This window comes from Pelodiscus sinensis, chromosome 5 (assembly GCF_052426305.1).
Source record: "Pelodiscus sinensis isolate ZL-2025 chromosome 5, ASM5242630v1, whole genome shotgun sequence".
In the NCBI taxonomy this organism is placed as follows: domain Eukaryota; kingdom Metazoa; phylum Chordata; order Testudines; family Trionychidae; genus Pelodiscus; species Pelodiscus sinensis.
In genome coordinates, this window is record NC_143056.1 from 58,390,117 (window position 1) to 58,493,067 (window position 102,951).

General features: G+C 42.6%; 2 protein-coding genes and 1 long non-coding RNA gene across 5 annotated transcripts; 2 read left to right on the forward strand and 1 right to left on the reverse strand.

Annotated features, from left to right (window-relative positions):
- The first annotated feature begins 5,649 nt into the window (after window positions 1–5,649).
- SCG5 (secretogranin V) lies at window positions 5,650–67,848 on the forward strand. 2 transcript variants are annotated; one of them, XM_025189462.3, is made up of 6 exons: window positions 5,650–5,838; window positions 7,298–7,530; window positions 38,101–38,250; window positions 41,265–41,377; window positions 51,180–51,233; window positions 67,523–67,848. In XM_025189462.3, exons 1-6 carry the CDS (start codon window positions 5,741–5,743, stop codon window positions 67,541–67,543), a joined length of 669 nt encoding a protein of 222 aa, XP_025045247.2. In that variant the 5' UTR covers window positions 5,650–5,740; the 3' UTR covers window positions 67,544–67,848. The 2 variants fall into 2 exon arrangements, with proteins under 2 accessions (XP_025045247.2, XP_006132754.2); XM_006132692.5 differs by lacking the exon at window positions 67,523–67,848 and adding an exon at window positions 60,735–61,277 and having other exon boundaries at window positions 5,656–5,838.
- Window positions 67,849–79,007: 11,159 nt separating this feature from the next.
- On the reverse strand, window positions 79,008–87,471 carry LOC142829122 (uncharacterized). Its single transcript, XR_012903420.2, has 3 exons — window positions 86,295–87,471; window positions 83,062–83,146; window positions 79,008–82,835 (listed from the first exon to the last, which is right to left on the reverse strand). It is a non-coding gene; the product is annotated as an uncharacterized LOC142829122 (long non-coding RNA).
- A 461-nt stretch (window positions 87,472–87,932) lies between these two features.
- Window positions 87,933–100,997, forward strand: GREM1 (gremlin 1, DAN family BMP antagonist). 2 transcript variants are annotated; one of them, XM_006132689.5, is made up of 2 exons: window positions 87,933–88,150; window positions 96,446–100,997. In XM_006132689.5, exon 2 carries the CDS (start codon window positions 96,447–96,449, stop codon window positions 96,993–96,995), a length of 549 nt encoding a protein of 182 aa, XP_006132751.1. In that variant the 5' UTR covers window positions 87,933–88,150; window position 96,446; the 3' UTR covers window positions 96,996–100,997. The 2 variants fall into 2 exon arrangements, with proteins under 2 accessions (XP_006132751.1, XP_089634585.1); XM_089778459.1 differs by lacking the exon at window positions 87,933–88,150 and adding an exon at window positions 88,630–88,751.
- Window positions 100,998–102,951: the final 1,954 nt, after the last annotated feature.

A 102,951-nucleotide genomic window follows, 5' to 3' on the forward strand; every position in this document is an offset into this window, starting at 1 on the left:
GGGGAGGAGGAAGAATGCTTATTTGTTCTCAGTGTGCCTTTTCAGATTGTGATGTAGGGCCGATTTCAATTGTGGGCTACTTAAGCACTGAAAAACTAATTATTTTTTTTTTGTAGGTAGTAATTTAGAAATTAGTTAAGTCCTGTATCTAATTTCTGTATGAATATACAAACAGCTCCCCCGCCTCACATCCCCCAGTTAGTCATATTTTATCTTTAAAACAGCAAGATATTCTTATCTCTAGCATTGAAGTATCAGTTTTGAGTCCTTAACACAGATACCAGAAATACAGCACAAAGTATTAAAGTTGTATCTTTAGCAGAGAAGTAAAATCTCCTTAAAGTCTTTATTTTCCTCTGTATTTGTTTTTAAACTGCTTGTTGCAAATTGTGAAGAGGAGAATGAGTTAGTTTGTTGCAGGAATGTTTAAAGGTAAATTATTGAAAACAAACCTCCAGGTGTGATCTAAACTAATGGATAATATTGTCATCTCCTCTTGGCAAGATTGTTGATGGCTGATATCTAAGTGTTTTGATGCTTCAGTCACAGGCTAAAATTACCAATCACTTAAGCACCCATCTCCCACTGTGGCTCTTAAGTAGGCCTTTATTTTATCGAGTACAGAGAAGTACCTCTTATTTGATGCAGAAGAAACTGTATGGGTCAACATAGTATTGTAGATGTTGTGAGAGCAAAGACTTCTTGGTAAGTCAGTGAGAGTGTTCCAAAATTCAGAAATTGAAGGTTTTTTGGTCCAATGTGCTTCTTGGCAATTTTGACTTCTTCATCCAGATCACTAGCGAGAAAGTCCAGAATAAGACAGAAATCAAATGATAGATTCTTGAGTGATCTTTGAAACACCATCTATAGATGACTGACCGAGTATACTAGAAACAAAAACAAACCAAAAAAAGGCCAGCTCAAATGACTATTTGTCAAGTGGTATTGCTGTTTTTTGTATTGCTGTATTTCAGCAGTTATGACTGCCTAACCCAGAATAGCAATTTCAAGTTCCTTGGCAATGATTTCAGTTTCACATAACTTCTTCCATTTGCTTTCAGATGTTTCCCTTCATAGGTGTGGGAAGTTAAGGTGTGTAGGGAGTGCTGCAGCAGTCCCAGGTTTTCCACCCAGCTTCCTTGTGCCCATGGATTAGTCCCATGTCCTGGCCTCCAGATGCCCCCTATCGGGTCCTGTAAGCCTCACCAGCTGTAATACTAACATGTTCGAACATCTTGTTACAAGTAATGTAAGCGGCCTGTTTAGGTTTAAAATTGTAATTGGTATATTCTTTGTTACTATTTCTTGACTACGATTGAGACAATTGTAGAAAATCTAGATTACTTTCTATTGTTTGGATTATTTCCTTTTGGAACTAGGTTGGACTAGAATAGATTCTAGTACAATGTATGCAAAAAATTAAATGATCTGTTACCCTACTACTAATAGACTAGAAACTGACAAGAATGAAATACACTTTCTAGTCACTTTCTCTTCTGTTTAAAGAGCTAGTTATTTTTCAGAAGTCAAGTCGTAAGCTCAGCGCTAGTTACTGAGTTGCAGTTCTCACAGAGAAGTATTTAAAACCAAACACCAACAAAATTCCTCATTTTAAAGTTAAAAATGAGTCTTTTAATATTAAAGTATCATTCTGTATTTGGATACTGTGCCTCTTCTCATTCCTGTAAAAAGAATACTTATACTTGCTTGCCTGTCATATGATATAAGACTTAGATTGAGAGCTGTAGGGCAGGTACTGGCCCTTCTTAATAGTTCGTATGGGGCCTAGCAGAATGGGAGACTCCTGCTGATTAAGGTCTTTGGGGACTGCTATAACAGATGCCTGCTGTTAGCAACTGAAGGGGATTACAGAACAATCACAGTGGGCCAGTAGCACAGCCTTCATCCCCTGCAAGTTCAGCACCTTCTAGGAAAAGGTGCCACATGCACACAAATACACCCTACCCTTGAAGCTACAACTGCAGCTGGCCATGATGGCTCTAGACCAGAAAGTTCTGTCCCTAGTCTCTTAAGAGTCAGTTTGTCGTCGGAGAAGCAGGGAGCCCTCCAACCTCTTAAGACCTACTTAGTCAGTCCTGGGGTATGTCTACACTACAGAGGTTTTTTTTTTTTTTTTGAAAGTCAATTTTTCCAAAAAATGTCACTTACATCCACACTGCAATCGTGTTCTTTTGAAAGAAAATCGAAAGAACAGAGGGGTTTTTCCAGCAGTGGTAATCCTCTTTCTATGAGAGAGAGAGAGGGAGAAGCCTTTTTCCAAAAGAGCTCTTTGGAAAAAGGCATGTGTGGATGGGAAAGAGGGAGTTTTCAGAAGAAGAGGAAAAAGCACAACTGCCCTGGTGGCCACTCTGTCCATAGTAATCACAGCTTGAATGGACGTTACCTTTCAAAAAAGCAAATAACTTTTTCTATGCTGTTTGCCAGTGGGAAAGAAGCCTGCAGTCTAGACATAGCCCTGGTTCCCTCCTGTCCCTAAGGATCTTTGCCTTAGGGTAGGGCTACTCAACTTTGGAGCCTCGTGGGCCATAACGATACAGCACATGCCGAGGGCCGCAACTTAAGTGTGGCTGTGTATCTTGCAAATAGCTTCTTTCACACTGACTGGCATGAATACAAAGATTAAGGCAAGACTACACAACACAGAGGCCCCATTTAAGTCACTTCTGCTGATAATAAAATGCAATATTTACCTGATTTTCACCCCTATAACAACACTTTCAATGAACATTGCCAGTCCAAGAATTTAACTACTAAAATGCATATCAACAGGAGACCATTATATTGACTACTTTTTGTTTTAGCTTCTGCCTGTGGGCTGCAAACAAATGGGCTATGGGAAGGGTGTTGAGTAGCCCTGCCTTAAGGACTATTCCTTCTCCACTCACTGCCCCTCCCACAGGGCACAGTCCTCTATACCCTCATTTCTCCCTTTCTGTGGAAATTGACTCCCCTCACCCATGCCTGGATTCCTATGCTCAGTCTCTTCTTCACCACTGGGAACCCTGTGCTTCTGTCCTCTCTTCCCCCAGAATTCAGTACCTTGTTATTCTCCCACCACCACCATCCCTGGGGCCCCTGTGATTCTCCATCTCTTCTTCCCCCCGCGCGTGCGCACACACACACTGATCCCTTTCTTGCCTGCTCTTTCCAGAGGCCTTATTCATGGCTAGCTGCACTGTGCTGCAGATAAGAGCTCTGGCTGGTAGGTGCACAGTAAGCAGAACTCAACTACAAAACATGGGACAGGGAGCACAGTGCTAGGTGCCCCTATCTGGGCAGACATGAGTGGGAGTGAATAAGATCTTCCTGTTTGGGTGACTGGAATAGTGTCTTTAAAGGACTTGCTGAAACTGATCCAATTCAACAAGTGATCCAACACTGCCAGAATAGGAAAAAAGGATTTGATTCTTATGGGGTCTCCTACCTCTTGAGTGAGGTCTTTAACCACTAGGCTGTGGGATATTCAGATGTGAGAAGTTCTCTCAGTCTCCTGTTTAAGCAGATCTGCTCTAGATAAATAATGGAAGAGGGATTGATGCTGGGGGACTGGAGCTGGGCTCTCCTACTTCTGCAGTAGGTGTCCTAACTTCTAAAATGCAGAATCTCTCTCTCCCCCATCATTCTGTTTAATGTCTAGTTTCTCTCTACTAAATGTTTGTTTAATTTAACGATTGGAGAATTACCTCCTTACGCAAGACATGGATCCACATTTGCAGTATAGTACGTTAGTGGTACCAATTTCCCACAACATTGACCCTGGAGTTACTATGAGTCTTTTAGTTGTGAGTTTACTACCTTAGCCAAGCAGGATATTTAATGACTAGAAAAATTTCTCCATCATACACTAGTGTGAGTATACTAGTCAGTCAACTATTGATCTTGAAAGTGGTAGAGGGATTTTGAAAACATCCTGTTTGAAAATCTCTGGGTGCTAATGTGAGGCATACAAAAAGCTACCCAACTGCCAGTAAGATCCAGGGAAGGGATAAGTGCATTGATCAAAATATAGCTCAGAAAACAAATACCAGAAGTTATCGAGCACAGCTCATTCAGACTGGTTCACTTTGGAAACTGTCTTTACTTAGGTTGAACAACTAAGTTTTATTTGTCAGTAACATTGGTGCTGTACAGTATAAAATCATTTTTAAATGACCATTTAAAAAAATCAGAAAAATAAATAATGGTTTTCATTTAGTCAAAGCTTTCTTTAAATTTAGCACTCAATCTTGCTACTTTAATTAGACCTAAAGAAGAGCTTAGTGTAGCTTGAAAACATCTTTCACAAACAAAAGTTAGTCTGATAGAAGATATTAGATCATTCATGTTGTCTTTCTAATATTTTGGGACCAGTCTGCCTACAACAACACTGCAAACAAACTTTAATCAGATTGCAATTGTATCCTCTGTGATAAATGACTATAGCTTTGCCCAGTTGAAATATGTGCTCCTAGGGCACTCACAACAGTTGCTCTCTCTTGTTGTCTTGTAAACCTAAAGTTACACATCTAGGAAATAAATTCTGATCAGCTGTTGGTCAAAAAAGATAACGGAGAGTGGGAAAAGTCCAGTTTGTTAAATTATCTAAGTCTGGAAAGAGGAAAATTAATCTCAAACACCTTCCAGGCTTACCATTAGAATTAGATTTGTTTATACAGATAGAGTTTTTAGGGGGTCTTTAATATGGGTCTTCTACCTTTCGTATCCCTTGAACAAGGGCTGATTCCCAAAGGTGAGTGGCCCTTTCAGGCTCATAATGGGAGGAAGTAAACGTGCAGAGAAAAGATGAACTTCAATCCCTAGTGCAGTTTGCTCAGGTTTTCCCCTATCATTTTGGGTTATGCTGTTGTAGTTCCTGTGTGAATGCACGGCAGAGGTGGGGGTGTATATAGGCTGACCATACATCCTGGATTTTCTGGGACACTCCTGATTTTAAATATTCTGTCCTGTTGTCCCCATAAACCATCAATGTCCTGGAAATGCCAATATTTTGGCATATATTTCAGCGGGGGGAGAAGCCCTGAGGTTCTCTGCTGGATATGGCGTGGGGGGGGGGGGGGGAGAAGAAGAGCAGCTAGAAGCGGCTGCATGAGCTGCTGCTCCCCCTCCCTGGCTGGGAGAACAGCAGTGCAGGGATGCTGGAGGCTTTTTCCATTGCTCTGGAATCTGGAATCCAGCCAATAGGAGCAGTATAAGTGTCTGGGCCATGGTGGTGGGAGCTGAATGAAAGCAAGTGGCCCCACTTACCCTCATGTCCAAACCCTGCACCCCCAGCCTGTTCACTCACTGCCTCCACTGAGCCCCTGCCACCCCAACCCCCTCACTCGTCGCCCTGCCGACACCCCACACACCAAGCCTGTTCACTCCCTGCCCTTTGATTTAATTTTTATACTTTTGTAAGCCTTCATATCAATTCACAAATCAGAAAAAAATCCTTTGTCCGATCACTTGTCCCAATTTGTGGTTTGGAAATATGGTCATGAATTCTATCTGGGCGCCAGTGCTGGGTAGGTAAGTGGGAGGTCGGAGCTGGTCTGTCTGCGGGGTGTGTGACCCGCATACCGCAGTGTGTACATGGAGCATCGCTCCCTGGCTGCCCTGTGTGTGTAGAGGGGACTTGCCGGGCCTGCTCCCCCTGCTTGCTGACACGGCACCCTTCCCCCCGCACCTGCCGCAGCAGGGACACAGCGAGGCGGGGGAAGGGGGCTGTGACTGCGCATGAATGGTCGCAGCACAGGCCGCCGCCTTCTCCTCGCAGCCTCACTCCGCCCGGGCCACCCCAGCTGCACACCAAGAGCTCGCCTGCCCCGGCGCCAAGCGGTGAGTGCCGCGCGTCCCTCCTGGCCGCTGCTGGCAGGCAGAGGAGCGGGCTGGTTGGGTGGGGCGCGAGGAGGGGCGGGTGTTTTGTCCCCCGCTGCTGCTGCTGCTGCTGAGCCCGGCTCCCCAGGGGGCACGAGCCGCTAGAGCTGTTTTCGGGTGGGGTGTAAAAGCAGGGATCTAACGGGGCCGGAGAGGCGGCGCACCGGGCTGCGTGTGTCAGACACACACAGGGGGCAGATTTGCCCCTTAGCTATCGAGTCGTCTGAAAGGGCCCATTTGCCTTTCAAACGCACAAGGTCCTTGTTGCTAGTGAGTGGGATAAAAGCCTTTGTCACGGAGATGAACTGAGAGCAAGGCTGGGTGGCACCCTGGACACACAGGGAGGGGGAGAATCTCGCTCCAATTTATTTTAGGTGGGATTTCGCTGCCATTATTGCCTCAGGACTCAAGGTCATTTTACTGCCCGTTATTATACTATAAAAATACCATAAAGGGGGAACCAGATCTTTTAAGGCTCAGGCTTGGCAAAGCAAGGCAAGGCAAGGCAAGGGAATAATAGAGGTTTTCATTAGAATAACCAAAGTGCTAGTAAATGCATGTTTTAATGACAACAGCTTTCTGCATTTGAAAGAAAAATGGAACCTTTCCGGCTACTAGATAGATAAGGGGTAAATCTGCCTCCTCCCTCCTGTGTGTGTGTGTCTGCCTGTGTCTCTCTCACCCTGTGTGCCTCCTCTCCAGCCCTATTAGAATACAAATCTTAAAACCCCCCACAAGCAATCCTAGCGGATTATGCTCTTTGCAGACCAAAAAGGACAAGCCGATTGTTTAAAACCTAGTCTTAAAGGATTCTGTGTCTGCCTAAATGCATGCAGAGCGGCCATTTGGTGAAATGTATTCAAGTGGAATAAAAGAAGCCGGTTTGTTCCAGGTGAGAAGAAACGAAGAGACAGAGAGGGAGTGTAGGTGATGGGTTGCCAACCTGTGATGGAGATAAAAATGTGCAACCCATTAAAAAAAAACCTGGGAGTATTTAATTTCTTTGAGCAAGTGAAAGAGTAAAGTTTGAAAAGCAGAACATAAAACCAAGCATTTTCTTGCATTCCCTCTGTCCCTTGATGACATACTGTAAAATACTAAGTTAAAACGGAGAGAGGAAAAACCATGCCTGGTAACTTTACTTAGCTCATTTTTAACCCTTCAGTTTTTCAGAGTAAATCAGTAGGTTCATTTTGTTTAATTATGGCAGAAAAATAATCCAATAAATGCTACATACAAATCAATGTTATGCAGAAATGAACAGTTTACTGACTCCCACAGTCTTCTCCCCCATAATTTCATCTGTCTGTTTGAAAAATTCTTTTAGCTGATAATGGAAGCTGACCCAATAAGTTCTTTTTTATAAGCATACAGTATTTTACTGACTTTATCATCTATTTCATGTATTTTATTTTCACAGGTTAGAAATGGCCACCAGAATGACAACTACGGTGCTTTATAACATGGTATTTTTGCTAGCATTTGGATTGGCTTTGGCTTCTAGTCATAGTCCTAGGACCCCAGATAGAGTTTCTGAAGCAGATATTCAAAGACTCCTTCATGGGGTTATGGAGCAGCTGGGCATTGCCAGACCCCGAGTAGAATATCCAGCACACCAGGCTATGAATCTAGTGGGTCCACAGAGCATTGAAGGTAGCTATTTCCTATGTTGCATTATATTGTGTTTCTTTTCATTCTCTTGCAGCCCATAGGCTATATAGACAATTGTTTTATACGTGTGGAAATGTTCCCTGTAAATTTGCAAAAGTCTATGCAATTTTCCAGTCTGGACCTTTATTGTTCCTTGATTTAAAATCCCTATATCTAGCCTCTGTTTTGTAATTACACTCTCTTTTGAGGCTAACTAGGGTGCTAAGCTACAGGTTACCTTGACAAGAGGAGAATGTGGAGGTTTGTGTGCACCTGCTTCAGACACCAAGTACTGTTGTCTTGGTGATTCGTGACCTACAATGGCTGAACAGAAGAGTTTCTCACAAGGTCCTGCCCAAGTGTTCTATGACTAACATCCTACATGTAATCACTGAACATACATAATCTCCTTCACTTACTGATCCTACTTAATCACTTTGCATTGTGTCAAGTATCAGAGGGGTAGCCGTGTTAGTCTGGATCTGCAAAAGCGACATGGAGTCCTGTGGCACCTTAGACTAACAGATGTATTGGAGCATAAGCTTTCATGGGCAAAGACCCACTTTGTCAGATGCATGTAGTGGAAATTTCCAGAGGCAGGTATAAATATGCAGGCCAGAATAAGGCTAGAGATAACGAGGTTAGTTCAGTCAGGGAGGGTGAAGCCCACTTCTAGCAGCTGATCTGGAGGTGTGAACACCAAGAGAGGAGAAACTGCTTTTGTAGTTGTCTAGCCATTCACAGTCTTTGTTTAATCCTAAAATGATGGTGTCACATATGCAGATCTCTTTGAAGTCTGGTCTCCAAGGTTTTTTTTGCTGCAGGATGGCTACCTTTAAATCTGCTACTGTGTGTCCAGGGAGATTGAAATGTTCTCCTACAGGTTTTTGTATATTGCTATTCCTAATACCTGATTTGTGTCCATTTATGGACAGTCCCTACGTAAAAGAATAAATGGACACAAATCAGATATCAGGAATGGTAACATACAAAAACCTGTAGGAGAACACTTCAATCTCCCTGGACACACAGTAGCAGATTTAAAGGTAGCCATCCTGCAGCTAAAAAACCCTTCAAGACCAGACTTCAAAGAGAAACTGTTGAGCTACAGTTCATCTACATATGTGACACCATCATTTTAGGATTAAACAAAGACTGTGAATGGCTAGACAACTACAAAAGCAGTTTCTCCTAGCAGCTGATCTGGAGGTGTGAACACCAAGGGAGAAGTGGGCCTCACCCTCCCTGGCTGAACTAACCTAGTTATCTCTAGCCTTATTCTGGCCTCCATATTTATACCTGCCTCTGGAAATTTCCACTACATGCATCTGACAAAGTGGGTCTTTGCCCACGAAAGCTTATGCTCCAATACATCTAAGGTGCCACAGGACTCCTTGTTACTTAATCACCTGTTCATATATTTCTTAGTAGATTTTTGTGTGAAGCAGATTGATTCTGAACAAAATTCTGGTGCTCTACATGGGTAGTGTACCAGGGTACACTCACGTCTCTTGTGAGTGCCGCTGGCTGAGTGCATATGCCTGCAGTCTGTCTCTCTGTGGTATTGTGTTGGTGACTCAGCCCTCCAGCCATGTCATACACAGTCTGTGATGAAAGCTAAAACAAACCCCGTCTGGGGTTCAGATCCAAGAGGGACCTCTCAGTTCCCTCTACTGTCTTTCAATTTGTCCCTGCTCTGAAATAGAGTAGTGAAGCAGGGCTCCTTCCCTATAGGCAATGTCTTTGCCCGCTTAGGGCTTTGGGCTGCTATAGTTCGGTTCTCCTTCTGGGTACCTCAAAGTTCAAACCTGTCCCTTCCACATTGGCTCCTGGGGAGTTGAAGTGGGGAGATGAACTCAGATCAGCAGCTGTCTGCTGTGTCCATCAAGTCCCACTGTAGCTCTAATTCCCTAGGCCACTTCCCCAAGCCCTGCACCATCTTCACCCCTACCTTATGGCTTCACCCCAACCAAAGGATTGGAATTTCTTAGCTCTTAATTATCAGGATGATGAGATTTGTATTTTTAACAAGAATATTTTCTTCCCAAACTGTTTGCCATCCCCTTTGAATTAAACATTTATTAAAAAAACCCAAATAATTAAACTGACTGACTTGACTAAAAATCCCTTTGCCCAGTTGTTCAGCTCTCATTTCTTGTACACTGGTGATGTTAGTTCATCCATAGAGACTTCCATTGAAAATAGGCTAGATAAATCTAGAATGTCTATTGTGTGTATGAATTATTACAAGATTTTATTTGATATATTAGAGTAAAATAAAAAAGTCACAAACCGACTGTTTCTTTTCCATATCCCATTTAAAATTCCTTATCAGTCAGCCTGGCATGTTGGTCCTGTAGCACAGTTAGGGCAAGTCTATGCAGCAGGGCTAAAGCCAAAATAAGCTACGCAACTTGAGTTATGTCAATTGCATAGCATAAGTCAAAATAGTTTGTCTGCTTTTGGTGCTATTTACACAGCAGGAAGTCTGAGAAAAAGCACTCTTCCTCTGACTTCCCTTACTCCTCGTAAGATGAGGGTTACAGGAATCGGAGTAAGAAGTCCTCCAGCTCTACATTATTTCCACATTATGTCGACATAACTGCTTGTAGTGTAAACACAGACTGTGTTATTTTGGAACAACATCAGTTATTCTGAAATAACACTTCTGTGTAGACGTTCCCTTAGTAAAACTTAGTACAGTAAACTTCCGATAATCTGGCACATTTAGGACCCAGGGGGTGCCGGATTATCAAATATGCCGGACTATCAGAAGGGGGGACTATGAGGGATCTGGAGTGGGGTGGGAGGGGACCCCTCATAGACCCCAGACCCCTCATAGCCCCCCCTTACCATAGTCCGGCTCTGCCCCAGGCGTCCCTGATTCAGCTGCTGCTGGTCAGTTTCAGCAGCAGCTGAATCGGGGATGCCTGCAATAGAGCAGCTGGGGTGCTGCCGGGTTGGTCCCGCAGCACCGAGGGGTGGCGCTACGGCACCAACCCAGCAGCACTCCAGCTGCTCTTGGGGACGCCTGGGACAGAGCAGCTGGGGTACTGCCTGGTTGGTCCCGTAGCTCTGCCCCTCGGCGCTGCGGGACCAACCCGGCAGGACCCCAGCTGCTCTGCCCCAGGGGTCCCTGATTCAGCCGCTGCTGAAACAGATCAGCGGCTGATTCCAGGAAGCCCCGGGCAGAGCAGCTCTGCCCCGGGCTTCCTGGAACCAGCCGCTGATCTGTTTCATCAGCGGCTGACTTGGGGACCCCTGGGGCAGAGCAGCTGGGGTCCTGCCGGGTTGGTCCCGCAGCGCCGAGGGGCGGCGCTACGAGACCAACCCGGCAGCACCCCAGCTGCTCTGCTCCCGGCTTCCCCGATTCAGCTGCTGGTCAATTTCAGCAGCAGCTGAATGGGGGAAGCCTGTCCGGCTGCCCCAGCTCTTCCGGGTTCCTGATGGTGCCGGACCATCAGAAGTCCCGGAGCATTGGATGCCGGACTAATGGAGTTTTACTGTATTTTATATTGACTTTACATTCCAAGCTTCCATCTCATTTTTACATTTTATTTAAATTTAAATTGCTGAAATAGGCATGCTATTTTGTTTGGGATTTGGTGGGTTTTGTCCAAAACTAACAAATATTTTTAAGATGAACAATATCCTTCAAATCTAAAATATATGTTTTAAACCAGATATTCCCATCTGCAGGGCTTGACGAACCGCGGCGAAAGCCGCTCGCCAGCCCCGCACTGTGCATGCGCAAGAGCCACATTGCACATGTGCGCGCCGCCGGTAAACAGGGCGCGGGGCTGAAATCTACTCACCATGGGTGAGTAGATTCAATAGGTTGTTGAGCCCTGCCCCAAAAATTTTTTTTTGTTTTTTTAAGTAAAATATGTTAGGTAGTCAACAAGTATATACTTTTGTTGTTTTGTTTTTTTCCTGGAGGAGGGGAGTTTGTTTTTGGTGCTCTTTTGATTCAGATATTGACTAATGCCACATAAAAAAAGCCTGTATCGTTTAATTTTCCGGCAAGTTATGGATCCATCTATAAAATTAATTGCACATACATAGGGTTTTCTGATTTGCTTTTTAAGAGATGCAACACTTAATGAGTCTCATGCAATGTTTCTGTTCTTAATGCAAATAATGAAGTACAGGATGTTCAATCCAGCCAATTTAACATTGTAATGGATTTGGTTCATGATAGTGATTTTAATTGTGTAGTTTTTACATTACATTAATGTAGTTTTCAGCTATTCAAACCCAAATATATCCTTTTATAATATTACAGCTATGTGTTCTGTTTGTGAAAGAACAGAATTACAGATTTATTTTCTCCTTGTGTCATTAATTTTTTGGAAATAATTTTTAGTTTTAGTATAGTGATTAGGTATGTTCAAAATATTGTGCTATGTAGGAGATACCAGTATATAACTGTAATGTGATGGTGAAAACTTACTATATTGCTGATGTAATATACATAGGTCTCTCTAGTGGTGAAATGGCCACATTAATCCCAGAATATCACCTCTAGCCATGCTATGAGACAGGATTAGCTTTGGATAAATCTTCTTGATTTAATTATAGCTGATGAAAGGGGACTATGCTTCAAAGGAAGACTATGCTGACAACAGAGGACTGACCAACTTGCTTGTCTGATAACAGTGTGCTGCCATGCACTCTAGGACATTTGATTTCAATTCAGTCACTAAATGACACTACAGGCAGTCCCCGGGTTACGTACAAGATAGGGACTGGTAGGTTTGTTCTTAAGTTGAATCTGTATGTAAGTTGGAACTGGCGTCCAGATTCAGACACTGCTGAAACTGACCGCCAGTTCTGACTTACATACAGAATCAACTTAAGAACCCCAGGCGTCCCCAAGTCAGCTGCTGCTGAAACTGATCAGAGGCGCGGGACCCCTCCGCGGCTGCCGCTTCAATCTGGGTGCCTGTGGTCTGCTGGGGACAGTTCCCAGCAGACCACAGGCACCCAGCTTGAAGCGGCAGCAGCGGCGGTTCCCCGCGCCTCTGAGGCTTTGCTCTGGCAAAGCCTCAGAAGGGCGGGAACCCGCCCGGTGCCCCTGGTCTGCTGGAGACGGTCTCCAGCAGACCAGGGGCACCGGAGCAGCTTACCAACTGGGCTTTCTCGCCCCGACTTCCGGGGCGAGAAAGCCCCGTTCGTAAGTGCGGATCCGACATAAGTCGGATCCGTGTAAGTCGGGGACTGCCTGTAGTATATATATGCCAACTGTGTGTTAATATGATTCTTATTTAAACAAAGACTACTACTGATCTGTGTAGCTCTCCATTTACAGATAGAAGTTAGATATATTTACACACACACACACACACACACTTGCTATCCATATGAAAAGTTGCCCCATTGACCATTTGTCTTGCAGTCTGCCAGCTAATCCACCATGGCAATTTTCTTCAGATATTCCACACTTCTGACTAACTTTAGTCAGTCAGTCGACATTTTACAAACAAAGCAAAATGGGATATGTAGTCTTGGCTCATAGTGTGAAGGGGGGCTATACGACACTCCAACTCTCATAACCATCATGGCACTTTAGGCAGATGCAGTTCAATGTTGAATCAACTCAAAACATTCTGACATACATGAATTAAAAATGTCCGCTTTTTAAAATATTTTTATTTTATCTCATTTTTAGAGGGAAAAAATGTTGAAATTAGGGATGTTAGTATAGAGATGTTTAAACAATTAACCGATAATCCTAGTCTTGTTGGTTAATCCAAACACCTGCCCCCATCCGTACTGTTTGCCGCAGACAGAGGTGGCTCCATGGGCTCCCAGGGAGTGAGGCTGGGAGCTAGGAGTGCACTGTTCTGCTGGCCTTGCCCTCAGGGACGATTTTAATAACCGTGTAACCATTAAAAATTGTTGTGGGTACTTGATTATTAAAAATATGAAATCTAACATCCCTAGCTGAAATACCAGAATTTTCTTAAGACAGAACATATGGAATTCTGTTCAGCTTTATATAGGACCTGAGATTATTTTCAAAATGATAATATTAAAGCAGCTTTAATTTTAAAAAAATCTATTGTAACCCACACACCTATGGGGTGTGGTTCACTGTCCCATGTAGTGGCACTTAGACCACTTACAGTAAGAGAGAAGAATGAATGAGCTCTGCAGCTTAAGCTGAAAACCAGCTGTCTTCATAGCTCAAGCTGTAGAGGCTTCTACACTAAGCTTCAAAGGTCCTAATTTCAAGTCTGCCTGGTACTGGTTATGCTAGAATTGTCTTGTTAATCAGTGGCTGTTGATTGAGGTGTGGGGGGGAGGGAGTTTACAGTATATATAAATACATTTTTAGAATACATAGTGCAGTGTTCTGTTCTGTGAGTACTCAGTTGCCATTGCTACACAGTCATAACCAACAGCAATCTAAATAAAACAACAAAACTCATGTAGCTACATAGGGCAGAGGCATCTGATTGGGAGAAAAAGGAAAAGTTTAATATTAAAGGATCAAAGCTTGTAGCAAAACAAAGGAAATGAACAACAAAAAAGCCAAACAAACAACCAAAAAATGAACAGTTTTTTTTTAGTTGTGGTATGGGAGGGGCTGACATGTCTTTGGAAAGGAAATTCCTAATCTTCACCACAGCAAAGTAGCAGTCTGCTGATCTTTTGCACTAGTGTAGCTACATTGGTACAAACCCGAATTGTAGAGATGCTGCACCAGTGTATGGTCTTGGGTATGTCTACACTGCAGTTAAAACCTATGTCTGGCCTGTGCCAAATGACTGAGGCACAGAGAATTTGGACTAAGAGTGATGTAGATATTTAGGCTCAGGTTGGAGCTTGGGCTCTAGGATCTTGCAATGCGTGAAGATTCCAGAATTTAGACTACAGCTGGAACCCAAACATCTACACCACAATTAAACAGCCCTTTAACCTGAGCTCCTTCGTCAGAATCAACCCGATGGGCCAGCCCCAGGTGTCTAATTGCAATGTAGACACACCACAAAGGGCCAGGATTTCACCCCTTATCACTGTAGTAGTCTCTCTGAAAAACAAGTTCTGTTTGAAGACTATCACCATCACTGTGGGTTCTAGAAAGCAAATTAATTGGCCACTTTAAAGGGAGGATTATAGTGTCTGTTTTATAGTAAATAAGTGTTAGCAAACTGTTGAGTGTTTATTTTGATAATCTTTTAAATCCAGATAAAGGCTTTGATGACCCTTTCAACATAACAAAAATGTTTTTGTTAAAAAATCTCTCAAGTACATATAACAAAATGATGCAAAGAAAAAAAATACTGGAAGATTATGCAGGTCCCTGCTACAGGGACCTCCTTTTAGTCCCTGCTTTTTCTAGTATATTTTAGCCAGCAGTTTCATGACTGTGCTTGAGGAACTGAGAAAGTCAGCACAAACTTACTCAAGCTATACTACAGAGCATCACGGCTAGTGTTGACACTTAAAACCGATTAGAAAGAGCTCTTTCCCGTTGACTTATTACTCCATCTCTCCTGTGGACATAGCACTGTCCAAACTAGAGTTGTTAAAATGCGGTTAATTGACTAGTCGAGTAGTCGATGGAATTTCTGGGGAAATGCCGCTGGGGCAGTGCAGCATGGAGCCTGGGGTCGGTGGGGGACTCTGAGTCGCCCACTGACCTGGGCTCCATGGCTTTGAAATGTCCTGCTGGGGACTCTTGTACATTTCAAAGGAGGAATACAGAACTCTACATACAGCCTGGGGCCAGCGGGAAGTCCTGTTCATGCTGTATGCAGGTGCTTGCTTTGAAATGTACACGAGTCCCCAGCGGGGGCTCTTGTGCATTTCAAAGCCATGGAGCTCGGGGTCAGTGGGTGACTCAGAGTCCCCCGCCGACCCCAGGCTCCATGCTGCACTGCCCCAGCGGCATTTCCTCAGAACCAGGATCGGCTGGGGAGTCCCCAGCTGACCCCAGGCTCCATGGGGCTTCAGTGTTTTAAAGGGGCAGTGCTGCACAGTTGCCCCTTTGAAAAGCCGCCTTGGGGTTTAAAAGCAGCAGCGTCGCTCAGCTGATCTGTGGCTCAGCTGTGCGATGCTGTGGCTTTGACGTACTCCTTACCCCACCCCCTTACGGTCTCTATATCAAAGCCGAGGTGGAGGGAGGGAATCAACTAGTCGACAGACTATCTGATAAGCAAATGCTTATCGGATCGTCAACTAGTCCTTAGCATCCTTAGTCCACACTGGCTCTTAGGTTAGTATAACTTACGTTGCCTGGGGGGGTGGCTTATTCATACCCTTAAGCGTCATAAGTTATACCAATTTACGTAGTATCTGTGTGGTCTTAGCTGAAATGTGGAAGAAAAGAGGCACAAGCACATTAGACTCTCCCTAAAAAAATGTGTCACTTTGGTGAAGTGAGGTGGAAATAACTAGGACTAAAGACTGCATGAAGAGTGTGCAGGAACTGTAGTAGCTCTTCACTTCCCAGAGAACTTATTCAATAGCACATCCACCCCTTTTTAGATCCCTTTCTAAAGTGTGGACTGAACTGAAAAAGTATTAATTTAAACTAACAAATGATAATAATGTAACAGCTTCAAAGGGGTAGCTGAGTTAGTTTGAATCTGGAAAAACTTAAAAAAACACTAATTGTCTTGTAGCACCTTAGAGAATAACAAAACATGTAGATGGCATCATGTGCTTTTGTGGGCTGTGCTCATGATGCCATCTGCATGTTTTGTTAGTCTCTAAGGTGCTGCAAGACTAATAATTTAACAATCCTTTGGGGTGCTTTAACCCAAACTTGACATGTCTTGACCAGTCTATGGCATTTCAGCAACCTTTCTGATCTACTGTAGTGCAAACCCTCTTTAGGGAAGACCTTGTCTATAACAGACTGTTCAGTCTCATTCTCAATAAGAGAATAGATTTGTGAACTGTTTTAAATGTGTACATCTTCTCTTACTTCACTTATCTTGGCCAACTTGTCAGGTGTCTTGAGCAGATGTTTACAATTCCTTCTCAAGATTTGGCTTTCATCTGCGATCACAGAGTTTGAGCAAGGTCTGTGAAGGTCTTTCTCGTTTATTGTAATATTTGTAATACATGTGCTGTCCCAGTCTTTGTCACTTAACAGACTCTGTAGTCATCTTTTACTTTATGCCCCATGTCTGGTATTTAAGTATCCATATACATATATTGCAGAGTAATGTGGCAGGTGACTTTTCACAGTATAGGAGTTGTAGCTGCATAGTACAATGCTCAGTATGGATCTTCGCTTGCATTCGTGGCTTTTTGAGCTAGTTCTTCCCTCTGTGTATTCCACATTCAGTTACTCCATTGGTTTGAGGAATCTGGGACTAAATGTTTCATGACGAAAGTTGTACATTTTAGCAAAGTTGAGGAAATCCCTATTTTTGAAGTATTCTTGTACATTGTCAGCCATTAGTATTCTTGGACATGTAAATACAGATTTAATGTGCCTGACAACTGTTGCTGCTGTGGTATCATCAGGTGTGACTACTGGGAAATTGATAAAGTAATCCATTATAAGCAGGTGATCATGTCTTCTCTGGTAGAACATATTTCTGACTTTGCCCCATGGAGTTGCAAATTGCTAATAGATTATTGATGCTTCTTCCTGCTAAGATTTTTTTGTACTTCTCATACATTCTCTCGCTGCTCTACATTTCTTTAATGACACTATTCTTCTGGCTAGAAAACACTTTTCTAGCTCTCCTTTTTATTTGGTCATTCCCATGTTCTCTGTGCATTCATTTCAATCTTTTCCTACTCATCATTATGGGTACCGTCATCTCTGTTCTATCAAGCAATCCTGAGATCACCGAAAGCTCTTTTTTATAGTGGGAATGGGCTGATGGGAAGTGATAATTCCTCCCCACCCCCTTTACATATAGCTTGTATCACTGCTTGCAGCATTTCACCTTTAGCTGATTCGGTCTCCAGTTCATCCTTTATGCCTATTAACTTGTATGTTTGTTTCTTGTTCAGGTTCACCAGGTGGTGCATTATAAAATGGAACATATGGTATTGAGAATGTACCTGCCATTATAAAAGATTTTCCAGGTTGGAATGCCAGAATCACATTATATGTTGTGCATTGTAAATCCTGGATGGTGCTTCTCCAAGACTTTTTTTTGAGTGTTTAGTCAGTAGCTGGTGATTAGTTTCTGCTTTGGAGTTATAACCACGGAGAAAGTTTAAATTTTGTACATTCACATGTTGCCGAGTATATGTGTGTGCACTTCATCTCTATAGCTGTCATAGCCCTAGATGCATGCCTGACAGGCAACCAATCAGTTCCATGACACTGTAATAATACTGTTCCCAGCCCTCCTTTTGAGGTATCTCTACAGGCAGTCCCTGACTTACGCAGATCCGACTTATGTCGGATCCGCACTTACGAACGGGGCTTTTCTTGCCCCAGAGCTCACGGGCGGCGGGTCGCCACCCGTGTCCTCCGGGATGAGAAAAGCTTCTCCCAGTCTCCCTAGTCTGCTGGGGGGGTCCAGCAAAGCCGCTGGACCCCCCCAGCAGACCAGGGACACCCGAGCAAAGCCGCCGCCTGGGTGGCTTTGCTCCCAGGCAAACGAGCAAAGCCGCCCAGGCGGCGGCTTTGCTCGGGTGTCCCTGGTCTGCTGGGGGGTCCAGCGGCTTTGCTGGACCCCCCCAGCAGACCAGGGGGACAGGAGCAAAGCCGCGGAGCATGCCCGCAGCGGGACAGCCCGGGCGTGCCTGGGCTGTCCCGCTGCGGGCGTGCTCCAAGGCTTTGCTCCCCGTATCCCTGCAGATTAGGGAGACGGGGAGCAAAGCCGCGGAGCACGCCAGCAGTGGGACAGCCGCGGCATGCCTGGACTGTTCCACTGCCCGCGTGCTCTGCGGCTTTGCTCCGCGTCTTCCAGGTCAGCAGACCAGGGAGACGGAGCAAAGCCGTGGAGGACTTGGGTGGTCCTGCCACCCCTGTCTCCCTGGTCTGCTGGGGGGGGGTACAGCTAGTGCCCCCCCCCAGCAGACCAGGCTTTTCTTGCCTACCCCTGGGGTAGAGCAGCTGGGGGCTGCCAGGTTGGTCCCGCAGCGCCGCTCCGGAGCAACCCAGCAGCACCCCAGCTGCTCTGCCCCAGGTGTCCTGGTCAGTTTCAGCAGCGGCTGAATCAGGACGCCTTGGGCAGAGCAGCTGGGGTGCTGCTGGGTTGCTCCAGTAGCACCGAGGAGCCGCGCTACTGGAGCAACCCAGCAGCACCCCAGCTGCTCTGCCCCAGGCGTCCCCAAGTCAGCCGCTGCTGAAACTGACCAGCGGCTGACTACAGGAAGCTGGAGGCAGAGTTGCTCTGCCCCAGGCTTCCTGGAATTAGCCGCTGATCAGTGTCAGCAGCAGCTGACTTGGGGACGCCTGGGTTTCTTAATTTGAATCTGTATGTAAGTCAGAACTGGCATCCAGATTCAGCCACGGTTGAAACTGATCAGTTTCAGCAGCGGCTGACGCCAGTTCTGACTTACATACAGATTCAACTTAAGAACAAACCTACAGTCCCTATCTTGTACGTAACCCGGGGACTGCCTGTATAAAGTTTGGTGTCTTTCATTGGGTTAAAATGCTGCAGCACTGGAGCTGATGTCATAATGTGCTTTGAATTAATTCTCTCTCTTTCATGCTCTGGCATTCATGTCCATTCAGTGATGATGTGGAGGGGATGTCTTTGGTGAGTTGTGCAAGTTGCATGCTTGGGTATGAACTTGCTACCATAATTCAACATGCCATGCCTTTGAATTCCTTTTTTATTTTCAGGGCTCAGTATGTGCAGTAATCCCTGAATCTTTGATTTATCAGGCAAGATTCCTTTTGAGGTCAGTCCTTCTCCCAAGTATTTCCCCCCCATATTTTAAAAATGACATTTGGCCTCATTCATTTTAAGGTTATTAGCTCTCCCAATTTCCATTACTTTCCTTAGTCATTCGTTGTGCTCAATGACAGCAGCTTTGTCCCAAATGACTATGTCAGTCGTGTATGCTTTCACTCCTCTTTGGCCTTTTAGAATCTGGCTTATTTGTACAGTGAAATACTTCTAGTGCCAAAAGTATTATTGCTTCCTAAGATTGCTTTTTGTAGTTGCCAAATGGCATGTTGAAGTGAAGCTTTGATGCTCCATTGTATAAAGGAATCTGCCAGAATCCTGCTGATGCATCTAATCTGCTGAAAATTTTGTCTCGTGCCATCTCAAGCAATAGTTCACTTTTTGTGGGCAAGTGAAAGTATTATTTTTTATGTTTTTATTTTGCTCCTTAAGTTCCATTCACAGCTGTATTTCTCCTTTCTTCTCTATGGTTACTAAGGAGTGAACGCAAGCTGTTGGTTCTTCTATTCACCAAATGATGCCATTTGCTCTCTTGTTTTGCAGCTCTTCTTCTAAACTCTTTCACAAACCTTGTGGGATTTTTCTATGTAGCATGTCCCGCACTTTCTGAATCTTTTATTAACTTATCTTAATTATTATGGGGACTATTTCCTGTGAATCGATTGTCATATAATCCTATTAATACTTTCATGCCTAGTTCTAGTTAGTCATTCTGTCTGTCTGTGGCATATATTCTCTTAATGAGACTAAGGAACTCACACTGGGTACTTGCCTTTGTATACCACCCCATTTTTCTGGGGCCCCCCACTTGGCCAGTGCCCTTAAGGAGACACCCTGTAAGCTCCGCTGTCTACTACACTACTGACTCTGTCACCCATACACACTCTCTCACATGCACACAGTCAATGTCACACACTCCTCCTAACAAACATACTCATGCACACTCCTAAGTCCATTCTGTCTCACACACATGCACTCTCTCACATTCCCCTCTCTCTCTCTCTCTACACACACACACACACACACACACACTGCTTGCAACCTACCTAATCTTTCTCACCACAAACACCTGTATTATTATTGTGCCTCTTACTTCTTAGTACTTCCTTTCAAAATGTACAAATGAACATATATTCTCTGTAATTGTATTCCTTCAAAGCTTGCTATGGATGAAGGTGCTGTTCTTTTAGTTTTTTGGCTCGTCTGTGCATTTCAGAGTTTTATTTCTCTCTTATGCTTCAATTTAATTCTTTGAGTAGGGAGTTCTAAATGTTAACCTGTCCTGGCTGGAGTAATTCTTATATTATCATTATCACTTTTTTACCATATTGTGCTTTGTCATTCATTATTTTAAATGGTACAGTCAACTAACAGTATTTTTCTAGAATATAAATTTAGTTTGTACAAACTTGGGTTATAAAATCCTGTTTGATTGCCTGATTAAAGGGGGTTGAACAGTCTCCCTTCCCCCATCACAGGCAGGGGCTGCACTGGCTGGGACACCGGAGCAGCTCTTTCTTGCGGTGCGCTTAGGGCACTCCACAGGTAGGGGCTGCTCTGGCATCCTGATCGGAGCAGCCTCTGCCTGTGGGTCCCCTGAGCCTGCTACAGAAAGAGGTTGCTCTACGGGACTCCAGAGCAGCCCCAGGGAACCCTGCAGGCAGGGGCTGCTCCAGTGACTGGTTGGAGCAGCCCCTGTCCATGGTACCCCACCCCCCTATGGAGCTAGAGCAGCCCCCTGCCCACTGCAGGCAAGGAGCTGCTCCAGCCCCACCAGTTAACTGGTTAATCTTAGGGTGAGGCATACTAGTTAACCCGGGGGTGGGCAGTAATTTTTAAAAGGGGGCCACTTCACAAATTTCTGAAGTGGCCTTGGACTGCCCCGGAAGGAGTGGGGCTTCGAGTGGAAGGGGCAGAGTGAGGAGGCTTCCTATGCTCCCCCACCTACAGACCCTGATTGGCCTGGTGGTGGGGAGAGCATGTGAAGCCTTTGCCCCCTGTGCCGAGAGATAACCGCCAGCTCCCCCATTCCCAAGTATCGATTGGCCTGGGGGCAGGGGAGTGGCAGGGGAACTGTGGGCTGGATCGACCGGCTTGGCAGGCCAGATTCAGCATGCGGAGGCACTCTTGCCCACTCCTGGAGTAAGGGATTCGGGTGCAGGAGGGCCTGTGAAATCTGGGAAGGTAAAGATTTGAGTGAAGGAGACAGTTGTCACCTACGGCATGGGATTGGGGTGCAAGGGTTTTGGTTGTGACCTAGGACAGGGGACTGGGGTACAGGAGGGGGTGCAGGGGTTTGGATTGTTACCTAAGGCAGGAGGGGATTGTGATCGGGGGCATGGGATTGGGGTGCAGGGTCCGGGAGGGAGTACAGGCTCAGGAAGGGGGCAGAGGGTTTTATTTATGTGGGTTATGGGGGTAGGAATGGAGTGGGGGGAGCAGAGGACTGGGGGGGGGGAAAGAGGAACATGGTTAAAGTTACATACACATGCACCAAAATTTGAAATGGTGCTCCTAATGACCCAGGAGTGGCTAGAAGACTGCAAGAGGGCTTTGGGCTCTAGGAACATGCATTGCCCATGTGGCAGCACAAAGCCTGCCTCGATTTGCAGGCCAACCATTGGGCACTACAAGTCACAGGAGCAGTAGAGAAGTAAGGATGGCAACGTGCTCTCTGCCACTTACTTCTGTGCTGCTGCTCCTAGTGGCATTGCCACTAGAGCTGGGAGCCCACCCAGCAGCCACTGCTCTGTGGTTACTCAGCCAGTGCTTAATTTATGTTGGAGCTGAGCCCCAGCACCACTTTCAACACACATTAAGCGCCAAGGGAGGCAGTGGAGCCAAGAAGTGGTGGAAAGGGAGCTGTGGGAGCCTGGCATAATGGCGGGGGTGTGCTCATGGGCTCCAGGGATGTCAAAATACAAATTTGCCCAGGGTGCTATTTTCCCTAAGGCCAGCTCTGGTCATACACTCTGTTCCTTTCTCTATTTTTATTTTTACTTTTGTTTGTTCTGCTGCATGCCCTTTCTAGCATCAGATCCATCTCTTAGTGACCGTTAATATATATTTTTTATTTTATATCTCAGGACAAGCTGGTCATTAATAAGAGAGTCTTACTATTCAGTAATCACTAGACAAACTTTCTAGTATTAAGTCTGTGACAGATTCCCCTATTGTTTCCCCTTCATTCTGTGTTCTCTTCTTCAGAAAACATCTTTTTCGAAGGCTTCAAACTATGAGCTTCAAACATTCCCATACCACTTTCACAAGTATACACCTAGGGCTTCTATGTCTACTGGTGTTAAGAGCAGCAGATTCTTTTGCTCATCCTCCCATGTATTTGCCCCCGTGGAGTTCACACTTTGAATACTTGGCAGACCTGTGATTTCGTCAATGTGAATAGTCTCACCACGAATGCAGATTGCTACTTTTCCACGCTGTCCTGCTTTGTGCAGTTCTCATCCATTTTCTTCCATAAAAGATCCATGCATTGTGCTGGAGGCCTTCCTCTTGTTCTTTTTCTGACTTGTGGATACCAATGAAGCATACATGTTGTCCATCTATTGTGTCTCAGTTTTGACAAATTGATGGTCTCAGTACAGTAAAACCTGCGCTATCCAGAACTTAAGCATCCAGAAAACTGTAGAAACTGGCAATTTTTTGACACTGGGAAAAGGAAAAAAGAAATTAAAAAAAGAAATTGGCCCTTTAAGTGCTCCTCAGACAAGCATGCAGCACGTACCTGAGGGAGGGGTGAATGGCAGCCAGAAGCAAGCATCTCGGCTTCCCCCGCAGCTCCTGGCACCCCGGGCAGGCCAGCCCCCTCGCGGCTTCCATGTCTCCCCCCCAACAGGCTGCCCCCGCCATCTCTGCCTCCCACTCCCCAGTTTCCACCCCTGCTCACCAGGCCACACCCCTCAACTTCCCCCTCTCCCCCCCCTCATGGCTCCCGCTCCGGCAGGCCACCCCTGCCATCTCCACCACCCACTCACCCCGGCTTCCATCCCCCCTCACCAGGCCACATCCCACAGCTCGTGGCTCCCCCTAGCAGGCCACATCCCGGCCCCCATAGGCTCCCCCCCCCCCAGATAACCAGAATATTTAGATTACCAGCACACCCTAATCCCTAGGAGTGCTGGAAAACACAGGTTTTACTGTACATGAGATTCTTGGCATCCTCTGCCTCCATAGCTACCATTCCATCACCATCACTGCAGAAGCGAGGAGGAACTGTACAGAACTGAAGATCATGCTGTATTGTTGTGTTCATAGTTGTTGTGGCCAAATCGTCACCTGGTGGCCAACCTTCTGGTGATGAACCTCTCCACACTTTGCTAGGCTGGTTCTTGTATGGTGGACACGCAGTCTGCTGCCAGGACCAAACTCGAAACCTTTCCAGCTTGGTAGAACTTGCTAGAGCTTACACTCCGCTTTCATAGCCTTTTAGAGCACAAGGTCACCTCCATGCCAAGATGAGGCAACAGTAGGATTCTGTGGAGGGTGGCCTTCAGATACAGTTCATATTGTTGTTTGAACCATTTTCAGTCATATTCAGCATTCCCGTGGTTCTCAGGGCTGATGGGGGCATTATGTTCAGTTACATGGGCTCTGTAGCAGCAATTTCAATGTTACCATTCACCATCACACTGTGCCCTCTCATGTCTGGTGCTATGTGGTATCCAATTGATGAGCAGAGTGCTGTTAAGATGAGCCCTTTATTAAGAATAGTAACTATGTACAGCAATGAGGTAACAAACTTCTGTGGTGTTTTAGATGCTGCTTGTAATTATTAGAACTGGGAGCACTGGCTGTTGGGAATCTGGAAGCACAGGAAACAGGAAGGGGGATGGGGGGAGGAGATGGGCCAGGCCTGAGTACGAGCTACAGAGGGAAGCAGCAGCAGCTTTGTAAAGAGGTTTCACCTTTGGTAAATAAAGGCTTGTTGAAGTTTGTTACTACCTTGCTTGCATGATACAACTTCCTACTGCTCTGTGTTGTTGCAGCCTACTACTACTACCCAGTTCTGGACTTCTTTGTCTCTGCCCCCAGCAGGAAGGGTGTCATGGGAAACGTATCACAGCATCAGAGTTCTTGGTTTCTGTAGCACAGGTAACAGATAGTGAATCCCAGTGATGATTCAGCCTCCCAATATTCTAAACAAAAAGAGCTCTCAACCATATTTCTATCTCTTTTCATTGCTTCTCACCAACTTAACAGACATTAAAGGGCTCTGAGTAAAACACAGAGCAGCAATCTTGAAATCTTGTTATATTGACTAAAGAGTCACTGGAGCAGACTTTTAATAGCTGCATTAGCATGATGGAAATAGCAAGTTCCAGTGGAGTAAATTTGAACAAAATGCAAAATTTAGAAATCTAACTCAGAGCATACAGGTTATCCGTGAGCAGATGGTGCACTGCATGCTAACTGGTGGAAGAAGCCATATGGATCCTGTATGATAGTGATGGGATAAGTGCAGCTGTAGTATAATAAATCAAAACTCTGTGTTACCTTTTAAACTTTCTAAAAAGCCACACGTTCTTTGCAGTCCACCAAGCAGATTTTTTTTTTGCAGATGTGTTCTGAATCCACAATAGCATAATAATCCTTCATTAAATAAGCACTCAGGCATTTTTAATCTTACCATTATTCTTCTGTGTTACCTTATTTTCTTACTCGGTAGTAGAGTTGTCTACTAAAGAAAAAATTTGAAAGCAAATGGAAAAACTAAAGACAAGTCTTTTTAAACTTTTTTAACAATCATTTCAATTGATAATTGAAGTACTATACAATGAACACTCTCTGAACTTGGAAAACTACAGCACTAGGAGAATAATGGTATCATGTCTGAATTAATGCATAATAACTTAAACAAATTAATCAGGTTGGAACAAAACAGCATTATCAAAAGTATGACATATGGACATTAGGGATGTAATAATGTAGTTGATTAAACGATGAACTGATAAGCAAAAGCTTATGGGTTAATGCTGTAGACTATATGCATTTCCCCTGTCAGTAATTTTTTTAGTGGGCTGGCCAGCAGCAGCTCAGTCCTAGCTCACGCCAAGTCCTGGACCTACCCCCGCTGCGACTCTGCATTTAAAGTGTATTAGGAGCCAAGTAGGCAGGAGCTCAGCCCACCCCGGACAGGGGCTGCTGCCACCCCTTGCTACTGCCTCTATATCAGGCAACAGGTCTGCGAGGGGAACTGGTTTTAAAACTGGCTCCCCTCACAGACCAGCTCCCGCTTGGCACCCCGCTGTTGCCTCTGATACAGCACAGAGTGGCAGGGGGCTTCTTGTGAGTGGGGCCAGAGTGCTGGCTGCTGACACTACCCCCGGGGACTATAGAATAGTCAAGTAACCAATAAGAATTCACGAGGTTTATCTACTATTCAGTTAACTGATATTTAACAGCCTTAGTGGACACAGGAAACCTACCCAGTATTTAAAAAAAATTATATGCTTAGTGATACCTAGAACATAGAGGAGGACACTTACCCTGTCTACAACCTAAGACACAGTGCAGTCTCCCCTGAATTACTTCTCTGTGTTTTAGTGGTTCAGCTTTGAAATTCATGCAAACTCTTAGGATTAAAGATTTTAATATATCGTACTTCTGGTGATATATACAACAAAATCAGTGTTTAAGACTAATTATATTCTCACACCAGGAGAGCAGTAAAACCACATTTATGCACAGGGGGGCACCAGCAGCTTAGCTGGAACAGTTTACAGCTTCCCATTCACAGTAATAAGAACAGCTGAAGTCTTATTTTAATTTTGAAATTATTGTGTATCCTCTTACTGTTGATAAATGTAAAGTAATGCACATTAGAAAACATAATCCCAACTAACTAGCTGTTAACATTCAAAAGAGATCTTGGAGTTATTGTGGATAGTTCTCTGAAAACATCCACTCAGTGTGCAGCAGTAATCAAAAAAGCAAACAGAAGGTTAGGAATAATTTTAAAAGGACCAGAGAAGAAGACAGAGAATATCTTATTGCCTCTATATAAATCCATGTTTCACTCACATCTTGAATACCGTGTGCAGATGTGGTCGACCTATCTCAAAAAAGATATCTTGGCATTGGAAAAAGTTCAGAAAAGTGCAACAAAATGATTAGGGGATTTGGAATGGCTTCCATATGAGGAGAGATTAATAAAACTGGGGCTTTTCAGCTTAGAAAAGACTAAATTAAGGGAGGATACAATAGATCTATAAAATCATCTCTGGTGTGGAGAAAGTAAATAAAGAAAACTTATTTACTTGCTCCCCTAACACTAAAACTAAGGGTCATCAAATAAAACTAATAGGCAGCAATTTTAGAACAAACAAAAGACTATTTCTTTACATAATGTACAGTCAACCTGTGGAACTCCTTCCCAGAGGATGTTATGAAGACCAGGACTTTAACAGGGTTAAAAAAAGAACTAGATAAATCCATGGAGGTTAGGTTCATTAGTGGCTATTAGCTAGAATGGACAGGAATGGTTCCTTATCCTCTGTTTGTCAGAAGCTGGGAATGGGTGACAGGGATGGGCGACACTTGATGATTACCTGTTCTGTGCATTCCCTCTGGGGCATCTGGCTTCGGCCAGTGACAGAAGACAGGATACTGGCTAGATGGATTTTTGGTCTGACCCAGTATGGCCATTCTTATATTCTTACGTTCTCACTTGCTTTTTCATTAGGGAAGCATGCTGCTTTCTATTCTGCTAAATAACATTTACAACAAAATGTTAAGCAATGGATATTTTCTTTTCTGTCCTCAATTAATTTTTGAGTGAACGTAGTTCACAATAAAGGTGCTTGCATGACTGCCCTATAAGACCGTACAGCACAAGCTTCAGAAGTAAAAGCTGCTTCAATGTCTCTTAACTCTCACCTGACCACTTTGCAGAGATAAGAACATAGTTATATTTCCGTCAATGACTCAGGGTTTGTCTACACTACACAGTTTTTAGTGGCATGGCTCTGCCAAGGCAGCCAGGCCACTAAAAGTCAGGCAGTGTAAACCCTGTTGGCACTTTTGCTGACAAAAAACTCCCCCCTCCTCCTCCGAGCAACATTTGCTTTGTCGGCAGAAGAGCATTCTAAATTACATCTGCCAATGATGGCCCTGGAGGTCATGGGAAAATGACAGCTAGAGATCAACAGACATCCAGAGATTATGGCTGTGTCCTCACTAGTGACATAGCATCTGGAAGGAGGTGATGTAGAGTTCAATGACAGTATGTCATTCTATTGAGGAGGACTCCTACAACTAGTTATACGCTTTAAGGCCGCTTTGCACTGTCATATCACAATATGAGGTTTGGTTTATTGTATCTGCTCTTTGCTGAGAGATTTCTGCTGCGTATACTACATAAAATTGCAGTCATAGTGGGACTGATTTTATTAAAGCATACATGATATGTGCTAGGCTTTGTTCAGTTTTTTAAAAGTCCACCTTTCTTTGAGACATTGTTCTCTCCTTTCCATTATATAAATATGTCTGAGGCTACATGGTAAGTGTATCAAGTTATCAAGTCAAGTTATCAAGTCAATATGGGTGTGGGATTAAGGATACCACAGCTTTGGCACAAAAGTTGAAAAGGGGCATGGTGTGCTTTTTATCCATAAAAATAGGTAGTGGAGTTAACATCTGGATACTATATAGGTCTCACTAAAAATACCTACAATATTTTTTCTCTGTATCTCTTTCCAGTTGGGATTACTGAGCTAGCCAAGGAGTTTGATTGTCTAGTGATGTTACATGTTGTACATGCTTTAAAATGGCAGCTATTAAGAGTTAGGAGCCAGATGACACTGTGAGATTCACTGTGGGTTGTGGGTAAAATGTACATCCTCTTTTTCTTGATTTGTGACAAAGCTTGTAGCACTATTAAGAATTTGCTTTCATGCATATTAAGGAATAATGAGGTCATGGGAAAATAAGGAACTGGGTTCCAGGTATTTAGGCATCTAACTCCCCATGGGATGTAATATGTATTGTCAATAGATACTTGGCTAGGTTGGAGAACCCAAGTGGAAAGAGAGACAGAGAAAAATTATAATAGGACTTTTTAGTGAGGTCTAGACAATATCCTAACGTCAACTACCTGGAGAGTTAGGTGCCTAATTACCTTTGAGGATCTGGTCTTAACACATTTATTACAGGCAAGACCTATACTTGTGATTGGAGACCTGGACAGGAGCAGAGCTAAGAATTCCTGAGCAATGTTTCCTCTAATTTTTTCCCCCATTCATGTGTGGAATAATTTTTGTTCTTTACACTGAGGGACATGCATCACAAGTAGAAACACATGCTGCCAGCTGTGGCACTTAAATCTCTGCGAACATTGTTCCTGACTTCTAATCCCATTTCTGCTGATTTTCTTTGGCCTTGAGTAAGTCATACAACTGAAAATTCTCAAAAGTGACCCCTAATTTTATCTGTTTATCTGATGTTCAATTTAAGAGAGCCAGTGCCTAATATTCTGAGAACTGCCAGTGCTCTGCTTCTGAAAATCAGGACTATATGTCCGAACACAGCACCCAAAATTAGAAGCGATTTAAGAAAATGTGTCCATTAACCTCTCTGCTTCAATTTTGCCATTTATAAAACAAAGTCACGTGGATTACCTGACAGGATGTTGCAAGTACTGATTAATGGGAATTCATTAGTTAATTCAATCTTTTTCTTAGCAGATGCACAAGGTGCCTCAGGTGGCACATGACCAGGTTTCATCACTGAATTTGGTGGTTGGATCATTGGCCTGATCAGTGATCGATGCCTTCCGGCTATTCAGTTAAAGCATATTTTGCTTTTAGATAGTACCTTCCATCCAAGGATCTCAAAGTGCCCTACAACCATTAGTGAGTCAGTCCTCACAAGTGTCACTGTGAGGTAGGAAAGACTTGTTATTCCTATTTTCCAAATGAGGAAACTGCTATCATGAGGCTAAGTATCTTGCTCAAGACCCTGAAAATTTAGAAAACAATGTGGCTGTAATAGATCATGCACAGAGTTGGTTTTTTGGTGTGACGGGGTTACATTAACATAGCTCCATTAATTCAGCACTATCCACAAAATAATTTAAAAAAATCTTATTTCTAACTTGAAGAAGTACCTATGTAGTAGACAATCATGCCCCAAAGTAAGAGGACTTATTTGAATGGGATTTGGTAAGCAGTTCCATAAGTAAAGTGTTAATCCTTGAAGAGACAGGCAGAAATAAATAAAATGTAACAAAGAAAGCTGTTGAGGGAATCGTTGTACTTTATAGGGCTTATCCCTGTTGACAGTTGCTGTAATATCTGATTCTAATATGAGCAAACTTGGGTGTGCACTGCAGGATTTCATACTGTTTATGTTTGGTGTTTGTTCACATTCATTCTCCTCTCTACGTGTCAAGGCAATTCACTGTTACAAAAGCTGTTTTTATTTATTTTGTAAAGTAGATGTTTGAAAGAGGCAATCTGTGAAATAAATTTTTGCTTTTCTTGGAAGTAGTATGATAAGGAGTGGGGCTGTGGCATTTGAGAGGAGGTGGCCCGAGCCATTAGGCTTATGCTTCTTATGAGAAGGGCACGCCGTAATATCCTTCTTGCCACTTAAGAAATGAGCAAAATGTGCTCAGCCATAGAACAAAGGGAAGGAAAGGCACAGCCTTGTTCCTCTTAGCCTGTGAAGTACTACCATGTGCAATGGCCAACATTCCCTTTCCAGAACTAAAGGGTTTCCATGTTTTGTCTTTTTCCTCATACCCTGTTCTCCACAAGTCTTCATTCTGCCCAATCCACAGAGCTAGCCACTGTCTTTGTATCCTCTAAAGTGCTAAAACTACTAGCACTTTTTTCCATGTGCATAGAGAACCCATGTCTTGATTCAGTGCACTCTGACTCCACTGTAACATCCTTCAAGTCCCTCCATTAAAACATTATTTTTTGGAGGCTTGCAGGTTCTATTCCTTCCTTTGAGAAAGTATTTACTAACTAGATGGCCTAAAAAAACCCCACCAAACAGAAATCATTGCACCATCCTGGCATGTTAAATGTCAACTCCAATCTATATGATGGCCATTTAGGCCCCTACCTTGCAAAAATGCATGATTTTACTTCTGAGAGTAGTTACACCATATTTAATGGGCTCATGGAGTAAAGTTTCATGCTTTATTTAATGTTTTCAGGATCAGCACTTAAAGTAATGTGACTCAGGGACCTTGTCCTCATATTTACCTGCAACATATTTACCTGCTTTTAAAATGTTCAGCACATCTTTAGCATTGTTATGATTGTAAGAAATAATAACAGTAATGATATCATATATCAAATCCATGAGTTGAATGATGTTCCAAGTGTATTGCTGATCTCTGTTTCAAAAGGGTGGACATACACTGAACTGCTCAATTGTTTGGTTATATAGAGCCCAAAAGTGTGAAGAGGTAAAAATAAAATATGGAGTAAATTCAGATGTAGTTCAAGAAGGTAAAATCCCCAAACTATTGTTGGGAACTATGTCTGAATTTAAGATAGGATGAAGATAGGAGCCACTTAAAATAGGATGAATTTGAGCTAAGGTCCCTGAGGATCAATTTTTCACTCAGTTCCAGGCTGAGTTTGTGTGAAATAGTTGCAGTTCTCACTGAATTATTTTAGGAAGGTACTGATATAAAACAGTAGCATTCCATCTTATTTGTGTGTTAAAAGAAGCTTATATCCTCCAGAAGGACAGAATCTGTAAGGGATCTATAAGTTAAGGGGCACAGATGATGCAGATTAGGCAATACAACATATTCCATCTTGACTAAACCCCAAACCTTCTACCTATTAATTTCACTGAGTGACCCCTGGTTCATGTGTTACGTGACGGGATACATAACACTTTCTTATTCACTTTTCCACACCATTCATGATGTAATAGATCTGTATCATATCTCTCTTTAGTCATCTCTCTTCTAAAATGACCAGTGCCAATTCTTTTTATCTCTTCTCATCTGAAAGCTGTTTGATACCACTAATCATTTTTGTTGCCCACCTTTGTACCTTTTCTAATTCAAATATATCCTTTTGAGATGGAGTGACTAGTACTACATATAGTATTCAAGGTGTGGGCGTATCATGGCTTTATAGAGTGGTGTTATATTTTTTGTCTTACCTATCCATTTCTTAATTGTTCTTATTATTATGTTGGCTTATTTTACTGCTGTTGCACATTGAGCAGACATTTTCAGGGAAGTATCTACACTGACTACCCACTCTCTTGACTGATAGCAGTTAATTTAGACCGTATCATTTTGTATGTATAGGTTGGATTATGTTTTTCAATGTCCATTACTTTGCATTGATCAACATAGAATTTCATCTGCTATTTGTTGCCCAATCATCCACTTTTATGAGTTCCCGTTGTCATTTTTCACAGTCTGTTTTGGTCTTAGCCATCTTAAGTAATTTTGTATCATCTGCAAACTTTGCCACCTCACTTTTTTACACCCTTTTCCAGATCATTTATGACTATGTTGAAAAGCACTGGGTCTGGTATGGATCCCTAGGAGCTCTGTCTGAAACCAATTTATTTCTACCCATTGTTCCCTATCTTTTAACTAGTTACTGATCTATGAGAGCATGTCTACATGAGGGAATTATTTTGAAGTAACTAAATTCAAAATAATAACTCCCGAAATAACTATTTCAAAATAAGCTTATTCCCCAAGGAGTTATTTCAGAATAACCAGCCCCTTATTTTGAAATAATGGACTTGGTAGTGTGGATGCTCTGCTTGTTATTTTGAAATAAGGGTTTTTCAAAATAACTCCCTAGTGTAGACCAGGGTTGAGGGACCTTCTCCCTTCTTATTCCATGAGTGGTTAGTTTGATTAAGTGCCTTTGGCAAGGGACCTTAGAATCATAGAATCATAGAATAATAGGACTGGAAGGGACCTCAAGAGGTCATCGAGTCCAGCCCCCCGCCCTCAAGGCAGGACCAAGCTCCACCTACACCATCCCTGACAGATGTCTATCTAACTTGTTCTTAAATATCTCCAGAGAGGGAGATTCCACCACCTCCCTTGGCAATTTATTCCAATATTTGACCACCCTGACAGTTAGGAATTTTTTCCTAATGTCCAATCTAAACCTCCCCTGCTGCACTTTAAGCCCATTACTCCTTGTCCTGTCCTCAGAAACCAAGAGGAACAAATTTTCTCCTTCCTCCTTGTGACACCCTTTTAGATATTTGAAAACCGCTATCATGTCCCCCCTTAATCTTCTTTTTTCCAAACTAAACAAGCCCAGTTCATGAAGCCTGGCTTCATAGGTCATGTTCTCTAAACCTTTAATCATTCTTGTCGCTCTTCTCTGTACCCTTTCCAATTTCTCCACATCTTTCTTGAAATGTGGCACCCAGAACTGGACACAGTACTCCAGCTGAGGCCTAACTAGTGCAGAGTAGAGCGGCAGAATGACTTCACGAGTTTTGCTTACAACACACCTGTTGATACAACCTAGAATCATATTTGCTTTTTTGGCAACAGCATCACACTGTTGACTCATATTCAACTTGTGGTCCACTATGACCCCTAGAGCCCTTTCTGCCATGCTCCTTCCTAGACAGTCGCTTCCCATCTTGTATGTATGGAACTGATTGTTCCTTCCTAAGTGGAGCACTTTGCATTTCTCTTTATTAAACCTCATCCTGTTTACCTCTGACCATTTCTCTAACTTGCTAAGGTCATTTTGAATTATGTCCCTATCCTCCAAGAAGTCGCAACCCCACCCAGTTTGGTATCATCCGCAAACTTAATAAGCGTACTCTCTATCCCAATATCTACATCATTGATGAAGATATTGAACAGTACGGGTCCCAAAACAGACCCTTGAGGAACTCCACTTGTTATCCCTTTCCAGCAGGATTTAGAACCGTTAACAACAACTCTCTGACTACGGTTATCCAGCCAATTATGCACCCACCTTATCGTGGCCCTATCTAAGTTATATTTGCCTAGTTTATCAATAAGAATATCATGCGAGACCGTATCAAAGTCTTTTTGAAAGTACAAGTACACGATATCCACGGGATCACTCTTGTTGGCATTTATCATTCCTTCTCAGAGCATGCCTCCCAGCGCATTAGAGAGGGAAAATCCAGTCAGGATAGATAAACTCCTCACAGAGAAAAGACAGTCCAGGAGTGCCATTCCTGGTCCATAAAACAACTTGCAAGGCATATACTGAAACCAGTGGGGGTACATCAAAGCCATTTGTCTCAGCTACTGTTATTTATTTGTTATGATGTGCAGGATCAGATTCTCTAATGGGCTATGTTCACTTTGCACCTCTAATTGGCCTAAAACAACTACATGGCTAGTAGAGCATTCCCTCTGTGTAGGGAACTCTGCTCCAGCATAGTTTCTCCATGCCTGTCTCCGCTCATCCCTGATAAGGTGTGGGCAATGGTAGGGAGGAGGCTTGACAAAGTGGACTTCTGACTCATGATGTTTGTTTAGCATTAAGTTCCCCAGCGACTTTTCACCAGTGTATAAGCTAGAGCTGTTCCTTGCTGGCTCTAATTTGCACCAGGGCTAAGTGGCTCGAGACGATGGAGCTGCAGCTTCCTAATCATCCCCCTTTTTGCTGCATCTGTAAGAGCTTGGACACGTTCAAGAATCTCATCTGCTGAATTTAAAAAACAAACACAAAAAAATTAGAGTGGCTAATATGAGTTTGGGAATGAAGGTTTTAAAGTGTTTTCATTTGGGGTCTGGAATTCATCTGGGATACTTACCACTGGTATTCATGATCTGCTTTATTGTTAATTCTTTCCTTTCTAGCACTGGCCAAACCACCTTTTTTCTTACTTATCCCCTCTTGTTATCTTTACAAATTCTACATTCACTTGAAGTTTCAGTGCAGATGAAAAAAGTCTGCTGCTCACTTGTTTTGTTAAATTGACTCAGCTGATGGCCCTGTTCCCTGTTTGTAACTGATAGGGGTCGTTGCTCCTAAAAATGCAGATTTGGTTGGATTATGCTACTAGTAGATGTGCAGCAGGAACTAGAGAAAGGTTTAAACAAGACAGGCTAGCTGAAATTGTAGCAGGTGAGTGATATCAAGAGAGGGCATTCAGTATCATAGTGGGAACATTTTTGCACTTTGTGGTTGTTTTTAGAGTATGATAGTTATTCTGTCTTCCCAGTAAGTGTGTTACAATTAGTTCTTTGAAAAATGGGGTGAAAAGGTAATTTCTTCCTGTTTTTAAACAATTAGGTTTTTCGTGACATTTTCTGACTCACTTTAGCTGCAATGGTGACTGCAGGAGTGCAACTAGCTGTTTTGGGAGGACATGCAAGATATCATTTTGGACTCCCTTCTTTCTTGGCTTACCTCTTGAGCATTACTGCTTAGCTAACGTTATTTCACTCCATCTTTTCAGTATATTAAAGATCAATTAAATAAGTTTGCATAGTTTTAATTGTGCCTATTATTTAATTTAAAGAACAACAAAAACAGTGATGTTATTTATACATGTCAAAAACCAGCATTTCCCAAGTAAAATCAAATGTCCCATAATTTAAATTTGAGAGCAGTCACTTGCATTGCTTAATATCACATAAAATAATCCACTAATTAATTTGTTGAGACATACATACTGTAACCGGCAGCATTAGAATACTTACAGTTATAGTCTTGTGCATCTTGTTTTCATGCCAGTACATGTGTCCGAGACTTCTGTGAAGGGGGTGCATTGTGCAAGCCATTTGCTTTTTTGAAAGATAGCGTCCATTCAGTGTGGATGCTATCTCGCATTTAAGCTGTGATTACTATGGACCGAATGGCCACTTGGGCACCTGTGCTTTTTCCTCTTTCCTCTTCTTTCGAAAGAACTCCCTCTTCCCCGTCCACACATGTCTTTTTCTGAAAGAGCTTATTTGGAAAAAGGCTTCTTCCTTGTGGAAAGAGGTTTACCAATGTCAGAAAAACCCCTGCGTTCTTTTGTTTTTTTTCGAAAGAATGCAATTGCGGTGTGGACGTAAGTGAAGTTTTTGTTTTTCCGAAAAAACTCTGTAGTGTAGATGTGGGGGCACAGGGCAGGAGCCTTTTGGGTGTTCAGGAATAAGAACAGGAGGTTGGGGATGGGGGCTCAGGGCAGGGGGATGTAGAAGTGCTGGAATCAGGGCAGGGGGTTGGGAGGTGTAGGAGTGAGTGTGGGGGAGCAAGCATGCACCTTTTCATTTTATTTTCCAAAAATAAAAAATTAATTGAGTTAATGATCTGAACAATACTGGGTTAATCTTTTAAGTTACGTCTAGACTGGCATAATTTTCCGGAAATGCTTTTAACGGAAAAGTTTTCAGTTAAAAGCATTTTCGGAAAAGAGTGTCTAGATTGGCACAGACGCTTTTCTGCAAAAGCACTTTTTGCGGAAAAGCATCCGTGGCCAATCTAGACGTGCTTTTGCGCAAAAAAGCCCCGATCGCCATTTTCGCAATCGGGGCTTTTTTGCGGAAAACAAATCTCAACTGTCTACACTAGCGCTTTTGCTTAAAAGTTTTGCGCAAAAGTGACTTTTGCCCGAACGGGAGCAGCATAGTATTTCCGCAAAAAGCATTGATTTCTTACAATAGGAAGTCAGTGCTTTTGCGGAAATTCAAGCAGCCAGTGTAGACAGCTGGCAAGTTTTTCCAGAAAAGCGGCTGATTTTCTGGAAAAACTGGCCAGTCTAGACTCAGCCCTACTGTATAAAAATATGTATATACTATCTAGATATTTTATGAATTTAGTAAAGATCTCATTGCCTACTAGATGAAAAAAAGTCATAACTCATGGCTTGAATGTTTTAATAGGACTATTTTTTGTTTCATATCTGTAAAATGTGACCTTTAAAAATGCACTACAGAATGAGAACCTTGACTTATATTTGAGCAAAAATGAATACACTTTCTGTAGAAAGTAACTCAATAGACTACCTGTTCATTTACATGATAATCTCTATGTTGGTGAGCTAAATTGTAGAGGTTTTCTAAACATTAGTTTCTAGTAGTGTCTTGAATTTAAAATAAAAAGGCTTTACAGTTCTCTTTGGAAAAATGTATTGTAAAACTCACCTCATTTCCTTTAGAACAATATCCCAGTGCCCGAATTACAGTACACTGTCACATGACAGTGGGTACAGTCTTTCGTAACCCTGATACAGGATGTGATTAGGGACAGAAAAGACACACTACATGTAAAATTCCATTCACAAAGAGAAAAAGTAAAAGCTGAATTAGAATGGTGAAAAAAAAGAGAAGTTATTGAGTAAATATAGACCCAGCTCACTTGTTCAACAGTATGGTCATAACCATAAAACCAAATATCTTGCAGATTGCACAGGTTCAAAAAGGTTCAAATAAGGCCATCAAGTATGAGCACTACCACCATGAAAATCACTGAGGCAATGATGTTCAGAATTCAAAATATAAAAAACTTTTAAATCACTGGTTAAAATTATATCCCCAAGACCTCATATGTGAAGAGGCAACAATGACAAAAACTGTCAGTTTTGAAGATTTGACTATGCATATGTGACCTTGGACAACCCATAGGTTGGTGCCCTAGACCCCCGCTTAATCCGGCCCAGTATGTAACCCACACACCTAGTGTGGTTCACTGTCCTATGCAGTGGTCCTTACAGTGTGGCTATGTCTACACTACAGAGTTTTTGTGGGAAAACGGCCATTTTTCAGCAAAAACTCGCAGAGCGTCCACACCTTAAGCGCGTTTTTGCACAAGAGAATCAAAAAAACAGAGGGGTTTTAGTGCAATTGGTATTCCTCTTTCTACGAGGAAGAACACCTTTTTGTGAAAAAGTTCTTTCTCAAAAAGGCATATGTGGACGGGAAAGAGCTTTTTTTTGCACAAAAAGAGGAAAAAGCACAGGTGCCCTGGCGGCCATTCTGTGCATACCAATCAGTGCTTACTTTTGAGAGAGTGTCCGTGCAGTGTGGACATGGCTTTTTTGATGCACTTTTGCAGTGTGGACACACTCTTGTGCAAGAAGTTTTTGCAGAAGATCTCTTCCAACAAAAGCTTCTTGCACAAAAAGCCTGCAGTCTAGACATAGCCTGAGAGATAAGGATGAGAGAGCTCACTCAACAGCCTTCAAAGAGAGCCAGCTGGCTTAATTGTTCAAGCTGTAAAGGCTTCTATATTAAGCACCAGAGGTTTCAGGTTTAGATTTGCTCAGTGGTGGTTACAGGTATAACCAGCTTTGCTATAGAACATCTGAGTTCATTTCATACTGCTAAATTTAAGAATTTATTTTCACACTGTACATGCTGTTACTTTTTATATGTTGTTTTCCTGGCACAATTATGTCCTGCAGTAGCTCTTAATTACTGTTCACTCTCATGAATTATGTCATTTGCAGTTGAAGATTATAGCAAAGGTGTTTTGTTTAAGTTCTGCTACTGTCTCTAATATTAAATATTTGTTTCAGTATTTTCCTATCTTTTACATATTTAGAAAATACTTGGACAAGGTTTTCAAAAAAGAATGCCCGATGTTAGGCTTCTTAATCTACTTTTTAGGATCTAAGTGACCCTGTTTTCAAAAGTGCTGAAAATGTGATAGAAGTTGGGCGTGGGGCCTGAATGTGAAGCTCTCTTTTTGAAAATCTTGCCCTGGATTTCTTGGAAAAACTAAAGCAAAATCTTACTTTTTGCCTTGTAATACTGTGTGCACACATCTGTTTTCATTAGGTGGTGCCCATGAAGGTCTTCAGCATTTGGGTCCCTATGGCAATATCCCAAATATTGTGGCTGAGCTGACTGGCGATAACATACCAAAGGATTTCAGCGAAGACCAAGGCTATCCTGACCCTCCAAATCCCTGCCCAATTGGAAAAACAGGTAATTCTAGAATATTCTATATAGGTTCCTTATTCCATGCTCATTATCATAGTATCAGAGTACTTTGCAATGGTGCATTAAGTCAGAGGTTCTTAACTTTTTGACTCATACCCCACCTATGTATTTTTTGTGGTCCTCTCACTCCCTTTCAATAGTAAAATGTGTGGTGCATGGGGTCAAAATGTCATGCCCAGCCAACCCTCTGTCATGACTGGCAAGTGTAGGTGTGTTTTCAGGTGCCCTAAAGGTAGAGATGTGATGGGGCTGTAAGTCAAAGGGGACTTCAGGACACAGGTGTGGAGAGTCCTTCGAGCACAGGTGTGTGTGGGATGCAAGTGACTGATGGACTCTGGGTTGTGCAAGACCTAAAATCTTGGTTTGTAATTCATTTGATAACAGGTTGGTGGCAGGGTCCATCACCCTCATATAAAAGTTATAGTACCACACTCCTATTCCTTCAGTCCTCTGGGTGGGGTGATGAGCCCTTGCATCCTACATCTGGCTCCAGCTTAGAGTCTCTTGGAAGCCCTGTGGAGGAGTTGCAATGCTGGGGCTCTCCAGTCCCAGACCTGCTCCCTGCAGGAGGCACAAACTCCATCCTCCACCTAGCACCACTCACTGGGGCCTCCCCAAGCTCATCCTTGGCATAGCCAGACAACCATGACAGGCAAAGTCCTCAAGGTCATGCAGGAGCCATGTTGCTCTGAGGGCTTGGCCTGCACCACTTCGTGGAGGTTTAATGGCACCTGAGTGAAGTGTGAGACCAGCATCAGAAGGGCCAAGCCCAGATAGTGGCACTCAATGTGGAGCCAGGGAAACAAGCAAAGCAAGCCCAGTGGGGAGCCTAGTCCTTAACTGCAAAGATCCCCAAGTTCTTCATTGTTCACCTCTGCCACCGTCTTCAATAGGCCATGAGAGAGAGACCAAATTTTAGTTGGTGGTGTTAATTACTGAATTATTAGATGACTGACTCTGTATTATGCACTCATAAAAAGTTTGACATGCCCTGCAGTTGAGTACCTATGCATTAAGCATTGTAGTTAATATCTAACACATTCTCTCATCCTCTCCCCTAAGGGGGAAGTGTGAGCAATGGGGTGTTTTTATTTTGGAATTTATTTACACACACACAAACACATACACACACACATCTACACATACTGCAGATGGTAGTGGGCTTTGTGATGGTCCTTAGTTTTGGGGGATGTTTGTTCCACAGTTTTGGAGGGTGTGTCTAGACTACAGGGTTTTTTAAAAAAAAGTGGCCTTTTTTCGAAAAAACTGTACCTGCGTCTAGACTACCACCGCGTTCTCCTTGACAGTAAATTGAAAGAACACGGTGGTTTTGTTGATGGTGGTAAACCTCATTCTACGAGGAATAATGCCTTTTTTCGAAAGTCATCTTTCGAAAAAAGGTGCTATTGCATGAAAACGGCTTTTTCGAAAGAGCGTGTCTAGACTCTCTTTCGAAAAAGCAAGCTGCTTTTTTGAAAAATCTTCTTGTTCTCTAGATGCTCTTTTTCAAAAGAGGCTTTTTTGAAACATACTTTCAAAAAAACCTCTTTCGAAAGAGGCTTGCAGTCTAGACGTAGCTGGACTGGCCTCCAAGAAAACTCTATTTCCTGCATGAGCTTTACCTTCATGATAGAAAGTTCCGTTGTGTCAAAAAAGCAACATTGTCAAATGTGATCTTCATCCTGGAGTTTTAGCTGATCCTTTCAGTACCCTGGGCACAATTCATGTGGGTTCCTACTTCTGTAAGGAGCAGATCCAGCTCTTATTAAGTGAGGTGCCCAAAGGACTCCAGCACTTAAATCATTAGCTAAACTGTTTGTTTGCAATAGGAGCTGAATGGACTGTATTGGGAGTGAGGACTATATTTTTTAAATTACATTTTAAATTTCTGAACTTAGATGTATTTTCATAATTGAGAAATATTTTCTGTGTAGTATTTATTAACGTTATTTGAATAAAGTACAGACAGAGATCCTTAATCTTGTTACCAGATGTTCTGACTAGCTGTAGAATTGTTTAGAAAAGAAAAAAAATCATAAATATTTTTGCAACTTTTTATTTGATTATTTGTTAAAATTCTGAAAAATTCCAAATAGCCCTAATAATTCCTTTATATGAAATACACTCAGAGCTCCTGTACACAGGGTGAGGGGGGTGAGGAGAAGAAAGGATAGTGATTGTCTGTTTTTGAAATAATTCATGCTCTTACTTGACTATTCTGTAACCCACCATCTAACATCCCTAGTGGAGATTATGTCTACTAGTATCTTAGTAGAATGGTTTTTGGGGCCTTAAGTGGAAACTCAAATCTGTGTCCAAGTGGTGACTGTTAAAACTATATTAAGCAAAGAAATTACTAGAAAATTTCCTCATTGAGGTTTGTGGATTTGTTAAATGGAAAACAAATCCTTCTGAGTTATTGTTTGTTTGGCAACACTGGCATCGATCAGTGCTGGAGCAAGTCTCTCTGTAGCTGTGAGACAAGGCCACCACAGGCCTGTGACAGCCCCATCCCCAGTTTGAGGTAAGGATATTAAATATCGATTGATTAACTAATCAAAGAGTTGGGTTCTAGAGGATTCTAGAGAAATTTCTTGTGGTAGCTATTAAACTGCACAAAAATCTCTTTCACATGGGGATTTTTTTTTAAACTGGGAAGAATACAGTGTTTTGTCTAAAAAAATATTGTCCGTGCCCTTGATTGCTTGTGATGCTGATGGCAGAGGTGGGAGGAGGGTAGGAGTGGAGGAGTGGAACTGGAAAAGCAGTAGATTTAACTTTCCAGTGGGCTGCCTTTAAAAAAGACTGTTAAAAAGATTAAAAATACCCCGATTGAGTCTTTTCAAAGAGAAAGCTGTGTAGCATCTACAGCACCCCAGTTTTGTAAAAATGTGTATAAAATAACTGAATTTAAGAAATTTTGCAACTAAATATGAGTTGATCATAGCACACTTTGCAAGTTTGTAAGCAGTCAGTGCTTTCTTATTGCTTTTTTGCAGCTGATGATGGGTGTCTAGAAAATACACCAGACACTGCAGAGTTCAGTAGAGAATACCAACTGCACCAACACCTTTTTGATCCAGAACATGACTATCCCAGTCTTGGCAAGTGGGTGAGTAAATTATTTTTATTCATTTTTGCTGAGTGTTAGAATGACTCCTGGATCTGCTAAATGGTACCATAGCGTTGTAAGGAACAGGCTGTGAGTTTCCTTCTCCTGAAAAAGGAATCACTTGAAAGGAAACCTCTTAAAGAGATGTACCTACTCCTATTTAAAATACATCAATATCAAATTAATGGCAAAAAAGTGAAAAATATATTACTGATCAATAGGCAATAAAAATTACAGAAAATAGAAGCTTCTAGTTTATCACCTATCCTAAAGCGTGATGGTTATGTACTTGTTAAATCCAACTACCCAAACAGATCATATTCAGATTATAAGACACTGGCCACCAAACCTATTTATAGCATTTTTTAGCACAAAATTTCAGATCATAAGTAAAGACCAGGGCCCAGGTTTTTAAAATTATCTGGTCAATGATTAATTTTACATTCAAGGTGGAAAGCTGAGATCTTCAAACGAAAGTGGGTGCCTAGTTCCCAGAGGAATCAAAGGTGCCTTAAATACCTTTTAAGGATTTAGGCTTATGTGACTTAGACAGCTCAGTCCCATTTTCAAATATGACATATGCATAATTGACTCTTAATGAGACTTAAGAGCTTAAATCACTTAGACCTTATAATTCTGAGCAGAGTAATTCCCGAATACCTTTAAAAATCCGGGCGCAGGAGACAAGTCGTTGGAGATTATACTATTAGCTAATGGTCATTCATGACCAAATGCAGCTACTCTTGGGCATGCTAAATAATAACTTTCAATATTACTATATGCAGAGTGATTTCAGTGGACTACTCATGGAGAGAAAGGTATCATTCAGCATCCACAACGGTGGCAGAATTGATCCCTTCCAGACTGAGTTTTATTATTCATTTCACTGAGGTCAGGATCAGGCCTTGAAATGATCCAGTTGAAATATCCTCAGTCTGTAGCTTCCCTCATTTAAAGAGACTTTTTTTCCAATAAAATTACATTGAGCCGAAACAGTATTACAAAATGAGTTTATTTTTTTTGGTCCAAAATCAGTTTTTAAATGAATCCTGAATAACAAATATAGCAAACAAAATAGGGGCAAAATCTTGCTTTGTGCATACAAGTAGTATAATAACTTCAGTGAGATTACTTACATGAGAACACAGGCCAGATTTGGTCTGAGGAGAGTTCTGCTTCTTAATCTTAAAAGACACATTACATCAATCGGCTGTCTAATACCAAATCCAATGTAAGACAACAATAGCAGGTCATGACTAGCACTTATAGAGCAAATCAAGACATCTCATACATAATTGTAACTGTTTAGTGTAGATAATCTTACTCAAAACCAGCTATGCAGATATGGATAAACAGACGTGCTTGGCAGTGCCTCCTCTTGCTGTAATCATGAGACAATGATACATCATTTAGAATCAGCCCAGCTTTAGATTTATAGCCTTAATTACTTAACTTAAATGATCCCTAAAATTCTAGGCAAAATCAAGCCAAAAATCCAAATATTGTAGACTCTTAATGCAGTCTAAATAATTAGCATCAAAGTTGTAATATTAAAAACACCAGATGGTGAACTAAATACACTGTTTATGCCAGATAACGTTGTTAGTTTTCTTATTACTCATAAGTAATTAATTTTCATAATGCCATTCTGAAGACTATAAAAATATGTCTGCAAGTTTTTGGCCTATGACAGCATTTCTGGACCAGGGTACATCATATTATGTTGTCACTAACAACTTATGCTAAATAAATTGTGGGCAATCATTAGTTAATATTGTAAGATACCTTATCTTGAGCTTTGGTGGATTTTTTTTTAAAGTTTTCCATCAGTTACTATTAATTCAGGGAAAAAAAAACTTCCCACATATGGATTAAAACAAACTGTTTGCTTCCTGACCAAAATTATATGTGGCAGCAGGAAAGCCACGTCCAGATCTTTTTAATTAGAAATGAAACAGCTGCTAATATCCATGAACAGCTGCTAATATCCATGAACAAATATTCAGTTGAGATCCAAGATTGTTGGCCCAATTGCTTCCTCATCATACATTGCTAGATATTAAAAAGAGTAAGAAATACAGTAATGCTGCTGTTGAAGAACTATAGCAAAAGGGCAGTCTACAAATTAGCTAATTGAGATTTTTTAAAATAACAACCATGTGATAAGGTGACACAGGGCCTTTCAGTTTTAGGTCACTGATTGGAATCTGTCTTAGATATGAAGTGAATGAGCAAAATAGGCTGTTCATAGACGTGGATTATCTAGTAGATAACTGTAGTGCACCCATATCCCTCTCACTCCCTGCAAACTCTCTCTCCAAAACAATTACCATAGCTACCTTTAGTTGATGCATATGTTGGCAATTTCAGTCGAGAGGCCAAGGACTGACATGGGGGGGGGGGGGGATTGTATTATTTTAGATCAGATTTCCCCAATTGGTCTGTGTGACTGGAGTAGGTAAATTTCTGTAATTAAGAATCACTGTACCCAGTGCCTATAGCATCAGGGTGTCTTCTATAATATAGCTCAAATGTGGCCATCATTTTAGGGAAGGGATCACTGCCTAACCTAAGCCCCTCTTGGGATCTTGACAGCACTGGGTCAGCGACCTACACTGTTTGTGATTTCACAGGTCCCAGAGCAAACAGCCTGTATTCCCTTAACATTAATAGTCAAAGCTGAATTTGCAGATTAAGTAATGTTGACTTGTTTAGGAAAGAGAGGAAAGAAATAGATTTTTTTAAAGAAAATAATATACTTGAGTATTATTGTAGTTATTGAACTTTGTAACACCCGTGTGTGTGTGTGTGAGAGAGACAGACTGTTACTTCAAGTCTGAAAACATAATGGCTGTGTCTAGACTGGCCAGTTTTTCCGGAAAATCAGCAGCTTTTCCGGAAAAACTTGCCAGCTGTCTACATTGGCCGCTTGAATTTCCGCAAAAGCACTGACTTCCTATTGTAAGAAATCAGTGCTTTTTGCGGAAATACTGTGCTGCTTCTGTTTGGGCAAAAGTCTTTTTCCGAAAGACTTTTGCGCAAAAGGGCCAGTGTAGACAGCAGAGTTTTCTTTTCTGCAAAAAAGCCCCGATCGCGAAAATGGCGATCGGGGCTTTTTTGCGGAAAAGCGTCCGTGGCCAATCCAGACGTGCTTTTCCGAAAATGCTTTTAATGGAAAACTTTTCTGTTAAAAGCATTTCCGGAAAATCATGCCGGTGTAGACGTAGTCACTGTGTAAAGGTTAAATAATGGTAGCAATAACTTCCTAAGGAAGATTTGAGCCATATTGATATAGTTCAGTTATATTTAATGGAGATAAGTTATCATTGATGGCATATTATTATCAGTTCATGTATAAGCATGTCAGTCCTTTTTTTGTGTGTCTGAAATGGAAACATGCATAGATTGACTTGTTCACTTCCAATTTTTATAGTGATCTTTATGCTTCAGAGGATAAGAGATTCTAAAAGACTGCTGATTGTATTTTTCTTGCCATGGGACAGATGCCTGAGGCTGGTGAGATGCCTGAGATCACATGAGTTTGGTGATTCCTCCTTAAGCATGTATCTGCTAGTGCTGAGATCTCTTACCTTCTGGCCAGAGAAACTTCGCTTTTTCCCCCTTTCTTCCTTTCTGATTAAACCTTTTCTTTTGCAATAGGGAAATATTTTCCATCTGGATCCAAAATCTCTTCACCCCCTAGTTTCTCTCTCAAGCTGGTGATACCCATATAGAGAGGTGCATGAGCTGTTGCTGGCAAGCAAAATAACTTCCATTACAATTTACTCTTTCACATAGGAATATTTCTTAGACTGGCTGACTGCAGAAGTTTTAAACATGCTCATGCTATGGAGTATAGCCAGAGGCAATAGAGTATAGCCAGCCTATCTGACTCATTCTGATACATGTGGAGAACTAAAAAACAATGACATTTTTAACAACATTTCTGTATATTGAAGCAGGAAATAACATAAATTCCCATCTCTAGGATAGAAACAGTGCTGGTTTAGCTTATCAGTTAGAGTGGGTGAACCAGAGCCAGTTAAAAAAAAAGAGAGAGAAATGATGAGCAGGAGCATAAGTGTACCAGAAGATCCAGACCTCAGCATGAAAGAAATTGCTATCCCTGATCCTTAGACCTTGTTGAACGTCGGTAGCTAGCACTTTATGGATTTCTATTTGTACTGACTTTTTTATATTTACTTAATATTGAAAAAGCTGATGGGAAGCAGAATAGTACAATATGATGACCAAATCTCATCCTATTGGATCTGGAGTTTCCAGGTGTTGAAATGAGCAAAGAAGTAATTTTTGGACATCTCAGAAAGAACAGCTTCCTCCTTAAAGACTTGACATTAGGAAGTTGACGTCCCACCTTTGTCTCCCAGAAAGATGTCTGTCCCACTAATCAGGGATGGTTCTATGTAAACAAGTGAGGATCTCTTTAACAAATGGGGGAAAGGACTCCATTAATATGTTTTATGGCAGCCTTGTAAGGTTAGTATAGCTGAAAACAATTGCTGTTCAATAAGGACAGGTGGTGTTACATGTTTCAAAAGAGGTCATTCGCAACTGAATTAGCAGCTTGCTCACAAGAAATTAACTGTTGCACAAAATAGAGGGATGGTGTGGTTTGCAGTGAGCTGTGCCACTTGGCTTTTCAACATTGGTTAGTCCATCTAAAGAATAAAGAATTTGATCATTTTCCAGCCTGACTCTGAAGGCATTTTGATGTTTTAAAATAGATTTTTACAAATGCTTGTACATAGTTATATGTGCATTTTTATGGTAATTGTGCATATTAACCGCCAAATAACTGACTTGCAATAATTGTAATAACAGGGAGCACCAATTATGTGGACACATTTTTTCCCAATCACATTTTTAAAGAGGGGGCAGTAATAATGATTATTAGGTAGGGTCACATCAATGGTTGACCTTTTTTAATGTTGGATGCTAACAGGTTCTTCAGTTCAATGCACTATATTTCCAGTTTGTACTGTTCATAAAACTTCAGATATGAAGACTGTGAGACCTGGAGATTCTGAGTATAATGATAAAAAGTATTTCTCTAGTGTGCAGCGTTGCTATTGTATTTTTCCTTTTAAGTAAATTATGCTAAATGGTCCTATATATCCAAAGCATGGAGCTGGGCATCCGCATTTTCTTGAAATCACCAAAGAGATCTAAGGAGAGATCCCGCCCTCTCCTCCCCAGTCTATGGCATTAGTCAGTTGGGTACAAACATCATAATCTGAGCACTTGGGCCCAAGGTCAGACCCTAATGTCCAAAACTGAATAACTAGGCTGGGTGCTAGGGAAATGCACAGGGAGAAGCAAAAGGAAACAGGGCCCAAACACATACACCCATCACAGGCACATATTTTCAGATTTGCTTTTACCACATGAACACAATCTTAGATCATGTTTCATAACCCTATCTGCCCTGTGCTACACATTATACTTAAATGGTAGTTATGGTCTTAAATCATTTCCAAACAGACTAAACAAAATATGATCTTGTTGAGCGGGAACAGTTCAATTGTGAGGAATTTTCCTGCCTAATATGAGTATTAGCCTTAATAGCCATGCAAGTTTGTCTCTCTGAGAGATTTTTCCCCCCCCCTGAATGAAAAGTATAAGGTCTAACAGCGGATTAAGATAAACTGCAAATGATGTGCTGGTTCTTACAGGGAATAATTTACTCATCTGTATTTTTTTTAAATATTAAAATGGAAGCTCTTCTTTGAGAGCTTGTTCATGTCTATTCCAGTGAGGTGTGTGTGCACCATGTGCACTGTCATCAGAAACTTTTTCCCTTAGCAGCACCGATTGGGCCAGCCAGAGAGCCCCCTGGAGTGGGGCCAGTATAGCATGCTAAATATGACCCTTCAGGCCTGACTGTCCCACTGTTCCTTTTCACTGTCAGTGGTGGTTTTGGAACACTGTTCAATTGTTCGCAAGTGCACCCTAGCCTAGTTGTTCTAGCTTAGTAGGTAGTTTATTAATAGTTAGTAATTTGCTGTTAGTGACTTTAGTTAGTAGGGTGATAGTTCATTCATTGCTACCCACTCAAGGAGGTGTATTATGCCACACGCCCAGGGTTTTAAGGCTTGTGGTTCATACTATAAGCCTAAGCTTAATAGTGACCCCCACAACTCATGTCTGCATTGCTTGGGGGAAGCTTATTAGCAAGAATTGCAAATCATTTATGCCCTTATACAAAGAAAGAATGGGACTTTCGCTTGAGGCAATTGCTAATGAAAGCTGCACTCAGACCAGTAAGACCTGAGCAAAGGTCTCTGCTAAGGACCTGCAGCACTGAAAATACCTGGCAGCCCCCAAGAGAGGGGAAAGGGGTTGCTCCTCTTACAAGTCTGTTAAGCCCTCCTACAGGCCAGAGGCCCTCCAAGCAAAGGGAAGCGACACCGTTGACTCCATTAGCTCAGGCACGGTTCAGTGAGCGGCTCCCCCATGACGGTGAAGAAGTGGAGTCAGTGAAGCCTACAATGCCTCATACTTTTGAGGCTGCCAGAGTCTTAATTGAGCTGATGACACCTTTGCCATGAACAGATGTCCCTAGACCTCTGGCACTGGCCAGGCACCTGGCCTTGCAAGGGAAGCCTTCTGTGATGTGATGTGCTCCCCGTCTCTGGACTGCACTGGTCAAGGCACTGCTCTGACTTGCCCGAATCCTGGTACCACTCACTAGTGCCAGCAGTGCCTTAAGCATGCAAGACATGAAATTCAGTGCTCCCCAGCACTGAATTATTGGTGCCCATTCCCATTGGGCTCTGACGTGTGACACTGTTTGCCAGACACTCTCCTGGCACTGAGGGACAGGCATTGTTCCTGATTGAGTAGCAATCATTGGACTTTACCTTCTCCCACCAGTACAGAGCTCCTCCACCACTTGTGCAGAGTTCCCTGGCTGAATACCATAGAGTTCCAGTGCTCACACCAGGTTCAGCCGATCCTTTTAGACAACAGAAAACTGTACACTAGGGTCACATACTTCACTAAGTGGAAAAGATGCACACCACATGCTGGTGTACCCAATGTTAGATAGTGCCAATCCAGGCACCTATCCCATCCTTTCTGGACTATTTACTACATTTGGATGAGCAGGAGTTAGCTTTATAATCTAACAACTAGTGGTCACTGTGGGGAGTTTGGTCAATCAGCATTCGTAAACCCCATGATTGTGTACTTCCTCAAGGGGTTGGAAAAGATCTATCCCCAGATGCAGCCATCTCTCCCTACAAGGGACCTTAACTTAGTCCTGTCCAAGCTCATGTACTTACCCTTTGAGCCCTGGGCCACTTCTTGCTCCTCTGCCTCTTGTGGCTTTTCTAGTGTCAATTACATCTGCCAGAAAGGTATCAGGGCTGAGACCACTCATATCCTAGTCCCCTTATACCATATTTCACGAGGATAAGGTGCAGCTCTGACCTTACCCAGTCTTCCTACACAAAGTGATCTCTCAGTTCCGCATGGATCAGGATATATTTCTTCCAGTGTTTTATCCAAAGCCAGATGCCAATGCACAGCAGTAACAGCTGCACTCTCTCTGGATGTCCATTGAGCTCTAACCTTCCATATTGATTATCCTTCAGGAAATCATCCCAACTGTTTGTGGCCCTCATTGACCATATGAAGGGCCTCCCTGTTTCTCCTCAGCATATCTCTTTGTGGATTACAGCCTGTATCCATAAGTGCTATAAACTAGTTGGTACCCCAGAGCCGTTGATCATGGCCCATTCCACAAAGGCTCAAATCTTTTCGACAGCTTGCTTAGCCCAAGTCCCTACTCATAATGTATACAGGGCTGTGACCTGGTCTTCAATCCATACTTTCACAGCTCATTATGCCATTGACCAACAGGCAAGAAATGACGCTGCTGTAGATGGAGCAGTCCTACAGTCCATAATGCATTAATTCCAATCCCATCTCCTTGGAGTAGCTTGGGAGTCATCTAATTGGAATCAACATAATCAAGCACCGGAAGAAATAAAAACAGTTGCTCAGCTCTCATAATAATCCATTCCCTCCTTTCCCTCTATTGGAATAGCTGGCAAGAAGGCATTGAGGAGCAGTCAGGTCAACAGGGTTATATGTACAGTAAAATCCCAATAGTCTGGCATCCAATAGTCCGGCACTCCTGATAGTCCAGCATCAAAATGGCAAGAGCCTAGTGAGTGAGCTTCGGCAAAAAATGAGTCACAAGGTAACAGCGGCAGCAGCTGAACTGAGCAAAAAGGGTAAAAAAGGCTTTAAAAAACTAAAACATTACAGTATACTGTATGTACAATAAAAAGGATTAAGAACACTTTATATACAGTATATAATGTATACAGTATATATATATCCAGTTTATAGTACCTCCTGATAGTTCAGCATACTTGATAATCCGGCACCACCTAAATCCCATAGGTTCCGGATTATCAGAAGACTACTGTAGTGAGCTGTACCAGTACTACACCAGGGAGCTAGCTCCCTGGTGATCTGATGGGTGCTGCTGGGGGAAAAGTTTCCAACATCCATGCATGTGACACGCACACACCTAATTGGAATGCATGTGAACAGCACATCTCGAAGAACAATAGTTATGAAAGGTGAGTAACCTTTTATCCCCCCAAGTGAATTTGCTAAATGACTGTAGCCAAGAATGTCTCTCTTTGGCCAATTTCCTCTCTGTTCCTTTGCCTTTCTGGCACATCCCAGATGAAATAGTTGAGGTTGGGCAAGAGATATGCCTTGTGAATTTGGGTTTAATGAACATGAAAAGTACAAAACAGACAGTTTTGGCAGATGTCATTGTAGCTCTCTAAAATGTTTGTTTTTCTCGTATGAAGGCTGCATAGAGGGTAGAAATGTTGTGTGAATTTGTCTCTCACTCCCTATTTATATGATCAATGTTAGGTAAGTTGTTTATAGCAGAATTAATGGCATTGTTTATATAGTATTTGTCTTTAAAAATGAAACTCACCGCATTTTCAGGTTGCTTCTTTTTTCTACAGTATAATCAGAATTGAACCAAAATCTGTTGAGCATGTGTCCGATATTCCAGACCTTATTCGAGTTCACTACGTGTATGAAATATAGCAATATGTGGAAACACTTATACAAACTTTGGTCACAAAGTCATATTTTTTTCCTCATCATAACTTTCCTTTCTGCCAAGACATTTTTGGCAGGTTTTAAAAGGTTCACTCTATTAAAAATGTTATAGACCAAATGCTTTTTAGAAACTTTATTGGGGGCACTACTTAAAGAAAGAAAGGAGTGGGCACTAAAAGAATTTTAGCAAAACTTCTTTGCATAGAGAATAGTAAAATACTTACGGCAACAATATAAGTGACTAGGACAGCAATTTTTTAAAAAAGGAATATTGAAAGCATATACTGTAAGGAAAAAAATTAAACAGGTACAATTATTTCATAAGAAAGGAAGAGCTATAACAGACTGGTATCCCAGCTTTCTTGTATTTTTAACATTTCCCCACTTCCTGAGGCACTTATATCCTGCACACAAAAATGTACAGTACAGTATAACATCTCAGACTAATATGCTTGTGTTTTTAATTGTTGATGACACTGACTATTCTTGAAAAATAGCAAAATACTGTATTAGTGGCTGCAATAATCCACATGTTTCCTTGTGGTTTATCTTTCCAATAACATGGCATTCTGATCTAAACTGGTTTCCAAAATATTCATATGCTAATGTTTAAATGACACGGTCTTGCTTTAAAAGAAGAATTAACCAAATTTGATCCATATTTTTATATATATTTTTGCAGAATAAGAATTTACTCCTTGAGAAGATAAAGGGTGAACCAACAAGAAGAAAAAGGGTAATTGTCAGAATTCAACTTGTTTTAATTTTAATTCTCTGTAGAGCTGCTGAAGATTAAAAAGGTAAAATCATATTGCTGAAATGAAGAATCTGACTAATATGTCTGCATTGTAACTTAGAATACTACTTGAAGTCAAGACATTGCTGTGGTAAACTACAGTGTCTGGTTTAATAAAAATCCAACAAATCTAAGTGTTATGATTCTGTCGCAGTGAGCTGCATTCAGAAGATGTATTCAAGTGAAAACCTTTCATGTACAATCCTCAAAATTATATTAACTGGCTTTTTAAATATCTTTTATTTTGCCTAGGAAATGATTTTGGGTAACATGGATAATGGCTCTTTCAAATTGATTTAAAAAAATAGTTCTCCATAACAGATATGTGTAAAATCCATTAGCAATGCTAGATCCCTATAGAAAGTATTCTGCCTTCAGCTGCCTATGTCAACATGCCATAAAGGTGTAAATCACAGCAGATTTTGGCCCCATAATTAGTGTTGTTCCATTAGTTTCAGTGAATGTACTACTGATTTACTGCAGGTGTGAAAAGAGAATTAGGAGTATTATTCTGCATCCAGCTGTGTCACGAACACAACAGGAGGGATTCTTCTCTTGATGACTTAACACAAAGTGTCCAGTGATCACACAGAATTTTTGCACCCTCCATCTTGCTAATCGTGACTTCTCTCACTGCTCCTGTCCCTTCCTCTGTCTAAGAAAAGGTATTTGTCATTCAACTTTGTTGCTGCCGCATTTCTTAGTAAGAAGAAAATTGGACTTTGAAATTTAAAGTGCAGTGCCACACTGAAAAGTGACTGTTGTAAAATACAGCTTCAGGCTTCCATATTTATTATAAAATGAGCAGTTCTGTTTTGGAATAACTGAAGCAGAAAATAAATCCTACCCTGCCATTTAAACCAGGAAGCTGGAAGTCTAACTGAGTTCTTTCACGAACAGGTGAGTGCTAACAGGAAGTTTAGAGAGGGTGTTCTCCAGAAGCCTCTGCTGATTGGCTGAGCCTTGGTAGGGGGAGGGACTTTCAGGCACTCCAGGGCTTTATAAGGCAGTGGGCAAGTGACCAAGGAGCTTGGGAACAGGACAGCAGCGATGGATGGTGATGGGTCTGCTGCTGTTACCTGCACTGCGTGTGCTGTGTTTGTCTTCCTCCCGGAAGAAAGAATGGATTTCATCTGCACGAAGTGCAAGCTGGTCGACATTTTGGAAGAAAAAATTAGAGAACTGGAGGCCCAAGTGTTGACCCTACGCTCGATCAGAGAAGATGAAGACTTCTTCGATAGAAGGCAACGTTTAATCCTTCAAGCACGGCAGGCAGAGGAGCCAGAGTCGGCAGTACATGACCAAGAACAGAACTGGCAGCATGTAACTTCTAGAAGGGGAAAAAGGCCAACACGGGAATCCCCCAGTGCTATAGAGGTAAGTAATCGCTTTCAAGCTGTCTCCACAGGCTCTGCAGTGCTGAAAGCTTTGGAAGGGACCTCACAAGGAAGAAACCAGAAGGGAACACCATCTACTGGAAGGCATGGGATGCGTAGTCCTAGGGATGGGGTTCCACGGCCACCACCCCCAAAAGAAAACGACGGGTGGTGGTGGTCGGGGACTCCCTCCTAAGAGGGACTGAGCCATCCCTCTGCTGTCCGGACTTGGAATCTTGAGAGGTATGCTGCTTACCGGGAGCTTGCATTCAGGATGTCACTGAGAGGCTTACCAAGCTGATCAAACCTTCGGATCGCTTCCTGCTTCTCCACGTGGGAACTAATGATACGGCCAAGAATGACCTTGAGTGGGTTACTGCGGATTATGTAGCGCTGGGAAGAAGGATCCAAGAATTCGGAGCGCAAGTGGTGTTCTTGTACATCCTCCCTGTTGAAGGGAAAGGACTGGGCTGGGATCGTCGAATTGAGGACGTAAATGCGTGGTTGCGCAGGTGGTGTCGCAGAGAGGGCTTTGGTTTCTTCGACCATGGGACTCTGTTCCAGGTGCAAGGATTGTTAGGAAGAGATGGGATCCACCTAACGAAGAGAGGAAGGAGCATCTTCGTGGGCAGGCTTGCAAACCTAGTAAGGAGGGCTTTAAACTAGGTTCATCGGGGGACGGTGACCAAAACCCTGAGGGGAGTGGGAAAGTCAGATACCGGGAAGAAATGCATAGAGCAAGGAGCAAGAAAGGAGGACCCCAGTTTCGAATGGAGAAGATAGGGCAATCAACTGGTTACCTGAAGTGTTTGTACACTAATGCAAAAAGCCTGGGCAACAAACAGGAAGAACTGGAGGCCCTGGCCCAGTCCAAGAAATATGATTTAATTGGGATAACAGAGACTTGGTGGGATGACTCGCATGACTGGAGTGTTGTCATGGAAGGGTATAGACTGTTCTGGAAGAACAGGCAGGGGAGAAAAGGAGGAGCACTACGTAAGAGAGCACTACGATTGCTCTGAACTCCAGTATAAAGAGGGAGAAAAACCTGTTGAGAGTCTATGGGTTAAGTTTAAAGGAGCAAACAACAGCATTGATATTGTGGTTGGTGTCTGCTACAGGCCACCGAATCAGGTGGATGAGGTAGATGAGGCTTTCTTCGGACAACTGAGCGAAGCTTCCAGATCGCAGGCCCTGGTTCTCGTGGGGGACTTTAATAACCCTGACATCTGTTGGGAAACCAATACGGCAGTACACAGGCAATCCAGGAAGTTTTTGGAGAATGTTGGGGATAACTTCTTGACACAAGTGCTGAAGGATCCAACCAGGGGCCGTGCGCAGCTTGACCTTCTGCTCACAAACAGGGAGGAACTAATAGGGGAAGTGGAGGTGGGTGACAACCTGGGAAGCAGTGATCATGAGATGGTAGATTTCATGATCCTGACCAAAGGAAGGAAAGAGAATAGTAAAATACACACCTTGGACTTCAAAAAAGCAGATTTTGACTCCCTCAGAGATCTGATGGGCAGAATCCCCTGGGATGCTACCATGAAGGGGAAAGGAGTCCAGGACAGCTGGCAGTATTTTAAAGAAGCCTTATTGAAGGCACAGAAAGAAACCATCCTGATGTGTAGCAAGAGAGGCAAACATGGTAAGAGACCGGATTGGCTTACAGGGGAAATCCTTGGTGAACTTAAGCACAAAAAGGAAGCTTACAAGAAGTGGAAACTTGGACAAATGACTAGGGAGGAGTTTAAATGTATAGATCGAGAATGCCGGGGGGTTATCAGGAAGGCGAAAGTGCAAATGGAGTTCTGACTGGCTAAGGATGTGAAGGATAACAAGAAAGGTTTCTACAGGAATGTTAACAAGAAGAAGGTGATCAGAGAGGATGTGCAGCCTCTAATGGATGAAGGAGGTAACCTAGTGACAGATGATGTGGGGAAAGCTGAAGTACTCAATGCTTTCTTTGCCTCTGTATTCACGGACAAGGTCGGCTCCTGGACTTCTGCGCTAAGTGACGCAAGATGGGATGAAGATGAACAGCCCTTGGTGGGTAAAGAACAGGTTAGGAACTATTTAGAAAAGCTAAACGTACACAAATCCATGGGTCCGGACTTAATGCACCCGAGGTTACTGAGGGAGTTGGCAAATGTCATTGAGGAGCCTTTGGCTATTATCTTTGAAAAGTTGTGGAGATCGGGAGAAATCCCGGATGATTGGAAAAAGGCAAATGTAGTGCCCATCTTCAAAAAAGGGAAGAAGGACGATCCAGGGAACTATAGGCTGGTCAGTCTTACCTCGGTTCCTGGAAAAATCATGGAAGGGATCCTTAAGGAATCCATTTTGAGGCACTTGGATGAGAGGAAAGTGATTAGGAATAGTCAGCATGGATTAACAAAGGGCAAGTCGTGCCTGACCAATCTGATTAGCTTCTATGATGAGGTAACTGGCTCAGTGGACGTGGGAAAGTCAGTGGATGTTATATACCTTGACTTTAGCAAGGCTTTTGATATGGTCTCCCACAATATTCTTGCCAGCAAGTTAAGGGAATGTGGATTGGATAAATGGACGGTAAGGTGGATAGAAAGATTGCTAGAAGGCCGAGCCCAGCGAGTAGTGATCAATGGTTCGATGTTAGGATGGCGGTCGGTTTCTAGCGGAGTACCACAAGGTTTGGTTCTAGGGCCGGTTTTGTTCAATATCTTTATTAATGACCTGGATGAAGGGATGGATTGCACCCTCAGCAAGTTTGCGGATGACACTAAGCTGGGGGGAGAGGTAGATACGCTTAAGGGCAGAGATAGGGTCCAGTGTGACTTAGACAAATTGGTGGATTGGGCCACTAGAAATCTGATGAGGTTCAACAAGGACAAGTGTAGAGTCCTGCACTTGGGACGGAAGAATCCCAAGCATAGTTACAAGCTGGTGGCCAACCAGTTAAGTAGTAGTTCTGCAGAAAAGGACCTAGAGGTTACAGTGGATGAGAAGCTGGATATGATTCAACAGTGTGCCCTTGTAGCCAAAAAGGCTAATGGCATATTAGGTTGCATTAAGAGGAGCATTGCCAGCAGATCCAGAGATGTCATTATTCCCCTTTATTCGGCTTTGGTGAGGCCACATCTGGAGTATTGTTTCCAGTTCTGGGCCCCCCACTACAAAAAGGATACAGACGCATTGGAGAGGGTCCAGCAGAGGGCAACCAAAATAATTAGGGGGCTGGAGCATATGACTTATGAGGAGAGGCTGAGGGACTTGGGTCTGTTTAGTCCGCAGAAGTGAAGAGTGAGGGGGGGATTTGATAGCAGCCTTCAACTTCCTGAAGGAAGGTTCCAAAGAGGATGGAGAGAGGCTGTTCTCAGTAGTGACAGATGGCAGAACAAGGAGCAATGGTCTCAAGTTGTGGTGGGAGAGGTCCAGGTTGGATATTAGGAAAAACTATTTTCTAAGGAGGATAGTGAAGCACTGGAATGGGTTACCTAGGGAAGTAGTGGAGTCTCCATCCCTAGAGGTATTTAAGTCTCGGCTTGACAAAGCCCTGGCCGGGTTGATTTAGATGGGATTGGTCCTGTCTAGAGCAGGGGGCTGGACTTGACGACCTTCTGGGGTCTCTTCCAGTTCTGTGATAATGGGATGGTTTGATGAGATAACATGATCTTGGTAACTAATTGACCATTCATTATCAGTGGGAAATAGGTCAATGAAGGGATGATAGGAGTTACTATAGAGAACTTTCTGGGTGTCTGGCTGATGAGTCTTGCCCACATGCTCAGGGTTTAGCTGATTGCCATATTTGGGGTCGGGAAGGAATTTTCCTCCAGGGTAGATTGGCAGAGGCCCTGGAGGTTTTTCGCCTTCCTCTGTAGCATGGGGCACAGATCACAGCTGGAGGATTCTCTGCATCTTGGGGCCTTCAAAGTATTTGAGGGTTTCAATATCTGAGATGTAGGTGAGAGGATTATTCTAGGAGGGGGTGGGTGAGATTCTGTGGCCTGCACTGTGCAGGGGGTCAGACTAGATGATCATAATGGTCCCTTCTGACCTTGGAGTCTATGAGTCACACATCAGTAACAATAAGCATTCCATAATCAGAATTTAGTAATCAATTCTGTAAAAAAGAATCTTCCTCCTTCACCTAGATTTGTATTGGCTTTGCATTGCTAACATGAAAATAAAGTATCAACTTATTGTCAGTCAGTAAAGTGAGTAGGTGTGCCTCTGGGAGCAGATATGTGGTGTATTTTCATATAGTAGAACTCACTTTAAGGTAAGAGTAGTGAAACATGTACAAAAGAAAGAAAAATATTCTCTCTGTGCTGCCTGATGTAACAGGAATATAATGCTCATCATTGTCATGTGGGAGGAGGCGTGGGTAAGTGGCTAGTGCACTAGCCCGCAACTGAAAGACAAGGAGTCAAGTTCTCTACTCTGTTACAGGTTCCTATCTGACCTTGGGCAAGTCACTGAGCCTTTTTATGCCTCAGTTTCCCATCTAAAAATGGGAATAATAGTTCTAGCTCCCTGTCAGTCCCCCAGTTCCAGTCCCTGCATTAAGAAGAGGATCAAGACATTAGCATTTTATTTAGATTATACGAACAGTTCTAGTCCATCCAATTATGTATATTTCTACCTTGAAGGGTTGTAGAATAGGTATAGGGCCTTTATTCTTTATAGTTAATGGATTTTTTTTTGCATTAAGCTTCTTTCGGGGGGGAAAGATTGAGTTATAATTATTAAAATCTTTCCTTAGGAGCTATTTTTTGTTCATTTACTAAGAATTAAAAATAGCAGACAGAAAATGAGTTTTAATAATTGCAGGTCAGTCATGCAATTGAATCAAACTAATTCTGTCTAAATAAGTTTTGTGTCAACATTCCTCTTAAAGATTTGTAAAGCTCCATAATGGAACTATATTATAGCCTACTTTTAGTTAACATTACAAATTAAAATCCCAGTCACATAAACACTGTGTGCATGTGAATAATCCATCAAGTTCATCTGATTTCTTTTCCTGTTGCAGATAAAGCACATAGGCTGTGTCTACATTGGCACAATCTTGTGCCAAAGTGGCCGCTTTCACGCAAAACATGCTGCCTGTCTACACTGGTGGGGAGTTCTTGCTCAAGAACACTGACATTCTAATGTGTGAAATCAGTGCTTCTTGCACAAGAACTATGATGCTCCCTATGATGTTCTTGTGCAAGAGGCCAGTGTAGACAGGCAACATGAATTTCTTGCACAAGAAAGCCCAATGGCTAAAATGGCCATCAGAGCTTTCTTGCGCAAGAGAACGTCTACACTGGCATGGATGCTCTTGCACAAAAGCACATCTCTTGCGCAAAGGCACATGCCAGTGTAGACGCTCTCTTGCTCAAATACTTTAACGCAAGAACTCTTGTGTTAAAGGGTATTTCCGCAAGATCATGCCAATGTAGACGTAGCCATATAGTATATTACGTAGCCATATAGTATATTACGTAGCCATATAGTATATTACGTATGATCGAGCTATAAAAGGAGCAATCAAGGACGATAAAGCCATTGCGGAGAAACTAAATGATTTCTTTGCTTCAGTCTTCACGGCTGAGGATGTTGGGGAGATTCCTGAATCTGCACTGTCCTTTGTGGGTGATGAATCTGAGGAATTGTCCTGGATTGAAGTGTCATTAGAGGAGGTTTTGGAACAAATAGAAAAACTTAATGTTAACAAATCTCCGGGACCAGATGGCATTCATCCAAGGGTTCTAAAAGAACTCAAATGGGAAATTGCTGAGCTATTATCTGTGGTTTGTAACATATCCTTTAAATCGGCTTCCGTACCTAATGACTGGAAGGTAGCCAACGTGACACCAATATTTAAAAAGGTCTCTAGAGGTGATCCTGGCAATTACAGACCGGTAAGTCTAACTTCAGTACCGGGCAAATTAGTCGAAACAATAATAAAGAATAAAATTGTGAAGCATGTAGAAGAACATAATTTGTTGGACAAAAGTCAACATGGCTTCTGTAAAGGGAAATCCTGTCTTACTAATCTGTTAGGGTATGTCTACACTACCCCGCTAGTTCGAACTAGCGGGGTAATGTATGCATACCGAACTTGCTAATGAAGCCCGGGATTTGAATTTCCCGGGCTTCATTAGCATAAAGCCAGCTCCGCCATTTTTAAAAGCCGGCTAGTGCGAACCCCGTGCCGCGCGGCTACACGCGGCACGGGCTAGATAGTTCGAACTACGTAGCGATTCCGATCTATCTGTACACCTCGTTCCACGTGTAGCTGCGTGTAGCCGCGCGGCACGGGGTTCGCACTAGCCGGCTTTTAAAAATGGCGGAGCCGGCTTTATGCTAATGAAGCCCGGGAAATTCAAATCCCGGGCTTCATTAGCAAGTTCGGTATGCATACATTACCCCGCTAGTTCGAACTAGAGGGGTAGTGTAGACATACCCTTAGAGTTCTTTGAAGGGGTTAACAAACATGCGGACAAGGGGGATCCAGTAGATATAGTATACTTGGATTTTCAGAAAGCCTTTGACAAGGTCCCTCACCAAAGGCTCTTGTGTAAATTACATGGCCATGGGATAAGAGGGAAGGTCCTTTCTTGGATTGAGAACTGGTTAAAAGACAGGAAACAAAGGGTAGGAATAAATGGTAAATTTTCAGATTGGAGAGGGGTAACTAGTGGTGTACCCCAAGGGTCAGTCCTGGGACCAATCCTTTTCAACTTATTCATAAATGATCTGGAGAAAGGGGTAAGCAGTGAGGTAGTAAAGTTTGCAGATGATACAAAACTGTTTAGGATAGTCAAGACAGAAGCAGACTGTGAGGGACTTCAAGAAGATCTCACCAAACTGAGTGATTGGGCAACAAAATGGCAAATGAAATTTAATGTGGATAAGTGTAAAGTAATGCACATCGGGAGAAATAACCCCAACTATACGTACAGTATGATGGGGGCTAATATGGCTACGACAAATCCGGAAAGAGATCTTGGAGTTATCGTGGACAGTTCTCTGAAAACTTCCACGCAGTGTGCAGCGGTGGTCAAAAAGGCAAATAGGATGCTAGGAATTATTAGGAAAGGGATAGAAAATAGGACCCAGAATATCTTACTGCCCCTGTATAAAACTATGGTACGCCCACATCTTGAATATTGTGTATAGATGTGGTCTCCTCACCTCAAAAAAGATATTTTGGCCTTGGAAAGGGTTCAGAAAAGGGCAACTAAAATGATTAGGGGTTTGGAACGGGTCCCATATGAGGAGAGGTTAAAGAGACTGGGACTTTTCAGTTTAGAAAAGAAGAGACTGAGAGGGAATATGATAGAGGTCTATCAAATCATGAGTGGTGTGGAGAGGGCCGATAAAGAAAAGTTATTTATTAGTTCCCTAAATAGAAGAACTAGAGGACACCAAATGAAATTAATGGGGAGCAGGTTTAAAACTAATAAAAGAAAGTTCTTCTTCACACAGTGTGTAGTCAACCTGTGGAACTCCTTGCCAGAGGAGGTTGTGAAGGCTAGGACTATAATAGAGTTTAAAGAGAAGCTAGATAATTTCATGGAGGTTAGGTCCATAAAAGGCTATTAGCCAGGGGATAAAATGGTGTCCTTGGCCTCTGTCTATCAGAGGCTGGAGAAGGATGGCAGGAGACAAATCACTTGATCATTGTCTTCAGTCCACCATCTCTGGGGCACCTGGTGCTGGCCACTGTCGGTAGACAGGATACTGGGCTAGATGGACCTTTGGTGTGACCCAGTACGGCCATTCTTATGTTCTTATGTTCTTATCTGGTCTGGTAGAGGTTTAGGCTTCTTATTTTTCATAGAACTATGCTAGACTGCAATCACTATAGCAGTGACAAATACACTAAAGTAGTCACATAGAGGGGTAGACCTTCCAAGACTAATGATATGGGCATATCTTTTTGACTGATAAATCATTGGGAAGGCAACCCATCTGTTTAAATTTGACATTCAAATGTTTTTATACATCCAAGATTGCTAGTTATCCTTGGATATATTTTCTCATTCCTAATCAATATCTTTTAATGAAAAAAAATTATTTTCAGAGTGTGAATCCATATCTGCAAGGCCGGAGACTGGACAACGTTGTCGCAAAGAAGTCTGTTCCTCATTTTTCAGATGAAGACAAAGGCACTGAATAAGTACAGTAAAAATAAATGATGGAAACTCGTGCCGCTCTCCACTAGATCTTAATATTGCTTACACATATAATCTGCTATTAAAATCCTTGCAAATGGCAGCATATTTATTATTTATATAATTGTGGATGAAAAACAGCTGTATTTATAACATTGTTCTCCTGGATAATGAAAATATGATTCTGCTGTCTGCTATGGTAATAGGATCTTTTAGTTGTTTTTGTATTTGTCATGGAGCAAGTTTTAAAAATATTAGTCATTTTAATAGCTAATGTGAGTTAAATAGCATTAAAAAGCAGCTTATAAAGAGGAAGATGAAAATGGCCCAGTTTATTTTCCGTGTTTATTCTATTTTCCCATGTTTGACACATGAAAATTATAGTTTTATTATTTTGTTCACAGATACTGTGATTAAACAAACTAAAGTAATGATAAATATTGTTTTACCCAGATACTTTCAACTTTGGTCTATTTTAATAAATATTCAAGCAATCTACAGTGTTTACAGCATGACATTTTGCACAGTATTTGGAGGATAATCTGCCTTGGTTATTGCTCTGCTAACTAGAAAACTGTGGTTTGTATCTACTTACTGAAGTATTTTACCTGATCAGTTTTTATCATTTCACTATCTCATCCTTCTCAGATGCTCACACCTACCTTGGCTACTTGCTAGTATTTCTCTAATTTGCAGACTTTGAAATCCCATGTTGTTTTTTTTCCTGAGTGGCTACTGCATTTGTACATTTAAAAAGAGTCCAAATTCATATTCCTATGGAATGCCATGAATGAGGAAAATAACATTTGTGTATGATGATAAAGATCTCTGGTCATAGGCAGGTTATATTGTAAATGGGAGGCTCTCCATTTTATTGGGATATAAGGTGTCCTATCAGCCTAAATTCCAGGACATGAGCTCACTCCATTAAAACAGGACTGATCTTATAAAAATCAAGACAGGTACCAACCCTACCCTGCTCCATCAAAGCACTTTAATTATTCAGTATGGCCGTTAGCCTTGTCACAATACTGTCAATGCAGTTCTCATCATGTCAGCTGATTCAACACCAGCACCTCTAAATATCCAAGCGGGGCTATAGTGCAGATGAGATTCCCAGATATAGGCTAATCAGCAGGCCTCACCCTGGGCCTTCAATTTTACCAGTTGTCGGGCAATGGTAAACCCCATATCAGGCTATGTAAATTACTTGCTTTATCTCAAGAGAAAAAAGAAAGGTGAAAAGGGACCGCCATCTGGTCCATGGCCATCTAATACTCTCATGCAAGAAGCAAGGGGGAAACTGTAGTCTCTGTATAAAGACCTATCCCAGCCAGTCTTGGTAGCCAACTACTGGTCTTGAAGTTGCAACTGCGTAGCTCACCTCAGAAGTCTTTGTCACGCTGGTGAACTTGAAAAGGATTCCTTCCTAAATCTACAGATTGATACACACCTTACAGTCAGATGGGCTGTGATGGGATCATCTGATCAAATTTTGTTACTTCTATTAGGTATGTGGCATTGCTTTCCAGGCAAAGAGGCCACGTTACACACTAGGGATGTTAAAATTAGATTAATTGAATTGTTGATGGAATTTCTATCAACTATTCAATTAGTCGATAAGGGCGCTTCTGCTTTGAAATGTAACAAGAGCCCACCCGACTGTTGCTACATTTCAAAGGCAGAAGTGCCACGCAGCATTCCGCCTTTGCAATGTACATTTCAAAGATTAAAACACCACATGAAGCCTGGGGCCAGCAGGGGACTCTGATAGAAGCAGCAAGGTGGGGGGAAGCAACTAGTCAACTAGTGTGTCAACTAGTCAATTAATCGCTTACATCCCTATTAATATATATTTTTCCTACATATCAAGTGGCCCAGAAATAATAACAAATGGATTAATGTTATATTTATAAATCTCAATCTGTGAGACAAGATACATTCCCTCCTAAAATGCTCAACCTAGATAAGACAGAATGCAAAAGTTAGAAGACTGACAGAAACTGAAATTCTACTTGGTAAAATTCAGATTCACTAGATTTTCAAAAACTGGACTGTGGTGATGCTGCATTTTCTATTTAGTAATTACAGCTGAACAAACATTTACTCACTGATTCTTGCCTTTTTCAAACTATTTGTAAGTAGGTTGCAAAACTTCAGAATTTTTTCTACCATCTGAATTCAACACAAGTTTTTCACACTCTTCTTTCTTATTGTGATGGGGCATCTGCCCTGCACTGGCCCTTTAAGTGTTAAAACCCAGACCTGGGAGAGAGGACTGGAGTTGTGGAGCCAGCAGCTGTGGCAGATATTAGCCAGTTAGGGCCCAGCTGTGAGCAGTATAAATAAAGGCTCCTGGAGGGGAGGGAGGACATAGACTCACTCTTGCTCCAGCTGTGTAGGGACCTAGCTGCCAGGGAAGTTGGAGGCTTTCTGGCTTAGGAGTAGGGCCAGGGGAAAGTAGGCAGAGCTGGGGAAGTCCTGGTTAGGAAGCTCCCAGGCTGCAGGGCCTGAAGCAATGCCTCAAGATACTAGGCTGCCAGGATAAGCAAAGGCAGTAGGTCCAACCCCCCCCTTTCTATGATGAGTGGCCATTTCAGACTGCAGTTTGTCCCTGATGTAAGGGGCTAGTTACTGGCAGTAGGGTCTCTGAGGCAAGGTGGGGGTTGTGGGTTCTCTGAGGGGAAGAACCCCAATGTGTGGGGGCACTGCAGCAGGGCAGTACCCAGAGAAGAAGATGCCACAGTCTGGGAGGGACTGGGCCCTAACACACAGAGGTATAGGAAAAATAGGTAACAGCAGGTGAGACACCAGCCAAAAGGGGGCATTCCAGGGCTGATAATTCCCAGAGTGACCAGCAGGGGGCACCACAACAGTGAGTCTCACACCCTGTTACACTTACCAAGAATATATTAACAGAAGTTTTAAGTTGAAGGGAGTGTATGCTGCAAGGTGAGATTTGTAATTGGATATGGCAAGATGATACTGAACAATCGCAGATCCCCAAAACATCAGATGTTGACTGTACTCAAGATTTCACAGGATCAGCTGCATACTCCCTACTTATTGAGCATACTCAACCCTTTATCCTGTTTTCCTGCTTATTCTTCATTCAGACCTGAAGTACAAAGAAATTATCATAGGGTGGATCTAAAATAGAAATCCAGGGCTATATGTCATGTCATCAGTTTAAGAGAAGAACTTTCCATTGATTTCACTGGCCCAAAATATATCCATACACTTCTATCTATGTCCTGCTGCAGCCAGACAAAATTGTAGTGAGATGAGGTAGGTGAGATAATATCTTTTATTGGCCCTATATCCGTTGGTGAAAGAGGCAAGCTTTCAAGTTACACAGCTCTGGAAGAGAATTCTGTGAGGCTCAAAGGCTTGTCTCTCTCACCAGCAGAAGTTGGTCTAGTAGAAGATATCTCACCTGTGTTGTGTCTCAAACATTTGGGGACCAATGGCCACAACAACACTGACAGAATTTGAGTTGGTTGAGGCCTTTCCACACCATTAGGTCCCATAGAGCTAAAAGAGTGATTCTTCAGCTTCCCTCCCCTTGTCTTCTACACTGTTAGGGAAAATGGTTCTACAGGCTCTACAAGGTTTACCATCTAAAGGAAGCCCATTTAATTACTTGTCAGATTAAAGACTCAACCACTAAAGTGACTCAATTTTCAATCTTTTAATCCCTTTCCTGTGCTTTCCCACAATATTTGTACTTGGTAAATGCATATTTTATAAAGTGAAGGGTGGGATGAGGTTTGTTCAATAGCTTCAAAAAATCCTGATGTCTAGTTCCTTTAAGAGCTGTGGGTCTCAGTGATTTAATCCACGCTACTCAGTGATGTGATAATTAGGCACCACAAACCAACTACATTATTGCTGAGGTACTGCCTGATAATTGCTTACAACCTCAACAGGGCCTGAGAAGCTGAATGTCTCTCTTAGATCAGTATGGAGATGGGAAAACATATTCTAGAGTTTGGAGATTTTTGTCCTTTTTTTTATACACTTCAGCTGTGTCTAGACTGGACAGTTTTTCCAGAAAATCAGCCACTTTTCCGGAAAAACTTGCCAGCTGCCTACACTGGCCGCTTGAATTTCTGCAAAATCACTGACTTCCTACTATAAGAAATCAGTGCTTCTTGTGGAAATACTATTCTGCTTCCGTTCAGGCAAAAGTCTTTTTGCGCAAAACTTTTGCGCAAAAGGGCCAGTGTAGACAGCTCAGATTTGTTTTCCGCAAAAAAGCCCCGATTGCGAAAATGGCAATCGGGGCTTTTTTGTGAAAATGCACGTCTAGATTGGCCACGGACACTTTTCTGCCAAAAGTGCTTTTGCGGAAAAGCGTCCATACCAATCTAGATGCTCTGTTCCGAAAATGCTTTTAACGGAAAACTTTTCTGCTAAAAGCATTTCCGGAAAATCATGCCAATCTAGACGCAGCCTTCATGTTACCACAAATAACATGTAAATCTTTCTTTAAAACTATCTGATAAAATAACTTAAATTCATGGCAGGCTGCTGATTCCATTAAACCCCATTGATTGTACTTGAAATTAGGAACTCCGCCTCCCCCCCCCCAAAACTATTGAGAAACTGTAACCCATGACTTTGTATTCTTGGTAGTAGGATTACCAATTCTATCTTCAGCTTTGTGTATGGCCTGGCTTTCTGAAATGGGGTAGGCACGCCCTTTCACAATCGAAAGAGACCAAATTCCAAAAGGGATTGCAATTGTACATAAAACCCCCATCAATAGCTTTTCCTCAGACATGCTCTTATGGATTCAACCAGAAAAAATATCAAATATCTTTTTTCAGTTAATTGTGCACATTGCTCAAATAAAGTAATATATTTGTACAGAGTATCAATCAACAGTAGCTGAATTTCTGGTTTGTTTGGGGAAGTACATGAGTTTCTGAAAAAAATTGCATGATGGCATTTATGATATTTTAAAGATCAAGAACCGCTTTATGATGCTATAACTGTTTACTATTTTAGCTCTTTAGAATTAAAAATTTGACATTGTAAGGTATTTTACAAACTTCAAGGGTATTAATTATCTCTAAAGTATTTTAAGATATGGTTTGTATGAAAGAAGCTGTACAAAATAAAATGCATTGCAATGAAAGCGTTGGTAAAAATATCTAAGAACAAACTATAATACTTAAAGTTATTAAGTAGACAAAAGTATATGATTTATACACACAGAGTGCTTTGCATGTTAATATGTCAAATACAGTATATTAGTCATGTTAAGATTTTGCTAATTATTTAAAGATGATAATCTGCAAAGTAAGCTAAATAGTATAAGAATGGGTAACGAGTTAAGTGATTTGATTATTTTTATTGGCACATTTGTGTTTAGCTAAACAAAGTCCTTTTTGACAATCTTATTCAATGCCCGATAAGGGACCTTTAAACAAACTGTGCAGTAGCTTTGCCTAGTGAAAGAGGGGGAGGAAATCTAGTAGGTTTTTAAGTAGAGCTAATTAGAACATTTTTCTGAAATTAATGTTACATTGCAGTATTTTACATAGACCTATATTGCTCCTTACAAGTTACAACTCTGTTTTTTCCAAGAAGCTTTTCAGCTGAGGAATAGGAAGGAAGAAGGCAAGGAAGACCAATTACAGGTGGCTAGTTAAGGCACTGATGTTGAAGACCTAGGCTCAGATTTCTGCTCTGCATAATTTGAAGTCATCAAGGATGAAAATCTCTGCTTTGAATGTATGGGATATGAAGTTAGGCCTCACTAATACCAGTTATATACGCTGACCATCCATATCATTTTCACAAAACACATTTGAAAAGTTTTGTTCAAAGTGGACCAAAGCCAAATTTGAAATCTCAAAAGTTGGTGTGGAATGGCATTGTTGTTCTCTGGTCAGTTCTAGTTGTAAGATTTTGGACACGATTCTGATCTCCTTTACAAGGTGAAATCAGTGGCATTACTGATTTATACTGTTGTAAGAGAGCAAAGATCATGTCTGGGTTTGTTGGATCAACCAAAAAGCTTAGACTGATGTAAAGATCTGACATGCAGGCCTATTTACAATATGCTGTGTGGAAGCTGGGTAGATACAGAGGGCACAACTACTAAAGCCAAACATGGTATGCGAATGCTACAAGGCAAATACTGATATATGTGAACTGGCTATAGCAGAGGATGTGTCTACGCTGCACCATAACTCAAAATAAGATACGCAATTTGAGCTATGCAAATAGCGTAACTTATTTCAGTGATATTTTGAAATAGCTTATTTCGTCATTTGTTGGTGTCTACAAAGCACCAAATTTCAAAATAAAGCGCTATTCTGAAACATCCCGTAGTCCTCGTAGAATGAGGTTTACAGGGACGTCAGAATAGCAAGCCCAAAATAGTGTTGCAGCGTAGACATACCCAGAGAGAGAGAGAGAGAGAGAGACCCAGGAATTTCATATTCGTAAAACTACTGTTTGCTGATACAGCACAGTCAGTAGTGTTCCCTCTAAGTTGAGGTCTTGGGTGGCCACTCAGGAAAACTTCCAATGTCACCTCGCTGATTAGTGCTCACTAGTGGTACACATCTGAACGTGCCTTGGTGCACATAAAATTATTCTTCACATGGATGGGAAACATTAGAGGGAACATTCATGACCAGGTTTTAAACTCCCTCTGAATCTACTCTCCTCTTTTGTGCAGGATGACACTGGTTGCCGGTGAACAGAGAACATGAAAGACCTCACCCCAGTGTCTTAAGCCAGTAGAGTTTGATAGTGCCTCTCTCTTCGAAATCAGGCACATATCCTGATCTATGCAAATTGAAAGAGAAGGCCAATCTCTGAAGAAATATTGAAATGCTATAAAAAAAAGAAACCCTTCACAAATACCCACTCGTGTGTGTGTATGTGTATGTTTGTACATTTAAACTTGAAACACACAACATCAAACAAAGTAATAGAAAAAGTGTTCTTCCTTTATTGATCTAGCAAAAACTGTGTTCAAGTTGTCATACTTCCTATATGTGAGCCAGCCACAAATCCTTACTGCAAATTAAGGGAAGCAGCCTTACTGTTTGCTGTTATTAAGTATTTATTTATCATTTTTAAATCTATCCAGATATTGCATTAATGATTTAGAATCTGTCTTTTTTTTTTTAATTAAAGCACTGCTGTTCCCCTTTAAACATAAACATAAGGGTAGTTATGCACTGGAACAGGCTTCCAAGGGAGGTTTTGTCATTCCTGTCACTGGAGAACAAGTTAGATAAACACCTGTTAGAGATGGTCAAGTATTCTTTGTCCTGCCCAAGCACAAGGGGCTGGACTAGATGACATTTTGTGTTCCCTTCCCACCCTATGCTTCTCTGATAGGAAAAACCCTGTGAATCAAAAGGGACACATTTTTAGATAGTATACATGTTTAGCTCCACTGAAATCAATGACAGTAGCAGCAGCTCAATTCAGCTGAGGAGCTTCCCCAGAAAGGGAGACAGACCCGTAGGAAAAGTTTCTATTTCATTCAGTAGGAACCAATGGCTACTCCCTCCCCTTTCCCAGTTCTTTCCTTCCCACCTCCCATTTAGGCATGCACAAACTTCTAGTCCTCTAAATCCTGGTTGAACGAATGAACCTCCCATGATCAAAGATGGAATCTAGCCCATGCTGCTGCTGACAAGCTTCCCTGACATTCTAATCCATTGACAGTGAACTATTTAAAGGCCAACTTTAAAAGGAAAGCGCTTTGCAATAGAAGGGGGGGAGGGTGGCTTTGCTACAGTCAAGACTCCCATGTATTATACTCCCAGGAATATAGCTGGCTAACATGGGGTTACAGCCCAAACACATGCACTCCAACACACTTGTTTCTCTGTGGGACAGTGAAAGAGTTAAGTAAATCATTTACCCGATATGTACAGTACCAGGTCTCTGACATTCATGCTTTCTGCCATTAATTGAAGAATGGGGTTGAATTCCAGTGCATCATCTTAATTCACCATGAGGAAGAAGTATGTAGTATCTGATTATGTTTGCTTTATTTATGATGCTAACTGCTTTCCAGTGACTATGTGATTCCTGACAATAGGAATATCTGTTAGCCATATGTTGAACACATGGCAGCATTACAAATCTTAAATTATTGTGAATGCCATGGCGGCAGCATTAGCAACTGGAGCTGAATGACCGTAGAAAACTTGCCTGGCTCTTTTTCATCCATTTTCTGTTTTCCTGGGTGGTGGGAGGGAAAGGGAGGAGTTTCTTGGGTGCAGACAGGGAGGTGGGAGTGAAAGCAGTTGGAAATGAATGGATTGGTTTGACAGATTAAGGAGATCTGAATCATCTTTTGCCTATTACAAAGATAATTATTATCCCTTAACTCATAGACTCAAACTCTTATCCCTGGCAATGACATAGGTGTCTTCTACATTTTATTGCAATATTTCCTCATCCAACTATCCCCTGTAAGAAAAAACGAGGGAGTCAGTGGCTTAATTTCATTGTAAAACAACTGAGGCACAGGAGAAAGCACAAAGAACAACAAGTAATGAGTGACTTGAATGGTGTTATAGAACCTCTCTCCATTCCTGACTGCTGTCCCTCATTTACAGACCATTCATTTACAGACCACTGAATCTTGAGTTTAAAATGTATAAATCTTGTCTTTTTTTAAGATTTTTGTCTTGAACTAAATGGTCAAATGACAGCTATTTGCAGTGATGTGGCCATGTTGGTTACAGGAGATGAGACAGCCACGGTGGGTGTGGCTTTTGTTAGCCAAGTTTCTGTTGGTAAAAGAGACAACATGTTGAGCTCCTTCAGAGCAAAAGTCTCAGTACTGTGAATGCCTTCATTAGAGACTATATCTGATTTTTTTGTAGGACCAAGCCTGCCTAAGGAATAACCCAGTAGCCACTTCCCATATCAGATGGAGTTATCCCTTTGCGGGAAAGGGCCAAGATATGGAAGATAGTCTCTTGAATTTTGTACCAACTTGTGTGGGCTTTAAGCAAGACTTTCACAGTCAGTGATCATTTTACTCCAACTAAGAATACAGGATTTGGAACTTTGTTAATACATACCTTTTGGCATAAGAGTGTGCATTACAATGCAAATAGTTTTATCTTTCATAGTCCCTTTGTGGGTCAGGAAAAGAAGGCATCCCCACGAATGATGGTTCTACACCTGTAAGGGGGATTACTATAGTAGCAGTTTATTGTTTGGTTCAAGAAACTTCCAATAATACACAAGAGACTTTCCAGACATAAAAGGGTGTTGTCTTCAATGCAAAAGAGATGAAAAAAGATAGCTTATTCCCACTTCCCACATCACTGTCCCTGCCCCAAGGGATTTACCCTGACTAGGTTGAGGTAAAAACTATAGTGCCTTGTCTCCATTAGACTTTAACATCAAGATAGCTATCAGGATATTAAAGCATACCTTTTTGCAGTAAAGGCATAGCTAAAGAAAGCACAGCATTTAAGCCAAACAGCTTACTGTATGAAAGGGGTAAATTCCCGCAAAATGCAGGAAAATATACCATCCCATCTCCATTGATTACATACTGGAGCAGAAAGTAGCTATGATTTTTTTAATGAGTATGATAGATTTCACACCAGCTGACTCCAAAGGATTCTTCTCTCTTCTAACTTTGCTGTAGTATTTTTCTTAAAGGAGGAAATGTTTTTGGTTTTGTTTTGGCTTTTTTTCATTCAGATGTTCATTTCAAAACCATGTAAAGAAATAATATCTTCTGCACAAGAGTTCCTGGTCCTATCTGGTTTCAAAACAAAAAGCCCCTCTGCAGTCTCATCTGAAGTCAGTACTAGGCTGACTTCTTCACTTACTTATTTTGATTACTAAGGCTTCTTAGGAAAAAAAAAAACATTTACACTCTTCAACTTTTACAAAGTGCTTCCAACCCCCCCAAATGTTTGATAAGTGATTCATTGTAAGCACCTACAAAAAGGTTCCTATGCTATATGCAGAAGCTCTCTTAGCATCAAGTGGACTTACACTTTTCCCAGTATTTTTAATGGCACATAATTGTATAATTTCATTTCACTGGACTAAGAATGAAAGCATTTGAAAGAGAATGAACAGGCAGCATGGCTGGTTGTGGAGAATGAAATGACAGCTCTTTTATTACTTGAAACAGCTCTGTAAAAGGGCCTGCATTTGGGGAATAAAGCACGAGTACTGGAAAAATGCTAATTACAATTCAAAACATTGAAATAAAGGAAAAGATCAAGTAGTAAACTTCCCATCACCCTTAGCTAAACTGGGACTAAAAGGGCAATTTTTGACAGGGAAACAGAAGAAGTAAACCAGAACAGTTGGAAATATAAAGACAAAAGAGTTGGCCGCAGACTTGTCTGTGCAGTTTCCCAGAAATGAAAACATTGTTGGCAGTTTTTTAAAGAGAAGATTTTTTTGTAACAATACCGATAAAAGATAGAGATTTTGTTATATTTTTATTATTTTTTGCTTTTAACTCTGTAAGCACTTATTTAGAATTACTGTTCTAAATCATAATATGCACAGTGAAGCTGACAGGTCCTTTCACAGGGGAAAAGAAGAGAATATCAAATAAATATGGGGTTTTCCAGTAAGATTCTTCAAACTTCAAACTAGATCCCAAAATGATTTAGGCATATGCTTAACTTTCTGTACTCTGAGTAGTCCTACTAATGTAAAGTCAAGTATCTGCATAACTCTTTGCAGAACTGGGAACTTAGACTTCCTATCCCCATTTAGCAAAACACTGAAGCACATGGTTAAATCCACCCCTATTCAGCAAACCTCCTATTGCTTTCAGTGGAAATTGGGCACCTACATACTTTTGAGGATCAGGATCAAAGTGGCAAAGCTGGGACTAGAATGCAGGATTTCTTGACTTTCCAATACCTGCTTTAACTGCTAAACCAAATGTACTGTGTTTAAAAAACAACCCAGCTCGTTTATTTTTTGGTTGGCTGAGAAACTAAAGTATCCTGAATTATGTATCATTAAGAAACAACAGAGCTTTTTATTAGCAGTGCAGAAAGGGAAAACTACTGGAAATAGATCATTGCTGGAAATATATATGTGATATTTACAAATACATTAAACTGTGGATGTTGGCCAGACTGTTGCTGCCAGGTTGTGGGATGCAGAAGGGAGTGGGAAAGGAATTTTTCATTTCTGTAACATAACTGGAAACAGTATTTCACATCTGTCATGTCACAATGTGAAATATGTAAGCAGAGACATACGACGAGCTACTTAGATGCCTCCTCTCATAATACCCAGTTATGACTTTGTAATCTAAAGGCTTCTTGCATATATGTGAACCCATAAGCACTGTAATCCGCATTACCTGAATCACCTCTTGTGTCAGAGTTCTATGGCTACCTCAAAAGCAAAGTATAGCAGCAAATGTATTGTCATGGCAGCCAAAAATAAGCAGGAACTTAGCACAGATAAAAGACAAACACATGCAAAGGGCAGAGGAGTTTTTATGTGGATTTTATAGTTTTCATTTTCTTGTTCACATCTGCCAGAGGGACAAAGTATGCAAGATGCATCACAAGAATTATGAACAGAATAGTAAAAATGTTAGGCTGGCAAATGGTATTTCCTCATTTGGCATGCAAGAATATAGTTGTCTCGCACTTAAAATTTAGCCTACTGTCACATCTGAATAGCCTGTATCCACACATATTTTACAACAGGCAAGATAATTGAACTCGTTCCAGACATTATACCACAAGGATACATTTTTCAAAATGGGTACCTAAAGGTAAGCTCCTAAATCCACCTGTAGGCACCCAATTATGATCCTGTTCCTACTCCTGTTCACCTCAATGGTGCAGGATCAAGTCCTAAGTGTCTTGAATTTCAAAAGAGCTGAGAACCCAACAGCTTCCATTGACTGCTGAGGGAAGCTAGTATACTTAACTTTGTTGAATGCCAGACCACTTCTTTAAATGCCAAAAAATGGAGTTAGGAGCCTAATTGCTGGCATCCAATTTTGAAAATCTTGGCCAAAATGCTTTAGTTACTGCCATGGAACAGAATGAAAGTTTTGGAAAAAACAAATACCTTTTTGAATGGTTTTCAATTTATTTTCTTCTCTGAACCTTGGAGAAGACGTCATTTCCCCTCCCATGTGATATTGGTACACTTGCTAAAAGTAAAAATAGACAAAAATGCCTGGGCATTATTCTGACAATGCCAAAGAAACATATTTACTGTGTATTATTGATAATGACATCACTGTTTAGTCACATTAAAATACATAGTGAAACCATAATGAATGAGCAAAGAGCTATTCAATTCTTTTACTATTCAAAGGAAGGCAGTGAAAAAAATTAGGTCACAGTGCGAGACTTAAGACCAATGGGTAGGCAAAGACCCAAGCACCAAACAACCTGAATTGTGCTCACAGTACTGACATGAATTAGCTTTATAAGTTTGTGCAAGTCACTTAACTCCTCTGTGCCTCACATTTGTCACCAATAAAATAAAGATAAAGAGACATGCCTTCTTTTCTAAGGCACAATAGCTTTATGTATCTATAACATAATGTAAGTATTACAATGATGATGCCACCAGCTATTGTGTTGCAATTGGTAGAGTTGTAAAAAGAGGGGGTTCTGTGTATATGTTTGTGTGTACAAGACTACATTTTAGCTTTCTTAGTAGCTGACATATCCTCTTTCTCCCTGCAAGGCATCCTGGGTGAGAGGAGAGTGCATGAGATCAAGAAACAGATGCTTCCAACTTCGAAGCATAGCTCTGCCTTAATCTCTGAAGCATAGCTGTGCCTTAATCTCAGTGCTCTTGGCCATGTCACTTAATCTTGTTAAGTGAAATCCTGACCCCATTGAAGTCAATGGCAAAAGTCCAAGAGGGAGCCAATAGGGGCACGATTAAGGATGTTAAGTATAGTGTAATTCACTAATTGAATAGTCAATGAATTTTTGTATCCACTATTCAAAATAGTTGATAGAGCAGCGCTACCCCTTTGAAATGGAGCTGTGGCATTTCAAAGGGGCAGCACTGCAAGGAGCCCAGGAGCAGCTGGGGACTCCCCAGCTGACCCCGTGCTCCACGTGGCACTGTGGCGGCGTTTGAAAGGGGCAGCATCTCACAGCTGATCAGCTCCATGTGCCACTGCGCCCCTTTGACACACCACCATAGTATTTCAAAATGCCAGTGCCACACAGAGCCTGGGAACCATTAGGACTCCAGCTGACCCCGGGCTCCATGTGGCGTCGCCCCTTTGAAATGTGGCCAAACCTTTTCAAAGGGGCAGTGCTGTACAGCTGATCCCGGGCTCCCTTTGGCACTGCCCCTTTGAAATGCTGAGGTGGCATTTCAAAGGGGCAGCACCGCACGGAGCCCAGGGTCAGCTCCATGAGGCACTGCCACTTTGAAAACCACAGCAATGTTTCAAAGGGGCAGTGCCAGAGGGAGTCCTGGGATCAACTGTGTGACACTGCCCCTTTGAAACGCCGCTGTGGCATTTCAAAGCAGCAGTTCTGCATGGAGCCTGGGACCCTGGGCTCTGTGCAGCACTGCCTCTTTGAAATACCCCTTCTTCCTCCTCCCCCCCGTTTGCTGTCTCTATCTGATAGAAACAGTGGGGGTGGGGAGAGCGACTAGTTGACACATCTATCCAGTAAGCATTTGCTTATCAGGTAGTCGACTAGTCCTTAACTTCCTTAGTCAGAATTTCACCTTCTGTCTTTGTTCACAATCAACATGCCTCAGGTGGGGGAACCCATGGACAAAAGTGTTGTCAAAATATTTAAGGATTCCTACCACCTTGCATTTTTGTCAAAATGCCGAGATGTTATAACCATTGCTAGCTGTAACATTTTATTAACCTATAATTTATAGGGCAGTTGAGAGGATGAATTAAAGTTTGTACAGCTTTTTTAAACCAAAAATAATGTGGGCTATCATAACTCAATTTCTATTTATTTTCTTAAAAGTAAAAAATTAATCTTACTGGACAAACATCATCCCTGATGTCAAGCCAACATGATCATCAATATTGCAATGGGAAAGAATTTGGCCTTTATTCCCAAACTACAGCATTATAGTTACACCATCCTAAAGTTTATTTTATGTTAATGTAGTGGCCTTAGACGATAAATGATGTGTTTAGTATTGTGGTGCATTTGAACTTATTTTGTTAAAGCATCACATATATTGAGCTCCGTCCTCCAGCTTTTATTCAGACAAAAGTCCCTGGAGGAAATCCAGGACCCCTGGCAGTTAATGGTAAAAATTCTCCAGAAACAAGATTTTACTCCCTGAGTTCAGTGGGAATTCCTAGTTAGGAATAACAGTGTTGGGTCTTTGGTTTGTGTCAGCTGACTCAGAGTTAGGGGGCTCAATCTGCAGGGCTAAAAATTTCTCCAGACATTCAGGCTTCAGCCCAAGTCCAAATGTCTACATGGCAATTCAACAGCCCTCAAGCCCAAGTCAGCTGACCTGGGCCAGCCACAGATATTTATGGAATGTAGATATACCTTTATTCCACTGTAGATGTACTGTTAGCCAAATACCCCCAAACCTTCTCTCCCTCTCCTATCCAGAACTTTTATTACTGTGACAGCTACTGAAGGCAGGAAGAAGTGAAAATGCTGCTGCTTTTCTCCTTCCTCCCTATTTTTTTTCACCATCTTTACAACAGATGCATTTTGAGCCCATCAGAACTTTTCTAATGCTTCTCCCTTCCAGTAGGCATAACAGCCAGCTTTGTTAATCGCTTCCCCCTGCTTTATTTCTCACGCTTTCCAATGTAATCCCAAATAGCCTCTGCCCGTCGGATACATGTTAAAATAATCAAGTGTTAGACTTCAGCACTTAATGTCTCATTAACATCATATTTCAAGATTATGTATTTGAAGTGTTAATGGACTGTCAAGGTGTTTTTCATCCAGCCTTTTAATGTGTGTGCCTTTCCCAGTGAACTCTATTACTAAGAATATCACTGAGTTCTTATAGCAAAACTCCTTCTAATACATAGTCTTCACTTACCCTTAGAAAGTGTAGGAGCTCACATTCTTATATGCTGCCAGACATCTAACATTTCCCATGTAATGAGGAAACCTTCCAACACTTCTGCAGACCCATCCAGCAAGGCTCAACATTGAAATGAGGCATACTAGAGCCTTCAAAATACAGATCCACCTTTTGTCGTAACACAATAACTGCTCTGCCACATTGCTCCAGTTACTCCCTCCACCATCTAACACAGCTACACCTAACATATGGAAGACAGTTAAATGCTGGAATTCAATTCTGTGGCCCACAACACAAATGAGGGCACATTCTTTTAGAACATCTCCATATCTACTTATTATGGCATCTTGCCCTCTTCCCCCGCCTTACTGACACATTCCACATGACAATGGCCAGCGGCAGAGGGAAGAGCTAAGGGTGCACTCCAGAAGTGGCAAATACCTTAGCTCAGGCATATCAAACTTGAAGCCTACTGAGGGCCACACAAACAAAAACTGATAGCTTTCAGGGCCACCAAAGAAAATGTACTTCTATGGGAAAGTCATAATTATTTATCTTGGGTATGGCTACACTAGCCACCCTAATTTGAACTAGGGTGGCTAATTTAGGCATTCGAACTTGCAAACGAAGCCCGGGATTTACATATCCCTGGCATCATTTGCTTGTTCCTGGGCGCTGCCATTTTTAAATGCCCGGTAGCTCGAACTACCTGCCCGCGGCTACACGCAACATGGGCTAAGTAGTTCGAATTAACACTCTTAATTCAAGCTACCATTCTTCCTCCCTTTGAATGACTACATTAGCCACCCTAGTTCGAATTAGGGTGGCTAGTGTAGCCATACCCAATTATATTTTTGTTTTGAGTATATTTTATATAATAATTTTTCAGATCTTGTTTTAATATAATACAATAATTTGATGTGTAAAAGTGTTATTTGCTCATATAAAATATTTTTTAATTTAAATATATATTTAAGGTACTTTTTAATTTTTTATATGATACATAACTTGTTTTGTTGAAATAAAAACAAGTATAGACCGTGGTTAATCAAATAGAACAGGCTTCTGTGAAAATTTCAGATCCTTTGTAAGTTTGAGATGTTGCATAAACATATAATTATTTGTGCAATTGCAAAACATTGACATATTTATTGATATCAAATTAATATACATTTTGTGATTTTATTTGGGAATAAATAAATAAAAAACAAAATGTTAACAAAATATCCCCCTCTTCTCCTCCAGAACCAGGCACTTCCATACTCCTGTTCTAACCCAATCTCCCTCTGCTCCCCCAGAGTCCCCCCTCGCTCTAACCCAATGCCTCATCCCTCCCCCAGAGCCAGGCACACACCCCCAACACAATGCCTCTCCCCTTCCCCAGAGCCAGATACTCCCAGCCCCCCCAACCTAATGCCTCCTCCCTTCCCCAGAGATAGGCATCCCCAATCTAATGCCTTCCCCCCATCCCCAGACCAAGGCACTCCCAGACCCCCCCCCCAACCTAATGCCTGGGTTCTAGAGCCACCGCCGCACATTTCTTCAGGCACTGGGGTGGCATGGGCAGAGCGGCCAGCTGTGAGAAGGTGCTTGATGCCTGTGCAGAGCCGGCCAGCCAGCCATGAGCACATGTTGGAGTGCCCAGTGCAGAGCGGCCTGGCTGGCTGTGAGCAGTCACTATGATGCCGTGTGCAAAGCGTCTGGTCGACCGGCTGTGATCTGTACTTGGCCACATGCTCCGAGTGGCTAGTGGGCCACACTTTAATATTTATAAAAATGTAGGGGCGGGCTGCAAAAAATTTCGATGCCTGCGATTAGCTCTTCATTTCCTTGTTTTCGGAGGTTTAAGTGCAACCACTGTATGTTCTGAAAGGACAGGATGTACTAATGGACAAACTTAGCTCTGTGGTAACAATGTTTTTGAGCAGCTACATATTCACCTTTAAAACAAACAAATGCAGTGGTTTATAAATTAAGTTTTCATATATGTCATTGACAGACAGAACACAACCCTAGCAGCTGCCATACAGAAACCACTCGTTACTTTGTAGCAATTGTTGGATTTTATTTAATTACTTTAGTTTTTTCCTCTTTTAAATTAGTGCCAGAGTCACAGCCCTGCAAATTGAAGTCCTCTTTCTGGTGAACAGAACACGCAGCGCACATAGTACAGCAGCTCAAACTGACCTCCATCACCCTCATTCTGTTTACCTCACTCCTGACCTAGAGGGACTGTGTCTAGGGGTGAGAAGCGTAGTTTGGTTTCTATGTGTATTAGGCCAGAAGCTCAGCTGGTATAAATCAGTGTAGTCCATTGAAGTCACCACAACTACTCCAATGTATTGCAGCAGAGGATCTGGCCCTCATCCACCTCTGGTTTTTCTGCATAGGATTTTAATAAAGGCACCAATTGTCTTGGCACCAATAAGAAACTGAGTAGTGCTCAAAGTTAGCTGTAGCTGAGAGGGGCTGAGATCAAGCACAAGTTTTCCTGCTGGAGTTAGGTGCAGCACTTCTAAAATTAAAACATTTTTACCCTTTTGCTAAACCAACAGTACAAACATACACCCTGATGAATGGAAGAGGAGAGGAGAGAAATACAATTTTAAAGAGGCTTAGAGAGTAGCTAAATGAAGAGCTCAATCATATCTGCATTACAGTGCTCATTCTTACTACCTCATATTTTTGCCCCACTTCTGTATTCTATCAGAGAGAGGAAGCAAGCAGGGGAGCAGGAGCCGGTGCTGGGCGGGGGGCAGCTTAAAAGCCTGTTCCCACCCCAGGACCATCTCCACAGGGGAGGCAGAGGTGTAGCAGGGATGGGGCACAACCAGGAATCAGCTGATTCCCAGCTTGTGCCCAGTCCCCCTTCTGAGCTCATGCTTTTTAAATGTATTAAAAGCTGCCAGAATCAGCCCTCCCATACCTGGACCTTCTACCCTCCCTCTCATCTTTCCCTGTGGGATGGGAAAGTTGCACTCTCGCACACTCCTGGCAAATGGGGGATATCAAGCATAGAGGTGCTATGTGAGCTCCTGCCCTGCTGCCATGCCCAGACCTCTTTTCCCCTCCCAGCTGTCTGCTCCTGCAGGAAGGGAAAATTGCTCTCTCCAGCAAAGGGTGTGTGTGTGTGTGTGTGTGTGTGTGTGTGTGTGCACGCGCACACGCGCTGAACATACAGGCGTCACATGAGCCCTGCTCTGCCACCATTCCTGGACTCACTCACTCCTGTAGGCTCAAGTCCTGGCCCGTCCCTTACGCTCCCTGCCACAAATAGAGTCCAGCAGCTTCCCTAAGATCTTTGAATTGTACCTGCTGCATAGTGGCTATTTAAAAAGCATAATTGTGGTCTTGTACATAGCACATCTCTATCGTCTTTAGACAAACGTTCCTTTTATTCTAACAGATTTAGGTATATGCTCTACAATGTATCTTCTGAAAAGTCTGCCCTTCACTTTTCATTACAGCAGGTAAAGTAGTGACCCTGCTGCACACTCCCCAAGCTGACACAATCCATGGGCAAAAATGAAATAGGGATGAAATGTTCAAGGAGTCAATGCAATTCACTCATTTGTCTAGGGAGTGCTTACGTGAATGGAGGCGTGCACTGCTAGAGGAGCTATATGTGGAGCGTGAGGACAGGAGGGCATGCAGGAAACTGGAAATGAGGAATCAGGAGAGAGTGCAGATGTGATGGACCGCATGGTAGGTTTTCCAGAATGCGTACATGCACAGGCACCTTTCCATCCCTTGTAGCCCAACATTCCCTCCTCACCAAGTTCCATAGCCTCCTCTCCCAGGGGCAATGGACCATGGAGGCGGAGGGGGGGGGGAGTCAAGGGCAGCCTCACACTCAAGGGATGCATCACAAAGCAAAAGACTGGCCTTGCAATTGTGATCATCATCCCAACGCTTCTGCCCTGGACTCCTTTTCTGTTCCTGCTGTGTTCCCTGAATAAAAATGCATGATCTCTGAACAACAGTCCTTTTATAGCTTGTGTTGAAGGGGAGAGGGGATTTACAGGCAAGCACACTGAATGCAGGGGCACCTTGTTGAAAGCAACATGCATGACTCGCAAAACTGGCCATTCATAAAACTGTCTTTTAAAGCCTGATTTGCACTGCCCCTCACTGTGCTGTCCTTATTGCCCTGGTGTTTGGCTGCTCAAAATCCCTGGCTAGGTGCTGTGCCTTGCTGCCCTCTCCCTACCCCCAGATAACTTTCCCCATTGTTCTCATAGTTATTATGGAGCACACAGCAGGCTGCCACCACAATGGGAATGTTGCATTCACTGAGGTTTAACCTAGTCAGTAGAATGCAGAACCTTCTGTTTAAATGCCCAAAAGCACATTCTACCACCATTCTGCACTTGTGCAGCCTGCAATTGAACTGCTCCTCATTGCAGTCCAGGCTTCCAGTGTATGGTTTCATGAGCCATGGAAGCAAGGGGTAGGCTGGGGCACCAAGGATCACTATTGATACTTCAATGTCTCTAATGATACTTATCCAGTCTGAGAAAGAAGTTCCAGCTTGCAGCTTACCGAAGAGGCCAGGGTTCCTAAAGATGTGCATGTCATGCACCTTTCCCACCCATCTCATGTGGATGTCAGTGAAACGGCCCTTGTGATCCACCAATCCCTGCAGCACCACTGAGAAGTTCCCCTTGCCATTTATGCACTCCTTGGATGTGGTCAAGTGCCAAAGTAGAGATGTGCATTCTATCTATCACCCCACCACAGTCTCCACTATGTCCGCCACATTTTCCAGAGCCACTACCCCCTGTGGCAGAAAGGTATTCATTGCCTGGGCTACTTGGATCACAACAGCTCCCCACTGTTGATGTCCCCACTCCAAATTGATTCCCAACTGATTGGTGGCTGTTGTAAGCTTCCACAGAGCAATTGCCACATGCTTCTCATTCTAGTATTCGTGGACTTCAGGGTTGGGGAAAGCCATTTGCAAACTTCCATGAAAGCGGCCTTGTGCATACGAAAGTTGTGCAGCAACTGCCAATCATTTCATAACCGCATCACAATACGGTCCCACCAGTCTGTGTTTGTCTGATGGCATCAGAACTAGAATTCCACTGTGTCTAGAGGAGTGAATGCTGGTGGCGTTTACTAGTTGCTCAACTCAAGTGCTTCACAGAAGAGTATGTTCATGGCCTTCTCAGATTTGTCCTCGTTCTGACAGATCCTGGATATGCTCCGGATATACTCCAGCACAAGGCTCATCATGGTTAATATCATTATCATAATGCTTTGATGTTCAAAGGGATCCATGATTGTTTCCATGCTTATGCTGCTATGGTATCTGCACGGATAACCCAAGGTGAAAAGGATGCAAAAAGACTATTTGCCATTGCTGTCAAGCAGGGCTTGGGGAGAAGGAAATGAGTGTATTGAGAGAATTGATGCTGTACCCAGAATCACCCGCTTCACAGTTTTGGTCTCAGCATGCACTGGAAGCATAACCCAGACTGCAAAGGGATATAGGCACTGTAGAATAGCTACCTATAGTGCATCACTCTCAAAGTCAAGAACAGCCGCCCTACTGGGGCCATGCTACTTGGTCTACTTCATCAAATTTCTGTACACAGTGGGGACATGCACCTTTTACTTTACAAAATCAGGTGCTAAAAAATGTTCTTAATAAATTCAACCTACTCTCTCTGTGTTGACATGGCCTAAACTATCACCAAGTCACCACTTAATCTTCTCTTATGTTAAATAGATTGAGTGCCTTGAGTCTATCACTATTAGGCAAGTTTTCTAATTCTTCAATCATTCTTCTGGCTCTTTGCTGAACTCCCACCAATTTATCATAATTTTTTCGGAACTGTGGGCTCCAGAACTGGACACAGTATTTCAGCAGCTGTTGCACTAATATCAAAGAGATGAAATAATCACTCTAGTTCGATTCAAGATTCCTCTTTTTATGCATCCCGGGATCTCATTAGCTTTTTTGGCACTCGGAGCATGTATTCATCTGATTAGCTGCCATTATCCCCAAAATCTTTTTCAGATCCATGATTTCCCAGGATACAGTCCCCTATCCTGTATGGATGGCCTACATCAGTGGTGGGCAACCTGCAGCCCATGGGCTACATGCGGCCCACTGGGACTCCACCTGTGGTCTGTGGACCTTCCCCACCCATTTCTACTGGAGCATAGAGCCCTGCATATCCTATGCCATGCCCCCTCTCTCCCAGCACTTTTGGAGCACACAAATTGCCTGATCCATGCTCTGTCTCCAGCTGATTCATGGTGTTCCAGCTCTGGGAGGGAAAGGAAGGAGTGGGGTTGGATTCCAACTGCAACTCCACTGTCTGCACCCTCCTACTGCACTGGGAAGTGTGGGGTGACCAATGCCCTATTTTTGGTTGCCTATGCTGTCCTATATGCTTTTTCCCTAGACACAGACATGTATCTTTAGCCATTTTAAAATGCATATTGTTTGTGTGTTCCCAGTCATGTAGATTGCTCAGAATCACAGACCCGTCTTCATTATTCACCAATCGTTATGTCATCTGGAAAATGTAACACTGATCATTTTATTAACAAGCAAGACATTGAGGTGGTGTGGAAGACTATGAAGGGCGGAGTATAACACCAGCTAGTATGGCCCCATCTGGCCCTCTAACTGGATGCTTGCATGCAGGGGGGCATTGTGAAGAGATGATTTCCCTGTAATAGATGCCCTCAAGCACCTCTTGGGATGGTGCCATCCAGAGGTGTGCGCTATTATCTAGCCATATGGGCTCCATCCCAAGGATCAGAGAAAGCCACCAGCAACCTCCACTGACCGCCTACCAAGGCTAGTAGTTAGAGGTCAGAAGAAGGAGAGTCAGCAATCTGCAGAAGCCTTGCAAGCAGCTGCAGTGCCAGCATCAGCCATGGAAGGAGGCAGTAGTTACAGGCAGTAGTGAAGGAGAAGAATCTAAAAGCTTCCTTAGGCACTAGTGGTGTCAGCTGATGGGTGGCATTTCACCTGTGAACTGGAAGACACATCAATTATTGTTGCATAGGCGAAGTGGGACATTTTGCAAGCTTCTCCTCAAAGCTTCTGGCCAGAGGCCTGGCACCGAGACAATTCATTAATTGAGACAGAGACAATGTTAGAAATATAAACATAATTACTTCATGTCACAATTTTTCATGACAAGAAAAACAATTGAATGTAAAGTCTGTAAAACCACTAATAGATATGGTCTGTATCCTTACCTCTCTCTCTCTCGCTTTTCATTAAGGAAAGGACCCTGGCTATTTTTAAACCCACACACAAAGCCACACAGTATGGGGTTTTTTTCTGTTCAAAAGAGAAAAGGAAAAGCTGTAAAATGCTCTAAAAATGTCCAGGCCTGTTTATCTCTGCTAGCTCTCCTCTAAAAGGCTCAACTTTCCCAATAATAATTTAGCTATGAACTTAGGTGGCCAATGTGTGCTAGCAAATTTTCTCTATCCCTCTGGCATCTCTATTTAGTATGTGGGATGCTTTCTAATTAGTTAGCTGCAGTTGTACTTTTCATATGCACTTTCACAGATGTTGGCATACTGAATAGATACATCAGTATCTGAAACTGCAGGACCTCCCTCCAAATATTACATTTGTTTTATTGATAAATGCACGCCACACTGTACAGTTAATGGTGTAAAAAATGCCTTAACTGTTGGGTTTTGCAAGATATTCGTGTGTTTGAGCATGCTACTTGGACACTGGTGCTTATGATATAATCAAGTGTTTGAATCTGCCAAAATTGTACATGCTGGGTATCTGCCTCAGGGGAAATGCTTTGTACAATTTCATCCAAAACAGTTCAGCCCTCTTGAAGAGCAAAACTAAGGAAAAAAATCCACAGTGTTTTACCAATATTAATAAATACTAGTAAGCTTTTCTTTGAACACCTTGAACATCCTGATAGTTTAAAGCAAGACTTGAATTTGGCTGTGGCAGCATTTGTGTTAGGGGCATGCCTTCTGCTATCCCCCAAAATCTCTCCAGATCTCGCAAAGTTAAAAAAAATGCAAGTCACACATGATCAATATAGCCTTCTTCAATATTAGCCTTTAAAATCTCCAGAGTCCATTGTCACTGAGCATGCTCAAATCTCTGATAGCTCTTAATGCCAGTGGGGCCAGCAGCCACCATGGACCCAGAGGCAATATGTGAGAGGCTGGCTTCATGTCCTGGAAGGGAAGGAACTTCAGGTAGAAGAGGCAGGGCCAAGGGCAGTCAGTCCTTAGCACCGCCCAGAGCATGGCTCTGGGCCCACCCCCACAACCCTCAGAGCCCCACAGAGCAGCAGAGCAGTGCTTCCACTGCAATTCAAAGGGGCCTGGGGCTCTAGCTGCCACTGTAGCTGCAGTAGCAGTGGTGGCTGGGAGTGCAAAGCCCCTTTGAAATGCTGGGCCCCTGTGCAAGTGCCCCCTTTTGTCCCCCCTACTTCAGCAAGTTTTGTACAATTTCTTACCAGCCTGCATGTGCCATCCCCAATGAGCAATTGAGGATGCTCCATTCCCTCCTAGCTCTTACGTGCGATCGGACTGCACATGTGCCATCCCCACAGAGTGACTGAGAATACTCTAGCCTCTCACAGCTCCTAGTGCTGACCAGACTGGGTATGTGTTATGTCCACAGATCAACTAAGCATGTATGCTCCAGCCTAGCACTGCAAAGCAAAGCAGGATTTTCCTTGTAATGGTCGCTATGAGCTAGTCCAGTCTGGCGTGGGTCTAGTCACTGGAACTGCGAGAAGGGAGCCTGTCTCACCTCTGCTCTCTGTGACTCACCTACTGTCACAGAGGCAGCTTAGAGGAAGAAACCACCTTATTCAAATGAAGAGAGGATAAAAGCTGGACCAGGAGAGAGAGAAAAGGAGTAAATTGGGAGCAGATGGCTGGTTCTATAAAAAATTAGACCTGGCAGGAAGATTGGAAGGAAAGAGATGGGAGGTGAGGCTGGGACTGGAAGCTGGTTGGAGGGAAGGTAGGTTAGAACTCTTTGGGCAGGGAAACTGGGAGCGGGGCGTGAGGAGTGGCTGGAACTGTTTGGCAAGGAGACTGGGGCTGGGAGCCAGTAAAGGAAACAGGGTGGAACACGGAACATTGAAATCAGACATGTAATTGGGGAAGGGCAGGAGCCATGGACTGGCTGGATAAGGAAACTGGAACTAGGAATCAGTGTGAGGAGAGCAGAGGTGTCAGGGGAGACAGATCTGACAAGGAGCTGCGGTACAGGATGGAGACTGGCTGAGTAAAGAGACTGGGACACACAAAGCCATGGTGTTGGGAGGCTTGGACAAGGAACCAGGGTGAGGGATGGCAGAGGAATGATGTCTGCACTGGTTGGACAAGGAAATCAAGAGTGAGGCGCAGGGAGAGATTAGGAACATGTATGGGGGGAAGGGTAGATTGATACTAAGTTTTGGACAATGAACCTGTGAGAGGAAACTAGAACTGGCATGGCAAGGAAACTGGGAGTGTGATCAGAAGCCTGAGGATTGGGGAATGGAACTAGGTAGATAGAGATTGGGTCTAGGACAAGGAACAGAGGGGAGAGGAAGAGGCAGGAATGGAAAATTGGCAAGGGTGCAGAGTACAAAAGGGATCAAGCTTGGGGTTAACAGGCAGAAGAGTCCATAGAGCACACTCCTCTCCAGAGCTTGGAATGGAGCCCAACACTCATCACTCCTCTGCTGTCAGCAAATAGCTGTGAACCCAAACTGCCCACTCCCCCTAGCACTGGCTTACAGAGAGGATAACAACCTACTATTGCTATCAGTTACTTGATTAGCTCAAGGGGCAGTGCTCTGGGCAGTAGATCTGAGTGAACCCACACTGCTGATGAACCAAGTGGGTGACAACACGATAGAATCACTTGGGGGGTGGGTGGGGAGGATTCAAATTGCTTTTTAAAAAATAGGAAATTACACACAAACTCTCTCTCTCTCTCTCTCTCTCTCTCTCTCTCTCTCTCTCTCTCTCTCTCTCTCTAAGAACATTATTAAGGCTGCAGAATCATGCACCCAGAAGTTAGGAAATCCTGGAATTCAAATTTCCAATGAAATCTTACATCAGCCCCCTTGTGTGCAGGCATTGAGCTACCTTATTTAATCACATGGTCATATACTGTTTCACCTCCGCCCTCTCCCTTCCCCTTGCCTCATTCAGGGCAAAGCATGGAGCTGCAGTAGGGATAAATCAAGTTGTGTCTATGGGACCTTACCTCATATTGTTACAGAAGGTGAACGGTGGCTAGTAGTGAATGAAGGCAGGGAACAATGGAGTTGGCTCGTGGTTAAGTTATAGCTGCCCCGGAAAACTGAGTTTCTATCCCTCTACAACAACAACCACCCTTAATTCTGACATTTCCTAAATGAATACAATTATTTTAAGAGCGGGAGTGTGTAAAAATGCAGCGAGAGAGAAGCGTCCACTATTGTGGGACTGATCCATACCCCACTGAAGGCACAAGACGTCGGTCCGTGGACTTCGGAGCATGCCTCTTGAGCTCGTGTCAATGAGTTTATAGTTACTCTCGAGTCCCAGTGAAAAGAGTTCGTGAGCAAAGAGTTGGAGGTTATAGTTTTGGCCCCGTTAAGCCCGTTCTCTGGGAGCAGTGATTGAGCCAAATACCTATCCCTTTAATTAGTGGATCAGAAGGTATTTGGATGATTACTCCTGTTCCCAATGTTCTCTGTTGTGGTAGAATCCTCGGTATAAAATGTCCAGGGAAGAAAAGAAACAAGTAGTGAAAACCCGCGCTTAGCTATCCCGATTACCTAGGTACCCTAGGAAGGCTACAGATATTTGCCGATTTTGACTTAATAAACAGTCCCCAGTCCCTCTGTGTCTCACCGTTTTAACCATACACACATTTTTCGTTGTGTGGATTGAAAAGGCGAGTCTGGCTATATATTTAGCCCCAACTATATCTTCAGTGAGAACAAACATGAGGCTGATAGATTTATGCTGAAAAGCTTCGGTCAAGTTGCTCGGAAGCCGAGTGGGGCTCTTTTAACGTGTGGATTTTTTTTTAAAAAAAAGCGTGTACAAAGAGCTTGTTCCCTAACTCATTAGATAAAACTCCCGTCGATTTTTGCCTGTAATGTCAGGGCTAAATTTAGGCACTTGGCGTTTACTTTGAACCGTCAGTAAGTACAATATTATTGGAGAGAGAGGGGGATTTTGTCTATCTTTTGATTATTTACAAAATAACCCTTCTCTTGGGACTTAGGCATGACCAGAGAATACACTGTTTTGACTTTTACATGCAACGTTTTGCTCACGGCAAATGTTCCCTCCCCGAAATGTGGTTGTAAAAGGGAATGTTTGGGCTCTCCGCGCTAGTTTTATTAACACTTAGTTTCATTATAACCTAGAGATGCTGGGCACTTTCTTTCTTTGTTCCCGAGCAAAACTGCGGGAACAAACTTCTGCCGCTGAAAGCTACCTCGATATTCAGAGACACCCATCCGCACCCCGGACAGTGGAAAGATAAGGCGGTGTCACGTCTCCAGGAATAAAATCATTCACTGATAAAACTCTATTAGCTTGGATACTGCATCGCGATTCGCATGCTTTAATCGCCCCCCTTACCAGTCCTTTTACCAAAGCTATATATCTCCGGGCATATTTGCTGCGGACAAACCTCAGAAATGTCACGTTATTGCAACGCGGAGACCCTCTCTCTCCCCTCCTACCCAGATTAGAGACTACCAGCTTTAGCTGACAGACCGCTGGCACTCTCTGCATGTGCGAACGGAGAAGAGGTGGTGTGGGCAAACCGCTTCTCAGGCAGGTACTGCCGGATGAATGGAAGAGGGGGGATTTAATATTTAACTCTTCTTACATATCGGGCCTTAATGGGGGCGGAAAATCTGATTTTCTGTGCATTCCAAGAACAATTCCTGGGGGGTGACCTTTAGCATCGAGTCTGCTGAAAGGAAAGTAGCCGAGTGTTTATCTGGAGATGGCTGAAAGCTTTCCCTGGTGGAAGTTTATGGAAGTGTTAAAGGGGGCGGATAATACGCTCTTTGGAGGCGCTTGGCCAATGATCTGGAGGGGCTTGGAGAGCAGATCTCAGCTGGCAGACATTTAAATGGGAGACAGCTCGGCGCTGCTGCAATTTGTAATCAAGACCCGAGACTCCCTCTATATGGACTCCCTGGCAGCTCCAGGCTCTTATCCCACTGCAGCCTCTAGCCGGCCAGCGAAGTGACCCACCCCAGGCCGGAGACCTGTGCAGAGCAAGAGAACTCACCGCTCCAGCTGAACAGAGACCGCAGCGGAGGGCGAGCAGCCGCCAGAGCAGGTGAGGGGGGCGATTAGTCCTCGCCGATCTCTCTTTATACAGGCTCCTCCGGGGCATGGAAACGGACAAGCTCTTTAGGCGACAAACCGCGGTGCTAGCACAGCCTCAGCACTGATCTCGGGGGCACATCTGGCCCAGCGGTGCTATTTAGCCAGTCTTCTGATCTTTGGTTTGATCAAGCCTCTTTCTCCCTCTTCTCGCTTCCCCCCTTCTCTCGCCCCGTCTTGAAACGACACAGCCCTTAATTAATTACCGTCTTGCACAACGCTGCAGCCCTTTGATTTCTGCGAACAGCTCTTCCCAGGAGTGACACTGCCTCCCCCGCCCTGCCCTGCCCGCTCAGATGCCGCCGAGCAGACAGAAAGGCATTTCCACTCGCAACACTCGAGATTAGGGCGCTATTATATTTATCTCCCTAGGCAAACACCAGACTTGCAAAAGCCCAATTAGCTCTGCCTGTCATCTCCGCCTACAGCATCATTCCCCGCAAATTGGACTCGGCGCCCACCAGACGTGCAGCAAAATCCCAGCCCGGCATCTGCGAGAGAGGCTGGGGGGAGGTCATGGAGGGAAAGCACTGATCATAGCTGGAGGCTCGCAGGTACCACGGCTCCCTCCGGGCTGTGGCAGCTCAGCTACCCCAAGCGAGCCCGGCTCGGGGTGGGGGAGCGTGCAGGGATCTGCGGGGATTGTCTTTACAGAGCACACCCGGAGGCTAGATAAGCGTGTCTATTTCAAGGCTGACCTGCCCCTCCCAGCCGGCCGGCAGGAGACTCCAGAGGAGCCTGGGGCGCAGAGGGGCTGTTTGCATTAGCCCAGGACAGCAGGAAGCGCCGGACGCTGCACTATTGATTCGCTCGCACCCCAAAGGCGCCGTAAGACGCGCGGGGTCCCAGCCCGTGGCGACCCTTCTAGGTAGCGCGGAGCCGGCTGCGGCGGGCCGGGAAGTGTCCTAGTTCACCGCGTCTGGTCACTCGGCAGGAGCCCTCACGTGGAGCGGGATTAGCACCGCTGGGTTCAAAGCTCTGTGCCAGCCCGGGCGCTTCCTCACGCCGCACAAATCCCCGTCCCGCCGGGAGCGGCCAGCCGGGGTCTGTCCCGGCCTTGCCTCCGCTGGCCAGGTCTCTGCGCCCTGGCCCCAGCCTAGCCCCCGGGGTTTCCAGCCGCTCCCGTCCCCCCCTTTGCGAGCTGCCGCGCTGAGCCCCGCGGCGGTGCCAGCTACAGGCACCACTGGGGGCCAGCCCAGCACTCCCGGCCCGCCCGGATCCCAGAGGGAAGCGCTGGCTCGGCTCCCTTGTCCTCCACGCCTGCCCCAGGGCGCCCGGTCCCGCCTGAGACCCCGGGGCACACAGCTGAGCGGAGTGTTCTTCTCCATCCCCTGCTGCGTGGTGGGCCCCGCGGGAGCCGAGCCACTGCTGTCCTGCGCCTCCCCACTCCGAGCACGTCTCCGCCGCGCGCAACCCGGGCACCTGCCCTGCGCAGCCCCCTGGCCACAGGGTTGGAGACGCTTTCAAAGCCTCTCAGGCTGCGGCTTGCACAAGCCATTTCTGGGACTGACTGAGCCCGCCGGCGCCAGCCCTCTCCCTTCTGAACCCCGAGGGAAGGGAACTCCCCATTCTCCCAGCACTGGTCCCCAGGGCCATGCACAGCTCAGGAGTGAGGCCCCTCCCCCGCCTTCGGCCTCTCTTCTCTTGGTACCGGGAGCGCTGCTTTGCGACCCCTCTCCCTGCTGCCAGCCCGCTAGCGGCTCGGAGGAAAGGGGGTGGCTTCGCCCTGGCCTTGGTGCCATTTGGTTGCTCCTTCATCGCCTTGGTTAAGGTTTAATCCAGCAGCAGCACAGGTGACTCGTGGTAGCGGTGGGGGTGGCGGTGGTGGCGCCGCCCTTTCTGGCCCCGCAAAAAATATAATTGGTAAAGGTCTCGCATCCCCCTGACCCTCTCTGGACCTCTCCCCCCGCTTGCACCAGCCGCCCCTGTCCAGCAGAATATGCCATAGATATGACGGACCCAGCATGGTTCATAAATATCTCAGGTCTGATTAAAAAATATTATATAGAGGAGCAAAGATCCCTTCGAAACAGGGGGAAGTTTCGCACGAGTACGATACCACAGGGCAGGGCATGAGTTAAAGTGGATCGTTTAATGTGGAACAACCTGAAAACAGCGGGTGCATCACAAACACTTCTCCCACATATTCTCCCCCCTTTCTTCCCCACGCCCAAATGGTGCTATGAAGGGAGCTGGCTGCGATCGGGGTTGTAGTTCATGACAATCAAGGCTCGGCTAGGTATTCTGGTGAGGTTGGGGGGGGGGGGGGGGATTACACGTGTGGAAGCCAGACTGATAGGCCAGGGCGGCAGCAGACCACTTCACTGCTCTGGTAGCCGGAAAGCAGAGGGTGCACGGCTGAAATCTATAGCATCACTTCGTGTTTTTCCTCAGAAAACTGCTCTCTTTAACCATACAGCCCAGTTCTGGAAATGGGACTAACACAAGGAGCCTCTTCCCGATAAATACCCCCCCCCCTTATGCAAAGAGAATCTTGTTTTGTTAAAGTATAGATGAGATGCAGATACATTGCTTTTAAATCTCAGCTCCAAGGGCATTGCAGATTCATAAAAGCTATGGCCAGCTCAACAATGTATTTGGCCAGGCGGCCTTTTGGAATTTTTGGAGTTTAGTTAGATATTTTGTGAGGTAGTCAGAACTCTGAGTGGCAGCCAATTCTTAGCCCCAGCTTCCTTTGCATTTTACACACTGGTATTAACAACTATTGCCTCTCTGCTGTTGTCTAATGAGAAATATCTAAAGCATGCATATTTGATGCTGATTATAAATAAGAAGTAACACTCATGCTCAAATGTTTCTGGTTCTGCCTAGCTGTACAGATATTTGTTGTTGTCTTTGCTATGCAAGCCAGAATTGAACAAGGCATTCCCTAGAATCAGCCTTTGAATATATATTACTGTCTACTACCGCAAAACCACATCAATCCTTTCAATGGATGTGGGGCAAAATCCCACTAGTTTAACTGACAGGCATAGGTTTATTGAAAACAATGGGACTACTCCCATGGGGAAGGCAAGTTTGGATCTGGCCCAGTCCTATACTCACGATGAACAATGGAGTTTTAGTCCTGGATGCCCATGGAACTGTAGTTTAATAGATCAAGGATGGGATTTTTAAGGGCACTCAATTTTATCGTCTGTATTATTCTCCATTTCCATTTGACAGTCAGTAGAGTGGTTTTCCTAAAACCTTACTTACATTAAAATGACAAGTAACTCCATGTATCTGAAATACCATTGAATATAAATTTTGGTTTTGTTAATCTAACATGGGTAAATATTAATTGGTAATTTTATGGATATCCCCTTCCACTGCTTTTCATGTATTTCAAACCTAAGCATTACTGGAACATTAAGCAAGGACAGTACTACAATTTGTATAAATAAACTGTGAATAGAAATATTTTGCTCTTGGGAGACAACAGGAGATGAAACAAACCTCCTTACTCTGCATATTAGCCAAGAAGTTGTGATCTGATTGTTTCCTTGGATATATATGATGGTCATTTAGTAAACCTGTTAAATCACATTTTATCATAGGTGCTGAAACTAGGGATGCTAGGTGTTGTCACTTGAAATGGTTTCCAGTTTGGTTCAATGGCTCTCAGTACCCCTACTATAAAAATTATTTCAGTCCTGCATCTTATGCAAATACATTTTGGGAATTTCCCATAATAATCTCTCATTAGATTCAGTTAATGAAAGTTTGCCATTGACTTCAGTGTAGCCAGGATTCTACCCCACATTTTTATGCAAGCTGCATTATAGTAATCTTTCAGCACTATTGTAGGAATTCACAATGAAACTAAAATGCCTTTAAGTTTGACTGTTTAAGATCCTTAATCAATAGCAGAAAGTATACATAAACCAAAAAAACTTCACACATAATTTTTAATAATGAAGCAGAAGAAACATAAAAATGCTTCAAACTGATGCCATGACTAATTCACTAAATTCCTTGATCTTTTTGGGTGACTAGAGTCTAGCCTCTGAAAAATCTAGAGCACAATATATGTGTGCTCTAGACCCACAATTCTGTTCCCATTGAAGATCTTATAAAGCCTTCTGCTGGCTTTAGGATTGGACATGTACAACAAATGAAAATCAGAACTCTATACTTGAATTTTGGCAGTTAAGGAAGAATTGATTTTTTTTTTCAGGAATTTTGTTAACCATTTTCATGCTGTTGGATCTTAGGGCTGATCCACCTCTCATGGAAGTCAATGGGTTTATATTTGTAGCTTGTATTTACTGAATTGTTAAGGAGATTTTTCAGTTAATGTTTCTGATTCTGCCAGTATTACATTCTGTAATACCCAGAATGTCACAACTTGCTTTTGAACATTTTGTAGAAACTTGGCATTTAAGATAAATGCGCCTAGTACCACATGACATGAGCCCCATTATAGACAAGAAGGTGAAGTTATGGTGTATAAGGAACCAGGTCCTTTATTTAAGGAGAGATTTTGTTTGATCACATTTCAAATAAGAAACGATCTGGATACCTTATTGCACATATTTTTTGCAATATAGAAAGTTCTACACAATTAAAGTTTGATAAGACTCTGGTACATAAGTAGATACATTTTCCCGCTATTTATAAGGCCATGAGGATGAATAATCTTCTCTATGTGGGCATTATCTCTGATCTTGTATAAAATGTAGGAACTGCTCTTTAGATGTCATCCTTGTGGGGCAAAGAGTGGGTGGAGTCATAGATGGACACACCCCATTATGTTGATAAGCCAAGACAGATGGGTGCCCAGAGGAAAATAAATTGCACCTTTGGAAGGGCTGTGACATCCTTACAAAGTAAACAAGTAACACTCTCTTCCCTGCCCAGGCTACTCTGGGATGGTGCAGTTTAAGGCACAATCTAACCCTGAATGATCACATTAAATTTTATTATTCTGAATGGTTTTTTTTGTAATACATTCAATTTTGAAAAGATGTTTTCTGTGCCACTAATTTTCATGATGACCCAATCTACCTTTTAAATATGTACAAAGAGTGTTTTGCATTCTTAGGGAGTAGAGGTCCTCAATCCTGTAAATACTTGCTGCTTAACATACTTACATTTCAAGACACTACTTAAGTATATGCATTTCAATTTCCTTAAGTACAGCCTTATGTGCTTTCTGAATAAAGATGCTTTCTTGAAGCTGGAGTCATAGTGCTTACCACTAATGGGGTGGGGGCGGGGGGGGGGGAAACTAAACTTAGTAGTAACTGTTTGCAGGGCTGGGTCCTATATGATAGATTGGAATAGCCATTCACAGGTTGCTATTTACAGATCCTTTAAAAAAAGGGGGAGTCCAGAGGGGAGAGAAAGGGAGTGACACACAGATGACCAATTTAAAAACAAAAATGATGTATCACCTTTTTAGGAATAAGTACATTGGCAAAGACCAATTGAACAACAGAAAAACTAAACAAATACCTGAAATTTCTTGTGCTGCCTAGAGACGAACATGTAATTTTCTATTTCATGCAACAATGACTTTATTTTTAAAGGTTCTGGCACCATATTGAGTAAATAACACACACTTTAAAATACTGTCTAATTATAGTGTGGACGCACACATACTCGCCTAAGAGATAGGAACACCCTGGGTGGATTCTTTCTGGTCTCCTGGAAAAATAAAGTTTTTTATAACTAGTCTTCTTTTAAACTAGTTTAAAGATGAAATATGGAAACTAAATTAAAAAAGAACCCTGTCTGAGTAACAATGAGGTTGTACTATAAACTGAAAAAAGTCAGAAAATGTTCTGTGCAAGTTGACACTTGAAATTATGCAGTGTTACCATCAGTTAGAATTTCCCAATCAAGGTTATTAAAACTGCATGTTTTGTTCAGTATTTTAATTAGATATTTAAAACAACCCTTCCTCATTATCCTTAGGATCAAGCTACAATGCTCGGCGTGGTGTCATATTTGTTGCATTTCAATCTATTTATGTACAAAGTTTCTTTCAAACAAGCACACACTGATACATTAAAAATAAAATGAATGCAGTTAGCTTATTTTGCCTATCCCAAGCTCTGGGCACACTAACAATTTATTTAAAAATACTTAAATAATATCTTAGTGCCACAAGCAAGTCTATACATCATATAATATCTTTGCAAACCCAGTGACTCTTAACTCCACCTCTTCAATTTCTTCAAACAGGGACATCTGTGAACATTATAATATAAATGTGCCATGCAATTTTGGAAGTACCAGTAACTAAGAAATTAGCATGTATGTTTTATGGCAGTGATTCTCAGACTGTAGCTTTCTAGATAGAGCACCGGTCAAATAATGTAAGAGCTATGTAATCTGTCTTAGTCTCAGGCAGAATATGTCAGAATATGTGGAACAATTATCACAGGAGTGCTCCTGCCACTCCCTGATACAATGTAGGAAGTGCTGAGCTCATGGCAGTGGCGGAGTTTCTTCACCTTGGTCTGGTGGCAAAAAGGATCTTGTGCAAGTAATGGCAGCCACCAGGAGAGCTTAGATAGAAAAGAGACATTCAGAAGGGCTACGTCTAGACTGGCATGATTTTCCGCAAAGGCTTTTAAGGGAAAAGTTTTCCATTAAAAGCATTTGCGGAAAAGAGCGTCTAGATTGGCATAGATGCATTTCCGCAAAAGCACTTATTGCGGAAAAGCGTCTGTGCCAATCTAGATGCGCTTTTCCACAAAAAAGCCCAGATTGCCTTTTTTGTGCAAAACAAATCTGAGCTGTCTACACTGGCCCTTTTGTGCAAAAGCTTTGCGCAAAAGGACTTTTGCCCGAACAGGAGCAGCATAGTATTTCCACAAGAAGCACTGACAGTAGGAAGTCAGTGTTCTTGCAGAAATTCAAGTGGCCAGTGTAGACAGCTGGCAAGTTTTTCCACAAAAGCAACTGCTTTTGCGAAAAAACTTGCCAGTCTAGACACAGCCAAGCTAGTAGAAGGCAGGGAAGATACCACCTGTGCCATCAGTCACAGGAAGGGGAGCTAAGGCATGATATATCATGACACTGAGTCACATCAATGCAATGGCCAGGGCTTAGAGTGGTCTAAACAAAGTATGTGAGGAAGATATTATCACCCCTACATCTATCCATTCCCCTGCCAATAATTGCACCTGCTCCCACCAATTTTGTACCTTCAGCCTCACATCAGTTCTGTCCACTTCCCTTCCATTAATTCTGTCCCTGCATTTGTTCCACTTCCCTCCCTCATCTCACATCTAATCCTGCAACTCCAGGGATTTTTAACTCCTCTTCCCATTCCCAACTCAAATGTTGCAGGGAGGCCTAGGGGAGATAGAGGAGCAGAGAGGATCGATCCTTTTTCTTCCAAGAGGTGGGTAAAGGAGGGAACAGAGTTGCTGGGCTCGTTCTGCTCATCCCTTATCTATCCCCTCCTGTGAGAACAGCTTTGGTTCCTGGGGGAAGAAAGAGCTTGCCCTGCTTCCTGCAGTATTCCTGATTGGCTGCTTTTCTTCAGGAGGTGGGAAAATGGGGAATGCACACAATAACGGGGTTTGCCCCTAACAGGAAAGAACCCCCTCACAATCTGGCTTGAATCTTAGACTTTTTTCCTCATATGTTGCATGCTGGCCCAAATTCAGAGCTATGAAGTTTTCTATACCATTGTCTAGACTAAAGGACTCTTGTCTGTACAGCAGGCCAAAGAGCCAGACAACCTTAGCTGCTTTTCATGTTACTATTCTTAATAAAGGGCTAACCAATTTAGACTCACATGCAGTGGACCAAAGTCTAATGCTTGTGAAATGAGTAGATAGGGTGTAGATTATACACTACTAAGCAAAGGGAGTTTAGGTAAACATAGCATTTTTAGCATGATTCTCCTCTCGTCCACTAGTGTAAATCAGGAATAATGTCCTTAAGGCAAATAGAGTTACACCGGAGTGAAAATGGTGTGAGGAGAGAAGAGAATGAAGCCACTTAAACTAGTGTAATGTACATGGGGAGGGGGAGTGAAAGAAGATACATGCTATACACAATTAGACTCCCTTCAGAGTGACCTAGAGACTTTTGAAATAGGATCACTATGTTTTGTAGACCTATGGAATTCCATTTAATGCTAAAGTGTCTCCCCAGCTATTAAAGGCTGGGTACCTCTCTGCTTTGATGCACTGTTCTGTTAGACCAGAGGAAATATTGTACACTTGCAGATAGCATATGAAATCCACTATTGTGTTTTGTTTCCTCATTGTTCCCTACCTAGGATGGTCCGCACAGTGTATGCTGTTGGTGGTCTGCTTCTTCTAGCTGGACTCCTGATACTCCCAGCAGAAGGGAAAAAGAGGAACCGTGGATCTCAGGGAGCCATCCCTCCTCCAGACAAGGATCAGCCCAACGATTCAGAGCAGACACAGACAAAACAGCAGCCAGGTTCAAGGAACCGAGACCGGGGCACACCAATGCCTGCTGAAGAGGTGCTGGAGTCTAGCCAGGAAGCATTACATGTCACTGAGCGCAAGTATCTTAAGCGGGATTGGTGCAAAACTCAGCCCCTCAAACAAACCATCCATGAAGAAGGCTGCAATAGTCACACTATTATCAACAGATTCTGCTATGGCCAGTGCAATTCCTTTTACATCCCAAGGCACGTCCGCAAAGAGGAAGGCTCTTTTCAGTCCTGTTCCTTCTGCAAACCTAAGAAGTTCACCACTATGACAGTTACACTCAATTGTCCCGAACTTCAGCCCCCCAGAAAGAAGAAGAGAATTACACGAGTCAAGGAATGTCGGTGTATATCCATAGATTTGGACTAGATTCTGCAGAATATTATTACATAGGACACTCCAGGCATAGGCAATCGTATTTGCCAGGATAAGAGTGAATGACATAACTACCACACTGGTGAGGCTGGACACAACTGACAGAAACCAGAATGAATCACCCAAAACATGGTTGGGGTGTGTGTGTGTGAGACTGTGTATCTGTATGCAGAAGTATATGAATGTTCACTATAGTAAAAACATTTAATTCAGGTGTGAATATCACCAAAGGCCTATGAAACTCACAGGCTTAATATCAAATCTACGAATTAGGACCCTTCGCATACACTCACATTCTACCTGCTTACTGGGTTCAGTGCAGCTGTGACTTTTTTGCTAATGCGTCACTGGAGACCGTATTATTCACTTTCACAATACGAAAAGAAATATCAAATAAGAGGCATTTAGAAGATCCCAAGCATGAATTTGATCCTAAATTTAAAGTAACCAGTGTTAAAAGGGGTGCAGCCATAGATGAAAACTCACTTTGGCTACATCTAGACTACAAACCTCTTTCGAAAGAGAACGTCTAGACTGCAACCACATCTTTCTAAAAAGCGAGCCGCTTTTTTAAAAGGAGAGCACCCAGGCAGGCTGGAGCTCTCTTTCGAAAAAGCCCTTTTTTCATTCAAGAATGCACTTTCGAAAAAAGGTGTTCTTCCTCATAAAATGAGGTTTACTGCAGTCAAAAAGAACCCTCTGTGTTCTTTTGATTTAATATCAAAAGAACACAGTGGCAGTCTAGACACAGGAGAAGGTTTTTTTTTTTTTTTTTTTTTTTTTTTGAAAAAAGGCTACTTTTTTCTAAAAAAAAAAAACCCCAAACCCCTCTGTAGTTTAGACACACCCTAAAAGTGATACTTATGTCAGTTTCTATTATGCCATTCTTATTAAAGAAAATAATGTTACAGGAAGGAATTGGGGGCAGGGGGGAGTAAGAACCAAGAGGGCATAGAAAGGGAAGACATAACCACAGAGCTAGATGGTAAAAGAAGTCTTAAGAGTTAGCAGGAAGGAGAGGAAAGGGACGAGAAGGAAGATGAGAAAGACAAAGGAATAAGAGACGACATTTTCTTCTGTTACTTTTTTGCTTTAATTTATAGACAAATTCATTTGTTATATAAAATGAAAAGAAATTATGAATTCTAATGACAGTCTAAATCAATTAAGATCCTTCTCTTGTCACCAGATTCTCTTGATTTATTTATGGTCTTGAAGTCACATATCAGCTGCTTTCTATATTTATGTGTGTGTCTGTACTGTACATGTAATATGTATATATACAGTCTCTATCTACATATGTGGGTATATATGCACACCCAATGAAGTTATGTATTTTGTGTATCTGTACTTTCTCTCTCTCTCACCATATACAAATCACAAAAGTTCAAGCACAAAATGGCAATAATTTAGCATATAAAGAGCAAAGCAAAAATTACAAGCATCATGTGACTGCAAATGCAATAACCACACGAGACAAAAGAAATGGCATGCATGACTAGTAAACACTGCATTGTTATTGTTATTTTAGCTTTGCCACAGGCATGCAGTTTGTTGAAAAAGAGATGCAGAGCCTTGCCAGCAATAATCTGCTTTTTATATCCTTTGCCACAGTCTTGCATTTAAACAGGATTTGGACTAAGTAAAGAGAATTTCCTGAAAGTTAAGGGCTAAATGCTTCCCTTCTATGGAAAAAGCTGTGGGAGGGGTATAGTAACTCTTACAAATCCATGTGCTTCACCTGTGTGGTTATCCTGGCATTCTCCCCTTAGGGGAAGGAGGAGTTCAGGACCAGGCTATGGAAACCTTTAGAAGTACAGAAAGTCTTGCAGGAAAATCTGAAGATTCCAGCAGAGCTGCATCAAAGGCAACTCATCCCCCAATCTGCCCTTCCACAATCTATTGAGCAGCTAGGCTGCTGCCTGCGCTCCAGCCTTGGCTCCCAGTGTGTGAAGGGGAAGTTAGTGTGCTTCCACAAGCATTAGTGTCACAGTGAAGGCAAAGAAGTATGTCCTAGGGAATGGCAGCCTCTGAGCACCTCCCCCAAAATAGGGTTCAGTCTGATTTTGCATCAGTGGAAAGACCTCTTTCTGTCACTAGTATCAGTATTGGGCCCTAAATCAAGAATAACCCCAATGAAGGTAGCAGCCAAAGTTACCCTCATATAAAATCAGTGGAAGAGAGAAAATGAGGCCCATGGGTTTTGCGCAAACAGGATTCGAGTCTAGGCCACAGCCTGCCGTTGATCTGCCTTTTCTCTATGTCCGTATGCACAGGCAGTACTTTAACAATTGTGCTTCCTCACATCTTCACACCAGAGGTGCATACAGGGCCTTAATTTCAAAGCAAGACACATGTTCTTTTCCATCTACACTCTGAGAGAGACAATTATTGTATTACAGGTTGTACCTCCCTGGTCTGGTACCCTCGGGACTTGACCAGTTCCGAATGAGGGAATTTGCCGGACCAGTGTAGGTCCCCCTCCCTCCATAGGCTGCTCCCGGCTAGAGCTCCAGCCTGGCCAGCCATGGCTCCTGGTGCTGAAGCTTCTGGGCTGGAACTCCATGGCCACTGCCGGGGCTGAAGCTCTGGCCAGGGCTAGAGCTCTACAGCTGCTGCCAGTCCCCCCGCTACTGCCTAACTGCTGGGCTCAGGTCTCCCTGCCATACCTCCTGTCCCTCTCCCCATGGGGATCCCAAATGAGTTGCTGCCCCCCCCCCCGCCCGCTATGCTCCTGCCCTGCGGCCAGACCTCCCTATACCTGGGCTCTGTGGTCCAGGAACATCTGTGGTCCTGCTGGACCATGGATGTTGCCGAATCAGAGCATCCCAGTTAAGGAAGGTACCACTTCTCTTTGCCCCCAAAGGGTAATAACAGCATTGGCATATCACAGATTCAGGATTGTGTTGTCATTTAGTTAAAAGCCAAAGCTCTTATACACTGTGCCACACAGTTATTGGTCATAGCCTACATTTCTGCGTTTAATCTATTTTTACTGTAAGATCCACAGCGTCTCCATCTGTAACACTAATATTGCAGGTCAGTGATTCATAATATTAGAATGTACACATAGGATCTGGCATCTTCTGATTTAGAGGTTCTGAGAATTTCTTTGTAGATTTTAAAAACTAAAATCTGGAGTTACAGGCGGAAAATTTCCACTGTGTGGAATGTGAATAGTTACAAAGATATGGATATTTAATGCTATTATTAATACAAAGTTTTTTTCATTGATATGACAGGGGGCTTGTTTTTCCTTTAAATGACTTCTTCCCAGCTGGTATTTAGGAGAAAACAAAAAATAATTCTGAAACTTGTCTGAAAGCTTTAAACTAGTTACTGTTTCTATCCAGTGAGCAGATGCACAGCTGGGGGTGAAATTCTGCCCACGCCCCGCATTGAAGTCAATGACAAAACTCTATTGACATTAAAAGGGCCATGATTTTGCTCAAGGTTGCTAAGGATTATATCCTCACAGATACCTAAATATTTTTGAGGGTCTGGGCTTAAGCCCCTACACTTTGTAGCCAGCAGGCAAAGTGTTAAATGGTTTTGGCTCCTTTATTTAATGTTCCTTAGAAGTTAACACTTTTTGAAGCAAAAATTTTAAAGCTTTTAAGAGGTGCATAAAGTAACAGTCAGTTTTCTATGTAAAGATCATAAAGGAACTCCCTCCCCCCTTTTAGACAAAAGCAAATGTAAATACCATACCACAGACTTTTATGAATTGCTAGTTATTGCTTGGTAATTAAAAGTTCTGCAATTACACAAGACATGTAATATCTACCACAATGTGTATTTAAATCTCTCCCCCCACTGACACTATAACATAAGGCTGTAGTATTTTCAGTCTCAGTCTCATGAAGCAAAACTTGGTTTAAAAATGATACTGTAATTATTTTGCAATGAAATAAAAGTGGAGTCTTCCCTACCCCAGCATTTTGTATCTCATTTTAACTACTATTAACAAATAAATAAAACATCTTTGTCAATCCACGTCTATTGGTTTTATTTTTTTCTCACTTCTCTGAGTTTCCATCTTATGCTGGATCTGTTGTACTGAACTCTGACTTCTGTGGTTTCTTGTAATTAAAAAAGGCCTTAAATTATGACAATGAGACAAGCAATGGCACCATCATTCACCACGGCTACTTCAATAAGGTTTTTAAATGAGATCCGTCACAGACCCCACGTCCCTCAATAATTTATAGAAGGAAAATCTCAATCCTTATTCACACTTTTCCCCTTGTAAACTCCATAATGACAGCTCAACACTCTAAATCAAACTTGAAATGCTGAGGCTTTGGAGTTAGACACTGTGGACAAAGCTCAACCCCTTACACTACTTTTATGCTAGTGATAATTCCATTTATTTATTTCATGCTCCACAATTTTTTCACAAAGCACATGCAGTACTTTAGTCAACGTGCCTACTGCCAACACTGTAAGAGCTATGAATAGGAACATAAAGGATGAAACATAAGGATAAACCTAGAAGATTTTAAAATGAAATTTATCTCTGGGAAAAGTACCAGACGCATAGCTATAGAGGTTGGATTCCTTTAGGTTCCCCATGGAATGGGTAGACATGGCTTGTAGCAATGTAGGCTTGCCCACTTTAACCTGTCTGGTTTACACTTGCCCACAGTGAAGTGTGGGGGAGTAATTCATTCCCAATCCTACTGGAGTCAGTGATGTTGTCTGACACGTGGGCTGCCAGCTTCTGTGATAATGATCACTGTCCCACTAAGAATTGAGCTAAGACTACTACTTCTTTTAACATGGATCACTGAACAGCCAGGTGGTGATGATAAATTTCAGAGTTATGTTCTTTGGAGAGCAATTGAATTACATTGGAATGTACAGAAATACACTATTGTAGACTGGGGCTGGGTAGAGAGAGCCAGCACTCAGGGAAAAGTATTGTGATTAGAACAGACAATGGAGCTGGGTGTAAGATGGGCTGGCTTCCATTTGAAAAGGTGGAAGAACCTAGTTATTGATGGGGACTTGATGTCTACGTCTGCACTTTAGAATGGTACAAAATTTAGGTTTTACCCAGACTGTGTGATAATTGTTTTGTTGTGTATAAACATTGAATTATCCTGTACGTGTGTTGTAGTTCTCCTCTAATTCTTTCGTGCTTTTAAAGTTTGTAAAAAGAATAAATATATTAGTTTAAAATTCAGTTGGACTCTTTTGGGGTCGGAACATGGGTGCAACCCGATAGCAATAGAGCTGCCAGATGGAATTCAGGTCTGCAAATCTTTTTTTAGAAATGGATGTAAAATGAAGAGGAAATCACTTGCAGTCACTCTGACTATAGCCAATGGATGGCTTTAAGGGCAGATGGCCCATTGTTTATGTTACAACAAACCATTACAGTTAAATATTTGTATTAATGCTAATGTTAAAAAATATACCTAAGATACAAGTTAAAAGAAAAGGAGATTCTGGATATTTGGGAGTCATGCTTAGATTAGCTAAAAATAAAAGTTTTGCTTAAAAGTCATAGAATACATATAGTACCCAATCCGCAATAACCCAAATTCAGGCATGTAACTATAACAATAGAGTTTAGATATTTTAATTGAGTATTCAGGTACATTACACACAAAGTTTTATGGAGAGTTAGTTGTGGGAAGCAAAAATATCGATTAGTGGAGCGTTGGCCTTAGTAAGTCATAATTTAGGGTAGGTTGTCTGTTGGAAAATACACTCCATCAGGGAAATATTTGAATTACCTTCCTGACTATGATTCTTGTTGGTGCTCCTCTTCATCCCTCCTGATATTGCTAGTGTCTGTTGATATGTTGTATGTAGCAGTCCCTCAACCACCTGATGGTGTGCGACACAATGAGTTGCTGCATCAGCCAAGTATAGCATTGGCCAACTCCACATTCATCCATCACTAGCTTGTTATTGGGGTCCTATGTGCCCAAGGCTCCAA

Bases quoted from the DNA above. Each gene is read 5' to 3' on its own strand.
- SCG5 (XM_006132692.5), top strand. From the start codon at position 5,741: ATGGTCGCAGCACAGGCCGCCGCCTTCTCCTCGCAGCCTCACTCCGCC. The intron at 7,531-38,100 runs GTAGCTATTTCC...TGTTTTCATTAG, and splicing joins GGGTCCACAGAGCATTGAAG to GTGGTGCCCATGAAGGTCTT. The intron at 41,378-51,179 runs GTGAGTAAATTA...ATATTTTTGCAG, and splicing joins ATCCCAGTCTTGGCAAGTGG to AATAAGAATTTACTCCTTGA.
- GREM1 (XM_006132689.5), top strand. From the start codon at position 96,447: ATGGTCCGCACAGTGTATGCTGTTGGTGGTCTGCTTCTTCTAGCTGGA.